The sequence below is a fragment of the Nomascus leucogenys genome, chromosome 2 (assembly GCF_006542625.1).
Source record: "Nomascus leucogenys isolate Asia chromosome 2, Asia_NLE_v1, whole genome shotgun sequence".
NCBI lineage: Eukaryota > Metazoa > Chordata > Mammalia > Primates > Hylobatidae > Nomascus > Nomascus leucogenys.
The window spans coordinates 123,182,585-123,326,763 of record NC_044382.1 but is presented as its reverse complement, the minus strand read 5'-3'; the positions used below and the strand labels follow the sequence as shown (position 1 = coordinate 123,326,763).

At 36.8% G+C, this 144,179-nt stretch overlaps 2 protein-coding genes across 7 annotated transcripts; both read left to right on the top strand.

The window, feature by feature from the left end:
- Positions 1-46,543: 46,543 nt before the first annotated feature.
- CCDC112 (coiled-coil domain containing 112) lies at positions 46,544-73,981 on the top strand. 3 transcript variants are annotated; one of them, XM_030817890.1, is made up of 11 exons: positions 46,544-46,872; positions 56,279-56,400; positions 61,410-61,531; positions 64,127-64,216; positions 65,105-65,180; positions 65,568-65,958; positions 69,575-69,988; positions 71,401-71,496; positions 71,829-71,882; positions 72,203-72,321; positions 73,269-73,979. In XM_030817890.1, the coding sequence occupies exons 1-11, from the start codon at positions 46,756-46,758 to the stop codon at positions 73,309-73,311; spliced, it is 1,644 nt and encodes a 547-aa protein (XP_030673750.1). In that variant the 5' UTR covers positions 46,544-46,755; the 3' UTR covers positions 73,312-73,979. The 3 variants fall into 3 exon arrangements, with proteins under 3 accessions (XP_030673750.1, XP_003259897.2, XP_030673761.1); XM_003259849.4 differs by lacking the exon at positions 71,829-71,882 and having other exon boundaries at positions 73,269-73,981; XM_030817901.1 differs by lacking the exons at positions 71,401-71,496; positions 71,829-71,882.
- A 4,292-nt stretch (positions 73,982-78,273) lies between these two features.
- PGGT1B (protein geranylgeranyltransferase type I subunit beta) lies at positions 78,274-137,646 on the top strand. Of its 4 annotated transcripts, XM_030817857.1 has the most exons (11): positions 78,274-78,443; positions 87,871-87,989; positions 100,076-100,143; positions 103,634-103,785; positions 105,122-105,254; positions 107,686-107,733; positions 110,615-110,660; positions 119,624-119,808; positions 124,652-124,760; positions 129,089-129,252; positions 129,365-137,646. In XM_030817857.1, the coding sequence occupies exons 1-11, from the start codon at positions 78,304-78,306 to the stop codon at positions 129,392-129,394; spliced, it is 1,194 nt and encodes a 397-aa protein (XP_030673717.1). In that variant the 5' UTR covers positions 78,274-78,303; the 3' UTR covers positions 129,395-137,646. The 4 variants fall into 4 exon arrangements, with proteins under 4 accessions (XP_030673717.1, XP_030673733.1, XP_030673723.1 ...); XM_030817873.1 differs by lacking the exon at positions 107,686-107,733; XM_030817863.1 differs by having other exon boundaries at positions 129,089-137,646.
- Positions 137,647-144,179: the final 6,533 nt, after the last annotated feature.

The window sequence follows — 144,179 nt, the reverse complement described above, 5'->3', positions numbered from 1 at the left end:
CGAGGGTATGTATAAATGAATATTATCTCTACTAAGAAATAATAATGTCTTGTGACATCTAAAATATATGAAGGAGGCTGGGCACATGGCTCAGTCATGTAATCCCAGCTCTTTGGGAGGCTGAGGCAGGTGGATCACTTAAGGTTAGGAGTTTGAGACCGGCCTGGTCAACATGGTGAAACCCTGTCTCTACTGAAAGTACAATAAATAAATAAATAAATAAATAAATAAATAAATAAATAAGAAGGAGTAAAAAGATAACAATGATAACACAAAAGTGGGAGAGGATAAATGGACTTAAAGTGTTCTAATAGCTTATCAACATCTGGGAAGTAGTAAAATAATTTCAGTAGTCTCCCCTTAATTCATGTTATTATATGTTTCCTTATTATATGTTCCAAGATCCCCAGGGGATGCCTGAAACCACGAGTAGTACCAAACCCCACTGCCATCATTTGGAATGTCTACCCACAAATTTAATGCTTTTTCCATTTTAACAAGCTGCATATCATGCACTGTGCCTGTAACTTCTGCAGTTTGAAGTACAGGAGCAAAACTAGCACATAATTTCCTTATTTGGCTTGTAAAACTAGCCTGTAAATTTCCTTATTTACAATTTCACAAATAGAAGATTTTGTCTTCACATAGATCTTAGTAACTTCAATGTACTGTTTTTTTTTTTTTCCTATTCAGTTGAGAACTTTCATCTTTTCACTTGAAGGAAGCATTTTCTGGTTTCTCTTTGGCATAGCTGAATTGCCAGCATCACTATTTTTGCATGTTGGGGCCACTATTAAGTAAAATAAGTGTGACTTGGACACAAGCACTGTGATGCTCAACATTGGGTAAGATAACCCAGATGGCTCCTAAGTGACTAATGGGTGGGAGCCTCTATATTGTGAACATGCTGGACAAATAGATGATTCGTGTACTGGGCAGATTAGAGTGAGACAGTGCAAGATTTCATCATGCTGCTCTGGACAGCACACACAGTTTGAAACTTAGGAATTGTTTATTTCTGGAATTTTTCTTTTAATATTTTTGGACCTTGGTTGATTGCAGGTAACTGAAATCACAGAAAGTGAAACCCTGGATGAGGACGGACTACTGTAATTTATATGAGACTGTAGTAAGTCAATGATGCATAGTATAAACACTGGAGTAACCACTAACTGAATAATATTTTTAAAACACACACACACACGCCAGGAAGTAGAAGGGAAAAAATAGAAAAATAAATTTTTACTCTATTCAAAACAAGGCATGAAGGGGGGAGAAAATGAAACACTGAACAAATGAGACAATTACCAAAAAAGAGTAAGTTAGCAGATTTGATGAAAACATGTCAATAATTATTTTAAATTCCTGATCAGTCATATACTACTTATAAGAGACATACCTTAAATATAAAGAACCAGAAAGGTTGGCAGTAAAAGAATGCAAAGGGATTTACCATGTACACACTAACTAAAAGCTAATATAGCTATATTAATATTAAACAAATCAGACATTAAAGAAAGCCAGTTATCAATTTATTACCTCTCAGCTCCAAAGTCACCATTGTTTTGCCACAATGGACAGAATTTCTTTAAGCATCTCTCCTTTTTTTAAAATTTAATTTTATTTTAAGTTCCAGGATACATGTACAGGACATGCAAGTTTGTTACATAGGTAAACGTGTGTCATGGTGGTTTGCTGCACCTATCAAGTCATCACCTAGGCATTAAGACTCACATGCATTAGCTATTTATTGTGAAGGCATCTCTCCTTTTTAAAGAGCATGATGTTAACTAAGCTTTCTCAGTGGACAATCCTAGAGGAACACTGCAGGAGGAAGGGCCTCTCCTGCTGCTTCTGGCTGCTCCACGGCATGTCAGTGGTATTACGGTGAGGATATTTGGTAGAGCTCTGCCCCAGCTATGTGCCCAGAATGCCCAGTCCCCTGGTGACCTTGTAGCCTCAGCTTGGCCTGGGGATAACCTGAGCCACCAGGCAGCTCACCTGTGGCCTGGAAGGTTTCCTTTTTTCTTTTTTATTTCCTTGTAGGAAAACTTTTAATGAACAATTGACCATTATAGATTTTAAGCCTTAATATTTATTTTTTCCTATGTAAAACCAGATAATTAAAACAGCCTATCTTGAGTGTGCTAGAAGACCACAGTATAAAAAAGAATAATAGTCATGTTTGCTCCTACTAGAGGGTTTCTTTCCAGGCCCCACTCCTTCTGCATATCCACACATCCAGTTGCTGATCCCCTGCCCTGCCCTGCATTCCGAAGAGTTGCTCCCTGTTTTATCCAATGAAATCTGGACTCCTTCCAAGTTTGTCCTTTCTTGTATATTCTCTAAGCCCTAGGTTACCTTACAGAGTTTCCACATATTTTATAGTCACTCTTATCAGAGCATAAAAGTCTTTATTAAATCCATTCACTTTATTAAACTTCCACTGCTTAACTCACTGATTGGACTCAGACTAATACAAAGGATTGTGTCAAAGTGATGAAAGATCATTCCACCAGGGAGATAGAACAATCCTAAACTTGTATTCAGGTAATAACATAACTTCAAATTATACCAAGCAAAAATTGCTCTAAAAAAAGAAATTAACTAATCTATAATTATAGTGGGAAATTTAACATACCTCTCAATAATTGAGAGAATGAAGCAGAAAGTAATATCAATAAGGATATAGAACATCTAAACAACATAATTAACATACTTGGTGTAATTGACATACATAAATAGTCCACATAAAGACAACAGAGTGTGCATTCTTTTCAGGGAAACATGGAACATTTATTTAAATTGATAATACATTAGGCCATAAAAGACACTTCAACAAATTTTTAAAATTTTAAAAGATTGAAGTCACTTACAGTATGCTTTCTGACCATAGTAGAAATAAGCTAGAAATCAATCACAAAAAGATAATTAACAAATAAAGATAATGAGAAAATAATATTTCGAAAATCAGAAATGCTCTTCCAAATTCGGGTTAACCTTGTGAGGTTTGGGGCTTATTCTAAATAATGCTGCTTTTGTTTAGTGTAGTTCAAAAACATTTGCATTGAAACTATCTTTGGGTGTATTGGTGGACTCACCCCTGCTAAAAACACAGACTGATTACTCATAACTTGTTACTTTTTTGCAATGTCAAATATTATTCAACTAGATCTGTGCCCCACCCTTGGCCCTTAATCACAATATTTAACACTGAGTGACTTTTGCATATGTCCAAAAATGAAGGACACACTTAAAGTATGACCGTTTGGTAACGTTAAGGATATTTTTTAAATGCTCTGCTTTCTCCATCTGACCCCTCTATACCTCAGTGTTCTCACATACAAAATAAGAGGGTTGGAATTGGAAGTCCTTAAGGGCTTTCTAACCCTTAAGATTGTATGAGTGGATGAACTCTGTGTGCAAATATTCTATTTTAATAAGTACGGTTGACCCCTGAACAATACAAGTTTGAATAGCATGGGAAATACATGCAGATTTGCTATCCCTGAGACAGCAAGACCAACTCTTCCACTTCCTGCTCCTCCTCAGCCTACTCAACATGAAGATGATGAGGATGGAGACCTTTATGATAATTCATTTCTACTTAATGAATAGGAAACATATTTTCTCTTCCTTGTGATTTTCTTAATAATGTTTTCTTTTACTATAGCTTATTTTATTGTAAGAATACAATATACAATACAAATAACTTATAAAATATGTGTTACTAAACTGTTTAGGTTATTGATAAGCCTTCTAGTCCACAGTAGGTTATTAGTAGTTAAGTTTTGGGGAAATCATAAGCTAATATGCAGATTTTTCACTGTGTGGGGTGTTGCCACCCCTAATCCCTGTGTTGTTCAATAGCCAACTCTGTCTGTATTATAATAGGTTACCTGTCAAAACCATCAATTTAACTAGAGGCGAATGTAAAATCTTCGTTTACATTGATCCTTGGTTGAGAAAAAAAATGAAGAGTCCATGTCATTTTTTTCTGAATCAATGACAAATGCTTGAACTTTGAGGTGACTGAGGGATGAAAAAGTAAATTTTCCCTGTACAGGCATCTAGAAGGTACCGTGATCATGTGAAAATGCTGATGACGATGTTCAAAATATTCCTGGGATGAACTCAGAACTGGGTCATGTATGCTCTCAAGATGGTGTATACATGAGAGGCTTTTCCTGGAATAGATTTCTGGTCATCTAATCTGACTTCAGCAGTCACATCTACCACCAGTCATCTCAGTAAATAATTTGAATACCATATATATTCTATTCTATTTTCCTTTCCCTATATTAATATTATTCTTCAGCTAGATGAGTATGTTTTTAGTAGGAGTGGGGAGAACTCTCAATGCATACAATAAAGAAACACCAGTCTCTTTGGATTTTTTCTTGGCATTTTTAGTCTTATTTTTTATTTCTAATAAAAATGACCAAAAATTTAAATGCAGCCTTTTACAGTTTGCAAATAACTCTTCTTATATTTATTTGGTACTTGGGAACTCTATGATGCACCAGAAAAATCGAGATGTTTAAGCCAGGAAGACTTGACTTTCAATTCTACTTGTACTTGCTCTGAGTCCTTGGACTAGTTACTCAATGCTTCAGTGAATGTTTTTGACTGTAAGTAGCTGAAATCCAGTCCCAAACGAGCTTAAATGAAAAGGGAATTTGTTGTCTATTAATTGAAAAAGCCCAGAGAGAGAGGACCGCTGTCTGGTCATCTTAATCTAAAGGCTCTCTCCATGTTTCTGTGACTGCCTTGATTCTGCCCTCCTATGTGTGTAAGCTTCTTCCTATGACTGTGAATGAGATGGATATAGCAGTTTGAGGCATCACAGCTGCACACTGAGTATAACAGTATTAGTTACTAACATATTAAAATACTTTGGTACTAGTTGATAATTACCCATTGCCCTGAACCTGATGAGGGTTCCCAATATCCAGCCACTGTAACGTCCCCCCAGGACTTCCTCACAATCTTGTACATAAAGAGGCAATATATGAAATTCAGGAATTCAGGTAACATATGGAAGCAGGAATTTCAGACCCTGCTTCAGTATTATGTTCAGCACTTATTCTGGTAAGTATGTATCAAATATTATTGCTATCACCCTGCTGACACGTATCAACATTCAGATGGAACAAGACAGCCTATCTTTCCTTATGGCCCTATGAAAGAGTAAGAAAACTTTCCCCAGTGTGTCTAGTACACTGTCTCCCAATTTTCTTTGCCCAAACTAGATAATGTTTCATTTCCTGAACAAGTCCTATGGCAAGAAGAATGTCATTCCCTTAATCTCACCCCTTAATCTAGAGGAGGGGACGACTTTGCTAAGTGAGAGCCTATATTTCTGTATGGCTCTATGAAACAGCAGGAAAACTTTTCCCCAAAGTCCCTAGCACACTGTTTCCCAATTTCCTTTGTCCAAACTGGATAATGTTTCATTTCCTGACCAAGTCCTATGGCCAGAAGAATGTCATTCCCTTAGGCTCACTCTCAAAGCTAAAGGAAGGAACAACGTCTTTGCTAGGTGAGAGTAGATGAGACAGAATACAACTGAACAAAGGGAAATGGATACTAGGAAGGCAACCAACAATGTCCATTTTTTGAATCTCAGTATTATCATCTATAAGATGATCATAATGTATAATTCACAACACTGTTATAAAAATTAAATGAGATAATATAGTACCTTACTTAGAACAGAGTTTGGTTCATTGATTTTATAATAGGTGCTCAATAATTTCTGGTTAACAACAATAAGCACAATAATAATAATAATGCTGTTGTGAAGAACTGTGAAGGAAGTGTCTGAGATTTTATACCTTTCACTATCTTAACAGGTCAGCCTGACATGGCTTAATAGATCCTAGAAAAGACACAACACACCTGGGTTAGAGATAAAGAACTTTATCACTCATACATAGTACTAGCAATAGCCAGAGTATCAGCATCTTTTTCACACCAGTTCCTTGAGCCCCATTTTCCACAGGGTGATTCACAGACTGTCAGGTGACATCTGCATATGCAGTGAGCTGTATTACAGGAGAAGAACCCTGAAATAGACTGAGTTTATGTCCTTTCAAAATTCGTTTGTTGGAATCCTACCCCATAAGGTCATGGCATCAGGAGTTGGAGACTTTGGAGGTGCTTCTTCGGGAGCTGATTAGAATGGAATGAGTACCCTTGTACTTGTAAAAGTGATCGCAGAGAAATCCCTTACCTTTTCTGCCATATGAGGCTATGATGAAAAGACAATGAAGAAGTGAGCCCTCCAAGTGAGCCCTGAGTCTGCTGGTGCCTTGATCTTGGAATTCCCAGCCTCCAGAACTGTGAGAAATAAATTTCTATTGTTTATAAGTCACCCAGTTTATGGCATTTTGTTATAGCAGCAAGAACAGACTAAGATGGAAGGCAAGTTTAAATCTTCTTACTTGTTGCATTTGACTAATTCTCTCTTAATGTAAGATTTACAGTGTGTATGATGTGTTGGTGGGGGACCAAATGTTCCTGGACCCACATCCACATAAGCAATGTCTTAATAGATGATGTGAAACTTATTCTGTATAGTCATTATCCAGGTCCCACTCACAGTTAAGTGTTCACCAATAATTGGCACAGCTCCGTCTGGAATGTCTGAAGAACATTAGTCTGTTGAGGCTGCTGAAGGTTAGCATCGGTTCTATCATATGCATGTAAAACCCAAGACAGCTCTCAACTGGAACAAGATAATGTGTCCTCACCTTAAATTAAATGGACACTTAAGGCTTGAAAGAGTAAGAAGAAGGGAGGATTGGGGATATCCAGGAAGAGAGAAAGAGACTGTACAACAGGTAGGGCCACAGTTACTGAATCCTATTTACTTAATAATAAATGAAGAGATATAAAGTTTTCTGTAAATGTATAACAGGAATGGATCTCTACTCAAGTACCGTGGCATGAGTTGAACTTGGCACCATCAGTTCCTGTATATGGGACTCCAATGAACTTTAGAGCCAAACAGATATTTCAGCCTCTGCTGCTTACAGGCTATGAGTGTAAGCAAGTTTCACAACATTTTTCTTACTTAACTGAGAAAATAGGGATAATAATAGCACCTACTGCATAGGGTCATTATGAAGAGTAAATTCTGAAAAGTGCATACCATGGAGTGTAGTACACATCATCAGTAAATAGTAGCTGATACACTTGTTTAAAAAACTGTATTAATGATTGACTTAATTATATATTGGGGAAAAACTTGCCCTGTCCTCCTATCTATATTTCTTGCCAGACACATGTAGGACAAAGGGTCACTCCATAAACCATCTGTGAGCTTTCAACTGATCATCAGCATAATGAGCCATCCCTGAGACCAAGTGCCACCCCTGAGCCAACTAAGATCTCCCTGGGTAATGCATCAATCCATTTCCCAGACTTTGTACGGCCATAGAGACGGTTCCCAGTTCCAGGAGATAGGTGTAGGGTGTGACAATCAAATTACAGAAAGTTGTATATTCATTCTGGTTCCACCTCTTATGAGGTCGACTTTACATTTCATCAATACTTCAACAAAGAGTTGTTGTAATATTTAAGAAAAGCAGGTCTATAAATTTCCTACTTAGCACAGTTTCTTGCACGTTATACATTTGATAATTATTCCTTACTTTCCATCCCTATTGTATTAAGGTGGAACGGATGTTGTCTCCAAGTTATTATGAAGCTGTCACTTTGGAGGGGCTAGGGAAGAGGAACACCTTCAGCAAACTTTAAACATCTTGAACTTCAGTGGGCATAAGGATCACTCAGGGAGCTTGTTAAAAATGCAAGATTGGCCCCACCCATAAACATTTTGACTAAATAAATCTGGGGTAGTGCCCAGTAATCTGTATTTTTAAGAAGCTCTCTAGGGGAGTCTTCTGATGTAGGTGATGTTGTAATCACAAACTGAGAAATGCTGTCTGTGTCCAGTGCTGTTTTAGGCTCAGCTATCTACCTCATATTACTTATTTCTATTTTCTTTTTACCAAATTACACAATAAAAATTTGCTTTTAAAAATAAGATACAGAAAAATGGCAGAGAGGGTCATGGCCAGGGGAGTGGAGGGCAACTCTTCTCTTTTCACTTCAGAATCCTTACTTAGTTATCAGCTGACATATAAATAAAAGATGATTTTTCCAGTGATTAGGAGACTCTGTCTTGGTTTTAGAGAAGATGAATGGAGGAATTTTCTGACTTTAAGGACACAGAAATACATGAAGAAAAGGCTTGTCAAAGAATAATTAAAAGGATTTTTACTAAATAAAAAGAATATGGTTCATTAATGTGGTCAGTGAGGACTCAAGTAATTATACGAGTAATTTTTATATGTTTTCAGGAATGAAAATTGACTTGAAGCTTCTAATTATGTTAAGCTACAACATCAATATTTCCTGGGTTTGGGAAGAGAAAAATCATGTGCAGATAAAATTAATAATGCCTTACCCTCTTCCATGATGTAATTAATGCACATGGAAGTAGGGGATGACTGTCAGTTCTTTTCTGCAATGTAAGTTTGGGAACAACTTTGGCATTCGTGCAAATGACCAGCTGGCTATTTCTAAGAAATGAAGTATTTGTATGACAGAGACTCTGTGTTCTTAAAGGAAGTTCCCTATTCATTATTCAGATCCATGCACATCCCTGGAACAGGTTCAGCAACAGAAGTTTCCATGCTTTAAGATGGTGAGATATAAATAGTTTTGTAAGGGTGAACACCAAGATCATCTCATAATATTGAGAATGTTGCAATGTAGCTGTGAATCAGGTTTCAAGTTGTTGTACCATTTATCGGAAATAGAGAGTATACTTCTTCAACTAAATCATCCCTCAAAGGTCTAATGAATTTAATTGCTTCTATTTTGAGCCTGGCTTCAAACAGCACACCCATTTAACCTGGCTATATTTAAAGGAGGTGGGGGGATCATTAAATCACTTAAGAAGAAAACATTCAGAAACTCAAAACCGAAAACAATGTTACTCTTTCTGGAGTCATCTTTCAAGAGAAATGACCTGGAGGCCTGACATCTCCAGGCCACCTTACATTCGAAGGTGAACATGAAAACAGTAAAATAGAACGAATGACTTCTGGAACCAGGCGGAGGGAAGCTGATCTGCAGCCCAGAGAGGGAACAAGAGGCTTTCTACTCTGTCTCCAAAATAGACAATATCACACTTCCCATGCCTTCCTCCACAACCTTCCCAAATGCCATCACAGAGGACAGTTTGTACATGATGAAATTCAGAAAGTTTCCTACAATATTTTAAATGAAGAAATCTTTTTGCCAATTGTTTTCAATCTATAAAATAACTGAATTTCCATGCATACCTCTTCTTCTTTGCCTTCACATAGATATGCTGTCCAGCCATCTGTCCATCTTTTGCCTCCCACCCTCAGACTTCTTTGAACAAGAAGAGGTTACACTTTCAACCCTTTCTACTGTGGTCACTTACACGTTTAACTTCCTACTCCCTCTATTCAAAAATTATCTAAGGAGAGTGATGAAACTCAGAAAGCTGCAACACATCTTCAAGATGCACCACAATTACTCTTTGCACTCATGAAAAGCATTGGATTTGAAAAGACTGGAAGAATAAGCAGCTGGTACTTTAGGAGTGCTTATCATATGACTAGCCTTGTTGTAACTTATTTAATCCCCACATCAGACCTATGTTTATTACACTGATTTTACAGAGAAGTAAATCAAGGAGAAAGAAGGATAAGTAACTTTTCCAAGGTCACAATTGCAAGGCTTGCAGCTAGGATTGGAACCCAGAAGTATGGTTATGGAGTGTGTGCTTCTAGCCACTATTTAAACAAGATTAACCAAACAGTTAAGACCTTGAATGGACTATGATGAATAAAAGTGGGGAAGCATAGAGCACTGCTGCTGTTACTCAGGAGACCCAGCTTCACCTCCACCTGAGAACCGTCTGAAGTAGCTGACAAAATGTTAAGTGAGTCTCCTCAGACCTGGGCTCTGGAAAATAGGCCTCATTCGTTCCTGAAACCACGGGGCTCTAAAAGAGCAATTGTCACCACGCTGAGCAGAAATGCCTCTAAGAGGATGCTTCATTACCTTCTTAGGTGTCAAGACCCGCACCATGTATGTCTGGGTGGGGGAGGGGGTCACAATCTTCTGTCTTGGCTCCATGGTCTTGAGCCTTCAGTCCCTAAAGCTGAGGTGCCAAAACTCCACCTCCCCTATCCCTCTGGTTGGGCAGGAGTCTTTCTGAACTTTGAGGACTTGATGCAGATGGAGAGATTTTTCTCCTCTGCGCAAACAGGACCCTCAAGACCCTAGTTGTGGCAACGAAAGGTGCTCACCAGAGAGTAAGAAGACACACTTCTGTTGGGACCTGGTCCAAATGGTTCTTGGGTACTCACCAAGTGACATAATCGTCTTTCCTGCAGTCCATTCTCTGGACACCTCCTGGACCACAGGTTCCCCTTTTTAAATATATCCTAGGATCAGATTCCAAGTGTAGAAAAGTGTGATAGGCTATAAGTTAAACTGTTTTAATAATATATATGATCAAAAGTGTGTATATAGATGTATATATGTGTGTATTTACGTATATATATATACACATGCTCAGAAAAAAAATGTATTGCTGATGCTTTTTTTCTACTTTTCCTTTCCCGTCTCTGTCTTTCTCCCACATAATGAAGACTCAGGGTAGCTTCTGCTATTTGAGATAGCAATTTATTTTGCTTGTCTCTCCTCCAGTGTCTTAATAATAGTTCCTCTGATAATTTTTAAACTTAAGTACAATGCAAATTTTGCTTATGTTGGACAAGCAGAAAATCATTTTTGCAGAAATAAAATCAAACAAAAAGTGCATATTTATATTTAAGTATGTTCATATCAACATGACAAAGAAAGATGGTAAGTATATACCCCAGGCCATGAACATTTGTTATCTCAGAAAGGAGCATGAGAATAGAGGGGGAGCAATGGTAGTACTTTTATTATTTAGGTTTTATTGATGTATCTTTTTATTATTTCACTTGTTAAAGTAACATGCATTGTTTTCTAAATTAAATCAAAATAGAGAACATTTTAAAAGGAAAAGGTAGACTTCCCTTTCCGGGAAGCTGGAGTAGACACATTTTTCTCTGTTCCTCTCATTAAGTATAACTAAAAACTTTGGATATTATGTATAAAAGGATAATAAAAAGACTCTGAAATGTAGAGAAAAGGCAGATCGTCTAGTTACAACAGGAACACAAGAAGAAATTTAGTGCTGAACTCCTTGGGTTTTCCTTTTGTTTCCCAGACTTGGAACTGAAGAAGCCGGCCACCCAGAAAAGTCAATGTATATAGACAAAAAAGGCCCAACAAAAGTCTGTTCTCTCTACCAAAGGGCCAGGAAAAGGACAACATAGCAAGGCAAAAAACTGCTCCCCTGCAGCCTAACTGCACAGAGAAAACTGTGGCTCCCTCACCCATACCAGCAAATATTGAGTGGGGTGCCCAGACTTCCACCTTCCCCAGGCTATAGTGAGGTTGTGTCAAAAAACGCCAAAAAGGAAGCTGAGACTTTCACCCCTGCCAGAATATAACAAGCCTCTCCCACCACGGTGTCAGTTGAGGCCATGGGGGAAGCCTGTAATTCTACACTCAGTAGACGGTAGCAAAACATCCTCCTCCCCGCTGGGCTAGTGTCAGAAGAGATCTAGTGGAGAGTCAGCACTTTCAACACCACCCAGTGGTTTTGAGGCTAACCCTTTAAACCTCCTTAAGTGGCACAGTATCAAGGGAACTTCTACCCCTCGCAGCCACAGAGGCATCAGTAGAGGCCTCATGGGAGTCAGAACTTCCACCCCTATGTAGCAGTAATGAGGAGCACAAATTACAAGGTGTCAACAAAGGCCAAGAGAAGAACCTGAATTACCCCACCCAGCAGTAATAAGGTAGCAACCCCCTTTCACTTTTGGAGCAGTGTCTGGAAATCCAGATAAAACAGAAGGCTTAAATAACATCCAGAGCCTTGTAACAAAATACCTCAAATGTCCAAATGTCAGTTGTGCCAAAAAGAGTTCAAATTCAATGGAAAAAAAGCCAACACAAAGATGACAGAGATGTTATAATTAGCTAATTACATTTTAAAGCAACCACCATACAAAATGTCTCAGCAAGCAATTACAAACATGCTTGAAACAAACAGAAACTTAGAAAGTGAAGCAAAGAAGTCCGGGTGTGGTGGCTCATGCCTATAATCTCAGCACTTTGGGAGGCCGAGGTGGGCGGATCACCTGAGGTCGGGAGTTTGAGAGCAGCCTGACCAACACGGAGAAACCCCGTCTCTACTAAAAATACAAAATTACTTGGGCATGGTGGCAGGCACCTGTAATCCCAGCTACTCGGGAGGCGGAGGCAGGAGAATCGCTTGAACCTGGAGGCAGAGGTTGTGGTGAGCTGAGATCGCGCCATTGCACTCCGGCCTGGGCAACAAGAGCAAAACTCTGTCTAAAGAAAAAAAAAAAAAATAGGAAGTGAAGCAATGAAATAGACAATGTTAAAAAAAATAGAAATTTTAAAACTGAAAAGTACAACAACCTAAGTAAAAAAAAAAAAAAAAAAACAGTGAATCCGCTCCACAGCAGAATAGAGGAAAAAGAAGAAAGAATTGGTCAACTGGAAAATAGAAATTAGCTAATCTGAACAACAGCAGAGAAAATAGACTTTAAAATGATATTTGAGTAGATGAATATCCCAATTATCCTAATTTGATCATTACATATTGTGTAGTTATATCAAAATATCTCATGTATCCCAGAAATCTGTACAATAATTTTATATCAATTTGAAAAAGAAAAAAAATGAGCAGACCCTTCTCCTCTTTAGTTTTCGAAGTTATGTTTGAGGATTGAAGCAAAAATTATAACATTGTCTGGTATGATTCTAAATGTGTAAAAAGGAAATACTTAAAACAATTATAAATGAGGAAGGATAAAGTCATGTAAGGTTTCTACATTTCACTCACTCTAGTAAAATGACCGTACCAATAGACTGTGATAAGTTATATAAGTAATGTTACTACTTACAGCAATGACCAAAAAAGCTATATACAGAGGCTCAGAACACTAAAAAACACTACAAATATCAAAATGGAATTCTAAAAATTTTTCAAGTAATCCATAGGAATATAGGAAAAGGAAAATGGAAACAAACCAAATTAAAAAAAAAAGAGAACAAAGAGGAAATAAAATGTAGAATGGCAGACTTAAGTCTTAAGATATCAATAATTACATTAAATGTAAATAGTCTAAATATGTCATATAAAAGACTGGCAGAATGGATTTAAAAACATGACTCAACTGTATACTGTCGACAAGAAGTTTACTTCAATAACAATATAGCAGATTGAAAGTTAAAAAAATTTATCACCGAGAAAGATACATCATTTGAACATTAGTCAAAAGGAAGCAGAAGTGACTATATTAACATCAGTTAAAGTAGACTTCAGAGCAAAGAACATTATTATCAGAAACAAAGAAGGACATTTAGAGTAATCCACCAAGAAGACATATCAATCCTAAATGTGTATGTACCCAAAAAAAGAGCTGCAATAGAATCTAATCAACATTTATAGAACATGCCAACTAGCAACAAAAAAATGCCCATTCTTTTCATGTGCCAACAGAATGTATACTAAGCTGGAGCACAGTGAACAAGTCCCATCAATATGCTCAGGCCCATCCTGAGTCAAACAACAAACCTCAACATATTTAAAAGGATTGAAATAATACAGTGTGTATTCTCTGTCCACAGTGTTATCAAACTAGTGACCTATACAAGAAGATAAGGGGAAAATCTCTAAACATGTGGAAACTAAGCAACGTATTTCTAGATAATCCATGGGTCAAGGAAGAAGTTTTAATGTTAATTTTAAAATTACAATGACCTGAATGAAAGTGAAAATACAACATATAAAAATTTGTAGGACACAGCTAAAGCAGTGCTGAAAGGGAAATTTGCAGCACCAAATGCCTACCTTAGAAAAGAAGAAAAATCTAAAGAACCTAGAAAAAGGAGAGTAAACAAACCCAAAGCAAGCAGAAGGAAGCAAATAATTAAGCTATACAATGACTAAGCTGGTTAAAAAAAAAAAATTGCTTAGTTTTTGGATAAGGAGAAAAACATTGTTTTTGGAAAATGAAATTAAACTACAACACTGAAATATTGGAATGAACTTAAGCTAAATTCTGAGGATTTGAGCCTGGCTTCTAAATTTGCATATACCTTTGTAATCTGTATAAAAGCTCCGGCATGAAACCATATTGGTCAAGGAAATTAGCAAGTGCCAGGCAAAAAACTAAGAGTTATGCTCATTTTTTTTCACTCTTATTTATTTATTTATTTATTTATTTATCTCAACTTTTATTTTAGATTTAGGGGATACATGTGCAGGTTTTTTACATGGGTTTATTGCATGAGATTTGGGGTATGAATGATCCTGTCACCCAGGTAGTGAGCACAGCACTCGATAGGTAGTCTTTCGACCCCTGTTCCCCTCTTTCCCCACCTTCAGTAGTCCCCAGTGTCCATTATTTCTATCTTTATGTCCATGTGTACCCACCGTTTAGCTCCCACTTGTAAGTGTGAACATGCAATATTGAGTTTTCTGTTCCCGCATTTATTTACTAAAGATAACAGCCTCCAGCTGCATCCATGTTGCTACAAAGAACATGATTTCATTCTTTTTATGGCTGTGTAATATTCCATGTGTATATGTACCACACCTTCCTTCATCTAATCCACATTGATGAGCACCTAGGTTGACTCCATGTCTTTGCTATTGTGCATAGTGCTACAATGAATGTACAGGTGCATGTGTCTTTTTTGTAGAATTATTTATTTTCTTTTGTGTATGTATCCAGTAATGGGATCACTGGCTCAAATGATAGTTCTGTTTTAAGTTCTTTGAGAAATCTCCAAACTGCTTTCCACAATGGCTGAATGAATTTACGTTCCCACCAACAGTGTATAAGTGTTCCCTTTTCTCTGCAGTCTCCCAGCATCTGCTATTTTTCGACTTTTAAATAATAGCCATTCTGACTGATGTTTTTACTCTTGTTCATGAGATTCATCATATAGTTATTTACCTTACTGTGACCTTGCTGAAATGATACCTCCTTAATTCTAGGCCAATGTGTTCTAAATGATACTTAAAGTAACCGCTTTCACACATATTTATGTGTGTGTGTGTGTGTGTGTGTGTGTGTGTGTGTGTGGTTTTAAGGAGCTCAGAGTTTAATAGGCAAGAAAGAAACGGGAAGAAAGAAAGAAGCAGCTCCCTTGTACAGAGGCAGAGCTGGGGGGCTCCAAAGCTGAGAGACAGAACTCCACACTTAGCTAATATCAGCCAGCTATATTCAATGGCTGGAGGAGGCTGTGTCTGATTTGCATAGGGCTCAGGGGATTGGTTTGACTAGGAATGTCATTCACGTAACCGGCAAAAAAACTGGCCCTCCTACCCTAGCCTTTTAATATGCAAATGTAGGTCACCGTGATGTTCCACACACGTGGGGATATGTGGGGGTAGCCATGCTGCCAGACACCTGTGGGGGCAAGGGCAAGAGGACAGCTGTGGGAATCGCCACGTTGAGTGGACCCAGTTTCTTTTCTTTTTTTTTTTTAGAACAGAAAGAAAACTGTTTTATTACACAATTAAACTTGAATGTGACATGCATCATAGTCAATCTGCTTAAGAGACTGCAGAGACAGAAAGATGGTCACCAAAATGAGTCCACAAGTAGAAGAATTTACAGCACCATGTCATACATAGTTCATCCTAAATTCACATGGAGATTGAAGAGGCTATCTGTGTATGCTAATTGTTTATATTCAATGACAAAAAAACTTTTCACATCTTTATAACAGGAGGTAGTTTAGCAGCTCGAAGCCAGGTACTTGCGGAAGGTAGGCTTTCACTCTGCTACAAAAATGGTTGAAAAGCATTCTATCCTTTTGGCTATTTACATTTTAGAGCAGTGGCTCTGTGCTCCATGGCATTGGGCTACAGCACTCCTGCTTGCTTTTTCGTGGTTGCTAGTGTCCTCTCTTGACCTCTATCATCTGCCACTGCGGCACAGCCTTGAGCACAGCTCAGTTTATGTGAACCACACTTCCCACGGCAGCACTCTAGTGTCACATCAGAGAGGAAAGCCTGAGCTGCAGGAGGAGAGCCTGCAGGCCTCTTGGGTAGAATTGCACCTTCACAATAATGGGAATGTGACCAGTGTTTCAGCCCCATTTACCCAGTTTCTAATGATTTGCATTTGCATATCAAAGGTTGCTGGCGGGGGTCTAAGAGCCAGGGCTTTCATGCTAGAGAAGAGCTGTAAAAAAATTTTCCAAGGACCCCTTTTTCCTCTCTACCTGCCTAAAATAATTTCTTAATAATTCCTACCTCATTTCCCCCTGTGGAGATATCACCCTAATGGCTGCTAGGGGGTTCTGGGCGACAACTCTATCTGGGTACTTCCTGCTGAAAAGGGGCATTGAATGGGGAACAGCATCTAAGACTTCTCCTGGGGTTGATCTAAAGGTCCTCAGAAGAACAGCGTGTCCATGTGTGGTTCAGTTTGCGGCACCATTTGGAGTTTGATTGATTCTAGGTGAGAAGAAACAATTCGAGTTACAGTATTGAGTATACAGGGTCCAAATATTAATACAAGATATACAAGCAAGAGAGGGATTAATAAAGGGGTCAACCAATTCCATAAAGAAGACTGGAATTCATTAAATAAGGATTATAGCCACCCGGAGCTGAAGCCGGCATTTTCCCTGAGCCTGTCAAAAATTTTGATTTGATCTTTTAAGTACCTGTAGATTTTCCTCTTCTTTACTAGAGGTGTTAATCTAGAAGCAACATGTTTCATTTGAAAGTGCACAGGTACCTCCTACTTCAGCCATAAGGACATTGAGGGTCTGTCTAGTTTGTGTTACTCCTGAGACTAAAGAGACTATAGATTGCTGTCGTGCCTCTATGGCCCCTAGAGTTTCCTTGCATCCTCGTTGCATCATAACAGAGATATTAACTATTGGTCTTTCAAGGAGAGGTATGTCTGCAGACCAGAATAGACCTCTGGCTATAGAATTTCCCATCCATGGATTTTTTTAAGAAGGGATTGTCATGTGCATGCCCTCCCCAGTCTGCCCTTTCAGTTAAATCTCCATATGAGGGCATAGAAATGAGAGATCTTTTCGTCTGGTGTATTCGAGATAGTGCAGTTTCTAGAAAACAGCCTAAATTAGGGATGTCCCCAGATGATGCTGCCATCTCAGTAGAACTTAAAAATAATAAGTCAGGAGCTGCAACGGTAGTACAAATTCCCTTCCACTTTCTTGGGAGGATTAAGTGTATCCAGGAACCACACAGAAAATATAGCCCTGTTCCTTGAAGAGATGGTTTTAAGTTGTGGCTTGTGAAAGACACTGGCAGATTTTTCTCATATCTCAGAAGTTTTCCTTCTTTACATATAATAAGGGCATCTTGGGAAAAGGATAACCATATTTAGGATAGTCACTTACAGTGCCATTTGGAATTTGACATGCCAAATGAAAAGGGTCCACCTGACAAATGGAGTTTCAAAAAATTAGAGACATAATATGCCCCTGGCCAATATCTCAGATGATCCTTGTGGCAAGGGCTTTCGGTCCAGATGTCTCCAGTTCACCCACAGATTTGTAAGCCACTACTGTTAGCAAACATCATACAAGGGTTTGGAGTTCCATGAGGGGGCATGTTTGGAAAGGCCCATGTGTTATTCTTTACATTACAGTCAAGGTGGTTATTTGGAGCATGCCATTCCCATTGAGACTTCCAACCAACGGGAGCAGCTAGATTCTGAAAGCCCCCTACTAGGGCTTCCGATAGTTGTAGATTATGCTTGTTGCATTCTCTTCCCCAAATCTTTGAATTTCAGCAATTACAAGTGTGATGTTACAATACTTGAGATCTCCCAAGTATGGTCCTTCCCTGTTACTTCTAAAGCAGAGAGAGGCATTTGCTATTACTTGGTCCACTTTTCCCAGCCTGAGGGTATCAGACATATTTTTTAAACTATGATACATAATGAGACTAGGAATAAGCACAGTAAGGAATAATGTATTTACCTGAAATCTATTAATTAGAACTTTTTTAAGTCTAGCACTTTGGTTGTTTGCAATAGTTGGTTTCCTCCATGTTCTCAAAACTTTAATTTTTAAAAAAAATCACACAATACATAAGTATATTCTATTTCTTCAATTCAATTTACATAGAAGCATGTTAAAAAAGAATGTAATCATGGCTAACAGTTTGATATATATATATATCCTTCCAGACAATTTTATATATATTTACACAAATACATAATATATTTATAGATTTACATATAGAAAATTAACCACTGGAATTTAAGATAAGCAGAATTAGGCTTTTAGGGTTAATTCTACTACTTTTTAAAAGTTTTTTTAAAGCTTAGCACAATATCATAGACATCTGTACATGCTAGTACAGGATTTTAAATGCCAGTAGTTTTTTATTTCCCACTGTTGTAAACATATCACGATTGTATCGTAATTCAGTCAATCCCATAATGAATAACTTACTCGTACTCTTTGTGCGTGTATACAGATATTTTTCTAGGGAAAATATACAGAAATTGAATTTTTCGTATATTGTCTCCAGTAATTCACAAACTCCCCATAGTGTGTGAGTGTCATTTCTTCACATCGGGAGTCCAGCGTCTCTGTGCTTGGACGTACCAGAACAGCTCCCACCTCTGCAGCAGTCCTCCCCAGCAGTGGTCTGGGCTGCTATGATTTCCTTTATCAACCCAATCGTAAATTCTTTCTGTTTTTCGGGTAACTTTCAAAATTCCTAGTACATTAATGGCAGTCGTTCTTGTTTTCTGGCATTATATGCATTTATTTATTTATAAAATATGTATTCTGTTAATTGAAAGGATTTGGAGAGGTAGGCATATGTGTTCGGTCTATCTTGTTCTAATCTCTTTTCACTCTACAAAAAGGAAAGACGAGTGGATCAGAATAGTCAAAAGAGAGAGACTTGGTAAGAATCTTTACATAGAAACTCTCTATGAAATTTTCCTCTTTTTAAAACCTCTGACCCTGAAAGCTACCACTGGGCTCTGTGAAACATCATCTGTAATGTTAGTTTTTCTGTTGAATGCCTCCAGCTGTGGGTCATGGGGCAGAGGACATAGATTTTTATATCATCCCAATGGATTAATGGCTCAAAATCAAATCCTGACAGAGTATCAAAGACTCACATCAGAAACGCAAGGGTGAAAGTTCTCTCTCTTGAACATGCATAAATTTGGGTTTGTTTTTTAAATGTTGAATATATTTATTATATTCTTTTAATCTAGGAAGCCAAAAGAAAACCACATGGTATAAAAGAAAGCAAGCCTCCAAAGAATACCAAATTATTTTGGAAGCAATAAAATCTACTTTAAAAGATTTGCCTGTTTTAAAAAGCGGCTGGATGACCTCATGTTCCATATGAAATTCTCAAATCTGGACATGGCCATTGTGTTTTCTATTTAAAGCCCAGTACAAAAGCCAAGCAAGTGCTTTGTGCAGCTTGTTTGTGCCTTGAACTGCCTTTGCTCTGATATGGTTTCACCTACTTGAATCAGGCAGGAAGGTTTCTGGACACAATATCACATTGAAGCCTGGATCTCAAAAATGTTGTGAAGCTGAGGGATTTTTTTTAGCCTCGTTTCCCAGTTTGGGCAATCTTTTGCTTCTTTCTCCCAGCTGTTAACAACTTTCACAATTTTAATTAAGATTTAGGTGCAAATGAGAGATTGACTATAGCTGAAACTTTTACTCCTTTAAAAACACCTGCATTTTAACATTAATGCTCTAATTGTGGAATCCTGGTGTTAGCAAGCAGATGAGGAGCAGATGAGGTGGGACCGTTTGGGCACCTGGGCCTTCCAAGTGCTCAAGTAAGTGAGGTGTAACCTCCTTCACCCTGCTCACCTGGGTACCACTTCCATTTTCTCAACAGGACTCTCATTCCATTGCAGCCAAAAGGATAACGGTTTTGTGCCTCCTAGGTTCAGAGAAAAACAAGAGTCAACAGGGCTTGGTGCAGGAGCTTTTTAAATATGAACCCTTCAGGGGCCTCCATGGGAAGGAAGTGGTGAGAACAAGTGGGACTGACTCCTTCCCTACTTTATTTATCAAAGAAATTCCTTGCTTTTCCTTTTTTTCAGTGTAAAGTGTTTGACAAGGGGTCTTGGCCAAAAGAAAGGTGGAAAACAATGATGGAGGAGTGGAAAGGATCTGGGTTGTAATCCCTGCTTCCTGGAGCTCAGATAAATATGCAGTGGCTAGAGTAAGCCTCGGTGCTACATTTGGCCAGAGAAGATTGTATCCTATAGTTGCCTCCCAGCTCAGCCTACACATTTGTAAGAGAGAGAATGTGTCCATTCCATCTTCAAGACAGGAAAGATAATATAGATGAGAAAGACTCTTTCGGTGAACATGGAAAATGACTGTTGTCAATAACATGTTATATTTTAACTCCTCAGTCCTCAGTTTCCTCATCTGTAAAATGGTAATGCTGAGGGTGACCTCACAGAGTTGTTGTGAGGATTGAGTAACATCTGCAAAACTCTCTGCCCAGTGTTGGGCCCACAATCAAGTGCGTGTCAGCCATTGTCATTAAGTATCTGCCTTTCTGTATCACTCTCCAGTCTCTTCATGCATGATCCACTGCCTCCCAGCTAGACAGGAAGAGTTTGGGTGGCATTATATTACTTATCCTAAATCTTTAAACTCCCATCTCCCCACAGCCCCCATTACAGTGTCTGGTATCTAGTGGGTTCTCAAAAAATATTTGTCAGTTGAGTCATGGATATTGCAGTTGATCATGGACTCTTTTCTTCTGCAGTCCATGAAATTGTGTCACCCGTTGTCCTAGTTTCTGTTTGCTCCTTATATATAGAATCCTACCTTTATTTCTAAGCACTTTCTGACTTTTTTAAAGTTCCTGAAATTTGATCTTTTGATCTACCTACATACAATATAAAGGAAGAGAAGAGACAAAAATCAAGTTCTTCTGTGGTTTTTAAATTTCCCTTTGAGCCAACCCCATAAGAGCTTCCCCTCTTAAACTGTATGATATTGGAAGAATCTTTTGGATTCACTTTATTTATGTTCTCTATTTATTAAAAGAGGAAAAAAACACTTTCTGTATACCCTTGGAGTGCTACAGCTTTTTAATAAGATTAAAGAGGTAAACATCAATAAAGATCAACTACATATTCAATAGCAGAAGAACACTAAAAGGATTACATTCTCTTCCTCTGTTAGGTTAATTTTACATTAAAAATAAATCTCTAAGATGAATTTTGTAATTTACCAGGTGGTAAAATAAACAACTTGATTAAATTTTAAAATACACATAATAAATATTGCAGTTAATATTAAATAACAAAAGTGTTTTATTATTTAACATATACCTTAGAAAATAAATAGAAATAAAATGGTACAGTCACTCTGGAATACAATCTGGCAGTTTCTTTTAAAATAAACATGCACATACCATATGCTGTGGTTTGAATGTATCCACCAAATTCCATGTATTGGAAATTTAATCTCCAAGTTTATTTGATGATTAGAAGTGGGGCTTGGGGAGGTGATTAGGATTAGATAAGCTCATCAGGATGGAGCTCTCATGATGGGACTGGTGGCTCTATAAGAACAGGATGAGAAACCTGGGCTACGATACACACATGCTCTTGCCCTCTTGCTATGTGATGCTTTCCGTCATGTTGTGACACAGCAAGCAGGCCCTCACCAGATGCCAGTGATATGATCTTGGACTTCTCAACCTCCAGAACTGGAGGAAACAAATTTCTTTTCTTTTTAAATTACCCAGTCTTAGGTATTCTGTTATAGCAACAGAAAACAAACTAACACACCATACAGCTCAGCAATTGCACTTTTGGACATTTATCTCAGAGAAATGAAAACTCATGTTCACACAAGAACCTGTACATTAATATTCATAGCAGCTTTACTCATAACATCAAAAACCTGTAAACAACCCAAACATCCTTCAGTGGATGAATGGTTAAACAAACTGTGGTACATCCATACCATGGAATACTACTCAGCAATACAAAGGACAAACTATTGATACATGCAACAAGATAGATACATGCAACAAGATAGATACATGCATTGATCTAACAGGAATTATGCTGAGTGAAAAATGCCAATATCGAAAGGCTACATAAAGTGTGACACCATTTATTGTAACATTCTTAAAATAACAAAATTATAGAAACGGAGAACAGATTAACAGTTGCCAGATTAGTGTTTAGGGAGGGGGGACTTAACTATTACAGGATAGCGTGAGGGAGCCTTGTGTGGATGAAACAGTTTTGTATCTTGATTATGGTCATGGTTATACTAATCTACACATGTGGTAAAATTGCATAGGACTATGTACACACACACACACACACATGCACAATTAAGGACATATAAAACTGGTAAAATCTGAATAAGCTCTGTGTGTTTTACCATTGTCCCTTTCTTGGTTTTGATGTTGAGCTACAGTTATGTAAGGTAATACAAATGGAGGAAGCTGGATGAAGGGTTCTCTGGACATCCCTGTCTACACATTTTTTGTAACTTCTCATGAATCTATAATTATTCACAATAGTTATCATAATTATAATTATTTCAAAGCAAAAACAAAAAATAATAAACAGAAGTTCTGCACAAAATATATTTCCATTGCACACAATAGTGTTTTTTCAAGAGACATATATAAAAAGGGAGCCCTATGGAAGTACAAATGATGTATAGAGAGTGAGCACTGAGGGACCTTTAGATTGAAAAGCGTAATCCAAAGGACTTCCTCTTTGACTTAGCTTCTTAACACAGATGAAGTGGATTTTATCATAAAAAGTATGCTCTCTAAAATAATGTTAAACTTTAACTCCAAATGTTGTTATTAATCTTTTAAAAATCAAAGAGTTCCTGTCATGGCTGTTAAATAACACATACTTATCCATATTTTTAGAGAAAGAAAGTGAAGCATAAATGTTCTCACTATATGCATACAACATGCTTCAGAATTTCTGTTGTCACAGAAATTCTTAATTCTCCACAATTATCTGTATTTCTTTCCCTTTTATTTGGTCCTCAAAATAATCGCATGAAGTATATAGAGGAAAAAACATAAGCAGAAAAACCACAGGCTGATAACACTACCATTCTTCTAGGAACTGCCAAGGCCAACACACATACACTACCCAGTCACAGGTATTCAGTTTAGCCCAGAGACTTCAGGTATTTCCTCAAATATTAGACCAAAAGGACACACAAATGCGGAGTGACTTGACAACTCCTCCAAAGCACGGTGATGATACGAGAATTGTGCTGTCAGTTCATTTCATTCCCCAACATTTTATTCTCTAACAAATCCTATGAGGTAGGCATCTTACAGATAAAGAGATCAGATAACATAAATGTGTCAATTAAGTCTATGGGTGACTAAGCATGGGCTAGCCCTGGCCCAGCCACATTCAGTGAGTCAGTGCTTGGCTTCTGGAGCCACACTGTGTGAGTGTGAACCTCAGCTCTACAATGTCTGAGCTACACTGTCTGGGGCCAGTTACATGACCTCTCTCAACCACAAGTTCCTCACCTGTAAATTAAAAATAGTAATAACAGTCAGGGTATTTTGAGGATCAAATAATTTCATATATGTCAGTCATGTAGATCAGAGGTCATCAAACTATGTCCTGTGGGCCAAATTTGTGGCCAAATCCCACATATCCCACCATCTGTTTTGGGAAATAAAGTTTTATTGGAGCACAGGCACATTCATCCCTTACATAATATCTGTGGCTGCTTTCTCATTACAACAGAGTTGAGTACTTGTGACAGAGATCATATGGCCCACAACACTGAAAATATTTACTATCTGGTCCTTAACAGAAGTTTGCTGACACCTGATTTAAATGATGGTTTCGCAAAACCTAAATGCTCAGTAAGTGTTTACTATTGTTCTCACTATTATTATAAAAGCTCACCCTGATGTCTTGGAGAACAAATCTGTCCCATACATTAAGAGCCTGATACAGTCATATTCCAAATAGTTTATCCTTCCATCATAATTCTGAAGCCTCTCTCTTAGAAAATCCATACATGTTTTAGGCCCGTATCATGAGGGCAGTAGCTTGGTAAAATAAGGCTTCTACTTTCCAGGAAAACTACAGAGTCACTTTAATTAATCATGTGTAGCGGACCTATCAAAAGATCTTGGTTTTTGGCACAGTTGTAGCATGGCCTTTCCAGGTCAGACAAACAAATATGTTTGCTAGGAATGCACGAAGCAATGGGCTGATTTTTCCCCTATTCTAGGTCATTCTGGGCATGTTCTCTGAGGATAGGAAAGGTTATTATGTAAAAAAGCCCTGCTATTTCTGGAAGTCAAGTGTAAAGATAAAAAAGAATAATGGGAGAGATCATAAACTAATCTGGATTCATAATAAAATAAAAATAATAATTATTTTACTGACCCAGGTAGAACTACTGGTTTAATTGGTGTCAGTGCAAAGAACAAGGCTAAAATGGATCTATTCTCCAAATAGTATGCAGAGTAATCTTTGAAAACACAAATGAGATTGAAAACACAAATCAGATTAGGTACCTCCCTTGACTAAAATCTTCCAGCAGCTTCTTATTTTAGCATAAAGTCCAAATTCCATGATCCTGCTCTATTTCCTTCTCTGACCTTAATCTGCCACTCTTCTCCCCTCACTCCCTTGAGCCAAGCTCATAAGCCTTCTTTCATTCCTACCACATGGCAAGCATGCTCTGCCTTCAGATGTTTGCACCTGCTTTCGTCTCTTCTCTCTGCCTGGAAGAGTGTGTCCCTACATCTTCACGGGGCTGACTCCTGCTCACATGCTGGTCTTGGCTCAAATGGCACTTCCCCAACCAACCTTCTGTCAAGACCACCCACTCACATTCTCCATCACATCTTCCCATTTTATCTCACTCATAGCCCTCATTACTAACTGACATTATCTTGTTTCTTCATTTGCCTCCTTAATCGTTGTCCATCTCCCTCCATTAGTACATAAGCTCTATGAGAACCTGGAATATCTTCTTTTATATAATAGGTAGTTAATAAATCATCATTCAATGAATGAATGAATGAACCAGCAGAATTTTTCCCCTACAACTATAAAACATGTCTGAAGTAGAAAATAAGAAATTTTTAGGGAAAATTAATTTAGATCAAAGGGCAATATGCAGTCAGAATGCAAAAAATAAGTGTCAAGTAGTAGAACTATTCAGAATGTGCTTTGAAATGCATTCTCCTACATGGGTCCTATCTCCTGCCATTTAGGCAACATACTTGGAAAGTCTATGGGAGGTATATTTTAACTAGTAATTACATTCTTTCTCGTCAATTTTCATCTACCTGCCGTTAAGGCCAACAAAAAAAAAAAAAATGAAATTCCTAAGTGCTGAGCTCCCTTAAATACCTGGGGGTAATTTTTCCCTTCAATGTCTCTGGGATCATGGTTAAAAAGTCAAGTCCCTCTTTCAGAAGAGAACAAAAATCACTTATAAACACTCTTTGAACATTTTGTTTATAGTTCCCTTTGTAGTTTTTAAAAAGCACATGAGAAGCTATTAACATACAAAGCCTAGTAGGGAAAACAGCCTTGTACCTTAAACCAGTTCTCCAATATTTTCACAAAAAATAAAAATAGACTAGTCACATGGAAGAAATGATGTCATTTATCCTTGGAAAGACCTCTAACAGACATTCATCTGTACTGTTACTAAACTGAGACAAACACTCTACAACAGAATGACAGACCTAAACAGCCCCTTAAGTTACCTACACACAGATGAACTAAGGCTGCTGTTCAGCAGACATCATATTCTTCATGATCCGCTCCTAGGACAAAACATCTCATGCATTAGGCAGTAGCACATGGATATTATCATTAAAAATGGACTTGTGTACATACAACGTAAATGTACGCAGTTCATACATGCAAAAGTTTCTAGATTTAACTTTAGAGATGAAAAAGGGGGAAGTTAAAATAATTTATTGAATTTAGAGAAAAACTCTTATTACGTTTAAATGAAAGACAGCCTGAATGCCAACCTTATTTTCTAGCTCAGACATTATTTTTATAGTTGAGTAGTGAAAATCTTTTAATTCATTTATTCAACATTGTCTTACTAAGTACCTATTATGTACTAAGTGAAATTCCAAGTTTGCACAGAGCTTATGTACTAGTGGAGGCAAACAGACAAGTATAAAGTAAACGAATAAATTTAATCCAGATTTAAATCTGGTGGTTCTAAATGTCAAGCAAGATCTCTGAAATAATAGTCCTGACCAGTCTTTAATATTATTCATGTAGATTATTTTATACCTATCTGGACAGATCTAGGAAACATGAACTCTAGCAAGAATTCAGAATTTCATTAAGATACAGATTCCAGTGAGGTATGTGGGGCAGATGAGAAGTATGTCTTCCAGTAGGATTATATTTTTATTGAATTGAAAGAGGATTGTACCCAGATTTTACTGAAACAAATTATTAAATATTGGACGTTTGTTCTAATCATGTAACAAAATGCATTTTCTAAATGGAGTTTATAAAATAGCTTTTACCTATTTGATGGATAAGAAAGATTAGTGTTCACAGAGTAACACGTTTTGTTGTTTGCATGGAGAGCATGCCCTGAGACCATCTCTGAAGAACACACACATACATAGGAAGACTCTGGGCTCCACCTGTCAACTGCACAGTCTCTGCCCAGTGCCAGGAATCATTATTTCATTTAAACCTTGCGAACAACCTGACCAGGCAGGTAAGAAAACAGACAGAAACTCAGAGAGTTAAGTGATGTGTGAAGATTCACATAGCTAGTAGGTCAGTGGGAGAGCCTAGATTTTAATTTAGGTCTGACTTTAGAGTCTATAAACATTCAACCGCTTCACTGGGGTCTCCCAGTTGAGAAATGTCATTTAAATATAAATCTGAATCTAGACAGTATTATGGTCCACTTGGCTATTTTCCTAAAGTGAAGTGCCTAGATCCACTGGACAAACTCCAGAGCATTTGAAGAACTCATTTTGACAATGCCCAGCAAAGATATTTGGTCTTAGTGCTTTTGTTTTTCACTGTGAGCCTTAATGCAAAAGAAGTATTGACATTGATGCATGATTTCTGTATCACAGGAGGGCTCCTGGATACTTAGGAGGCATTTACACTAAAGAGGCTTCTAATTTAAATTTTTAACTAGGAAATGTTTCAAACAAACAAAAAAGAAAGAAAAATAAGGTAACAGATGCCTATGTAACCACCTCCAAGATTAAGGAGATACTAACTGTTGGGGTGGGGATGGGGTGCGTTTTAATGCACTCTAAGGTTTGGGAGCAGGAACTACTCATATCTCTTGCTGTTTTCTTCCTTTTGAGAGCATGCTTGCCCACAGGGTACATATGTTCTTAATTGCTTTCTGCCATGTGACAAGCTACATTTCAAAGGCCCCTCTGTGGGAGGGCTAGCCCTGTTGGTGACTGGATGAGCACTCCTGTGTATTTCTATGGGTCCAATATTTTGAATTCCAGATCTGAGCCAAATTTGCATCATCTATTTAGCTAGTAATAAATGTGGCATTTTGTTGTCCACCTGTCTGACTTTGACTGCCTTCTATTTGGTCCAGAACTTAGGTGAGAAGAAGGGTGCTATTTTGAGGGACTCCTCAAATTCCAACGTTAAAATTTGGCCATACTCAGAACTCTCCTTTTAAAAATGAATACAAGTTAACACTATAGCTAAAGCTTTCTTCCATCCCACACCTCATTTTCTTCTTCTTCTTCCCCTAGGGCTACCCACTAACCTGAATGTATCCTTCCTATACATGTTTTGGTAATTTTACTATATAGTTATACGTCTGTAAACAATCTTATATTGTTTTATGTGTTTTACAATTTTGTAAAATGGCATCATCCTGCACACATCCTTCTGAAACCCACCTTTTTCGCTCCATGTTATTGTTCAGATTTTTCCATGTTGGTACATACAAAGATCTAGTCACTTTAACTACTGTATAGTATTTCATCATATGAATAACCCACAGTTTTATTTTATTTATTTAGTTAGTTAGTTAGTTATTTTGAGATGGAGTCTTGCTCTGTTGCCCAGGCTGGAGTGCAGTGGTGCAATCTTGGCTCACTGCAAGCTCCGCCATTCTCCTGCCTCAGCCTCCCCAGCAGCTGGGACCACAGGCGCCTGCCACCAAACCCGGCTAATTTTTTGTATTTTTTTTTTTTTTTAGTACAGACAGGGTTTCACCATCTTAGTCAGGATGGTCTCAATCTCCTGACTTCATGATCCACCCGCCTCGGCCTCCCAAAGTGCTGGGACTACAGGCGTGAGCCACCACGCCCGGCTGGATAGATTTTTTTTTAGCCACTGCCACAACATGGCACAGGGACCCTGACTGATGTAATTCAGTTATTCCATAAACATTATTTATTCATTCAAACAACTTTTAATTAGACGATCATTATGTGCCAGTTACAGTGCTTGCTACTGCCATCTTGCCACCTAATGCATTTTGCATTAAAATGCTTCTGATCAGCCTCAGCTAAACCCAATACAGGATCCTGTTTCTTTCCCATCCTAATCTAAAGGGTAGCATATGAAAACCTTGGGAGAGGGGCAAAACTATCCTTTGGTGATTCTGATACCAAGTCCAAATTAATATCTATGCTAGCTCATTCAGGCAGCCATTCTTGGTGAATAAATTGTTCAGAATCAAATATCAAACTGGTGGCCCGTTCGGTCATTATATAGCCTTCTACTTGAGGGGGAAATTAAACTGAATCAAAGGAGAGTTTCACCAGATTCTTCTCAATGTGCTGAAAGGAACAAAAACTGCCATAACAATTCCAAGAATTTGTGTTCCTAGTATAATACAGCCATGACTTACTGGGACATAAGTGAACACTTTATAGAGTGACACTTTCCAAAGATTCTTGTGAGCTTTTACTTAAATTTTTTTTCCTATAAATTTACTAATCACCCTTATCAAAAGAAATTCATGACATAGCTCGATGCTAAGAGTCCAGGGAACAAAGTAAGGGCTGGAAATAGTGACCTGGTTTCACTAGAAATTGCAGGAAAGTACTGGTTTATAGGTCACTGGTTTTTTTGTGCCAGAAATGTCTGACTAAATTAGGTTACATCCTGCAGGCCCTTCACCTGTCTCTCATGTAAATAACATTACCCAAGGGTGTCCTCTCAGCCCTACTCATGGCTGGCACAAAGACATTTCAGCCCACGTAAATTACCTTTTTTCTGGTTTTGTGAGAAACTTGGTTCCCTCAAATGGTTGTCATATGAAAATTCGCTCAAAGCCAAAGGTGAATGATAAAATAAAATGGGCTCTGAAAGGATACTTCTACATCTGAAATTCAAGAATTCTATGATTCTACGGTATAGTATAAAAATTAATGGAATCTGTTTCACATAAACAGATTTAGGGTTAGAAGCACGTTATAACTTGAAGGCAACCTAAAATTTATTTTTAGGCTACATGAATCTTTCAGAGTTCTTGATTTCAGACAATGAAACTCCCTCTAGCTAGTTTAGGAAGAAAAAAGATTGTATTAAAGATTTTAAGCAGTTCTTGGAATCTCAGTGAGGGCTACAGAATAAACCATGGCTGCTCTGAGGCTGGGAGCCATATGAAAGTTACACAGCAGGATGGTTCCAGGGGGCACTCTATTGCTGCTGTGCCTGGGCACAGACAACCCAGCTTTTGCCCCAAGTGGTGGACACTGGAAACTCTGGCCAGAACCTCTGGCAACATCTCTTGAAGGTGGAGCCTCTCCCTCTATCTGCCATGATGGATTCTGTGAGGTGCCTCACTCACTTCAGCATGGAGGTCTCAATCAGATGGGTCTAATTGGCAGAACCTGGACCGTAGATCCTCAAATTGAAGATGTCAAGAGAGTTTCTGACTTCATCTTTGAAGAACAAACTCTCAGAAATCAGGAAACTCTCCAACTATAAAATGGGCTCAAAGGTAATGGGTGGCAATGCCCACTTCAAGTAGTATAACCTCAGCTTCCCCTGGGTACCTGGAAAGCCTGGGTCACATCTTCCCGGGGAGTTAATGCCCATGGGCAGACTCTTGACCAAGGGCATATGTAGAATGAAATGGACTGGCAGATAAATTGTTTTCCCTTCCTCTCCCCTGAGGGGCTGCCTTGAGATGTAGAGTTCCTTTGGCCTTACTGAGCACACTGCATGTGATGGAACATGAACTATACCTGCTGCCAACAAGAAACTGACTCAAACTTCCCTCATGTTTGCCCCTTTTCCCTCACTTCTGTTTCCCTGGGAATGTAACTCCCAAAAAAAGACAGCAGCACATAAGCCTTTCCTTTAGGCTCTGGTTTCTAGGGGTGCAAAAGCATCTCATTGCAGATGCAAAGTATTCTTATTAGAGCCTTTGCCTGGTCTCTGTGACAAGCTTCAATTATTTTTCCTAGAAAACTAGTAACAGAAGCTCATGCCAATTTGTAAGCTGCATTTGCCATAACTGTTATTCATACTAAAAACTTCTTTTCTACTATCTCTAGTTTTGTCTTACGTGCAAAGAAAGAATTATTCATTGAGGGTTCAGGTTGTGAGAGTGAGGGGTAGATGAATGAACTGGACAGCTCTCTCAAATTCAATGAGAGTCTCCTTGCTGCTACATCAAATGGCATCATGCTTTGTTATAGCCATGTTAAATTTCTTCTAGTTCCCTAAACAAACTATTGTGTATCATTTCTCCGTGCTCTCTATCTCAGGTTTTCTCTCCTAAGAAGCTGTCTTCCTTTCCACTATTACTACAGCTAACTGCGTCTGGTCCTTGAAAACTAAGCCTGGGTGTCACTTCTGTAAGATAGCCCTGCTGAAGACCCCCTCCCACAACTCTAATTTGTACCAAACTGCATATTCCTATAATACCCTGTGCATTGTATTTATTTGGGCCAAACTGGACTTCAGCTATTGGTCTATTGACCTGTCTTCCCTAACAAGATAGCTGCTTGAGAGGAAGGATCATGCCTCATTTGGCTTTGTAGCCCTAGCAGCAAGCACTGTAACTGGCACATAATGATCGTCTAATTAAAAGCTGTTTGAATGAATAAATAATGTTTATGGAATAACTGAATTACATCAGTCAGGGTCCCTGTGCCATGTTGTGGCAGTGGCTAAAAAAAAATCTATCCAGCCGGGCACAGTGGCTCACGCCTGTAATCCCAGCACTTTGGGAGGCTGAGGCGGGTGGATCATGAAGTCAGGAGATTGAGACCATCCTGACTAAGATGGTGAAACCCCGTCCGTACTAAAAAAAAATACAAAAAATTAGCCGGGTTTGGTGGCAGGCGCCTGTGGTCCCAGCTGCTGCGGAGGCTGAGGCAGGAGAATGGCGGAGCTTGCAGTGAGCCAAGATTGCACCACTGCACTCCAGCCTGGGCAACAGAGCAAGACTCCATCTCAAAATAAATAAATAAATAAATAAATAAATAAATAAAATAAAAAATCTATCCAACCCCTTCCCTGGATTGAAGAGTGCTTCATCCTTCCACCCACCTGTGAGATAAAGCCAATAACTACATTGAGCCATCCCAATTGAAAAATCCTGTAATTTCCCTAGGAAAGAAGGCTCAATGTCATGCTCTTGATTGATTCCTAAGTGAGGATAATAAAAAAAAATTACTATTGAAAAAAAAATAAGTGAAATGTATATAGCACTTGCCTTAGATGACCAGTGTTTTTGTCATCTCCATCTCACTTCACCAATGGAACAAAAACAGTTATTAAGAAATGACATTTAACTGTTCCCATATTTAGAAGTTCTCTGTCCCATATATCTGAAGCTGACCCTCATTCCAAATACTTGTCCAAATATGTCCTAATTTTTAGTTTAGAAAATATATACTCATTTATTTTTTCATGCAGCCATCTAACAAATTCAAATTGATGCCTAAGATGGGCTGTCTCAGGCATAGATATGCAATAGTAAATGGAACAAACATCATCTCTTGTGGAGTTTGCATTTGAATGGGGGAGGAGTATAAACATTATAATCTGTATTCAGCAAGTCTTTCCTTCAACAAATATTTATTAAGTGCTCCTGTGGACTCCGTGCTGAATAGCAGAGACACAGGGGTGCCCCATGGAGGTTGTTCTCTAGAAGGGAAAGAATATTAATCAAATCATCACACAAATAGATAATTAATTATGATAACTGTTATAAAGGGAAAAAATAAGATTAGGTGGGATCCAAATCTAGATGTGGGTGGAGGTGGCCAAAAAAGGCTTCCCTAGGAACTGACATTCGAATTGTCAGGAAGGGAGGGTTAGAGGCTCCCTCCAGACATAACCACTAATACAGGTTAAGGGATGCTGGCATGTTATGAGAGCTAAAAAAGCCCAGGGTAGCTAGAGAACCAGGAAAGATGGAGAGAGAAGCAGGAAAAGTGGTCAGGGACCATATCATGCAGGGTTTTACAGGTCATTTAAGAAGTCTGTTCAAACACATTAGGGAATAACTAATGGAGGCTGAATGAGATTGCAGGTAAAAATTAGTTCACAAACTTCAAAGTTGCTAGTATCTATGGTTTTGATTTATATTCTGGTATTGAGGTGTTTTTTTAAAAAACTGTATCACGTAGAAATTGGTAGCATTAAAAACTATTCTAACCATTTTTGCTAAAAATAATTATTAGATTTAGTATAAAATTTTGGGAACAATCCATTTAAGAAACTAAATGTCAGTTGACTATATTTGTGCGTCTTAATATGAAAGTAAATGTTTTTATTTATCTGCCAGGATTTCAACTGGTTTGCTCTTACTTCTATTACTGATACATTATAACAAGAACGTTCTAATTTTCATGCCTAAAAGATGAAAATATTTTTTTCTTTTGGAAAGAATCAAATGTGAACTGTATGTTTTCTACTGTTGCTCAGGTGACATCTGGTGGATAAAAACTGAAATGCAATTTTATATAGTTTAAGAAAGGTGAGGTTCTCAAATTCCATTGGTAGGAAGTCATTAAAGAAGTTGAGCCTTACTGATTGATGATTAATTTTGCTTATATTTTTGGCATCCTGTTATTCTCAGTAAGTAGAAATTGTAATATGAGATTTTATGGGAAGAACACTTCAGTGCTCTAGTAGATTTGGTAGGCTTTGGGTCCTGCTCAAACCTCTGGCAATGAGTAGATAATGGCCTGATTTAATTTTGTTATTTTAGGAGTTTTCAAAGTGAGTAAACAGATTAGCTACAGATGGGACAAGAATCAGATAAATATCTGACTTCTCAGTGACAACAGTAAATAGAAAAAACAAGAGAACAATATCTTAAATATTCTGAAGAGAATTTTTACTCTGTCTAGAGTTCTCTGCTGAGCCAAACTCTCCAACAGATGTAAAAATAAAGGCATTTTCAGACATGCATGGGTATGAAAGTTAACCTTGCACACGTTCTCTTTGAAAGAATTACTATTTAAAATGGTATTTTTGTCATTTACTCAATTGTCAAATGTTTCTACTTGGGGAAAGTGAGTGTATTCCATTAAGTATTTATTAGAGCATGTCCCTCACTGTTACTGGTTTATTTTTCCTGAAAATTTCTGGATTTTTTCTTTACTTTTTATTATAAGATCAGCTTGTCTACTTAAAATATTTATGTTTTTGTTGTATTCTTTCACATATTCAAAAGCCATAAGAGTGAGCAGGCAGGCAAAGTCCTTTCCAGAATGGAGCTTACATTCAGTTTTTTTTTTTTTTCACTATGTCAAATTGGGTCTTTGTTTTTATTATGTTTTCTAACTGCTTGTTGTTTGTATAGATGCAGATGATTCATTTTTGCACACTAATTTTGTACCCATCCATTCCACAAATTCTCATATTGTTCACAACAGATGTATAATTGAGTTTCTTGGGATTTCCAGGTATACAATGATCTGTAAATAGTGATATTGTACCGCTCTTTCAGTGTTTATAACTCTTATGTCTTTGTCTTGTCTAATTGCATTGGTTAAACCTCCATAACTAACCAAATAACAGTGATGACTGTAGATACAATTGTCTTGCTGTTCATTTTAATGGCAATGCTTTTAGTGTTTCCTCATTGAGCAGACTGCTGGCTTTTGGGAAATATCCATCTTTCCTCTTTTATTGTGATTTTTTAAAAAATCAAGTATGGGTGTTGAGATCTATTGAATGCCTTTTCAGCACATTTGGAGAAAATCATGCTTTTTTTTTCTTTTTTAATCACTTTTATCAGACAAATTTCAGTTGCAGAAAACAGAAAAGGGTTTAATACAGGGAATTGGCTGTGTATAAATCAGTAGAAAGCTGGAGAAGCAGGCTGTCTAGTAGTAGCTCCCGGAACCATACTGCAAAACTGGCCCACCCAGGGATCTGCCCCCTCTGTCACAGTCAGGAAGTCATGCTCCCATCCCACAGCTCGTGAGCATGTCATCTTAAGGTGATCTGGGAATGAGAGTCTGCCACCACAATTCTTAGCTCCAGAAACACAGCTTCTTATCTTTCACCTCTGGATCAGAAAACCGATAAAAGGACTACCAGCTCCAGAGTCTCACTGTGTCTGCTACAAGCTACCCCAGCAAAATGGCTGCCTCAGGTGCCACCAATTGTATTCTGAAAACAAGTTTCACACAAATGCATCTGCCTGATTGTCAAACTTAATTCATATTGAAGATCCTTGCTGCAATGGAGCCTAGGAAATGAAGATTCTGAACTTTCCAGCCTTTATGGTATAGGATGGCATACAAAAGAGAGATTGGGGTAGATACTGAATGAACCATGTTGCTATACCCAACCACTTATTAAAATAGTGAATAATGTTAAATCATTCTTGAGACCATAGGGAAAAAATTCCTTTTCCCTTAATTATTTTAAGGTGCTGCTGGATTCTGTTTGCTAAAACTTTGGTGAACATTTTAAAATCAGTATTCATAAGTGATTTTTGTGCTGTCAGTTTCTGGTAACAAGCATATGCTGCTTTCATTAATAGAATTTGGAAGGTTTCCTCTTTTGCCTCTGCTCTGGAACAATTTAAAAAGCATTAGATGCCAGTCATGGTGGCCCACGCCTGTGATCCCAGCACTTTAGGAGGCTGAAGCAGGTGGATTGCTTGAGGCCAGGAGTTTGAGCCCAGCCTGGACAACATAAGGAGACCCTATCTTTACAAAAAAAATAAATAAATAAGAGATAGCTGGACATGGTGGTGCAGTGTCTGTAATCCTAGCTACCTGAGGTGGGAGGATCACTTGAGCCTAAGAGTTCAAGGCTGCCGTAAGTTGTGATCAAGCCATTGCACTTTAGCCTGGGTGACAGAGCAAGACCCTGTCTCAAAAACAGACAAAAAATAGCATTAGAGCCTATTTATTTCTTCCATAAAGGTTTTGTAAGATTAGCCTGTGAAGCCCTGTAAGCCTAATGCTCTTTGGGAGCCTACCTCCTTGACAACTGTTTTCTTTTTATTTTTCTTGGACATTTAATATTTAATGTTTATATTTTTAATTCACCAATTTCAGTAAATTGTGTTTTCTTAGAAAAAAGATTAATTTCACCTAAATATTCAAATTTAATTGCAGGCAGTTGAGGGAAATAGGCTCCTATGATTATTTTATTTTCCTTTGTATCTTTTTATTATGTATTTTTGTGCTTTCTTAATTTTATTCTTGAGCAAGTTAGCTAGTAGTTTATCCGTCTTGTTAAATCTATTCATTGGGATTCTCATTTTTCTCAGTTTGATTTTATTATTTTCTTTTATAATTCATTTTTCCTTGTCTCCTTTTTGGTAGCTGTTTTTTTCCTCTATATTTTTTAGCTGGGTAGTTAATTCATTTACTCTTTTTCTTTTGTATTTATTAATACAATTATTGAAAGCCACTGTTTCTTCTGAGGGTTGCTTTAATTGTATTCTATGGATATTAGTATGTAGTGTTATCAATATTTTCTAATTAAGCTGCAATTTTAGTTTTGATATCATCTTTGACTCTAGAGTTTTAAGAGAGTTTTAAAATTCCAGATAATAGGGTCTTTTTGTCTTCTCAGTTGATTTGCTTTGTGATCAATGAAATATATTCACATTATTTCTGCTTTTTGGCATTTACTGAAGATTTGGGGCCTAAATTTTTGTGAAACTGTTAGAAAAAAAGGTATAATCCTTGTTTTCAGTGCATAGAGTCAATATGTGTCAATTAGACCTACCATATAAAACATATCATTTAGTCTACTCTATATTGAAACCCCACTCTTTATACCCTTCTTCAGGTAGTCTCCCCACAGCAGCCTTAAAGAAGATCAGCAATTCTGTGACAGGTGTCTAACAGCTATAGCTCCAACCTCTGCCAAGGGAGTGAATACACCTGCCTCCAATATTAACAACCAAACCTTGCAGAAATATTGATAGGAAGAGAAAAAAAAATCAACAAGTCATTACCTCTCATTCATTTACACTGACCGGCAGCCAGGTCAAGCACATGCTTGCGTATTTATATGCATATTTGCATATTTATACAAAAACAAACCTCCCCAACTACACGCACTTTTTTGCTTTCTCTTTTGATTCCACCAAGGTTTCCGCTAGGCACTTTCCTCAGACTGACCTGTAATACCCTAAGCAGTCTCTCACCATGGCCTACTTCCATGCCCAAATCAGGGTGGGACATCCACTTCCTTGTATTTCTCTGCAGTAGGCAAACTGGTTCGGTATCTGCAGTTTTAATGCTTAGTAACAGCCTATGTTAGTTGATTTTTCCTTCCAACATGAACAAGCTATAAAATGTTTCTGGCCGGGCGCGGTGGCTCACGCTTGTAATAACAGCACTTTGGGAGGCCGAGGCGGGCGGATCACGAGGTAAGGAGATCGAGACCACGATGAAACCCCGTCTCTACTAAAAATACAAAAAATTAGCCGGGCGTGGTGGCGGGCGCCTGTAGTCCCAGCTACTCAGAGAGGCTGAGGCAGGAGAATGGCGTGAACCCGGGAGGCGGAGCTTGCAGTGAGCCGAGATCGCGCCACCGCACTCCAGCCCAGGCGACAGAGACTCCGTCCCAAAAAAAAAAAAAAAAAAAAGTTTCTCTGCTCCAGATTACACCCATCACTAGACGTTTCCTTTTTGTTAGATCCCAGTTAATGTTAAACTAACAGTATCAGTTGGGATTATTATATCTCAGACTATGTATAACAAAAATCCAAAAGCAGTGGTTGAAAAAATAATTACTTTTCTCACATAAAAAGCGATTAGAGGTAGTCAGTACAGCTGTTAAAATTAGTGCATGATAATTGTGAAAAATTCCCAACATTACCTAAGTCCCACCCATCCACTGATGTTTTATCATTTCTTGAAGTACATTTCTTATCTTCTATATTCTTGAAGTACATTTCTTACCTTCTATATTTATATATAGGGACCTGGTTTTTATTTAAAATTCTCAAGCAAGAGTAAATAATTTAAAACTTATTTTGTACCTATGAGCTAGAAGTTTCTGAGAATTTTTCTGTAATCCAAGGAAATATGTAGAAAGATGATCTACTGTATGCATTTGATTTTCTAACTGTAAAATAAATGACTCTATAATATAATAACTGGAATAATTTTTAAATGGTAGGTTTCTGGTCAATCATATAGGTTTGAATTCTCAAAGAAAAATACTCTATTGGGACTAAGTGGTGTAGTCATAAAGCTATCATCCACATTGAAGTTTTTTTATTTCTCTGAAGATGGTCTGAGGGGCATAAACTGGATACTATCAGCAACAGAATAATCAACATCCATTCAAACACAATTGATGGTTTTGTTTTCTACTGGCCTCCAAGAAATAATTATTTTTCAAAAGAAGAAAAATAGACTTTGAGGGTTTGGTGGTTTAGGAAAATAAGCATTAATCATAAAGGCAGGTTCATGGTTGATGATTGGTTCTGCTATATTTTAGCTATATTGTTTTAAAAAAATGTATTTACTAGGCTCTCAAAGTTAATTTATTTACACCAAAAGGAGATTATCCGTGTTAATAAGAATGTTTGACACATAACAGGCAATCAAAAGTAGGAATTATTATTTTTTAAATAAATAAACTTTTTCCTTTTATTATACCTGCCCTCAAACTATCTTAACAGCTACACTTGAAGATTCATGGTTGTTGCTGCAGCTGTTACAGTTGTTAAAGAATCCATCTTTTAGGCCCATCCTTGGGGAACTATAGTCTGTTAGAGAGTGTCTGGTTAGGGAATTCTAACATTACCAAGGAATTGTAAAACAGAAGCTAAATGACTGGGAATTATTTAAATAACTTTCTCTTTTTCATATCCAGAAATATAGTTTAAACAATAGAATATTTTATATGGAAATAGTGAAAAGTTGATAGAAGACATTCAATTGTTTTTACCTGAGAGAGAGAATTGTGGAGGGAGCTATCACCTGATACGTAATATTGCTTAGCTTGCATTGTGATTTCAATAGTCAGTGAAAAAAAATTTATTCCTGCCTTGTCCATTTATACTGGTGAATCCCAGAGGGCACTGTAAAATCATCCATTTGTTGGTGTATTTCAAAGATTAATACAAATATTTTGTTATAATTAAGCCTTATTTAAAAATCCAGTCCCCAGGCATACAAAGACATTTGATTTTGTGTAACTCTCTGGAACAATTCCACCCATTTTCAGCATATTTTCAGCATATTTGCAATGGTGATCCTTACGTAAAACATTTGAAAATCACTAGTTGCAACACTGGGCAACAAGTTCATTAATTGGGTTGAACTTGTTTGGTTATAACTGGAAAATAGCCTATTTTTTCCTCTTACTGATTGCTTTTTAAACTTAATCTGATAGATATCTCTTCCCTCTCTCAGATAATATCTTAGGTGGAGCCCATATATTTTCTGATCGCCTTGAGTACTACTCATTTTCAAGTATTGAAATGCCAGCATTGCCTAAATCACAACCATCATATCATGTCCCACATAAAGCTTTTCCTTTTTCCTGACCCAGAATCAGTAACCAGCAGTGGAGAAGAGAGGTAGAGGCTCTTCTTTCACTCTCCTTGACATACCCCCTTTCTGCATTCAACACCTTGCTACTGAATACTTCAGGATCAAGGAAGGTTTGAGAAGCTACTGAAAAGTCAGGAATTGGTGACAGTAAATGTAAAGTATTTTTTTTTCCAAAAAACTGACAATGAAGTGGAATAGAAAAAATAGAAGGCTGTGACTTGACTCACATATTGGTCATGAAACAACACTGAGTTATATGGTGCAGATGACAGCCAGGTCTAAACAAAGTGATTCTTAAATGTTGAAACTACAAGGCTGGGCAAAGGCGTACCAGAACAAATGTGAACAAAATGGAATCACCAGACAGTGATTTTAAATATAAGATTGAATTCAGGGCAAAAATAATTAAACAGGAAGTATACTTTACAATATCAACAGGTGTAATCCACAATGAAAATCTAAGTTATATATTCTATGCCCTAAATAATGCAGCATCAACATTCATTAGAAGGACTACAGGAGATGCAAGAAGAAAAAAATAGAAACATAAGTATCAGAAGACTAAGACAGATTAAGAATTCAAAAAATTAAGTGAAGATTGGGAGGGAATACAATGTGTTCAGTAAAACTGACTATAAAATATTTTCAAATAGTATTTTAATAATAAGTAGAATTGGCTTGCACGCAAGCCTATTTTTATGAACCTTATGAATCAAGAAACAAGAACAATTAAAAAGACAGGTTGGTATGGCAGGCAATGCTAGCAACTAACCCACTCATCCTCATAATAACCCCAATAAAGTATATTTTCAGGATGCTTCGTAGCTAGGGGTGGCTGTGTGATTCAGTTATAGTCAATGATACCTAAGTGGAGGGCATTGGGTAGGAAGGACTCATAGCAAAGCTTTTTTAAATATGGCAGTTCTGCTGTCATCCTCCTTTTGCTCTTTGCCTTTGTAGCAACACGTTGTAGATGTCCTGCCTCTGAGTTCACCCATCCACACTGACAGCCTCCACCTGTGTTCATGCTGTTCCACTTCTTGACCTAACAGCTTTCTCTAGAAGCTTGTTTAGCCATTGTATGGGCAGCCTCTAAAAGCTGGTGTTTAATGTCCCCACAGCAACTCTCAACCAGTGAGGTTTGGGATTTGGTAGATAGATAACTCAGCTTTCCCACCCCTTAGTAGGGAAACTCTGAGGACAGTCCTATAAGATTCCTCAGAGGTCCCCAGCTGGAGTGAGGCCCAGTTGCCCACAGCACTAACCACTAAAACACTCTCTGTCGGCTTTTCTCCCTTTCCTATTTCACTTTCTCGACACTGTCACTTGGCTTCTTGAGATCAGCTCCCAAACAACCTACCTCCTGTACCCAAGTCCTTGTCTCGTGATCTAATTTCACGGGAACCCAAACTATGACAGCCCTTTTCCTTCTTCCTGTCTAGAATGTGTCTGAGAATTGGATAGAAAGAGATAGCATGATATCTATTTTCAGAGAGTATGTACTATAAATGGAAACCCTAAGATAATAATTCTAAAAATATATCAAAATTAAGAAAAATGATCCAAGTAGCAATAAAGAAAAGCAATTGTCTTTATATATTCAAAGAAAAATAAGCTAGAAGATATAAAGGAAGAGGAAATCCAGCCTACAGTTGCAGTAAATATTGTTAAACTCAAGAATAAACTTAAAATCTTTAATTTTCAAAGAGGCAAAAGTGGACTAGAACAAATGTAAACATATGTAAATATGTTTTGTTCGTGGATAGGACAATGGCACCTCACACACCGCCTATATTCTTTCGTGGATAGGACAATGGCACCTCATACACAGCCATAATTCTTTCCAAGTTAATAAATTTAATGTGATTCCAATGAAAATGCCAAGCTTTCTTCCCCAAAGTAGACTATTGATTCAAAGTTTCTATGGAAAATGAGCAAGCAGGGAAAGCTAAGAAAACTCTGGAAAAGAAGAATGAGAGAAACTAGTCCAATAAGCTATTAAAACATTTCACAAAGTCCTTATAATTTAAAAAGTATCTATTCATTAATACATAAGTAGACAGATACAATGATAGAAAAGAATAGAAAAATTCAGGAGAAATAGGACAATTATATATGAAAAGTTAAGTGACACCAAAAATTATCACTAAACATATACTTTTAAAGAATAATGTTGAAATAACTGGATAGTCATTTGGGTAAAAGTAAAAATTGGGTCCATATTTCACAGTGAATATCAGAATGAAATCCAAATAATCCAGATATCTAAATGTGAAAGGTGAAACCACAGAAGAAAACAGGAATTCACTTCATTATAAACTTGGAGTGAGAAACGCCTTTCTAGAGATGATTACAAATCCAAAAGCATTGAACAAAATAATAAAAGACTGACAAATTTGACTACATAAAAATAAAAAGAACTTGCTCAAAGCAAAAAAAGGAAATGTCATAAAACAAATTTAAAACCTGAAAGAAATATTTGCAATTTATACTACAAAATATATCATAATCTCCTAATTAATAAACAGCTCTTAAAAACTGGGAAGAAAGGCACCAAATACCAGTTGGGAAAAGATGTAAAGAGACAGTTAAAAAAAAAAAAAGCAAGCAATTGTCCTTAAACTTATGAAAAAGTCCTCATAATAACATAAAGGCATACAGACATCCCTCAGAAATATTGCAGGAAATATTACACACAAATTTAAGGTTTCCCAGTGCATATAAAAGTTATGTTTACACTGTACTGCAGTCTATTAAGTGTGTAATAACATTACATCTAAAAAAGCAACGTACATACCTTAATTTTTAAATACTTTATTGCTAAAAATGCTAACAATCATCTGAGCCTTCAGTGAATTATAATATTTTTTGCTGATGGTCTTGCCTCTATGTTGATGGTGGCTGCTGAAGACTTGGGAGGCTGTGGCAATTTCGTAAAATAAGACAACGGAAGTTTGCCACCTCAAATTGATTCTTCCTTTCACAAAAATTTCTCTGTAGCATTCTATGCTTTTTGATGGCATTTTACTGGTAGTAAAACTTCTTTCAAAATTAAAGATGGAAGAATGGTCAATTGGTGGAGTAGTCAGAATACACACAACATTTATTAAGTTTGGCATGCCTCATGGTGTCCCAAAACAATTAAAATAGTAACATCAAACATCACTGGTCACAGATCACCATAATAGGAAACAAGTTTGAAATATTGTGAGCATATTTTGAGAAATACCATCACATTACCAAAATGTGACACAAAGATGTAGTGAGCAAATGCTGTTGGAAAAATGGCGCCAATAGATTTGCTTGACACAGGATTATCACAAACCTTCAATCTGTAAAAAATGCAGTGCCTGCAAAGCACAATAAAGTGGAGCACAATAAAAACAGGTATGCCCATATTAAAATTACTGAGAGATACCGTTTTTCATCTCTTTAGATTTTCAAAAATCCAACAACTTAAATACTAAGATCTCAAGTAACAAAGAAGGAAGCACTCTCACACATTGTTAGTGGCAGTGCAATATGGTACAACTCCTATGGAGAGGAATTTAGCAATATCTAACTAGGTTGCATTTGCATGTAACCTTTGACCTAGCTATTCTACTGAAGATAATCACTTTCCCAAATATGAAATACTTATGAATCATTACTTGCAACAACAAAAGTTTAGAAATCACCTAAATGTCTATTAGCAGATGACTGGCTGAATAAAATAATGGAGGATTATGCATTTAATTTTTAAAATTTGGGAAAATTTCTGTGAACTGACACGAAGCAAGTTCCAGTATATATTGTTAAGCAAAAATTTCAAGGTGCAGTATATATTGTTAAGCAAAAATTTCAGGAGTATAATACATGTGTTATCAGTTGAATTGTGTCCTCGAAAGAGATGTGCTGAAGTCCTAATCCCCAGTACCTATGAATGTGACCTGATTTGGAAATGGGGTCTTCCCAAATGTAATCAAGTTAAAATGGGGTCATACTGCATTAGAATGGGCCCTAAACCAGTGACTGGTATTCTTATAAGAGGAAAGTTTGGACACAGAGACACAGATATGTGTTGTGCAATGATGGAGGTAGAAATTGGAGTAATGCTTCTACAAGCCAAGGAGTCTCAAGATTGCTGGCAATCATCAGAAGCTAGGAGAGGGGCATGGAACAGATTTTCCCATTAAGCCCCCATGAAGAAACCAGACCTGCCAACACCTTGATTTTGAACTTCTGGCCTCCTACACTATGAGAGAATAAATTTCTGTTTTTATAAACTACCCAGTTTATGGCACTTTGTTATGCAGCCCCAGAACACTAATATAATATGCTAGATGTTTTTGTAAGAAAAAGAAAAATGAAAATTTGTCTATTTACCTTTTTTTCTTTTGCAAATGAAACATAAAAGAACCAGAAATTAACACAATTATTTACCATAGAGGATTAGTTGAAAGGCCATGGAGAGGATATGTTGGGGAGTAAGACTTCTTTAAACATACTTTTCATAGTTTTGACTTTATATATGTTATACATAACTTATGTATTTTTTTAAAAAAGTAAATTGAAATAAAACAAAACAAAAAAGGAAACACTGAAATTCAACACAAACGTAATCAAAAGAACTGAAATAGATATCAAATTGATTCCATAGCACATAGAGAAAAGGGTGATTTCAGAAAACTTCTGAACACAGTACTCTAGATATCCAATGCAGGATATACTCTAAAAACAATACGAAGCGCAAAATGATCTTAGGCTTCACTTTATTTTTAGTGGCAGTATTAAAATTGTAAAAGACCACTCAACTCAAAGCGTTGGTTGACTTGTTTTTTTCCGAGGCTGCAAAATAATTCTGGACTAATAATTATAGGAATTCAGACAGTGCTATAGTAACAGGGCTCATTTGGACAAAAGGTAATATAAAAATTAAAGAAGTTTTACCTTCTCAATACACCCAAGCGACTTACTTCCTCCTACTTCACACAGAGGTGGGGAGGTGGGGCCAACCATCTCCTCCCTCCAAATCTCCCAACTACCTTGTGCTGCAACCCGTGTATGCAGGACTCTCTGGCCTCCCCATAGTCCCCACCCACTACCTCCCTGTGTCAGAAGAGTCTGTGCTTCTATCAAAGACCAAACCTCCCACTTATGCTCTGGACTCCATCAGCCTTACTTTCAAGAAGGTCTGACTGCCTTTGTCCTGCAGCATCAAACTTCTGTCTCCACTAGATAATTCCCAGCAGCATGAAAAACTCCTTCTACTAGTCCCTACCTTGAAACACAACACAACAACAAAGACCCTCTTTGATCACACATCTTCCCCCAGCTACCACTTCACTTCTCTGATCACCTGCACCACTAAATCCATCAAAATCATAGCGAAAAACACTGTTTCTACCTTGTCACCTCCATTATCTCCTCAATGCAGTCAGCCAGGCTTTGGTCTCTCCACCCCATAAGCCCATGGCCTCCCTGTTGCCAAATGCAACCATCATTTCTTTGTTACCCCTTCACTCAGCCTCTAGGCAGGGAACCACACAGCTGACTATTTTCTGCTCCTCCTCCTCCTTCTTCTTTCTTCTTCTTCTTATTTCTTCTCCTTCTTCTTCTCTTCCTCCTCCTCCTTCTTCTCCTCCTCCTCCTTCTCCTCCTCCTCCTTCTCCTCCTCCTCCTCCTCTTCCTCCTCCTTCTCCTCCTCCTCCTTCTCCTCCTCCTCCTTCTCCTCCTCCTCCTTCTCCTCCTCCTCCTTCTCCTCCTTCTCCCTTCTCCCCCTTCTCCCTTCTCCCTTCTTCTTTTCCCTTCTCCTTCTTCTCTCTTCTCCTTCTCCTTCTTCTTCTCCCTTCTTCTTCCCTTCTTCCTTCTTCTTCTTCTCCCTTCTTCTTCTGTTTTTTTTTTTTCTTTTTTTTTTTTTTGAGATGAAGTCTCACTCTGTCACCAGGCTGGAGTGCAGTGACACGATCTTGGCTCACTGCAACCTCCGACTCCCTGGTTCAAGCAATTCTCCTGCCTCAGCCTCCCGAGTAGCTGGGACTACAGGCACGCGCCACCACGCCCAGCTAATTTTTGTATTTTTAGTAGAGACGGGGTTTCACCATGTTGGCCAGGATGGTCTTGATCTCCTGACCTCGTGATCCACTCACCTTGGCCTCCCAGAGTGCTGGGATTACAGGCGTAAGCCACCGCGTCCGGCCTCTTCTGCAAAAACTTCCCTCCGCACACTTCTGGTTTTCCTCCCTTCTCACAGATCTCTCCATATCGGTCCCCTTCTCCTCTTGTCCGTGGTCATCTTCTTGGAGTGGCCTAGGCTTAGTTCTCAGACTTCAATTTATACTCACCCTGGGTGAGCTCATTCAGTCTTATTTCAAATATTTTCTATGGGAAGGTCAAATTCATATCTTTAGCTCTCTTTCTCCTGGGCTCCAGAGGCGTTTATCCCGCTGCCTGTTTAATATCTCTACCAGGATGGTCTCTGGAGTCAGGCTGTCTAGATAGGTATCCTACCCTCTACCTGTCCACACAGGTAACTTTATCACTGAAATGGAGATGATAATAGTACCTACTTCATGAAGTTATTTGTGAGCATTAAATGCAAAAGTGCATATAAAGCACTTATAGCAGCGCTGGCACAAAGGAATTGCTCAATAAATACCTATTTGTTTACTTGTTAAAGGTGAAGGAATCTTACCTATGTGTTTAATTCAACAATGAATTCCCAAGGCCTAGAACAGTGCCTGATATATGCTAGGAGCTCCATAGACTGACTGAATGAATCGATTTCTATAAAGGGGGAAAAGGTAGTACCTACAGAAATCAGCTCAGTTGCCACAGGTTGTCTTGACTAGAAGCGTCATCTGTGGCTTTTTTCCAACTTCCTAGCAATGTATTTTTGGAATCTGTCTTCTCATTGACCAAGTCCTAGGAATGCAACTGTCGCATTCCTGCCTCTGATATCTGGTTCTGTGGAGCAAGCTGGGTTTTTTCTTTAAAAATCTAAAATATGATTTATTGTTAGAACCCATTGATAATGTTTTTTCATTTAGACTCAGTCTCAGCAGCTAAGTAGAAACCTAGAAAGTGGATGTATATTAGGTAAAAATATGTATATATTGACTAACACGAGTAACATTTAAGGACAATGTAAGACAATGAATTTTCTTGACAGGTATGGGACTGGGCTGGCAGAGTCGGTTAAGTGCCCAAAGGGTATATAAACCCGCGACAGGGCAGAGCGCAGCCCCGCCCCGCCCCGCCCCGCCCCCACACCCGCCCGCCCCAGAACCCGAGACCCTCCCCTCCCCTGCTTCCCGGCTCCGCCCGGCACCTTGCCCCTCCCTTGCCCCGCCCCTCCCCGCCTGAATCCCGGCCCCCGCCTCGCATTTCGGCCCCGCCCTGCACCCCGGTCCCGCCCTTCCCGCACCCCCACACCCCTGCACCCCCACATCTCAGCCCCGCCCTGCATCCCGACCCCGCCCTACATCTCGGCCCCGCCCTGCATCCCGGCCAAGCCCGCAGCGCAGGGAGCTGTCTGCAGAGGCCAGGGTGCGCCGGCCACGAATCCCCAGGCACCGGTGGCCGCCGCGGCCCGAGCAGCCCGGCGGGTAAACATGGCCGCACTGACGACGGTTGTGGTAGCGGCTGCGGCCACCGCGGTAGCCGGGGCTGTGGCAGGGGCGGGCGCGGCCCCCGGGACCGGCGTGGGAGCGACGCCAGCGCCTCAACAGGTAAATCCGGGAGAACCGAGAGCTGCTCTGGCGGGAGGCGTGGGGCCGAGGGGCTGCAGGCCCTGGCTGAACAGGTGCCCTCTGCAGCGCCAACGGGAGGCGGGAGGCGCGGCGTTCGCCTCCCCTGCTTGGGGCCTGGCACGCGCCGGGCGTTGCTCTTTGTTGGCTTGTGCGTTTAACAGCTTTTGCAGAGCCGCCTCCATGTGGTTTTGGAGTCGAGGAAGACCTGGGTGGGAACCCGGCTCTGCCGCTTCCTAGCCGCGTGATAAGAACATATGCTGTCGGCGACTCACCTTCTTCTCTAAAAATTGGGAATAGTAACATGCATCTCCCGAGCTTTGGACTAACGTTATGTCTGGGGAGCCCCTGGCACAGTGCTTGGTTGGAGGGGGACTCTGTGCTCAGTAATTGGTGGCAGCTCTGTTACTGTACCGGCGCTGGGAACACAAGGAGAAAGACAATATGGGATCGTCGGAGGCAGAGGTGTTTCCAGTGATCGGCTTAGGACCCCTTTCCAGGTGATGAGGACCAGGTATCTTTGTTCAGATGTTATCAGCTCAGCGAGACTTTCCATGATCTTTCTAAACTGAATCCGCTTACGCGGCACACCCAGTCCCTGTTTCTGGTTTTATTTTTCCCCTAGCACTTAGTACCATATATTATATTACATATTTTATTTGTTTTGTTTATGTTTCTCCTCACACCCCTCACCCTCCCTCGCACCTCCATGAGAATGTAAGCTCCATGAGGGCAGAAAGTATTGGAAATTTTATTCTTTGTTGTATTCCCAGCACCAAGAACTATGCCTGTTGTGTAGTGCCTGGAACGTAGTATGCACTTAATAAATAATTTGTGGATCCATATAAACCTGAAGGAAGGCTGTCATGAGCTGAGGACAGGTTCCATCTTTTTCCTCCTTTAAGGAAATACAGTGTCTTTACTCGCAGACCTTCAGGAAATTCCACCTACGGCAGATTTTCTCACACATCCTCTATAATTCTCTTTGTTATTCTAACTCTGGCCCAAGTGTCTCAGAAAAAAATATAAAATATATAAAAATACATAATACATAAAGTATTTTTAAGTACTATGCTTAAAAAAATGTGTGACCCCATGTTGCTGGCTTTCTCCATCATTTGTTCTCTAAATTCTTGTAGCAATGTTTTATCTTCTGAGCTGCATTTCTTGCGAGTTGCCTAATGTTGTTATTGATGCACACTTTTGTGGTGTTTGCCTTCTCAGGGGTTGGATCAGATCACCTGTGGAGCTCTTTCAGATATTTTATCAATCCCCTAGAGGATATCTAGCAATGTTTGGAGACATTTTTGGCTGTCAGAGTGGGGAGCAGGGCGGTGTTGAGGGGCTGCTAGCATCTAATGGATAGAGGCCAGAGAACAGCCACCCATAACAAAAATCATCTGGTCCAAAAGTCAGTAGTGCTGAGATTGAGAACCATGGTGTATACTTTCTTACCACTTTAGTAGGGAAAGCAGAGCCTTATTGTTGAGAATCTTCCTCAGCGTAGTTAGGTAGAATTCTTCACGTGTGTTTGGGCTAAAAAACAAACAAACAAACAAAAAAACAGAATTACTGCATGCTATATTGTGATAATGCTTAGGAGTTTACATGTTATCCATTTTTGTACTTCCCCCAGCATACCACATGCACCTACCTATATACGCAAATTCTACAGCCTAACACTGAACTTGAGTATTTGTCATATGATTAAATGTACGAATATTCCTACTGACTTTAACACTGAAACCAACTAGTATTTTCTTGAGAAGAGATAATTTTCCTGATGGCAGTCTCATGATACTAGAGATGTCTACCAAAATATCTAAAGTTCCTGTCAGCTAGGGCTTCTATAACAAAATACTACAGACTTGGTGGCTAAAACAACAACAGTTTATTTTCTCACAGTTCTAGAAGCTGGAAGTTCAAGATCAAGTTGCCTTTAGGGTTGGTTTCTGGTGAGGCCTCTCTTCCTGGCTTGTAGGCAGCCACCTTCTCTCACTGTGTCCTCACATAGTCTTTTCTCTGTTGCAAGAGGAGAAAAAGAGATCTCTGGCATCTCTTCTTATAGGAACACCAGTTCTATCAAATTAGGTCTCCACCTTAATGACCTCATTTAACCTAAAGGCCCCATCTCCAGATAGAGTTATTTGGGGATCAGGCCTTCTACATAGGAATTTTGAGGGAACACAATTCCGTCCATCACAGTTTCTTTAAATTACTTTGGAGTAATTATCTCTGAAGTTTTAAAACTATTTTATATTGTATTTTATTTTACAATATCCTCAGGGCGTGGAATCTCATAAATTCCTCACTCATTATGAAAAGTAACTGTGTTACTTTTCCATGCTTTTTAATATTTGTATATTATTTGTTCATAACCCCTCTTAGCTATTGCCTTTCAAAACTGAAGACCGCAAATCTCTATCCTGCACTCCAATGTCATTTCCCTCTTGTTCCCAGCTGTTCTCTTGATCATTGTAGTTATTGAATTATGACTTTTTTGAAGTATTTCTAACAGCATCACATTAGTGTGATGCTGGTTTTATACCAGCATAAGGCTCTGTCTTCTGTTTTGTTTCTGAGGATCTTCCCTCTGATGACCTGAATTTTATGTTCCTTGGCTGCCTGAAATAACCCTTCAATAATAACTATTTTCACCTGTGACTGTGTAATCTTACATAGTAAAAGGGATTTTGCAGATGTCATTAAGATAAATTAAATACCTTAATTATCTGAGTGGACCTGGTGTAATCACAAAGGTCCTTGTAAGAGAGATGCAGGAAGATCAGAGTCAGAAGTAGGAGATGTGATGATGGAAGGAAGAGGATGGAGTGATGTGAGGAAGGGGCCATTAGCCAAGGCATTAAGGTGGCTCTAGATGCTTGAAAAAAAGTTAAGGGGGTGGATTCTTCCCTGAAGCTTCCAGAATGAATGTAGCCCTACTAACACCTTTGTTTTAATTAACATTATTTTTAATTGACAAATCATAATTATATACATTTATGGGGTGCAATGTGATGTTTTGATATATGTATACAATGTGGAATGATTAAACCAGGCTAATAATTAACATATCTATCACCTCACTTATTTTTTTCTGGTGAAACATTTGAAATTTACTCTGTTATTTTGAGATACACAATACATTATTACTGAGTATGGTTAACCTACTGTGCAGTATATCTCAAAACATTCCTCCTGTCTATCTGAAACTTTGCACCGTTTGACAAACAACTCCCTATTTCCTTCCTTGCCCTCCCCACCAGCCTCTGGCAACTATTGTTCTACTCTGTATTAGATTCCACGTGCAGTCTAAGTGAGATTATACAGGATTTGCATCTCTGTTTCACTTCGCGTAATGTCCTCCAGGTTCACACGCTGATTTTAGACTAGACCTCCAGAGCTATAAGGCAATAAATTTGTGTTGTTTAAGCCACTGCACTTATGGTGAGTTTGTTACAGCAGCAATAGGAGACACCAGGAAAGACCTAAGAAGCTCTCAGTCCTCATCCTTGTTTGTCTTTGAAACACTGTGCTGGCAGAAAGTGAAGACTAAGGTAGGGTTGTAAACTGCCTGCCTGCATGTAGGAGGTAGGTTTCAGCATGCATACAGACCCCCTTTCCCAAAGGTAGCAAAGGCTAGGACACATAGTGGTTCAGTGCATCTAAGGAAATCTCTGACCAATTATTGGCTGACAACTGAGCTAACCAACCAGAGATTTCACTGCCACACCTGACCAAGGCTACAGACTTTACAGAATTAAAGTAACCAAACAAACAGCAACAAAACAAACCCTGCTAAGGGGAGAGAATCTCATTTTTAGAGTTGTCCATTATATTATTTTATATTTCCAGTCTTTAACAAAATTATGAGACATGGGAAGAAAGTATGGTTCACACATGGGGAAAACAGTAAAAAGGAACTGTCTCTGAGGAATCCTGGCTATTGGACATACTAGGCAAAGACTTCAAAACAGTTATTTAAATATGTTCAAAGAACTAAAGGAAACCATATCTAAAGAACTGAGAGAAAGTGTGGGAATGAGATCTCATCAAATAGAAATGTTTAAAGAAATTAAACATCCAAAAAGGAATCAAGTAGAAATTCTGGAGTTAAAAAATGCAAGAACTCAAATGAAAATGTCACTAGAGAGACTCAACACCAGATCTGAGCTGGCAGAAGAAAGTATCAACAAACTTGAAGATAGGTCAGTTCACATTATCCAGACTGAAGAACAGAGGGAAGAAAAGAATGAAGAAAAATGAACAGAGTCTGAGATCTGTGAGATACCGTTAAGCATACTACCATGTGCATAATGAGAGTCCCAGAAAGAAAGGAAAGGAGAAAAAAGGAGGAAAATAGATATTTGAAGAAATAATAGAAGATTCCCAAATTTGATGAAAAACATTAACCTACATATGGATGGAGCTCAATGAACTCTAAGTAGAATAAACTCATAGAAATTCATATCTAGACACATCATAATAAACCTGCCAATAAATATGGACAAAAAGTCTTGAAAGCACCAAGAAAGAAACAGTTCATTACATATAAGGAGTTCCTCAATAAGATTAACAGCTGATTTCACATCAGAAACCATGGACACCAAAAGGCAGAGGATGACATAAAATAGAAAAAGACTGCCAGCCAATTGTTCTTTGTACAGCAAAATTATTCTGTAAGATTGAAGAAGAATTTAAGACATACTGAGGCAAACAAAAGCCAAAATAATTTATCATTAGCATAATTGCCCTACATTAAAAGGAGTCCTTCAAGCTAAAATAAAAGGACACTAGACAGTAACTTGAATCCACATGAAGAATAATGTGAATAGAGTACTGCAAATATATAGGTAAATATGAAAGTCAGCATAAATGTATTTTTGTTTGTAACACATGTTTTTCAGAAAATAGAGGAGGAAGGAACATTTTTGATGAACATTTCTCATTCTGTAAGGCCATTATTATCCTGATACCAAAATCAAACAAAAACATCACAAGAAAGAAAAATACAGAATAGTATCTGTTATAAATACAGATGTAAAAATACTCAACAAAATACTAGCAAGCATATCTAAAAACATGAAAAGGATTATACACTATGATCAATTGCAATTTATTCCAGACATGCAATGTTGGTTTAATATATGAAAATCAATTAATATAATACTACATATTAATAGAATAAAGGGCAAAACTGCATAATCATCCCAGTAGAAGCAGAAAAGCAATTGACAAAATCCAACACCCTTTCATGAAGATAGGTCAATTCAGATTATCAAGTCAACAAACTGTCAGTAGAAGAGAACTTTCTCAACCTGAGAGAGGCATCATTAAGTAACAGATTACTTAATGATGAAATATGGAAAGCTGTCTCCATATGATCAGGAACAAGGCAAAATTGTCCACTCTTACACTTTACTCACTGAAAGTTCTAACTAGGGCAATTAGGCAAGAAGAGCAAATAAAAAGCATTCATATTGGAAAGGAAGAAGTAACATGATACTTATTCACAGATGACCTAATATGTATTAAAAATTCTAAGGAATACACACACACACACACACACACACACACACACACAAAAAAAAAAAACTTACTAGAAAACTAATAAACAAGTACAGCAAGGTTGCAGAATACAAGATCAATATACAAAAGTCAGTTGTATTTCTATACACCAGCAATGGAAAATTCAAAAATGAAATTAAGAAAAAATACCATTTATAATAGTATCACAAAGATTAAAATACATAGGGATGAATTTAACAAAAGCAGCAGAAAACTTATGCTCTAAAACCTATAAAAAGTATTCAAAAAAATTAAAGGAGACATATAAATGAATACTTAATGTTTGTGATTTTGAAGACTTCATTTTGTTAAGATAGCAATAATCCCCAAATTGATTTACAGATTCAGTGCAATCTCTATAAAGCTCTTAGCTGCCTTTAAAAAATTATTTTGCAGAAATGTACAAGCTGATCTTAATATGGAAAATGCAAGGCAACCAAAATGGCCAAAACAGTCTTGAAAAAGAAGAACAAAGTTGAAGGACTTACACTTGTTAAGTTCAGAATTTAACTTCAAAGCCACAGTAATCAAACTGTGGTACTGGCATAGGGATAGACAATAGTGAGAGTCAAGACATAAACCTACAGATTTATGGGCAGATGATTTTCAAAAGGGTGCCAAAACAATTCAATAAGAAAAGAATAGTCTTTTCAACAAATGTTTGGACAGTTGAATAACCACCTACAGAAGCTGAACTACCTCACACCATATTTGAAAAATATCTAATCTGATCAAAGATCTAAATGTAGGTCTAAAAAACTTAGAATAAAACACAGGCATGAGTCTTCATGACCTTTGGTCAGTCAATAGTTTCCCCTGTATGACACCTAAAGCCCAAGCAGCCAAAGACCAAATAGATACGTTGGATTCCATGAAAATTAAAAAACTTTTCTGCTTCAGGCCAGGTGCAGTGGCTCATGCCTGTAATCCCAGCACTTTGGGAGGCCCAGGCAGGAAGATCACTTGAGGCTAGGAGTTTGAGACCAGCCGGCCAACATCGCGAAACCCCATCCCTACTAAAAATACCAAAATTAGCCATGCGTGATGGTGTGTTGGCCCAGCTACTCAGGAGGCTGAAGCAGGAGGATCACTTGAACCGGGGAGGTGGAGGTAGAGGTTGCAGTGAGCTGGGATTAAGCCACTGCAAAAGAACATTATTAAGAAAGTTAAGATATAAGTCAGAGTATGTGAGAAAATACTTGCAAATTATATGTTGATAAGAGTCTTACATCTAAAATATATGTTGAGCAAAGTTACAACAATTTAGTTCAATTTAGATCGAATTGGCTTTTATTTGCGATTCATGAATTGGGGCAGCATCCCATTCTATAAAATAGAGTAAGAATTTCCACAGGGCATGACAGAACAGTGGGTTCTGTAAAGTAGGAACAAAAAACCCAGAAACAATAGAAAAAAGTGGGGATCTCAGCCGCTGGGGTGGCAGGAGGAGCGGCAACAGCCAGGTAGCCCAGCTCCACAGGGGCTGACACACCAGGGCTTGCAAGCACTGAGCACCAGGCAGGTGCCTTTCCTGCTGCCAAGAAGCCCAAGTGGAAGGTCAGCTGAGCAGAAGGGGAAGTGAAGGAAGAGCCCAAGAGGAGATTCGTGCAATTGTCATCTAAACCTGCTCCTACAGAAGCAGAAATGAAGCCAAAAAAGTCAGTCATGAAAGGATATATCTTCAGACACAAAGTGCAAACCGAAGGGAAAAGGGGAACAAAAGGAAAACTGGCCAAAGTGGCTAACCAAGAAACTAAAAAAGACTTACCTGCAGAAAACGAAGAAACTAAAACCAAAGAGAGTCCTGCCTTTGATGAAGGCTGTCCCCCAAGGCTGGAGTGCAGTTGTGTGGTTATGGCTTACTGCAGCCTTAATCTCCTGGACTCAAGTGATCCTCCCACCTCAGCCTCCTGAGGTGGCCTCCTGGTAGCCTCACACCACCATGCCTGGCTAATTTTTTTTTTTTAATTTTTATACAGACAGGATCTTACTATGTTGCCCAGGCTGGTCTCAAACTCCTGAGCTCAAGCTGTTCTCCCACCTTGGCCTCCGAAAGTGCTAGAATTAGAGTCATGAGTCACCAGGCCCCGCTATGCCACTCAGTTTTTCGAAATGGGGAAGTAAAAAAAAATAGTTACTTTATGATCCAGAAATTCTGCTGCTAGGTATATAATGAAGAGAATTGAAAACATATATTCACATTAAAACATGTACACAAATGTTCAGATTAATTTGGCCAAATAATGGAAACACCCCAATTGTCCATCAGCTAATGACTGATGAGTAGATAAAGAAAATGTGGTAGACCCATATAATGGAGTATTGTTCAGCCGTAAGAAGGAATAGAATATTGATTCATGGTACAACACGGATGAATCTTGAAAACATCATGTGAAGTGAAAGAAGTCAGACAAGGCTATACATTGTATGAGCCCATTTATATAAATTCTCCAGAATATGCAAATCCATAGAGTCAGAAAGTAGATTTATGGTTGCCAGGAGCTGGGAGGAAGGGGAATGAGGAGTGACCTCTAATAGGTATGAGGTTTCTTTTTGGTATGATGAAAATATTCTGAAACTGGATAGTCATGATGGTTGCACAACTTTGTGAATACACTAAAAACCACTGAATTGTACACTTCAAACAGACATATTTTATGGTATGTGAATTACATTTTGACTTAAAATATATTTCCTAGATTTAGATTTACTGCTTTATTCTTTTTTGCTCCTGGAAATTTAAAGCCTTGTTTCCTTTTCCCCTCATCCCCCACAACCCATTTTTGTTGCTCAGCAATCCCTTTCGGTGATACCTGCAAAGTACATTGAGTCTTCTTTTATTTTCTATCAGCCCAGTAGTCCTGGACACTGTCATTCCTTGTCTCTGTAGCTGTACTAGGTACCTCATTCATCTCCTGCTTCCAGTCTTGCCTCACTCCACCCCCACACCTCCTATCAATTTATTCTCCAAAAAAATAGCCAGAAAATTGTTCTTAAAGAATTAAATGTATCATGGCATTTCCCTGCTCAAAACTCTTCAATAAAATCCAGACCCCCTAAGTGACCTGAAATATCTGTATGATCTGGCACATACCTGCCTCTCTACTTTCATCTTCTACCAAGATCTGCACTGTTACTAATCTCATGACACAATTGGCCTTTCTCTGCTTGAACTCAGCAAAGTCTTTCATGCTCTAGGGCTTTTGCACATGTGGATCCCTTTGCTTAGAACACACTTTCCTACTGCTCCTGTCATGGCTGGCTTCAATCTTCCTTAAAGTCATCCCCTCAAATAGACCTTCTGTGACCATTGTAACTGAAAAAAGCAAACCCTTGCTCTGCTTTCTGCATCTGAGCCTTAGTATTTATTTTCTTAATAGCATTTATTGCAGCTGGTGGAGTTTTCATTTTATTGCTTGTTTACTCTTATCTCTTTAAATCTGTTTTTCCTCACTAGACCTTCAGACAGGGGCCGTATTATTATAGATCATCATTGTTTCCCTAGTGTCTAATGTAGCCCGTGTCACTTCATAGTGTTCAATACATATTTGTTAAATGACCGACTAAATGAATTAGATTATTTTGCAAATAATCCCTGCATATTTAACATTTCTTACTCAATTTAGCATTTTAAGATAGATATTCCTTCATTTGATAGATACTTCTTCTTCCACAAATGTACTTTTAAGAGTTAAGTGAGATTGGCCCCAAAATTATCCTTCAAGAAACTCAACTATTGACATTTTATCTCTCTGAAAAAATTTCACATTTATGTCTTACTATTTTCATTACTATTAAGTTTTTCTTGTTCTCAATGCAGAGTGATGGCTGTTTTAGTACTTCAGGTGGAATTCGTCCTTTTCATCTTCAAAACTGGAAGCAGAAAGTTAATCAGACTAAGAAAGCAGAATTCGTACGCACAGCAGAAAAATTTAAAAATCAGTAAGTATAAGAGTATTATCTTCAAATAACATTACTAGCCATTTTATAATGGACAATAAAAAATTAATTCTACTCTACCCTACCTAGGCTCACATTAAGTTATAAAATTGTAATCACTAGCCTGTCAAATATAACAAGAGAATGATGGGAGTTATGAAATAATAGGCTGTTTAATATAAAATTAATTGTAAGTAGAGTTACTTCAATTTTCTTTATTTTTACAATTTTGAATCTGTGTATTTCAAGGGAAACAAAATAGCTGTTTGTTTAGATTTTATATAACATATAACAGACTTAATCTATTTTCACTTTATAACTAAACACCTGGTAAATGCTTTTGAGGAAGTGAATAGTTTATGTGTTTTTTTATTGTGTATGTATGAAAGTGTTTTATAAATGACGGACATCATATATTTAAATTGCTCTTCTTCCTGTTTTACAAATGAGGATGTTGAGGATCATAGAGGATAAACATCTTTCCATAGGTTACATGGTTAATAAATGGTGTTTGAGGGACTCTTAGGCTGGCTCCAGCCACTCTGAAAGCCGTTATTCTTCTTACTAACAAGTGCTGTTCACCAGCAAGCCTGTTTGAATATGTGGGTGTGATCTCACTAAGGAACACAGTGAATCATTTTAATGAAAAGTCTGTGCTCTTACATTTTATTTTTTGAGTGGCTTTTTAATTGATCTCACTTCCTTGGTTTCTGCCCCTTTCAGATCCATTCTGCCCATTATGACCAAGCTATTTGAGAAGCTTCCATTTATTTTAAATTTTCAATATATATGAACTTTTTCTTTAAACAACCATTGATATTTATCAAATGTTCAGTGTTGTCAGCAGTACCAGCATATAAATATGAGGAATGTTAAAAAGAATTAGAACTCAAGGCACCCCACTCTGCCCTACAGTTGAGAGCTTTATCAAAACATTGCTTTGAACCTACATAGTATCAATTTGCCAAAGGACATGAGAAAAGGAGCCTATTATAAGGAATGGTCTCTGGATCAGAATTGGTGGCAGTTCTCTATTTAGAAATTCTACCAATGAAAAAGTGTACTGTTAGAATTTTGAAAAGCTATACCATATTGTAGCTTTTGGAGACTAAATTCTCTTTGCATTTATATAATACTTTTGTCTTTTCCCCCAACTTTATTGAGGTATAACTGACAAATAAAAATTATATATATTTAATGTCTACAGTGTGATGTCTGGATGTACACATACATTGCAGAATGATTACCACAATCAAGCTAATTAACATATCCATCACTTCACATAGTTACTTTGTGTGTGCGTGAAGGGTTGAGAATATTTAAGATCAACTTTCTTAGAAAAGTGAGCTGAGATTTTCATTATGTTAAGTGAAATAAGCCATACACAGAAAGACAGAGAATGCATGATCTCATTTATATATGGAATCTTAAAAAAGTCAAACTCAGAAACAGAGAATAGAATGGTGATTACCAGGAGTCTGGGGATGATGAGGTGGGAGTGGGGATAATGGAGAGATGTTGGCCAAAGGGTACAAGTTATAAAATAGAAAAGATCTGGAGACCTAATGTACAGGATGTTGACTATAGTTAATAATAATGTATTGTATGCTTGAAGTTGCTAATACCTATATCTGTAGTATTCAGAATTTGAAAAAATACAATTCTTTAAAATTTCCAAAATGCATTACTCTAGATAGAATTAGATTCTAGGTTAGAGGTTCTGTTTTATGTTTCTTTCTAGATAGGGTAATGTCCACCAAATGATTAATATCCATAGATGCAGCAACCAGTGTGTTTTACAGTTCTGAGTAGGCTTCTTCATCTGTTTTAGGGCACTGGAAAAACTCACTGAAAGAATATTTGAAAAACTCATTGTAAGAGTGTTTCTATCTAACAATTCACATAAACACAAACGAAAAACCACAATCTATAATATCATTTTGTTGTATTTTTAAAATAGGTAATATATTTACATGGTTCAAGAATCAAAGGGTACCCAGTGGAAAGTCTCAGTTTTACTCTTGATCCAAGCCACCCAGTTCCTTTCCACTGAGATAACCCACTAGTTTTGGTTTCTTATGTATCCTTCCCCAGATATTTTATGTGTTTATAAAGAAATAGAAATATATATTCAGATTTTTCCTTTTTTGTGTAAATGGTAGCATACTGTCCACATTGCTCTGCATTTTTTAAGTGTATATCTTAGATAACAAGGAATCGTGGATTTTGCTAGGCACAATAATGGCATTATAGTTAGGTAAGTCAAATATCTGTACTCTCTAGAGCCACACACAAAAGTTTGTTGGGGTGAAATTGCATAATGTGATGGATTTACTTGAAAATACTTAAGCTAAGCTAAGCAAAGCAAAGGTAGATGTAATGGATTTACTTGAAAATACTTAAACTGAGCAAAGCAAAGATAGATGGATAGATGAAACGAGAGGTAAAACTGCTGAATCAGGGTGAGATAAAATTCATATCATATGATGGGCATCAATTTACCATTCTGTACTTTTGAATATGTCTAACATTTTCCTACAAAAACTTTGTTATAAAAAGAGGTTATCTTGGAGATCTTTTCCTGTCAGTACGTAGAACAGAGTACCACTGTATCATATTCCAGTGTATGAATGTAATATGGTTTATTTAACCTGCCCATATTTATGGACATTTAGGTTATATTCAATCTTTTTTTAATAACAAACAGTGCTGCAATTAATTACCATACCCACATAGGTCAACATTATTTGTTTGTAAGTATATCTTCAGGATAAATTCCTGAAAGGAAATACTGGGTCAGAGATAAATGAATTTGCAAATGTGATAAATATTGCTAAATTGCCCTCCATAGACAACAGTTCCACCAACAATGTATGAGAAGACATGTTTTTCTCACAGTTTTGTCAACAAAATATATTAAGTTTGTGATTTTTTTGCCAATATGATAGGTGTGCAGTGTTACTGTGATATAGTTTTAATTTGCATTTCTTCTATTGAGGAGGTTGTTTTCATTTTTGTCAACTTGTCTCCATTAATTAGCATATTTTGAATATCCTTAAAGGTTAATATTTCTAATCCAGGAAAAACAGAAAGTAAGTTGAGTTTGTGATGAACTAAAAACTGTTAAGTGATAAAAAGTTGTAGCATACATATCCCGTGTCCATGGCAGACGTTTCTTTTTATCATAGTAATTTTCCCCATCTGCAACCAGAGCCTAGATGAACTTCCCAGTCCTCAACACAGGACACAGTCCATTAGAGTTGTCAGGTGGGACTGAAATCTATTTGATATCTTTATCTACCCATTATTTCTTCTCACAAACGATAGAAGCTATCTAAACACACAGGCTAAGACATGATCCCCTCAGCCTTTGGTGCAGTGCAGTGGGCTCTGGGGCAGTCTCATCTGCCTACCCCCATGTGTCTTATGAATATTAGATTTTTCTCTATGGGCGGTCAGACGCGGTGGCTCATGCCTGTAATCCTAGCACTTTGGGACGCCAAGGCGGGAAGATTACTTGAGGTCAGGAGTTTGAGACTAGCCTGGCCAACGTGGCGAAATTCTCTCTACGAAAAATACAAAAATTAGCCAGGCATGGTGGCGGGTGCCTGTAGTCCCAGCTACTCGGGAGACTGAGGCAGGGGAATTGCTTGAACCAGGGAGGCGGAGGTTACAGTGAGCTGAAATTGCACCACTGCATTCCAGCCTGGGTGACAGAGCAAGACTCCGTCTCAAAAAAAAAAAAATTCTCTATATGTGGCAAAGTGGAAAAGATTGGGAAACTCTATGGTATAGATAGTTGCCTCTCAGGTTGTGTGAGTTAGGTAAATGGCCAGAGATGCTCCACCACTTATTAAATCCAAGATTAGTGGAGAAATACTCATATTAATTTCCACCTTCTGGGAGAAAGAAACACATTAAGAAAATTAATTTTGGCTGGGCATGATGGCTCACGCACTTTGGGAGGCCGAGGTGGGCAGATCACTTGAGCTTAGGAGTTCAAGCCCAGCCTGGGCAACATGGCAAAACCCTATATCTATCAAAAAAAAAAAATTAGCTGGGCATGGTGGTGCGCCCCTGTAATCCCAGCTACTCAGGAGACTGAGGTTGGAGGACTGCTTGAGCCAGGGAGGTCAAGGCTGCAGTGAGCTGAGATGGCACCATGGCACTCCAGCCTGGGTGACAGAGCCAGACCCTGTCTCAAAAAAAAAAAAAAAAAGGTAATTTGAAAATTAATTTCTTTGCCCAATCAAAAAAGTTTCTCAGTAGTGTTTTATTTTGTTTTTGTTTTCTCTTCGGGTGCAAACTAACAATGAGAACTCCTTACTGGTAGATAGACTAAATTAAAGGGGCAAAGATGTGCTGAAAGGACCCCTGAAGTAAAGGTAGACAATAGTCATTAAATACCCGAAATTTCCTGTCTTTGTAGATGGTTAGTCTCTTGAAGTTTTAGTTTTATTAATAATATTAATAACTTGCATTTCCATAGTATACTTGTACTGTACAGAGATCTCCCACATATATTATCTCATTTGATGTGAATAATAGCCCTATTAAGTGGAGAGCTGTTATTATTCACATTTTAGTGATGAGGAGGTTCATACCTGGAGAGGTTAACCATCTTGGCTAAGGTTACAAAATTAATAGTATCTACTATTGAAAGCAGTCATCAGCAGTGATGGCCATTTTCAGGCTCCAGTGAGATTGAGTTGGAATCAACAGTCAAAAGCTTATGCATTTTCAAAGCAAATGTATATCCACATTTTCTTAAATTATCATTTTATGATTTAAATAGCAGTTCAAATTATAGTTGTTTTTGATTGAAATTAACTCTTCTAGCTATTATTTTAACTAATGTTTTGATTCCTTAGCCTTATTAACCAAAGTCATTATTTTTATTCCATAGATGAATTAATCCAAATATAAAATACTGATTATTGAGTGTCTTCATATTTTAAACTATTAAAAATATATTTAAATCATATTTATACTATTTGTTTCTTTTCTTAAAGAGTAATTAACATGGAAAAAGATAAACACAGTCATTTCTACAACCAAAAAAGTGACTTCAGAATTGAGCATAGTATGCTAGAAGAATTGGAAAATAAATTGATTCACAGCAGGAAAACAGAAAGTAAGTTGAGTTTGTGATGAACTAAAGACTGTTGAGTGATATAAAGTTGTAGTTTAACCCTGTGCTTTGTCTTTGTGCATTGACTGTGTTGTGTTCTCTATCAATAGAGTCAGTTCTCTATTGACTGTGTTATATTCTCTGTATTTTAGCTGGTAAAATTTGTCTTTTAGGGACATGTGTTTATTCTTTCGGGTCACTATTTAGTCATACCAACTGGATTGTTTTCTGTTGTATGTTTCTTCCAATTTAACAAGAAAGAGAGGATTTGGGGGATTTTGTTTTGGTTGACAAACCAGCAAATGCTATTAAAATTTTTTAAAAGCAGAGTGATTTCTGGGCTGTCTGATGTTAGGTCATTACCCTGGCATTGTTGACTGAGCCCTGGACTCAGTAAGCATCAACAGATTCAAAACTGTAATCAGTAGTTGTTTGAAGTGATCAAGTCATATAATTGCATAAACCTGAGTTTTCTTGTCTACATTCTAAAACTTGTCCTTTCTACCTCAGGAGAGCCGTACCGTGCATCTGATGAGATAATACCTAAAAATGTACCTTATAGATAGATTGTACATGACTATGTTCTTCTGTTTGTTATGAATATTAATCATTGTCAATAGTGTACTGTGAATGTTACCTTTAAAGAATTTGAGAATATTTGTTTCATTGTAGCGTTAGATTCTGTATGTTGTAAAATCTTTATAATAAAAAAGCTGCTTAGCATTTCTTGAAAGATGATGGTTATCAAATGACTAAGCTTTATAAAATATTAAGACTTACTATGTAGAGATGAGACTGCTCATGATACTCCCTATAATCAATTAAAATAAATTCCTAGTGATTTTTTTCTTTCAAAATATAAGGTTGTACTATTTTTTAAAAGAAAAGATTACACTACTTTAAAAAGTTATGCTTTGTCAAGCAGTGGCAGGAATCATTTTCCTTCTTTGATACCTTGAAAAACCTAGACACCCCTGATTCAATATTTCTTTATTTCCCTCAGTTCTTTTGTAGACAACTTGGAGGCTGATTTTTCTATGTCTCAGTAGTGCCAATAAGTAAAATTTTGTGCAAATTTTAGGTCACTTGATTTTCCCTTTATTATGGCAACTTTATTTGTACCAATCTATTTCCTTTTGTTCTATAGTTTTGCTCCTATTTTTTAAGTTATTTTTATAAGTTTTGCTCTTATAAAGTGTAGTGTTACTACACTTTATGTTTTTCCTGTCTAGGAGAGTAAAGAATGCTTGTCTTAGTACAAAGATAGAGAAGTTTTCCCTTCATATGTTACAGCTAAGCAGTAGAAATACCTATTCCTTACCTCAAATATCATACCTCAATTTTAGCCTGCATTTATGTCGTATTGTACTTAAATGATTTGTCTATATATCCAAATGAATAAATAAAATAAAAAGATTATCATCCCTGTAGTGATATTTTGGTAGCTGATCAAACTAAGGCTAAAATGAAACAACAAAAAACACTTTCCTAATTACTAGAGAGGTTTCTTGACCTAAAGTTCAACAGTAAGACCCTACAAAGTAAATTACAAAAAGTTTCTGCCTTTATGGAATTCTTGAATTTTAATGAAAAACACAGAGCAAGCCAAAGTTGTCAGGTATGTATTAAGACGTTTATTTTGGATATTCACACTGACCGCAAACCTATAGGTAAACTTTTTCTTAAAAGATAATTACTTTTAAGGACTTTTGTACAGAGCCTTTGGTGCTTCATGCTCATTTGTGGAAAAGTTGCAAAAACAAAAAAGAGGAGGGTGCATAAAGTACCCCAAGATGATAAAATGATAGTATTACTATTATAAGAATGCAAATATTTTGACATTAGCCTAGTAATTTAAGTAAATATTAAAGTAAGACTATTCCTTCAGAAAAAAATATGAAGGAAGAATCCTTTATGCTGATAAAGACGATTTCAAAACATCGTTGAGACTCTCATTTACTTTTCAGGCTTTATTGTGGGCCTAATATTTTACTCCAGGCTGGTCCTTTGATTGATCTTAGCAACCTGTGGCATAGTATACCACTGAATGATACCCGAGGCACCTCCTCAGGGCCCTGCCAGTGATATCAATGAGTATCACCTGCCCCTTTCTTAGAGGATTTGGTTGGATGAAATTAATTCTCAATGAGAAGTTTCTCAGTATTCACAGAATTAACTGAATAGTTTTAATATTCCCACAATAGAGTTAAGACCAAATTCTATTTCCATAAATTATAACAAATTAAAAAGAAATGAAACACTATTAAAGAACAAAACAAACTATGCTGAAACTGCTAATATTTACATCTAAAACAATGTCCAATAACTCAGTCTACACAGAGGGGGAATAAAAGATATTTCCTTAGCACGGGTTATAGTAAGACTTAACCCATTATGCTTTTAAATATTGGAAGAGATCGAAAATGCTCTATTTAGAGCAAAGGTACTGAAAGTATTAATGTTTTGACATAAATAACTATCTTTTGTTCTTTAATTGCTCTTGCTTTTACTAACAGTGATCAGTCTTACATGTAGAATCCTGAATTGTAACCACATTTGTCACAGAATTATTTTAAAGTGCATACTTCTTCCTTACAGGAGCAAAAATCCAGCAACAATTGGCCAAAATACATAATAATGTAAAGAAACTTCAGCATCAATTAAAAGATGTGAAGCCTACACCTGATTGTAAGTAAATTTAAATATTATAATCTTTCTTATGTGTTAGTATTTTCTATTTGGCATTAATGGAGCTAAACTCTACTTTATTGGTTAGGACTTAAGTTTATTAATGGAGCTAAACTCTACTTTATTGGTTAGGACTTAATAAGTTTATTAATAGAGTTAAACTCTCTGGGTTAGGATTTAGTAAGTTTACACTGGAAAACTATAATCAGGCATTTCTGTGTATATCTGTTAAAGTATTATCAAGTCCTTAGAAATTATAAGGTAGGCAGAACACATACTAGTGTCATTTACAGGATTGGGAATCTATGTTATAGAAAGGTTTAAAAACAGCTAATTAAGGGGAAAAAAGATTGATTTCCTTAATCCTGTCCCAGCATTTTCCCTTCATTTGCTTTTTGAAATAATTATCTTTGAGAGGCATTTCTAATACATAAGGAAAGGTTAAACTGATTTAGGACAAATGCTAGTTTTTGGAAAAAAATCCCACAAATTATATCCCTACTTCCTTGCTTACCATAATATTCATTCCTGAGAATCAAAGCAACAAATTAAAGGGCTCAGGGTGTATGGACATAGGAATCAGACAGGTGTTGGGTCAAACCTTTGATCTTTCACTTGTTAGCCATGTAATTTTAGGCAAGTTACTTGATATCTCTGAGCTTGCATTTCCTCAGCTCGAAAATGGAGATAATTATGAGTATATAGGGAAAATGTCTGTAATCAGAAAAAATAGCAATCATAAAAATTCACTTCTGAGCACAACTTTCTTATGCCTTAGGCTAAGAAATATTTTAAAATTAGGGGAACATTCCACTTTTTCCTCCTAATATTTAACTTTTAGCCATATGGGAAAATGGCATAAAATAATTTTCCATGTTTCTTTTACAGTTGTTGAGAAGCTCAGAGAAATGATGGAAGAAATTGAAAATGCAATTAACACTTTTAAAGAAGAGCAGAGGTTGATGTATGTTTTAAACTCATTTTAATATAAAATTATTGACCTTTATTTTTTAATAAGTGGCTCCAGTAGGTTTTTGTATATAATGCATTCTGTTATTATGTATTTGAGTCTTATACAAAAGCAATATAATATCTTTCTTGTTTTCAGTTTTAGGTGGCTTTTCATATTTAAAGTGAAATTTTATTCATATTTAGTTACTATAAAATCCCAAATAAGAATTTGAAAGATTGTTTTTATCTCTGAGGAGACTCTTTTAAGGCTTAAATTTATAAATGTTAATAATGTTAAGTGGAGAAGATGATATAAAGAGTCAGGTATCTTAAATTTGATGGAAAATGAAGGGTTAATATGGATTGTCTTCTTATTCAAACTTTATTTTTAAAATTTTAGATATGAAGAGCTAATTAAAGAAGAGAAGACAACTAATAATGAGTTGAGTGCCATATCAAGAAAAATTGACACATGGGCTTTGGGTAATTCAGAAACAGAGAAAGCTTTCAGAGCAATCTCAAGCAAAGTTCCTGTAGACAAAGTAACACCAAGTACTCTTCCAGAAGAGGTACTAGATTTTGAAAAATTCCTTCAGCAAACAGGAGGGCGACAAGGTGGCTGGGATGATTATGATCACCAGAACTTTGTAAAGGTGAGAAACAAACATAAAGGGAAGCCAACATTTATGGAAGAAGTTCTAGAACACCTTCCTGGAAAAACACAAGATGAAGTTCAACAGCATGAAAAATGGTATCAAAAGTTTCTGGCTCTAGAAGAAAGAAAAAAAGAGGTAATAATTATAATAGCTATTATTCATTCTGTGTTTCTATGTTCTAGGCACTTTACTAAACACTTAACGTGTCTCATTAACTTTACAGCTCCCATGAAGTGTGTTTATAGTTCCCCTCCTCCGACAATCTAGTAGAAAATGAAACTGAGGCATTGAAAGTTAAGTAATTTTGGCCAGGCACAGTGGCTTACACCTGTAATCCCAGCACTTTGGGAGGTTAAGGCGGATGGATCGCTTGAGCTCAGGAGTTCGAGCCTGGGCAACATGGCAAAACCCTGTCTGTACAAAAAATACAGAAAAATTAGCCAGGCATGGTGCCACGCACCTGTGGTCCCAGCTACTTGGGAAGCTGAGGTGGGAGGATTGCTTGAGCCTAGGAGGTTGAGGCTACAGTGATCTGTGATTGCACCACTGCCCTCTAGCCTGAGCGAGACCTAGTCTCAAGAAAAAATAAAAATAAAAAAAGAAAGTTAAGTAATTTTTCCCAATTAATAGAACAACATTTGGACTTCCTCATAGCCAAACATGTCTCCCTCACAAATAACATAATGGGACAAAAAGCCTCTGATTATGGGTCCAGTCTTGTATATCCACTTCTCAGAAATGTGAGCAATCCAGATCCACTGAGACTTTTGAAAAAAGTCATCTTACCAGCAAAGGCCACATTGTTTTGAATAGAAAAATCGAGAGGCAGTAGAAAAAATGTTTTGACTAGTAAACATTTCTTTGAGATTTTTAAACTTCAACCATATTGCTTATTTTAAAGACTCAAAATGTTAGCTACCCCAGAAAAAAAAATAATGCCTTATTGTGGCAGATACCTAAAAAGTTCCATTTTTACAAAAATATTACTCTGGCTTTGCGTTAGATCAGGATTTCTTAACCTTGATACTATTGACATTTGGAGCTAGATAATTCTTTGTTGTGGGGGCCTGTTCTGTGCATTATAGGACGGCATCCCTGGTTTCCAGGGAGTAGATGCTTATAATATCTCCTTAATTGTGATTATCAAAAATGTCTCTATTTTTCCCCTCCAGATGTCCATTGGAGGGGAAAAATAGCCCCTAGTTGAGAACCACAGTAAGTCAGAGTCATTTTTTTTTTTTTTTTTTTTTTGTAGAGTTCAGCAATGACGAAGTTTGACTTACCTGGTTTAACAAAAAGGTTGTGTTTATTCCATAGGTGGTATACCTAAGGAGTATTAAAGAAATAATTGAGTCCATGTTTAGTCTAAAGTTTTAGAGGGAATAGCTGCATTTTTGTTGTTCTTGTCATTCCCCTCCCTCCCCCCAGCAATAAATTGAATGTAGGGAAATTGACTTCTCAGGTTTTAAGAAAAATGTTTGAAACATAAGTCATTTGGGCTTTTTTCCCCAGGATACTGAAAACGTGGGATTCTCAAAGTGGTCCCTAGACCAGCAAAATCAGCATCACCTGGGACCTTATTAGAACTTAGCAGGCTCCAACTCCAGACCTAATTAGAACTGTGAGGGTAGGGCCCAACAATCTGTGCTTTACCAAGTCCTCTAGTTTATTCTGCTAATGAAAACCACCTTTAGGAAAAAGAAACAGACATGCTGCTTCTTGTGATAAAAGTAAACCATTCAGATTCTAGCTTATTTTCCTTGTTCCCATCTGCTCTATTTCCTGATATTTGATGACTGATATATCATCAGTTTGATAGGATATAAGCAGGATGTAGGGGTGAGAAGGAAGGGTTTGTGAAAGTGGAGGTGTCATTTACTGAAGTAGGGCATGTTGGAGGAGGAAAGGGAAGTTTGGAGGAAAATATCAGGAGTTCAGTTTTAAATCTACGGAGTTTTAAGATGTTGAGTAGGAAATTTACCATTTTTATCTCCCACTTCCTTTAATATATGCTGTGTTTTTAATAAGTGAAGATATTATACTGACATTTTCAGACATGCTCTGAACTTTCTGGCCTGAATGCCTTTGCTTATCTTGTTCTCACTTTCTGGAACCTCCATTCTTTCTTTCCCCCTCCAATCCCAGCTTATCAAAATTGGCCCAGATCACATGTTGCCTCCTCCTTGCCCACCCAAACATAAGTAGCTTCCCTCAGGATTTCATAAACACTTACACCTTTTATATGATGTGTTGTGGTATGCCCATGTTGAATTTCACCTAGAACAGTGCTGCTCAGACTTGGTCCATGGACTAAATATGGGTTTGCAAACTGTTACTGGTTTACAGTGGGATAAAATAGTTGCACCAGAATTAACTATGCAGTGAGCACTGTTTAGTTCAATTGACTTTTTTTTTTTCCATAGAAAATTTTCACATTGAAAGAAGCAGTGTATTGATTTGCCTTTTGACACAAATTACCGATATTTTTGCAGACTGATAAATTTTGAGTAGCATTGTACTAGATGGCATTTGGTTTAGTTTTAATATTGTTTCATTGTTCCTATCACATTGCCTTCTGTATAGTATATATACATACCATAAAGATTTATTGAGTGGAATGAATGATACACCATAAAGAAAGATGAGGAAATAGTTTCTTGACTTGGAGGGAAGGTAATTCAGTGAATATGCCCTAAATGGCATGGAGAAACCTGCTAGAATTTGAAATAACTTTTACGTACCCATATGTAAAGACAGCTCTGTAGCTATTGAGCTGTTTTATTTATTTATTTATACATACTTCGGAAGCACTGTGTGCTAGACGCTAACTCAATCTTCATAACAACACTGTGCAAGAAATACTACCTACCACTTTATAGATGAACAAAATGAGGACAGAGAAGTTTAGTGGCTCATCCAACGCCCCACCTAGTAAATGGCAAAGCCAGGATTTAGTCCCAAATAGTCTGGCTTCAGTGCTCATGTTCTTAACCACCCTACTCTTAATTCTTTTTCTGATATTTGGCCAGATAAAGATGACTCAGAAAGTATTCTAAGCCTAGAAAGAGAATTTGGAAGCAGAAATGAGATGATTAGAGGAAAGGGCATGTTGCCCGTGAAAATAAAAGAAGCAGGTAGGCCTGGCACAGTGACTTACACCTGTAATCCCAGCACTTTGGGAGGCCAAGGTGAGTGGATCACCTGAGGTCAGGAGTTCAAGACCACCCTGGCCAACATGATGAAACCCCATCTATACTAAAAATACAAAAAAATTAGCCGGACGTGGTGGCTGGCACCTATAATCCCAGCTTCTTGGGAGGCTGAGGCGGGACAATCACTTGAACCTGGGAGGCAGGGGTTGCAGTGAGCTGAGATCGCGCCACTGCACTCTAGCCTGGGCAACAAAAGCGAAACTCTGTCTCAAAAAAAAAAAAAAAAAAAAAAAAGCAGGTAAAGAGGAGAAGGATCATTCATGAGCCGTAGTCCTTGTGAACTTGGTGATTAAGAGAGAAAGAGGAAGGCCAAAAGGATAACCCATTATTCAGAGTTTTAAGAGACAGCAATTTTTAAAAAAAACAGAAGTAGAAAAAAATTGCCTTGGTTAAAAATAAAACAAAGCTGAAAAACCTAAGCATCCAGCATCCTGCAATCAACAGTCTTTCTAGAAAGATGGAATTAATGTATTTTAAAATACTTTTGGCTATTAAAAAACTTTTTTCTCTTGCTTTCTTTTTTTAAAAAAATTATTTAGTCAATTCAGAGTTGGAAAACTAAAAAGCAGCAAAAAAAGGAGGAAATTTTCAAGCTAAAGGAAAAGGCAGACAACACACCTATGCTTTTTCATAATAAACAAGAGGATAATCAAAAGCAAAAAGAGGAACAAAGAAAGAAACAGAAATTGGCAGTTGAAGCTTGGAAGAAACAGAAAAGCATAGAAATGTCAATGAAATGTGCTTCCCAGTTAAAAGAAGAAGAAGAGAAAGAGAAAAAACATCAGAAAGAACGCCAGCGCCAGTTTAAGTTAAAATTACTACTAGAAAGTTATACCCAGCAGAAGAAAGAACAGGAAGAACTTTTGAGGCTTGAAAAGGAGATAAGGGAAAAGGCAGAAAAGGCAGAAAAAAGGAAAAATGCTGCTGATGAAATTTCCAGATTTCAAGAAAGAGTGAGTAAATCTATTTCCTAAATAATTTTTAAACACTACACATGGAGGTATTACTTCCAAATTCCGTTCAGCAAAAATTGAGTAGTTGTATATTGGACCTGTATATAGCATTAGTATACCAAAATGAGTAAGCCGTGCTCCCTGACTTCTAGTAGGTTATAGTCTAGTGGGAAAGATATGTGGAAGTAGGAGATTCCAGTATAATGTGTTAAAGAGTGTGGTGATTGAGGTATGGACAGAGTACTTAGGAGGGAGTACAGGGAGGGACACTACCACAGCTATGAGTGGCAGAGAGAAGGTAATACTTAGGTTGAGTCTTGAAGAAGGGAAGAAAAGATGAGGTCCTTCCTAGCAGAGGAAACAGCAAGAAAAGCAGCTTGAAAGAGTGTAACAGTATGGTTTGTGATGGAAACTATTAACACTTCAATATTCTTAGGGCATTCAGCAGGAAAGGGGAACCAACAGATGATGAGACTAGAAAGGTAGCCATAGGCAAGATTGAATGATTTGTCTTCTCTGCCAAACTGGCTGGCTTCACCATATTGATGACTTGCTTATTTGTTCATTTCCCCACCCTAATGTAGGCTCCATGAGGGTATTAGTGGTGTGTTTGCATTAGTGGTGTGTTTTTTTGAGCATCCCTGTACCCTAGAGTTAAGTGCATTATAGATACTTGTCTTCTTAAAGGAATCGAGATTATTGCTGGGTGGTCAAATTAAAGGTGATTTTAAACAAACATATACAAGAAAAATGCTAATAAAGACATACTGGCAGAATTCATTCCAAAAAGTACTAAGACAAGGAAGGGGACTTTAAAATGAAAAAGGGTGCAAATGAGATATAATTTATGAATTGTTATGTGCATCAAAATATATAGCAGCAATGTTTGTAAAGCAAAAACTAAGGGAGGTACAAAGAAAAATAACAGACAAAAACACAGACAAAGCACATTAATACTGAAAATTTTAGTTCATTTCTTGTAGTTCATATATAAAAATCTTCCTAAGTAACAAAAGTTTCCATTCCTCCTCATACACCCCAAAAATAAGCAGGACACATAATAAAAGAAAAAAAATCCCACAAAACAGAAAATGCAAAATAATAAGAGAGATCTGAAATCAGACATACCTGCATTGATGAATGAAAATGGGCTTAACTCACCTATTAAAAGAGTTTTAGGTTGAACCTTAAAGTAAAACAAGAGATGCCTAAAATAAAATAATACAGAAAGGATGTGTATGTGTTAACATTTATATTCAGAGAAAATAAAGCTCTTAGGCTTTGTTGGAAAGAATTAATATTGAAGGAATATTGATAGGTAAGGTAATTTAATTTTACTTGTGAACAACTAAATTTTGAACAAATTCTAGTTCAAATGCTTTCTTAATGCTATGGGTTTTTTTTTTTTTAAGGATTTACATAAACTTGAATTGAAAATTCTAGATAGACAGGCAAAGGAAGATGAAAAGGCACAAAAACAAAGAAGACTGGCAAAATTAAAAGAAAAGGTACTCTGCACCGAGATTATTTTCATTGTTATTATCCTAATTCCTTGATTTGTAAGGATACTGACATCAAATCTATTTCCTTTATATCTCACCTTATTTCTATAACATGTACTTTAAATTTCATACTTATTTACATATTAGCAATCATCACTTGGTACAATTTAAGCAACCATTATTTGAATTCTGTCATTTTACCTTATGTCATTTTACCTTACCGTTTTCTTTCACTCTGAATTATTGTTCCCCCTACTTGTCATTTAAAAATTTGTTTCTATATGAACCTCTATTTTAGATCAATGGCAGCTATGAGCATTGCTTAATCTCTCTTGCAGTACTCAGAGCTAAAGATGTTGGTGACCCTCATGGATAAAACAGAAGACTTATTGGTAGTTACTTATCCTAAATTTTTTGTCTGGCTTTATCATTAGCATACTTAGCTGCATTACATTTCTCTCATAATAGAAATAGAAAAATAGGAACAGAATAAAATAATAGAACTAAAAAAAATTAACAGTTTATGAATAGATTGATGTAGTCTAAATTTTCTTTTAGCTATATGAGCCCAATGAGAAGTTTACTGAGGTTATTAATGGTTTTATTAACCAATATCAACTATGTCTTTTAAAACTGCACTAAGGCTTTTACTTATTTACTAGACAAACTGAGTTTGTATAATTAACTGGTACTATTTTACTTCTGATTACAGGTTGAAAACAATGTTAGTAGAGATCCCTCTAGGCTTTACAAACCCACCAAAGGTTGGGAAGAACGAACCAAAAAGATAGGACCAACAGGCTCTGGGCCACTTCTACATATCCCACATAGGTAAGCAAGAGTTAGAATTGGTGTTCATTTTGCAATTTAATTGCTGCGTGTTTATATTTTATGCACTTACTATATGTAAATTATATTTTTCATATATATATGAAAATATATGTGTATATAATATGTTTTTTACCTAAATCTTTTTTATATAAATATATAACATTTATATAATATATAAGAATATATAATATATATGTAAATATACATATTTTTTCATATATATGAAAAATATATATATATATTTGCCTTTCAGGTCACTGTGATTTAAAAATAAACAGTAGATAAAAGTAAAAGTAGGTCAGGTTCAGTGGCTTACGCCTGTAATCCCAGCCCTTTGGGAGGCCGAGGAGGGCGGATCACGATGTCAGGAGTTTAAGACCAACCTGGCCAACATAGTGAAACCCCATCTCTACTAAAAATACAAAAAAAATTAGCCAGGCATGGTGGTGTGCACCTGTAGTCCCAGCTACTCGGGAGGCTGAGGCAGGAGAATCAGTTGAACTTGGGAGGCAGAGGTTATGTTGAGCCGAGATCACGCCACCTGGGTAACAGTGAGACTCCGTCTCAAAAAAATAAATAAATCAATAAAGTAAAAGTAGTACCTGATGCCCTATTAGATATTACATTCATGTTAGTAGATGCCATTTTCTGCCTTTTTCACATTAATATTTATTTTTATAAGGAGAGTAGTATTGAAAAAGAATGAATGAAAGATTGATAGATTAATCAGTAGATTAACTGATTGGTTTGTCTGTCAATCAGTTTGAGAGCTAGAGCCCGAAATAAAACCTTAATGACGGTTGCAAACCTACGTGCCCATATGAACCAGCCAAACAACATGCAGCGTAGGTTATATATATATTTTAAACTTAGCATTTAATCAGGTAGGGTTTTTTTCTTTTTAATTTCCTATATATTTACAATTGCTTTTCTCTTTTTCTCCTTAGGGCTATTCCAACCTGGAGACAAGGAATACAGAGAAGAGTATGAGATAATGAAATTGATAAGAATGTTAACATACTAAGTTATACCAGGGAGAGAGTGACTAACCATGTTCTTTAAATATCAGTAGCTTAGTCAGATTGATTATTGTGCTATATTGTGAATTGAGAGGTATTAAGTTTCATGAGGCTTTGTCATTAGTATTCCTGCTTCTACCAAGAAGGTATTTAATATATGTGTTGGCCTGTTATTGATGTAAAAGTTATTTAAATAAGTTAATGTTAGAAACATTATTCAATTTAAATACTGAAAATATTTCCAAGAGATTTTGTTTTTGTCATAGCATAGCAAAATAAATTGGAACAATCATACAATGACATTTTTTAAACCAAAATTTTGTAACTTTTATAACTTGGAGTTAAGTTAGCTTGAGTAACAAAAAGGTAAAGTGGTTTTTGTTTAGAGTTATGAAATGTTAGTACTTTTTCTATGTTTAACAAATTGGCAGTTTGTCAGTTATGACATTTTTGTGTAATATTTTGTATTTGTTTGAAGCATGCTTTGTTTTATATAGAGAATATTTATTTTAAAAATATGTCTCTCATATACCCTATTAATTGTATTATTGATATAATCATTTTGGTTTCCTTCAATTCCAAATTTTCCTTCAGCCTTTCTGGATTTCACAGATTTATAAAATATTTGTGTCTTTCACATCTTCCTGGCTAATGCAGTTTTCTTTTCTGCTTCTGTTTGCCTCAAAATAGGAAAATTCTTTGTTCTGAAACATCATCTGAAATAAGCCAGCTTTAGAATACTGTGATTTCTCTTGATGGCATTTAAAATGTTTTAGGTGGGGCATGGTGGCTCATGCTTGTAATCCCAGCACTTTCAGAGGTCAAGGTAGGAGAATTGAGGCCTGGAGTTTGACACTAGCCTGGGCAACACAGGGAGACCCTGTCTCTACAAAGAAAAAAAAAATTTAATTAACTGGGTATGGTGGCACACACCTGTAGTCCCAGCTACTTGGGAGGATAAGGTGGAAGGATCACTTGAACCCAGGAGTTCCAGGTTGCAGTGAGCTACGATGGCACCACTGCACTCCGGCCTGGGTGAGAGAGAGAGACCCTGTCTCTAAAATGAATGAATGAAGGAATGAATGAATAAGATCTTTTAAAGCTGTTAGATTAACATATTTGGTCAAAAGAGTTAGTTCTTAAATTTCTAAACTTTTATACATGAAAACACAATGTAATCGAATACAGTTCAACTTTTCCTATTATAAAATATTCCTTTCTAACTTTAATTTGTTCTCATAGGAAAGATACTATATATATAAAAACAGAGGAAATTTATTTCTCATAAATCTTTTTTATCTTAGATAATCTTTATCTTTCATTGTTTATCTTTATCTTTATCTTTGATTGTTAATGTGATGCATTTAGGTTAAATGACTCAGAAATGTACTATGACTAGCGGTCAAAATCTTTTCTTATTTTACAGTTAATATTCAAAGTAGATGGCTTCCGAATTTTAGAAACTGAATTCTGATTTGTACAGTTATTGGTGCAGAATGAGAAAATTGACATAAAAGATCCTTAAACAGGAGTGCTGGTTTTGTTACTTGTTTTCCAAAACTTTTTTGTAATGATTTGAAGTAGTTCAGAGATAAAATATAGAGGCTGGGTGCAGTGGCTCAGGCTTGTAATCCCAGCACTTTGGGAGGCCAAGGTGGGCGTATCGTTTGAGGTCAGGAATTCAAGACCAGCCTGGCCAACATGGTAAAACCCCATCTCTACTAAAAATACAAAAATTAGCCTGGTGTGGTAGTTCACGCCTGTACTCCCAGCTACTTGGGAGGCTGAGGCAGGAGAATCGCTTGAACCTGGGAGGCGGAGGTTGCAGTGAGCTGAGATTGTGCCACTGTACTCCAGCCTCGGCAACAGAGTGAGACTCCATCTCAAAAAATAAATACATAAATAAAACATAGAGCAAGATGAGGAAATTAAAAGCAGAACTGAGAAGCTACAAGATACAGAAAATGTTTCTTACATATTGCTTTTTTACATGTTGGTTTTTGTTGCACTGAAATGCAGCTTTCAAATTCCTGTATCTAAGGTAAGCATTCTGGATGATGTGATTCTTACGGCTTTGTTTTTTGATTTTTTTTTTTTTTAAATAAAAGTATGGAAGTTCCTCTGAAGAAATCAGTTTTTCTAGCTGAATCTGAAATAAATGGTGAATGTATTATATAGATCCTTTATATAAAAGATGTAAGATAAACACAAATATCTTCAGTTACAGAGTTCATAGAAGTTACAGGTTCATAAACAAGATGTCAAATAAATATTTCTTATACTGGTTTAAAAAGTACATTAGCTTTTTCTCTGAGAAAACACCAAATCGCAGATGATGCCGGTGCAGCGGGGGGCCTGGGAGGCCTGGAGGCCTCGGGGGCCCTGGGATGGGGAACTCGGGTCGCGGCCATGGATGGGGCCGGGGCCAGCCGCAGAGCTCGCGGAGGCAAGACCGAGGACAAGGAGAGATGCTTGTCACCAAGCTGGGCCGCCTGGTCAAGGACATGAAGATTAAGTCCCTGGAGGAGATCTATCTCTTCTCCCTGCCCATCAAGGAGTCTGTGATCATTGACTTTTTCCTGGGGCCTCTCTCGAGGAGGTTTTGAAGACATGCCAGTGCAGAAGCAGACCTGCACCGACCAGCACACCAGGTTCAAGGCGTTTGTTGCCATCGGGGACAATGGCCACACTGATCTGGGTGTTAAGTGCTCCAAGGAGGTGGCCACTGCCATCTGCGGGGCCATCATCCTGGCCAAGCTCTCTGTTTGCCCATGCGCAGAGGCTACTGGGGGAACAAGATCGGCAAGCCCCACACCATCCCTTGCAAGGTGACAGGCTGCCACGGCTCTGTGCTGCCGCGGGTCATCCCTGCGCCCAGGAGCACTGGCATCATCTTGGCCCCCATGGCCAAGTAGCTGCTGCTGATGACTGGTATCAATGACTGCTACATCTCAGCCGGGGGCTGCACTGCCAACCTGGGCAACTTCGTCATGGTCATTTTTGATGCCATCTCTAAGGCCTACAGCAGGCTGACCCCTGACCTCTGGAAGGAGACTGTATTCACCGAGTCTCCCTATTAGGAATTCACTGACCACCTCCTCAAGACCCACACCAGAGTCTCCGTGCAGAGGACCCAGGCTCCAGCGGTAGCTACAACATAGGGTTGTACAAGAAAAATAAAGCGAAGTAAGCCTGGAAACAAAAAAAGTACATTAATAAGAAATATAGAAAAAACACTAAAGAAGAAATGTTATAAAGTACCCATAATTCCAGGGTAACTTTTTCAAAAAACATACCTACATATTTTTAAATTGTTACAGTCATATAGTACACATTAATTACTGTGCTATAATTGCATTACACGTATTTTCGTACATTTCTGCATAATTCAAACATCATGTAATGGCTAAATAATATTCAATTATATAGATGTTCTATCATTCCCATTCTGTTATGCATACGCCAAAAATCTCGTGTGGATAAAATCACTCATGGAAAGCCTTTTACCGACCTAGGAGGTATTCTATGTTATCTCTCAGTGAGTCCCACATCGCAAATTTTTCCTCTAGATTTGGATCAGATTGCTAGTCCTTGAGCTGAGAATCAGATGAAATATTTGGCTTCCCTAAGTTAATGGCCATGTTTATTAGAATTAATTTTCTGAGAACGTAGAGAGTGTCCATAGCTGATTCCAGTAAGTTAAACATGTATAAGACTCCACTTTAAAAATCTTCAGGCATTTGGGGGTATGTGTGCTAAGTGAGAGATCTTAATTGTAATAACAGTGGAAACTCCAGACTGGGCACACCTGAAGGGCAAGGATGTGAGCTCTGTATTTGTAGGGAAGTAGCGAGGACAGCCTAGAATCTGTCTCTGGCTGTTTGCTAATGCAGTATTTTGTAAAGACATGCAGGAATACCTGTGAATAAGTAGTTAATAGTACCAAAAATTATTCAGAGCACTTTGGATTGTTGAATAAGTGTAAGATTACCCCAGCCCATAGAGTATAAGAATTACATTTTCTAAGAAAGCTAACAAAGTCATACCCGAAATTTTATTAGCTAAGTTGATTACAGGGAACCTAGTTTAGTTATATTATTGGGTGGATCCCCCCACCCGCTACTCAGGAATGCCTCATGAACGTTTAAAGGGCATAGTATAAAGGCTAAAACAACTTAAATCCCTATTTTTGGAAAAAAGAACTAGAAGCATGTTTAAATTTTTTAGAATGCAGGTAATTGGAGAAGATGTTGAGCTTATTTTGCTGTTGCAGATTGATGCACCATTGATTCTTGATAACACGTCGACTCAAGGAAAGTAAAATCTGTAAGATTTGTAAAAGAATGACGCAGGCAGTCATATACAGGTATGAATATGCATGTTGTATATGGTTTGGGGGCATTATACACAGATTTTTAAGTGATTCCTGGTATCCAGAAAGGATTAAGATTAGGAAAGTCTCTGAACTTTTGTAGTGTCAATAAACATTTATCTCCACTGGTTTGTTTTTCTTTTTGTTTCCCTAACCGTTCAGCTTAAAACTGGCCCTTCAAAAATGAATCTGTTAGCAAGTTTATACTGATCCATCCCCGTTTTCAGATATACCATCCTCGGGTTCTACAGAGCCAGAATTGTCTCAAAGCGAACTTGATGCTTTTGACCTTGCGCTTCCCAAGATAAAAATTCTGACGGAGGGATTTGTGGACTGGATTTTCACAAGGCCTGCGAGGTATTTACAAGCCTCGAGGGCTTTGAGTAGAAAAGGTAGGGTCATGCGCTAGCTAGGGAGATATCGGAGAGAGGAAGTGCTGTACAGGACCCAGATGATAGCGGTTTCTAATACCGGATTAGTCTGCGGGGGGCGCAGGTTCCCCCACCCGGCACCTCTTGGTCAGCCCAGGAGGGTTCTTTCTCTCCGCGGGCACTGATTCCGGGTCGCGGCGGACGTCGCTTCCGGAGCAGCATGGCGGCCACTGAGGACGAGAGGCTAGCAGGGAGCGGTGAGGGAGAGCGGCTGGATTTCTTGCGGGATCGGCACGTGCGATTTTTCCAGCGCTGCCTCCAGGTTTTGCCAGAGCGCTATTCTTCACTCGAGACAAGCAGGTAACTCGTGGCACAGTCAGCCAGGCTGGCACAAGGCCCGGGCCCCAGCGGAAAGGCGCGGCGGAGTCGGACCGCAAACTGGGCGCCGGAAGGGGGCTGAGCGGCCGCCCACTTGGCACTGACTGGTTTCAAGCGGGCTTGAGGTTACCCCCACTCCCCCGCCGTACGGTGGGAAGGTCTGGAAGGCTGTACGTCGAGGGCTGTAGAATCTCCAGTTTCCGCCTTTTTCACTTCCCTTTTTTTCTGGCAACTCTGAGCTGCTTTTTTACCCCCTCCCATAGCCTATCACTTTGCCTCGTTACTTCCGAGTGTAAAAGGAAAAGGACAAATTTTGTCGTCGTACTTTTAGATGAATACTTCTGTGCATCCTTGTCCTCTGTAAAGTCATTAACTCTTAATAGAGTGTCTGTATGGTGTTTTATGTGTAGGAGCGGCAGAGAACCTCTAAGGTCTTAGAAACTTTATGGGAGCTATAAATCTAATGGTAGGCGAAAGAGGTGCGGTGTTGCGTGAAGCAGCCTGTTAAAAGTATTGCAATAGCTGAAGAGTGTGATGCGGCAGAGACTAAGCGACTTCGTTTACAGTAACAGTTGGGGATGAGAAGAAAGGAGAAGGCGATCTTTGCTTCGCATTGCTGTGTTTTGAAGTGAGGCTCAAAAGCTGCTTGAGACTGGATGGGAGGAAAGAGCAGCTTGTTTTTGCTGTATTCTCTCCCCACATTTTCTAAATTCTGAGTTGCTGGTGTATTTTGAACACTGCATGACCGGATCAGTTTGGGAAGCTTTGCAGATTACTTCTGCACACTTGGTCAAGAACTACATTATGGTAGGTGCCAAAGTACAGCTGAACAAGACAAGCATTTGTATAGAGTTCTGTGCTATATGTTAGTGTAGTGTTCATAGGAGTATATAGACAGGCATGTACATAATCCAGATTTCTTCAGAGAGGCCTTCCTTAAACACGCTTCCTAAAGGGACCACTCCCAATGACCACCTTACATTACGTATTTATTGGTTTATTTGTTTAATATCTTTCTATTACACTGGATTATAAACTTCACAAAGGTAACATTTTTTGTCTATTTTGTTTACCTCTATACTTGGGACTGGGCTGCCCTGTCCAATCTGGTAGCCACTAGCCACATTTGGCTATTTCGATTTGAATTAATTAAATCAAATTAAAAATTAAGTTATTCTTTTGGTAGTAGCTACCATTTTTGAAGTGCTCAGTTGCCATATTGGCCAGTGGCAATTGTTTCTATTTCAACATTTGCAACAGCTTAGTCCTTTTGGTCAGCATTGCGCTAGGACCTTAAATAGTATCTGGTAACTGAGAAGCACTGAGAAATATTTGTTGAATAATGTGAGCTGAGCCCTGAAGGATGAACAGATTCTTACAAAAGAAAGAGTGAAACGTTTATATTCCTTCCTCCTCTCATAGGTGTTGATCGATTAGCAGAGCCTATACCTTCACTGAAAGATTCAGATTTCCAAACCGAAAGGTTATGATTGTAGTGATATGAGATGTTTTAAAATGTTGATAAATCATTTATATCTTAATAGGGGTTCATTTTATGTGAATTTAAAGCGTTTGGATAAAAAGTCTTCCATCCTGTTTTTGTTATTGATACATAATGTGCATATTTATCGTATGCGTACACTGTTTAGATACATGCAGTGTATAAGTCCTGTGAGCTGATTAAATTGTGATTGTTAAACAGTTGAACTTTGCCTGCAGCTATCACTATAAGTTTGTGATTGCATTTTCAAGATGCCAATGTGTTTGGCCTGTTCTATAAAATTCCAGCTTGGACAAATCCATGTAGAATAATGCACATTGGCATTAAACTGTGTAATTCTATTCACAGCATAAGTAAAACAGCACACATTTTCTGACTTATTTAACTTCAGTATGAGCATAGGATCAACACCAGGTGTTATATAACACCTTGGTGCATTGGTTAAGCAATATTGTATCCTTTTTTGTCTAATGTTTGTCACATGAATAGAATTTTTACATCATTTTGGTTTTCTTTTAGCCCACTTAACCGCATTTAAGGTAACTACATATGTCAGTTTCTGTAGTGATTTTAAGTTTTTCTCTTTCCTAACTCACAGACTTTATTTTCTTTAGCACTAAGTTCTTTTGTGCTGCGTGTGATTCATAACTGACTTTAAAATGCTTGTGAAGAAACTCCAACCTTTTCAGCAAAGGTGACTAGTCACAAAGTTTCTGCTGATATTTAAGACAAAACAGTACATTGGGCAAGCCACAAGTCTTACCTGGTATTGCAGTTAAATTCCACAGTCATTCATAGAGTGCCTCCCCATGTGTCTAGTTACAGAGATATGGTGTTAAACTAATGATTCAGGTGTTCCTCTGTTCATTTCTTTTTACCAGTAGGTATGAAAAAGCTTTGAGAAGGCTAATATTAGACTGGATATTTAGAGAGTTATTTTCTGATTCACTATTTTGGCAAAATTACTCTTATTTTCCTGTTTCTTTTAGCCTGACCAATAGGAATAATTTTTATTTTTCTAGTGACAATGATTTTATGAAAATAAAAACTGTATTGTCTGCTGTCTCATCAGAGATTTTTCTTTTATATTGACTTCTTAAAATGATAGTTACTAGTTTATAATCCAAGTGAATATTAAATCTTGGGTTGGGAGCTTTATCTATTACCAGGTTTCTTTTATAAGTAGTTTAGGGAGTTTAGTGTGGTTATGAGTTATTGTTGCCATTTGTATTTGGGTAATAGGAATTAGAGTAGTCCTTTTTATTAAGGAACAAAGTAGTGACAATTTTCTGTTATTTTTATAGTCCATTGTTCTAGAAGAAGGGTTTAGGCAGTTAGCTTTTATTTCACAAAGCATTTACAATCTAGCTAGTCTTTGTATTCTCATGTCCCTCTGTTTTCCCCTGTGTATCCTGTGTTGTAACCTCTCTGCTGCCTCCCGTTCTGCAACTACCTTGTTCTTTCATTTCCTCCCTTATCTTTTTTTTTTTTTTTTTTTTTTGAGACAGAGTCTCACTCTGTCACCAGGCTGGAGTGTGGTGGCGCCATCTCTCCTCACTGCAGCCTCCGCCTCCTGGGTTCAAGCAATTCTCCTGCCTCAGCCTCCCAAGTAGCTGGGACTACAGGTGTGTGCCACCACGCTCAGCTAATTTTTTGTATTTTTAGTAGAGATGGGGTTTCACCATGTTGGCCAGGATGGTCTCGATCTCTTGACCTTGTGATCCCCCTGCCTTGGCCTCCCAAAGTGCTGGGATTACAGGCGTGAGCCACCGTGCCCGGCCCCCTTATCTTAAATATATCACAGTCTAGCAGTACATCTTTCAAAGTGTAGTGGTGGGAGGCTCTAAGTAATGACTTGTATGTGCTTATAAAAATGCACATACATGGGCCCCTTCCCAGACCTTCATTGGATTCTGTGTGGGCCTTGGGAGTCTGCATTATAACAAGCATCTCAGGTGGTTCTAAAGCAGGCTAAAGTTAGAGACTGTTTGCCTTATAGGAGAAACAAATACGCAGTTATTACAGCAGTGATTCCCAGCTCTAATGTGCATGTGATTCACTTGGGGATCTTGTTAAAATATAGATTCTGATTGCATAAGCCTGGGTCATTGTATTTTTAGATGAATACTCCTGTGCATCCCTGTCCTCTGTAAAGTTATTAAGTCTTAATAGAGTGTCTATATGGTGTTTTATGTGTAGGAGCAGCAGAGAACCTCTAAGGTCTTAGAAATTTACTTTATGGGAACTGTAAATCTAATGGTAGGCGAAAGAGGTGCGGTGTTGCATGAAGCAGCCTGTTAAAGTATATTGCAATAGCTGAGGAGTGTGATGCTGAGTGTGAGCCGGAGATGCTGCATTTCTGACAAGTGCCCAGATGATTCTGATATGGCTAATCCCCTGACTAGACAAAATGATTGTGATATTCTGAGGGCATTCTGGAAGTACCTAAGTAGCTCAACCTGAAGAGAGACAGGGACTAGAGAAGGCTTCTTGGAAGAAGTAACCCCAAAGCTAAATCTTAAAGAATGTGTTCCAGTGTTTTGTTGTTGTTGTTGCAAATGTACAATAAGAAGAATAAAGCTGGAGAAGTGAGTGTTGAGGAGAAAACTTCAATTAGTTCTCTGGTACTGGTTCAAAATGTAAAGGGATATGGTAGGAATGTAATCTGAAGAGGTAGGCATGCATCAGATCATGGAAAGCTTTGTATGCTTGTCTAGAAACATGAGTTGGATATCATGTAAGTGACAGTAATAGTCATTTATATAGCCATATGTCACATGGTACAGGTCCAGAACCAGGGAGACCAATGAGGACACTGATGTGGTAGTCCAGGAGAGAGATGCTGAGGCAGTGGAAGTAGGGCTAGAAAAGAGAGGGTGAAGAAAAAGGAGGAGTCCCAGGATTCTTGAATTGGAACTACCATCTGGTCTGGAGAATAAAAGGCAAAAGGAGCCAGTTGAGAAAGGAAGAAGATGATTTATCTAATAGCACTTAACATGTAACCTCCTTAAGGTTAGGAAGCTTTATTCATTTTTGTCGTGACATCTAGTCTGTAGTAGGTGTTCAGTAGATGTTTCTTATTGGAAAAGTATGATAGTACAAAAGCTATTTTACAAGTTAAATAATTCCACAGATATGTGACTGTACTTAAAAGTATTTGCCAGATGAATCAGCCATTGAAAAATAATTATAAGTGAAGAATAATGCTTAAAATTCCAGAATTCGTGCAGTCTTTCAGTCATTTGTTTCGAAGTATTATGGCAGCATCTATGTGCTAGTATTTTAACTTCATGATTAAGTCTAATGTATCCTCTAAGGCTCTCTCCTCACTGACATGGTTATCAATTTTATTTGTGTTCTTATTTCTTAATGTAGATGCTTATTTATAATTTCAGATGCAATATGATGTAGTCATAGGCCCATCTGGTATCTAGGCAGGAATGTAGTCCATTGTTTTAAGACACTTGGTGAAGGATGGGGTTGCACCAGAAAGGGTGAGGACAAGGGATCCAAAGTTTGGGAATCTAGTCAACTCTCATAAATTAGTGTTTTCAATATATTTCTTATATCAGTATGACTAAGTTCTTTTTTCCACTGTCCAGACTATAGACTGTTTTTCATTCTTTTTTTGAGATGGAGTTTTGCTATTGTTGCCCAGGCTGGAGTGCAATGGCACGATCTCGGCTCACTGCAACCTCAGCTCACTGTAACCTCCAACCTCCACCTGCTGGGTTCAAGTGAGTCTCCTGCCTCAGCCTCCCTAGTAGCTGGGATTACAGGCGCCCACCACCACGCCTAGCTGATTTTTGTATTTTTAGTAGAGACGGAGTTTCACCATGTTGGCCAGGCTGGTCTCGAGTTCCTGACCTCAGTTGATCCACCCGCCTTGACCTCCCAAAGTGCTGGGATTGCAGGAGTGAGCCACCGCGCCCAGCCTTGTTGTTGTTCTTATTTAATCTTTGGGGTATGTGTGTTAAGCCTGGAATATTTGACATCTTTTGGAGACACTTAGGTTAACCCTCTTGTCTGTGAATTGATTCTTTGGTAAAAAGACTTGATTGGGGGTTGGGGGATGTTACTTTTTCATCCTTGTAAGATAAACTTCTTATACATATTGTTCAGAGTGGGAGAAGAGGGGTGAACAGAAAGATATTGTTTGCTTATTTACACTTCTCAGGCTGCAGATTCAGATTGAGTTCTAGGGAAAAGAAGAAAGAGAATAAACAGATATTCTCTGAAGTAAAAAAGTAAAAATAACTTCTTTGGCTTGATTTTAGCTGCATGTGTTCGCACAATTACCCCTCTATACACCTGTGCTGAGTCAGGTTGCTCAGCAGTTTATTCCCAAGTAGAAGTCATCTAGGAACCATAAAACCCTGCATTATACTATTTCTCTCTGAGGCCCACAGCCTAGAATTCCTTTGTGTTTTTGGTGGCTTGTTTTAATTCTCTCTCTTTCAGTATTAGGACTACTTGAGAATTCTGATGTGATCGAAAGAGGAATGGTTTCCCAGACTATTTTAAAGGGGGCCAGATATTTGCCCCAAAGTGACTTATTGGTTCTGTCTGCCAAGCATTTCTGATGGGACCTCTTTTTATAAACATAAGCCATTCACCATAACTCTGTTAATCTCATAAACCTTATAGTCTCAACCTAAGTCTTCACCTATGAGTTGAAAATGCTGGACTTTCAGGAGCCCTTAATAATTAAGTATGCAAGATTTTAAAATACCATCACATGGCTGATTTCTTGTGTTTGGTACTTACATATAAAGTGCATTCATATCCAGGAGCAAGTAACATGACAAACAGATCATTCAGATAACATATACAGATAAGAGTATGACCTTAAAGCAGGTTTTCTCAACCTCAGCACTATTGACATTTTAGGCCAGAAAATTCTTGGTTGTATGGACCTGTCCTGTGCATTGTAGACATTTAGCAGCAGCCGTAGCTTTTACCCACTTGATGCCAGTAACTCCCTCCTCCACTGTGACAACCAAGAATGTTTGATTATGATATATTATGTTAGGGGCAGTGTTCCCAGTAGAGAACCACTGTTGTCGAACAGTGCTTCTGAAACCTGCCTGCACATTAAAATTACCTGGGAAGTTAAATACAAAAACAAACCCAAAGGGCCCAGACCCCACCTTACACCCATAGATTTGATTGTGAAGTAGGACCTTGATCTCTATGTTATGTTGGTCGTGTTTTGGTTGTTTGTTTTTAAGCAGATTCTGATGAGCAGCCAGGTTTGAGAAGCACCCCTGTGGAGAATACCACTTTGGGACTTAGACTTCTTGAGTAATTTTGATTGTCTAGTGTTGAAATTTCAAGTAAATTACTTGAATTTTTTGGGCTTTATATTCTTCATTTAGAAAATCGAAGAGATGGACTAGATCATTTCTGAATTTCTTAATTTTGAAAAAAATGCCAACTTGTTTTTATAGCCTTTTGCATAAATTCTCTTACTACATAGCTTTTACTGACAGGAAGATCTTTGTTTTATCCATTATCTGACCTCAAGTCCTTCATGTTTTCCTCCACTTTTGTCTCTGTCTTCTTTTTGCCCTTTTCCTTAATAATGCTTTAATAAACTATATTAGTAGATGCTTAATTGTACCTGACTATAAATATAATCATTTATGTATTACATCAAAACCAAAAACCCTGTTAGAGCTCTCCAGGAGGGTTAGATGTGGTATCGCTGGTCCTGTATTAGTTCAGTAAATATTTGAGTGCATACAAACAAAGTGGACCTTATCTCATGAGACATAATTACCACCAAGGGCAGTGATTTTCACACTTTGTTGCTATTATCTAGAGGTTTTTTTCCCAGGTCTAAAGGTTCATTGTGTTTGGAGAAGCACATTCCTCTGGGGAAAATGGTTACAACCAAGAGTCTATAGAAAAGGCCTTTAGTGTTATAGACTGTGATTAGATCCTAAAGTCGTTGTTACTCTTGTCCCTCCAAATCATGGCAAAGACCAATGATAATGGCTTCCATTTATTGAGTGCTTATTGTGAGTAGGTAAGCACAATAACTGTATAAGGTATAGTAATGATTAAAATAATTATTGGAAGCTGATTAGAAAAGTTTAGGTATCCTGCCCAGAGTCATGTGGTCATTCTAGTGAAATTGGCCAACTTGGAATTTGACTGCAGAGTCTGAGCTTTGAACTACTGTGCAACACTGCTTCCCACATAAAGGAGTTCCATTGCCCTTAATATAATCCTGATCTTACCTAGATAAATTACCTCTCTAATTCAAATAGATCTCAGTGTGTTATTTGGATTAAATTGAGATAATATATGAGAAATGTCCCAGCTCAGTGTCTAATACATGGTAATAGTCTCTCAATAAGATGTTTCCCAAATATTTATTGTTCTTAAGTACACCCAGATCTCTGTAGTTTTAGTTTTTGCCCTTAAGCTTTGGTTGGAATTAAATTACTTTCTGATATCTGCTCCTGTTGTGTAATGGATGCTGCTAGTCTTTTTCCACCAGGGATCAGAAAGATAATTTGCCCTAAAAAAAATAAAAAAAGAAATCACTATTTTCTCATCTCTCCTAAAGTTGGTGCAGATTGAGCATCCCTAATCCAAAAATCTGAGAGACTCCAAAATCAGAAACGTTTTGAGCACTGACATGATGCCACAAGTGAAAAATTCCACGCATAAGTACTTAACACTAACTTTGTTTCATGCACAAAATTGTTAAACTATTGTATAAAATAAGCTTTGTGTGTAATATGTATATGAAATTTAAATGAATTTCATATTTAGACTTGGGTCCTGTCCCAGTGGGGTATCATCTCATTATGTATATGCACATATTCTAAAATCAAAAAAAAATCTGAAATCTGAAGCATTTCAGATAAGGGATACTCAACCTGTAGTACTATTCTAGATAATACTATTCTAGATGCACAGGAGAGAAGTACATTTATTACATACAGTGGATACCTCAGGGCATTAAGGCTTAATTCTTTCTTAGAGTCTTCGTTGAAAAGGTTACAGAATACATCAGGTAGCTCTGCTGTAAAATTTTAGATCAGATAATTTGAAGTGTTAATTTATTACTGTTAGTCATATGAATTGTTAGATTACAGAAATGATGTAACAGTACTCAATCAAGCTATACTGGAGACTGCTTCTCAACATGAAAGGAATTATATATAACAAATTCTTTGTGTTCAAAGCAGTCAGTAAGATACTGATTTTTATATGAAAGCACAGGTTTAGATTTCTGATTTATAGTGTGCAGTGTTAGAGGGGGAAGGTTTTGCTCTATAGTTTTTCATTCTGCCAAAGAACGCTCCTCTCTGGGAAAACAGAGTGTAAGTACATTTGTATTTTTTTAAATGTTTCGTATTTCTCAAAGCTTATTATAAATCTTTTCCCAAGAAGTCATGTTATTTGTTAATACCTTTGAATTAAGATATTATTCTCATATTCCTCCAGAATTAAATACAAGCTATAAGTATAATTGATCCTGACAAATTAGTGAAAATTGACATTTTCATATATTTCTAAGTCCTGTACTATTTGTACTGATTAGTTGTAGAGAATCCTTTTTTATATCTACTTTAGCCTTCAGTTTGGTGATATTCTGGCTTCAGTGGGTCTTGTTTGTGTCAATGGGGTAGGATTGGTTTCTTAACCCCCAAATGTCCCCTTTTGAAAAATTGAAACAAAAGTCTTGACTGATAGTATTAAGTTACAAGAATATGTATATATATATATATATATATATATATATATATATATATATTTTGCTTTTGCAAGGTGGAAGTATTGTTTAAATTATCGGAAAATTAGAATGATTTTATTATTTTCTAGACCAGGAAGACTTCAGACTTAAGTGGTATGATAGTTAAGATGGAATTTTACATTTTTTTCTTTTAGGTTGACAATTGCATTTTTTGCACTCTCTGGGCTGGATATGTTGGATTCCTTAGATGTGGTGAACAAAGATGATATAATAGAGTGGATTTACTCCCTGCAGGTCCTTCCCACAGAAGACAGTGAGTGAGTTTTTAGCATTTTATTTTTAGTGTGACTAGTTGTACCTGACATAACATGCGTTGGACTAGAAAATCTTAGTACTTACTTGTATAGTGTTAACATATTTTATTTATCTGTGATTTCCTTGTAATGCAGCATTGCCATTCTGTTGAAATACAATACTTAACAAATCTGATCATAATTTCTTAAGAAAACAATTTAATCTGGAATTTAATAGAGATTCACAATTGTAGCACAATACTATGTTGTATATTTCCACTTTGATGACTGCTTGTTGATTATTTATAGTCAGTATTTATGTATGATTAGTTCTGTAGCATTAACTCTGATTTTCATTCCCAAGAATTCTTGTCTTTTCAGTGAAAAACTCTTTGCCATCAAAAAGTTTTCTTTCAGTTTCCTGGTTATTTTCCCTCCAGTGTTTCATTAGCATTTTTAATGGTTTCTTAAAGCTCTTATGTATGCTTCAGTCATTTTTACACTTCTGAACACTTAAAAACTTTTGATTAATTAAATGAATTCTCAGAGTTCATAAATTACATAATCAACTGCAAATATACCAGTTTTTATAAACTGTTATTCACTCTATTAAGTATAAAATGTCTAAGATAGATATAACTTATACGTGTTATAAATTCTAACCTTAAAAACACCAAACAAATAAACTCCTAGAAAATCATGCTTGTTTTTTTTTTTGTTTTTTTTTTTTTTAGTGGTCACCACTTAGCCGTCTTTAAAGAGTCACCATTTTGTGATTCATTGGTTGGAGTAATCATATGTAAATCTCATTCAGTGAACTTTGGAGAAATAATAAGCTAAAACTTTACTTGGAAAGAAAGATTTTCTCTGTTTGACAGATGATCTTGAACATAGTTTGTGGCTATTTTATTCTTGAATTTCATAGTGTTTGTTTTTATGTAACTTTTTAAATCTGCGCCTATTTACAAAGTCTTTATTAAAAAATGATTAAGCATTTTGAACTAGGTCTATCAGAATTAAATATATAAATATCTAATCACTTTTTTACCGGCCCCAGTGAAAGCATGTATAAGAGTTTGGTCAATAGTTACAGATCTAGCATGTTGATGAGTAGGATTTATTGAATTTCTGCTAAGAGTACTACTCTTCTAAACCTGTAGAGAAGGGCTGTGATAAGTTGCAAGTTATGGTCCTCATTTTCCAGGAGCATGTGGCTGAGGCCACATCTTAGTCCTAGTCACTTGCAAAATACATGTCATTTGTTGTTTTCTCTTTTTGCCAGGATGTTTTTTAATAGTTTAAGTGAAAGTCTGGGATTTTTTAAACAGTTGATTATTAGACTGAGGTATAAGGTAGAATTATTATAGATGGTGCTTGGTATTTTTTTTTAATTATAAGTACATGCCCGATTTTTAAAGAAATGTATCTTACATGATACAGATAGGAAATCATATACGCACTGTGGCACATAGGAAAGCTATTCCCTAAGTTCTTGCCGAAATATATTTTTATATTATTTTTTAATTAAAAATTTACTGAAACTCATACCCCTGAAATAAAATAGCTATTGACTTTATAGAAAAGGATGGACCATAACATTTAATGAGAGAACTCAAGCTGTAGGTTATAGTTTCCAGACCGTTGGTCACTTACTCACCATGCTTCTTACTTTCTGTCTTTTCTTCTATTTCCCCCTACTTTTAAGGATTATTTAGTGGCTCTGTGATTGAGCAATTTTTTGGTCTGTTCTTTAATAAGTGTTTACTTCCCCCTACCATTTTATTAGTGAAATGAGTTTTTTATAACGCTATTTTATCTATGTTGTTTTAAAAAGCTACATACTTCTTCTCATTATTTAATCTTGTGTTGTAAGAGATTTGCTCTTATCTGGAGTTTCACATTATCCATAATAATTTTATTTGTTACATAATTAACGGAATGGCTAAAAATGAAAAAGATGGAAAATAACAAGTGTTCACAAAAATGTAGCAAACTGGAACTCTCATTCACTGCTAAAGGAGTTTTACAGCTGCTTTGGAAAACTATTTGGTTATATTTTCTAAAGCTGAACATATGTATGTTCTGTGACCCAACAGTTCTAGTGTATACTCGGCAGAAATTAAAACATGTTCCCCAAAAGATATGTTCTAGCATGTTTATAACAGTATTTTTTATAAGAGCCTAGAAGTATTAATTATACAGACTACCCATCTTCAGTATAATGGATAAAGGATATATTAGCATATTCACACCATGGAAAATGATACAGTAATGGGAATGAACAGTCCACAACTACGTTCAGTTATTTGAATGAGTGTCACAAGCATGTTTTTGAGAGAAAGAAGTACATTGTATATCGTTCCATTTTTACAAAATACAAAAATAGGTCAAACCAGTCTGGGCATTTGGGGAGTACTAGAAGGAAGTGGGAGAGGCTTCCGGAGTGCTAGTCACGTACTTTTTCTTGAGCTGAATGCTGGTTATACAGGTGAGTTTATTTTGCAAAAGTTCATAGAGCTTTTTAATTATTATAGGAGTACTTTTCTTATGTTTATTACACTTCAGGGAAAGTTTAAACATTTTTTTGGAGTTAAGAGTTGCAGCTCACCACTCCTTTTGAGAACCATCAGAATTCTCTTTCCCATTAAACTGTTAACTCCATGGACTTCACTGGTTTGAAACCTACTGCCAATTTTTTTCTTCAGTCATTGCTGCTTAAGTTACTTAAAATATTTTTGCCTCCACCTGAATTGCAAACTTCTGGAAGGGAGACTAGTGAATGTGTCTTCTATTTCTTTTCTCTCTCAGTGCTTATTGTGTATCAGTAGTTGTTAGACTGTTAAATCACCTGCCCCTTCTCCAACTTTTTTCTCTTCCTCTTTTATATATTTTCACATTTAGCCTAGGACCTTGTCTGGCTCTTCAAATATTTTCTAATTCATAAAGCATTTGTAAACTGATAGAATATGCTTTCTGCAACTCATAGGTCTGTATTTGTCCTACTTCGAGATACCACACAAAATCTAGGGTATTATAACATCTAAAAATGTTAAACAAAACCTGGGGATTATAAAGCAAAAATTTGATAGATTTGACTAAATAAATATTTAAATACTTTATGTAGTAAAAGATAAGTGACGAATTTGCAGAAAATTATGGCTTGTATAATATTAACATCGACTATAAAGAATCGTTAAAGATTCAGAAGAAGAAGATACATTGTCCTTTAGAAAATGACAAAATTTATTAAGTAGTTAACAAAAGAAGTACAGATAGTCAATCAATACATAAAAAGATGATTAACCTTACTAGAAATCAGGGAAATTCAATCAAAACAATGTTACAAGATAAATGTTCATCAAAAGTGAAAGTTACGTAAACTATGGCCCAGTAAAGAATATTACGCAATAAATAAGGTAGATCTCTGTGTATATACTGACATGAAACTGTCTATCATATATATTAGATATGAGTTTTAAATTTCTTTTCAAAGAATCAATATGTCAGTATGTTCAATTTTTTGCCTTCTACTTTTAAACTTAACTTCCTCGTGATGCAACCTTTTTCGATCACCTGCCCCACCCCGACTCATTCCAATTACCTGCTCCACCCTGACTCATTCTGATTATCTGCTCCACCCTGACTCATTCTGATCTACCCTGACTCCCACCAGAACACTCACCTTGTTTCTCTCTTTAAATTAGCCAGTCGGAATTAGTTTAGGCTGTTTGGTCTAACCCTAGCCAATAGGGGAATGACACAGCAGCAGTGGCCACCTGCATCAGGGATGAGAACCCCTTCCCCTCCCTTGTCCAAGTGTGAGCTCACCATTGCTCCATCTGTAAGGGCACACCCTCCTATAGAAGTAAATCGCCTTGCTGAGAAGAAAAAAGAAAATTTTATATTTGAGTGCTATTTCTTTTGTGGCACCAAAACTTATAATATATATGATTAAATGATAAATTTAAAACATATACAGAGGTGCTTTAACAATCTATTTATATAAATGTACAGGAAAAACTCAGAAAGGATACACAGAAAATCTTCGTGGAGGGGGAAGTAGATGGGAACAGAGGTGGGGGATGGCAAGATAAGATACTTTACTGTTTTTCTATGTATCTGAATTGTTTGAATGTTTACCGTAAGTAAATATGTTTCTGTATTTAAAGTTTTAAACTAGAAAAATACTTAGCTTAACCTCTCTTCAAAACATACAAAAATAAAAACTAAAAGTTCATAGTTATACATAAATATTGATATTTTTGCTAATGGAAGAAATAATGCAATACATTATTTACTATTTTATAATTTTCAAAGCACTGCCAAATACATAATCAGATAGATTTATTCTTCACCTAATTGGCCTGTCCCAAGAAGAGGAAACTGAGAGGCAAAGTGATTCAGAGACCTGTCTGAAACCTCATACAGATGATAAGAGATAGAATCGGATTGACATCTGGCACTTCTTTTTTTTTTTGAGACAGAGTCTCACTCTGTCGCCCAGGCTGGAGTGCAGTGGCGCAATCTCGGCTCACTGCAAGCTCCGCCTCCCGGGTTCACGCCATTCTCCTGCCTCAGCCTCTCCGAGTAGCTGGGACTACAGGCGCTCGCCACCACGCCCTGCTAATTTTTTTGTATTTTTAGTAGAGACAGGGTTTCACCATGGTCTCAATCTCCTGACCTCGTGATCCGCCCGCCTCAGCCTCCCAAAGTGCTGGGATTACAAGCATTAGCCACCGCGCCCGGCCGACATCTGGCACTTCTGACTCCAAGTTTTAATGTTGTTTTACTGTTTAAGTATATGGGTCCCTAGTGGAGACAATCATGTTTGGCATATAAGGACATTGTGAATATTTAATTAAAATTAACCCTGGCCTCCGCTTAACTCTAGGATTATAAAGACCCTAGTGGTTTCCTAGTAATAAATGTATGGTGAGACCACTGGGGGATCGGGTCGTTCTCATTCACTTCAGGAGGGAAGTATTCGGGAAACACAAGGGGTCAGGTTGGGAATTGTGTGCCCTTCTTTGAGGGCACAACCAGAGAATTTTAGACTTAGAACAGAGTGAGGACTATTAGAGTCCATCATTTTACGAATGAGGACATTAAGGTTGAAAGAGATTAATAATTTGTCCGCAATAATACAGCTAGTTAATGCTAGAGACAAGATTAGATGCAGTTTTCTAGTCCTTTGGATATTTTACTTATATGTGCTGATTCAGTGCATTAGGTGCTCTGTTTACCATGCATGTTTTTCTGTGAGGTACAGATTTTTCTCATGGGAACTCGGAGCCCGTCTTATAGCTTTAAAGGAAAATCTAGTATCTGTTCCTTAATAGATCCCATAAAGTGTTAGGATTAAGTGTTTGGAAACATAGATAAGAAGGTTTAATATTAAAGGGTAAAATGTTTAATGCTTTCATTTTTTTAGTGGATTCTTCAGATTGCTCACTTTTTAAAAAAATAACATGGGGGAAGTAAGTATGGTTTCATGTGGCTAAGTCAAGCATGTTGCATATTTTAAAAATTGTAAGTCATCTGTTTTGGAAATATTATAGATCAAGACATTTTGGCAAAAATAGTTTTGCAACGTTCATTTATATATCCAGCTTTCCCAGGTCAGATGTCTGCTAGACCATTCCACAGACCCTTTCACAGTTCAGCTGCAATTCTGAATTCTCAATTTGCTATCTTGTTGAGGGAAATACTATTAAGTCTCTAATCTCTGTGAAAGAATATCTCCTGTCTGCCTTTTCTTTAATTGGTGTAGGTCCAATTCTAAAACAAATCTGTGAAATGTGGAAAATAGGTATATTTAAAAATTTTTTTTAGCTATTGAATGTTTCATTTACCTTGTCTGGTACTTTCTTGACATCCTTAAGGAGTTGTGTAAGGCATGTCTTCTTACTAGGAAATTGTGTTTCTTGAGATTTATGCGGAATTACTTGTCTATCCATAAAATATAAATATTCATTTTAAAATCAGAAAGTAGCCACATTCCTCACTTGCATTCTGTTTGCTTAGGGCAAAAACTTTTAAAACGAGGATTAGAAAGTTAAGAACATGAGCAAATCAGTTTTGAAATATATTTAAGAAGCATAATCATCATTAATAGTATGGTGATATTTTGGCCCAAGAGCTGTCCTTTATTATACCTACATATAATTTTGAATGTAATTTTATATTTCACAATACAGTTTATTGCTTTTTATGAAAAGCAACTCCCCTGATTAAAAAAACCTCTTTAAACTCTCAAACTTTTATATTCCATAAGTTTATAACCGTTTTTTAAAGAATATCTAAATGTACAATCTTTCAATGCTCGACATATAGTTGGTTTTATGAGCTTAATAGTAAAACACTAAGTTTTAAAGTGACATATGACTCAGTCATCAGGCAAGAGTCAGCTTAATAAATTTCTTTCATGTGCAAACGTGCAAATAAATGAATTATTCTTCCTTATAGTTGATAGCTATAAATACATTATATTATCTAATAACATACCTCCTGCATACTGACACATAAACACACACACACATTACATCCATGTACATACTCCCATTTTTGCTACCTCTCTCATCTACCCAGCTTTCATTTTTAAGTAACCTCAATTTTTATGATGTAGTGCTATCTAAAGTACTTCTATTTAACAGCATAAACAAGTTTGACTCTATAGTTCTACAAAAGTATATTTACCAAGTCAGTAGTTCTTGATTCTGACTATGTGTCAAACCGGGATTGTTTTTCTTTTTAAATACAATTTTCCAGGCCCTATGCTCATGCTTTTTAGCAGTCATGGGAGGGGAGATGCAAGAGGCATCTCTGTTTTTTCAAAATAGGCAATTGATTCTGATGGGCAGCCAGACCACACGAAGAATTTTCAGTTTGTTTTGCAACTGTTAAATAGGAACACTAGATGGTGTTGTTTGATAACCTGGAAAGAAATTTATACTGTACCCAGAGTATGCATTCGGTGATAAATTTACAATGAATTGTGTGTGTATACTTTCTTAATTATCATGAAAATGTATGCTTACTAGAATTCCAAAGGAAAGCACAGAAGAGCAGACAAATATTGACAGAAACCACAAAAGAGTACTTAATAAATTTTTTTAAGTGGTGAATTTTTTTTTTTTTTTTTTTTTTTTTTTCTGAAATGGACTATCATTCTGTCACCCAGGCTGGAGTGCAGTGGCGCAATTTTGGCTCACTGCAACCTCCACCTCCCGGGTTCAAGCAATTCTTCTGCCTCAGCCTCCCAAGTAGCTGGGACTACAGGCGCATTCCACCACACCTAGCTAATTTTAGTACTTTTAGTAGAGATGAGGTTTCTCCATGTTGGTCAGGCTGGTCTCGAACTCCTGACCTCAGGTGATCCACTCACCTTGGCCTCCCAAAGTGCTAGGATGACAGGCGTGAACCACCGCACCCGGCCTAAGTGGTGAAAAATTTTAAGTGGTGAAAATGTTACCTCCTAATGAGCATCATTTTTTAAAACATTAGGATTTAAGTGTTTGATTGATAACTCAATTTAGTGAATGAGTAATTTTCTTGATTTGTTAGTTACTTCATCTTAGCTTTCCATAAGCAACAGCAGAATTCTCTTACTGTAGAATAAAGTATAAAGTTTAAAATAAAGAATAAGCTTCTTTATCCAGTTTCATAGTCCATAGGTGATTAAGAAGAGGGTAAAAAATATTACATTGTCTTTTCCCTATACTGTGACTGTGGTGCTTAAGATCCAAACACTTTTTCATGACAGTATATAGTCTTTCTGGGAAAAAAAAAAAAAAAAAAAAATTTTACTTTAAAAAAGCTTTCCTTGATAAATTGTAACAAAAGCTATTAATTTCTTCCTGTTTCACTTTTGATAAAATATAATTAACTGATTTTGAATGGTTACTGTTTATTAAGCCTTGTTTCACTTTGCTAAGTACAATCTAAACATGTCCTTTAACCTTTACAAGAAGCCTGAAATATATTACTTGCAATATGTTATTGTTACTAGTTCATAAATGGAAGACACTGGCTCAGAGAGGTTGTTACTTGCCTATAGAACTCATTGATAGGAAGAATAGATCCTGAGTTTGATTCCAAGTGTCCATACCATAATCTCCTAAACTTATATGGTACTTTTAAGTATCGATATTTCTGCTGCTTTTCAGAAAAGTTATTTATTTAATCAGGCTAAAAACAGAAGTGAGCAAACAGAAATGTCATTTATTGATTTACCTCTAAGAAAATGAATAAATTCATTTATTTCACTCAGAAGCAGATATTTTATTGAACCACTACTATATGTCTGCCTCTATGTAAAACACCTGACAGAGTTGTTTAAGTTGGTGGGGGACTCAAGAAAGGTGTCCAGTTGCAAGTATAAATTCAGAACTGACAGATGGTATCAGAGCTGTCTTCCATCAAAAGTAGAAATGGGATCACATTTTTATGGAGGACTGTTAGCAGATTAGTAACTTGAAAGGATACCCTTTAAAAAAGACAATCCCAAGAACAAAAAGAGAAAAAAAAAAGATTTAAAAATTTTTTAGACCGGGCACAGTGGCTCACACCTATAATCCCAGCACTTTGGGAGGCCGAGGTGGGTGGATCATGAGGTCAGGAGATGGAGACCATCCTGGCTAACACGGTGAAACCCCGTCTCTACTACAAATACAAAAAATTAGCGGGGCTTGGTGGCGGACGCCTGTAGTCCCAGCTACTCAGGAGGCTGAGGCAGGAGGATGGCGTGAATCCAGGAGGCGGAGCTTGCAGTGAGCCGAGATTGCGCCACTGCACTCCAACCTGGGTGACAGAGCAAGAAAAAAAATAAAAAATAAAAAAAAATTAATCATATAGGAAAATATGCCTTTTGATACTGCCCCTCATCCAACTAGAGAAGGATTAAAAGAAGTGATGATGAAAGGATAGGCTGGGTGCGGTGGGCTCCTGCCTGTAATCCCAGCACTTGGAAGGCCAAGACAGGCAGATCACTTGAGTTCAGGAGTTCGAGACTACCCTGGCCAACACAATGAAACCCCGTCTCTACTAAAAATACAAAAATTAGCCGGGCGTGGTAGCGCATGCCTGTAGTCCTAGCTATTCCGGAGGCTGAGGCAGGAGAATTGCTTGTGCCCGGGAGGCAAGGTTGCAGTGAGCCGAGATCATGCACCTGCGCTCCAGCCTGGGCAACAGAGCAAGACTCTGTCTCAAAAATAAAAAGGATAAATGAATTCATAACTTGGTAAGAGAAAGATAACTTTTTATTTTTTTTAAGTATAGCATTTATGTACAATTTGGAATATGGGGGGTGTGTTAGGTAGAATTCTTTTTTTTTTTTTTTTTTTTTTTTTTTTTTGTGAGACGAAGTCTCGCTCTGTCGTCCAGGCTGGAGTGCAGTGGCGCAATCTCGGCTCACTGCAAGCTCCGCCTCCTGGGTTCGTGCCATTCTCCTGCCTCAGCCTCCCGAGTAGCTGGGACTACAGGCGCCCGCCACCGCGCCCGGCTAATTTTTTGTATTTTTAGTAGAGACGGGGTTTCACCGTGTTAGCCAGGATGGTCTCGATCTCCTGACCTCGTGATCCGCCCGCCTCAGCCTCCCAAAGTGCTGGGATTACAGGCATGAGCCACCGCGCCCGGCCTCTGTTAGGTAGAATTCTAATGATGTTGCCCCAGGATTTCTGTTCCCTGGTAATTCAGTCAAATACTAATCCGGGTACTGCTGTGAAGGGACTTTGTAGATGGGAGTTAAAGTTATACTAATCAACTGACCTTAAAATACGGAGATTATCCATAGGTGATACGTGTGCAGGTGTGCTCAGTATAATCACATGAGCAGCAGAAGAACACAGAAACATTCGTCATGGAATTGCAGAGAAAGGGAGCAGAAGAGAGAAGAGAAAGTCAGAGAGGGTCTAATGGAAAGGATTTGAGTGCCATTGCTACTCTGAGATATGGGGCCCATATATGAGAAATGGCAAGAGAGGATCTAGGAGCAAAAAGGGATACCTACCAGCAAAGAAATGGAGAACTCGGTCACACAACTGCAAGGAAGTTGATTCTGCCAGCCTCCTGAATGAGCTTGGAGGCAGATTGTTCCCCCAAAGCCTCCAAGTAAGGAAGGTAGCCCTGCCTACACCTTAACATTAGCCTGATGATGCCTGTGTTAGACTTCTGACCTTACAGAACAGTAAGGCAGTATGTGTTTTAAGTTGCCAAGTTTGTGGTAATATGTTATGGCAACAGTGACTAATACAGAGAACAAATTTCAGCCTTATTCATATCATTTCACACCATTAATATTATTTTGTTTATTCCCTTCCAGTCTTTGTTGATATGTGCCATTTGCTTAATTATAAACATAATAATGCACGTTTGTTTTTGAATCCTTCTTTTTTGCTTACCTTGATCAAATACATTTCTCTGTGTTGCTACATAGTTCTACTGATTATTACTGTTAATAGGAATATAGTGTTTCTTTCAGTACATGAGGCACAATATGCTTAACCTGCTGGACTTTTATGGTGCTTCTAGATTTTCACTATTATTAAACTGCAGTGTGCATTTCTTCTCATACTTGAAATTATTGGAATAGATTCTCAGATATATCATGACTGGGTCAACAAGATATGAGTGTTTTTATAACTTCTGTTATATATTGGCAAGTTTTAAGTAGCTTACCAATTTAAAAGTGCTTAGGATAAGAGAACCATAATCACTGAAATCATAATCACCATTAGTATCTTTTTTTTTTTTCGAGACACAGTTTCACTCTGTCGCCCAGGCTGGAGTGCAGTGGCACGATTTTGGCTCACTGCAACCTCCACCTCCCGGGTTCAAGCAATTCTCTTGCCTCAGCTTCCCCAGTAGCTGGAGTTATAGGCAGGTGCCACCACACCCAGCTAAGTTTTGTATTATTAGTATGGATGTGGTTTTACCATGTTGACGCGACTGGTCTGGAGCTCCTCACCTCAGGTGATCCGCCCTCCTCAGCCTCCCAAAGTGCTGGGATTATAGGCGTGAGCTACCACACCTGGCTGCTAGTATCTTTTTAAAATACATTTTTTGCCAGTAGGGAGATGATAATTGGTGGAGCGTTTAAATTTCCTGGTTCCTAATTTGTTCAAAGAATTAATGTATAAGCTATTATTTTAAGTATTTTGGGGGGATGAGAGGCTGAAAAAGTATAGTACCTAATGAAGAAGTAGGAGAGTGAAAACAGTTATAATGAAGTTAGTCATACACAAGTCATAATCTCTTATGAAGGTAGTTCTACAGATCAGAGACTATTTTTAGACCAACTTGATTTTTTTTTATCAGCAGTGCATTTACAGTCTGCTGATACTGCATTGTTATTTTCTGCATCTATCATACTGATTTTCTAATAGCTATTAAAACCATAATTGTTGTATAGTTGATTGTTCCTTCAAGTTCCCAACTTATATTCCATTGATATCTTGAGAAATGAAAATTTTTAGATAGAAAAAAGTTTGGATAAACATATTTTGATTGAGTAGAGAGAGACTAAGTGCTAACTTACAGTGTTCTACATACTTCAAAGCCAAGTGGATTACTGGACTCAGAACGAAGTTCTAGCTAATATGGAAATACAAAGTACATATTTTCTCTGCAGCTTTAAACCTTTAGCTTGCTCCCATGTAAAGAAGCAAAGCATTAAAGTAAAAAGACACTAAATGAGTCAAAGTAAAAAGACACTAGACCCTATTGTGTTATTAACTGTTACCTTGAACATTCACTTAACCTCTGGGCTTCTGTTTTCTGTTCTATAGAAAGGCGGATGGAATATGTTGATCACATAAAAATTGATCTGACAGGAGAAGTATGAAAGGACTTTATAGGCAGTGAGGTGGGCTGTTAAAAAAAAGGTACATGATAGAAATCATTATGTTGTCTGTGACTCATATGGAAATTAAATGAGGAAATTCCCATAAGCATCTAGAATGGACGTGGCACATGGTAAGCATTCAGCATTAGCCAGTATGAAAATGGAGACTAAAATAGTCGGTTTCTGAAAGATTGTGTAATTAAACTGCTTTAGAAATTGTGCAAAAATAGAGCGTACTTTAAATAAGCACATGCTTTTATTTTCTAGGATCAAATCTAAATCGCTGTGGTTTCCGAGGCTCTTCATACCTGGGTATTCCGTTCAATCCATCAAAGGTTGGTTCTGTTTGGTTCAGAAGGAAGCAGAAGGGATGTAGGGATATTTTAATAAAAGAGAAAACTAAGAAATTACACAGAAAAAAACAGGCTTCCAGGTTTCAATGTGGCTAAATGTTGTCTAATAATATATATATTATAAACTGAAATCCTTTAAAGGAAACCTATACCTACTTTACTTCCTCAAAGAAGTGCACTTTCTTCCAGGAAGAATACATGCAGTACATAAACACACAGAAATTTCTATTAATTGTTACAAAAAATTGTCTCAGTATCATACGTCTGTATGTAAAAGTTATTGGTAATTTCCTGAGTAAAGGAAAATAGAGCACTGAAGTGTTTTGGTACTTGCTGTCTAAGAAGCCAGTGAACTTCATTGTGTTATAGAAAGACTCTACATTTAGCTCACATTTCTTAGGAATGAAAGAAAAAGCCCTTCTAAAAGCAGTGATTGAAGACCTAGGTAGTGATTATTTTAATGACTTTTATGAGAATATGCAGAACTTCTTCATGGTTGTATCCATGATACTAGCACATGCCAATATAAAAACAGTGAGTCCTAACAGAGGGAGGAGCTTTATTTCTTTTCTCAAAGGAGGAAACCCAGAAGAAACTTTGTAGATGTTCCTTATGTACACAAAATACCAGTATTTTTCTACAGTAGAAAGTGGAGAAAAGCATCATTTTGTCTAAAGTGGCCTCACAACATAGAAACTTTTTCCCTGATGGGGCCAGCCTGCTTATGTAATGGTTATAAGCCAGTGTCTTGTTGGGCTGAGTATCCACTTGCAAGGTAAATGGAGAGCTACCAGTTTTTCCATAATCAGCTTCAAATTTTTGGAATAAATAGCAGTAATGTTGGAGAAGATGACATACTTTGATAGAGGTACTACTTCAGCTTTCTTCCTCTGCCTTAAGCTGTTAACCAGCTTGCCTGTGTCAAGGTCATGAATTTACCAGCAGGACTCCAATTATGGGTGCCCACTGCATTTAGCAGGGAATGAGAAAACAAAGGATTCAGGAAATTTGTCCCTTTTCATGCCTACCATATTTTCCAACTTAAGCTAATCCTGAATACAGGTAATGTCTTCATTTAGTTGTAATGAACAGAATATCGTGCCACTAGTTATGATCACCGTTATATAGTGCTATACTATATATAGATGTCTACCTATATTTGTTGCAGTGCTTTAATAACATTGCTTTTAAAATATCCTTCCCCCAACCGACGCCTGCACCAAAACATTTTCAAAATAACAGGAGTAAAATTGAGGAAAAAATCATTATTGCCCTTGGTTCACAGAGTCTCCTGAAACTCCTTTTTGGACCTTCATTCACCTGGACCCTGATATCTTCTGGGCAAGCTAGGTCTCACTTCATGCTGTATTACCTTCATCTGAATTCTGAGTGGTAAAAGGAACTAGATATTCCAAGTGGTATCTCATAGAGCCGTCACTGAGAGTGTTGGCTGAGCATCTAGGAGACAGATTAGGCCAAGAGAATGTGCGGAGGCACATTGGATTGTCCAGTACAGTATATGAATAAAATATTGTTACTGAGTTTTCTTCTGAAACCACCAAACTACCTATGGACCATTCATTGACTTACCTGATAAATGCTTGGGAACTTCAGTGGCTGTAGAGCACTTTTTGAGAAACATTGATGGATCCTCCCACTATTCTCACAATTTCCTTTCACAAATCCCATGCTTTCTAGCAAATTTTGTGTTGTCCTTAATGTGCACCCCAGAATTTTCCTTCTCTAATTTGCTTTTACTTTTTCTTCTACCTGTAATACCTCCTCTTCATCTACACCTGCCCAAGCTCCTCTTCTGCAGAAAAGAATTCCTATTTAAACCCATGTTATCATTATCCCTCCCTTATGACTGCTCATTACATTCTATTGTAATTATTTGAGTAGATTTATCTTCTGCTCTTAAGGTTAAGGTCCACATTTAATTTATGTTTGGCTTCCCTGCAGTTCTTTTAACATAGCAGGTGTTTACTTTAAGTATCAATATGCAATAGGAATTCTAAGAAGTCAGTTGTAAATGTGGAATAGGATAGCCAGGAGAACTAGAGCTTGAGTTCTAAGGAGGAACTTAGAACAAAAGATGTAAAGATGGAAATTTGCTTGGTACATTTGTGAGACCATATAAAGAACCGTGTATCTGGCCAGGCACAGTGGCTCACACCTGCAATCCCAGCACTTTGGGAGGCTGAGGAGGATGGATCACTTGATCTCAGGAGTTTGAGACCAGCCTGGGCAACATGGCAAAAACCTGGTCTGTACATAAAATACAAAAATTAGCTGGACGTGGTGGCACGTGCCTGTAGTCTTGGCTACTTGGGAGGCTGAGGCAGGGCAGGAGGATTGCTTGAGCCTTGGGGCCGGAGGTTGCAGTGAGCGAGATTGTGCCACTGCACTCCAGCGTGGGTGACGGAGCAAACCCTATCTCAGAAAAAAAAATGTGTATCTGAAGGTGGGTAGTTGGGGTGGGTTCAGATTATTATAAAAAGGGTAGTGAACACCATTCAAACTCATTCTGTGAGGAACCATAGAAGGTAAGTATGCAAGAAAATCTTACAGTTCATGGGTGATTTCAAGACCCTTGAATCTTGACTCCAAAGAACTAGTGGTCCCTCTGATATTTGCCTTGCACTTAATCATCATTAAGATAAGTAACAGCTTTTTAGACAGTAACTTACTTAATCATCACAATAACCTTGTGAGGTACTAATATCTTCATTTTCTAGAATCAGGAACATTAAGCAAGCCAGTGAGAAATAGAACCAGGATTTTATGCCTTTCAATGATTGTAAAAGTTTACATTTATTATAGAAGGCAGAGTTTATTTTAATTGCATCGTTTTTTTAGTTTCTTATATGGTGATCACTACTGTGGTATTTAATTTAGATTTGTGCTATATAAAGTAAGTTTTGTTTTAGAAATCTTTTTTTCTGGAAGGCTGTATGCTTTTCTGACTTTATAAGACTTAAATTATAAGTGATAGCGTTGATTAAGTATGAGGTTTAAATAATTTAGCCAGGCATGGTGGTTTGTGCCTGTTGTAGTCCCAGCTACTCCGGAGGCTGAGGCAGGAGAGAATCACTTGAGCCCAGGAGTTGGAGACTGCAGTGAGCTGTGATTGCACCACTGCACTCCAGCCTGGGTGACAGGTAAGAACCTGTTACTAAAAAAAAAAAAAAATTCCAAAAAAAAAGTAATAAATAATTTGGTTTACCTGAATGTCATAGCTACTTCCATAATGCCTGAGGTATCAAATAATTTAAAAATTAAGTAGCCTGTGCAATCCTATTCATATTGACATACATAAAATGGAGATTTGTTTTTCTCAATAAGATGTCTATACAAATCAGTATAAGCCACGTTTAATTTTACTATTTACTAAAACCTTATGTCAGATTTCTTAATGAAATTAGTTTTCATTTCACTTCATTAATTAGTACTATATTAATTTTCTATTTAGGCTCCTGGAACAGCTCATCCTTATGATAGTGGCCACATTGCAATGACCTACACTGGCCTCTCATGCTTAGTTATTCTTGGAGACGACTTAAGCCGAGTAAATAAAGAAGCTTGCTTAGCAGGCTTGAGAGCCCTTCAGCTGGAAGATGGGAGGTATGAGTGATTCTTTGTTACTTTTTTGTAATAAACAAAAGTATTTTGGAACTAAAAAATGGATACAATGCTATACTAAATCTTTAGAGGATCATACTCCATTAGAACCTCCCGTAGAGCTTACGAGGTACATAATTAAGTGCATAATCAAAAAAGTGACCCCAAGACCTCCTCTGTGAGTGAAAATAATAGTAATTACAATAGCCAAACAGCTTTCTCTTCCTTCTTAACAACAATGGGTACGTAAATAAATGTTTGAATAATTACAGGATTGGAATCTAATTTACGTTCTACATGAAAAATTGATATTTTGAAGTACGTATATATTTAGTCTGAACCTCAGTTCTTGCTTTATGCTGATTAGAGAAGAAAGGGGTATATTATATTCCAGAGTAGGTAGTTTCCATGACATTTTTAAAGGATAGAAAAAGGAGTTCGTATGTTCATTAATATTTGGTGATTCTAAAGATGAATTCATGTGGTGTGTCTAAAGATGAATCTTCCTGGAGCTTTAAGGTAGAAAAAAATTTTTAAGTCTGAGAAGGGATAAAGCGGTAGTGAAAAGGTTAAGGAAAAGACAGCAAACAAATCCTGCTGTGCTGTTAACTGTTTGTGCTCCATCTACTACTAGCTCTGTTTTCCTGTCAGTGTTTTCAAAACACTGCTCTTGATGAGGGAAAATAAATGTAGACAGGTAGAATAAATTGACATTAATTGGAAATGCTATGAAACTAAATGTTTACTTCAACCAGTACATATATGACTTATGTCTCAATATTTGAGTGTAGTCTTTGATTATTGCTTCCTTATTCTTGTTTATAAATACATACAGAACATAGATTGCTGCCTTTCTACAACTAATATGTAAAATTAAAATACAATATGACCAATCGATTAAATGGTTATCTATGTATACATTTAGAAGAAATTTCACATAGAAAAACTTGGACTTGGAAATTTCTTACTACCCAGTAGGTCTCAGGTTTTACCTTTTACTTTTTCTGCCATTCTCAAGCCAGTGTGCAGCTGTCCCTGGCTAGGATCAAATAAGCTTATGCTGAGTAAGCATCTGGGAGGGAGTAACAGGGGAGTGTGTAAAACTACCAAGAAGTCAAAAGTTTGTAGTAGAATGAAGATTTAGAGAAAGTTTTATATTACTCAAGTTAGTAGTCTTATTCTTTATTGAATAATAAAAGTAGAATATTGAATAATAAAAGTAGAATAATCAACAGATTTTTCTGTGAGTAAAGACACACAGGAGGTGTTTCTAACCCCCATGCAAAAACATCAAGAGTCCAGTATTAATAGAAAATCATATTGTTGTTGTTATTTTCAGTTTTTGTGCAGTACCTGAAGGCAGTGAAAATGACATGCGATTTGTGTACTGTGCTTCCTGTATTTGCTATATGCTCAACAACTGGTCAGGCATGGATATGAAAAAAGCTATCACCTATATTAGAAGAAGTATGGTGAGTTCTGTTGATAAAGTTGACTGTTTAGGTTGTTTTTGCTGGTACATGAAGGTTGTATTATAGTGTATGTCTCATCTCTTCTGCCAACAATTTGTAAATAAGAGCATTAAGATTGCTTTTTAGGTAAATTGTGTATCAGAACACAATAAGGAAATAATCTTAAAGTGCAGATTGACTCCTTGACCATTAAAATTTAATATGATTTTATTTAAAGAAGCAGTATCTTTATAAGAAAGGGATTGGTCGACTTAAAAGAAAAAGAAGTAAAATCTGAAAGTCAAATATTGACAGCCTATTCTAGCAGGAGTTAGTAGAGAGTCCTGACAAGCAAACTGGAAGATTATGTTATCTTTGGTGAGACTATTTCTCTAATCTTTTTATTGGCATTAGTAAGGAAAGCTTAGTCTTAGCCAGAACTATCCTTTGCTCTACTGTGTCATCTCTGTATAAAAGGAGAAATAAAACTACTGCTTCCCAGGTTTATTATTTCCCAAATATGAAGTTTTTCATTTTATAGATTATTTTGAGGCTGTTAGAATATTTTAGGCTGTTAATTCAACTTTTCATAGGCAATATTTCAAAATGAAAATATCTGTGAGTTCCTAAGAAGAATGGAGTTGCGTTTTAGTGAGTGTGTAACTGTGGGTTAGATTTTTGTAGAATCTACAACAGCACAAATTTTAAAAAGCCTCTGGATACAGAAAGAAGAGACCATTAAAGGAGTTTTAAGAGGAAAAGAGATTTATGTTTGATAGGAGGGTGGGTGATAAGAATTTTTGGTATGAATAGTACTGAAGTAATATTGTCTTCTTAGTGCACTGTATTTGGAGGTAGAGCAAGTTGATTTGCCCTATGTCTGCTCACTTGGTTAAGATGGCATATGCCAGAGTTTTCTCTGTAAAGTTAGTGCTTTTCCCTTTGTAATTACTGAATATCTTGTGGTGAGATACCTGGAGACTGTAAATATTCAGTGAGTCCCTAATCAAATTTTTATCCAATAGTGTTGTTAGTATGCATTGATGATTTTCCAGCTCTAGCATCCTTCCTATAAATATCAGTTAAAATTCTACTGTTTGAAAAGAACTTTCTCTCTGCATTTATTTATTTGCTTATACTTACTTATTTATATCTCTATGGACTTCAGTTTCTTAATTTTATTCAATGGGTTGTAATCTGTTACTGTCATTATTTTGATGCTCAGATTGTCCCAGATTAGGCCTGTGGAACCCCTTTTAGTAGGCTCTATGCCCTTTTGACCTGTTACCCTCATTCTGTGAAGACCTCCTTGCTTTCTGGCACAAGATATTCCAGGTTTATCTTCTACTTTTCCATCCTCAGCTCTGGAATCAGTCATTTCTTTTAGGAGCCTTGGTTATTCTTGTTGGAGGATAGGGTTTAGAAACTAGAATCTGGGTACTAATTATGCTCATTGGTATTGCGATGTCATTACTTCTAGGCCTTTTCTCAGGCAGAGATAGGAAATGTATGTGTACATAGGCATCCCCTTATAGACACACAGAATCTGTATTTCTGTATCTATTTATATATCTATATATTAACATCATGAATCTATTGTGATGCCTCAAATTTCAGTCTTAACATCACAGGGCTCATTTTAACTTTCGTCCTTTCATTTGTGACTCCATTTCTGATAGTGACAAGCAATCCTGGCTCCTATTACCCAGAATACATTGGTTCTTTTTGTTTTGAGTCTGAGGGCATATAGTCAGAATACTATATTTAAGAAGTACTCCAGTTACTTATTTTATTTCCCCCCTTTAATATGGTTATGTTATCTGTTTGAAGTACAGTTATGTTATTTGTTTCTCTTTGAATTCCTTTTTAGACTTTTCCTTCACTTAGCTCTCTCCTGCCCACAACTTTGTTGACTTTATTTATTTACTTAATATGTGAAAAACTAGTTTGGTTCTTAAGGTCAGAACTATACAAAAAGATATATACAGAGAAGTGTGACTCCTTGCCCCTCACCCTCCCTGTCTTCCACCCTCTTCTTAACTCCCATACTTAACATCTTGTTCCCTGTCACCCTGTAGGTAACTATTCTCATTAGTTTTCAGTTATCTTTCTTACATTTCTTATTGATGAGAAGATATGGATATTTTTAATGCTTTTCCCTTCTTCATAAGGTGGCATACCATACTCTTTTTTTTGCTGTTTGCTTTTTTCACTTAACAATATAGCTTGGGAGAAAAAAAAAAACACCAATACAATGTGAAAATTATTCCTAATCAGTTCAGAGAGATTTTTCTCTTTTTCTTATAGTTTCCTATTATATTACTCCACTGTGTGGATATGTGGATATACCATGGTTTTTTTCAGCTATTCTACATTTAGAGCATATATTTTGCAATTACAAATAATGCTGTAATTAATAACTTTCTGCATATATATTTATATGTTGTTATAGATACATCTTCAGGGTAAATTTCTGGTAGTGGAATTGCTTGATCAAAAGGTAAGTGCCTATGTAATTTTATTAGAGATTGCCCATTTTCTCTCCAAAAAAGGATAGACCAGTTTGTTTTCCTACCAATATAGGAGAGTGCCTGTTTTCACATAGCCTCACGAATAAAAAGTGTTATACTTTTTTTGTTTTTACCTTTTTTTCTGGTAGTCGAAAAGTGATATTTCAGTATATTTTTTATTTAGCTCCCCTCCTTTCATGATTTTTCATTTTATTATTTCTTTTATTATGAGTGTAATTGACCATTTTCTTAACTCGAGGGCCGTACAGATCCAGACTGCAGGCCAGAGTTAGCCTTTGGGCCGTTGCTGACCCCTAGTTCTAGTCCATTATTTTGCATTTGCTTTTTTTTTTTTTTTCCTTCTTTTTTTTCTTTTTAGGAATTCCATTTTAGTGTCTGTTCTTTTTTTTTGCCTGTCCTTCTTTTCAGCCACTTTCTCTTTGTCCTTTTTGACTTATTTATCTCATTTTCATTCTCTTGGATGTTTTCTCCTTTTTTCAGTGTCCCTTGTTGTATTATCATTTGAGATTTTCTTCCTTAGTCATCCTGTAATTTAAAATTTATTTCTTATTTTGTCTTTTTCTTCTATTTGTTTTCTAACAATATTTCTCTTTTTATTTCTATTGTTCATCTGTTTTTAACTTTTTATTTCCTTTTTTATTTCCTAATGCTTGTTTGAGAATATGCATTTGAGTGTGGAGTGCTACATTGCAGTTTTCTTCTGATTCATGCCTATTTCTTGGGAGTAGAGGCAGATTTTCATATACTTAGGTGTTTGCGTTTCATTTGCTGTATTTTCATCTCAGAGTTACTTTGTATGTTAGTAATTTTTTTTTTCTGATAAGAATTCCTAGTTTAAGATTGTTCTCTTCATTATAACGAAGTATGCTTTCTTTAATGGTGGCTTTTTTTTGTAGCTGGGGTTGTTGTATGATTTTTCTGGTAGGATAAAGGTTCTCTTTTGTTTCTCAGGTATCTAAATTTTGCTTTTTTGAGCTTTCCTTTATCACCTGATTTTCAAAGGGCTTCTCCCTCATTTTTTAACTTTCTTCACCAAAATTTATACTCTTTGAGCCCTGCCACCTCGGCTTGCACATTCTTTTAAGTGCCTTCCATATAGCCAGTGCTGTGTTTACCTCTTTCTGAACAGGCTATCCTCATTTTGCATGGTAGTGCCATGCTATAATGATAACCACACAAGCTGAAATGATACAAGGTGATTTTAATCATCAATGGGCAAAATTATGATTGTTTTGTGACCTTTAAAATTTTTGCCAAAACATTGAAAACTCTTCCTGCCAGATATAATTGTATGATGTTTTAAATAGTAAAATCAGTATATAGTATACTATAATGTTTTAAATAGTAAAACCAGTGTATGGTATACTATAATTTAAAACATTAGAAATATTGAGAATATTGCCTTCTTCTCATTATATAAGTTGTAACATGGAGTATTTTTTCTGTGTCTTGGCAAATGACCACAATCTAAGTTTCTGTCAGCTTCCAACGTTGTGTGTTTTGTGTTTTCAGTGTTGTGAAATCTTTGAGAATTCCTTTTATGTGAAGTTTTTTTGCCCATAGCAGTTCCGTAGAACATCTTCATCTTTTTTTATCACGAGCTCTTCCGTTGCTTATAGATGTTTCACCTTCACTTAGTCCTTCTGACGGTATATCTAGAGTCTCAAACAGCAATATTATCAACATTCCCGTAATAGCTTTTTCTTCTATGACTCTAATTTTAAGTTAATACCCAGTGTTAATGCTTTTTATTTCTTTACTGCACTTTATCTTTGTTGGCCAAGCCCCTCTTTCTGTTATGTCTTTTAATAAAACATCATGTGGGTTTATCACTGAGAGACAAAGAGCACAACCACAGTCTGCTATCTGTGTGTGAACTGAATAACATGAGCAATGACCAATTCCTAACAGACTTTGAAAAAGGTATGATTGATCACTGATCGTGATGCACATCTGTTATTTATGTAGTGATTTGCAGAGTGAAGAGCCAGCAACGGAATTTTGTACTTTTTGCAATTATGGTTAATATGCTGCTGTGGTTACTGAAGTTTGTTGTGTTATTTAGCTAAAGCATGGCAACTGGAATGTGTGCATAAGAGAAATGTGCAAAGTGAGAACTGCCTGTATTTCTCATATTTAGGGTGGATTTTCTCTTTTAGGCAATGATTTTAGATCAATCTCAGAACTACTGTTAGCTCCCCTCCTCTCATGATTTTTCATAAATCACCCTTGCTCTCTGCAAAGGTGTGTAGAGTTGCAATAGATGGCTTGCTGGGATTTGATGTTTCTTTTTCTGTAGACAGGTAATCTGAAGCTTGAGTGGGTTGTCTTCTTGGTTTGATAAGGTTTGAGATTTCAAAGTTTTATTGTTCTTCTGTTTTGATTTTGGAGTGTATGTGGGGAGATTCAAATAATGGTACCCAATAATGGCTACCATTATTCTCAATGACCCCAGACTGCCTCAGAATAGACTTGTTTCATGTTTATAATGTTCCGTCAGTATGAAATCCTTACATTTTCTCCAACTCATGTATACTTGCAATGGGAAAGGAGTAAGGTTTGGAGCTTTTATTGAGTAGAGATTGAATATGTAGATAACTTTGAGCAATGTATTCTCAGAATGTGCCTAGTGTGTGCATTTAGTGATTTGGCTTGGTGAATAAGAAGAGAAAATCAGGTATTTGAAAATGCCTAATTCTACTTCTCCATGGGAAAAAATGCATATTTTGGAAGATAGAAAGGAGAAATAAAATTAGAAGAGACCAAAAAAACTTAGTGCAATGGCAACTTATTTTCATTTATTATTATTATTATTTCCCTATTAAACTGAACAATGTTTTTCTTTTTCAGTCCTATGACAATGGACTGGCACAGGGAGCTGGACTTGAATCTCATGGTAAGACATCTTAAATAAGTGAACATGTAGTTTCTTTTGTTCCCTTAGACAACATCTTGGTGTCTTCAGTATGGAAAACCTCAGAAGTTTTTCTCAACCCTTGGTGCAGCATAATTTTCTTCTTTGTCACTTTCCTGATTCTCTTTTGTCACCATTTTGTCTATTTGAAGCCTCTTTGGTCAGTAATCATTCAGGTATTATTCAGGCTGGGATGTTCATATGATGTTTTCTAGTAATCTATTCATGTTTTATCTGCATGAAAATATCTTGGGATTGTTTCTTACGCTATTGTTAGAAAACAACAGGTTTTCTTTGGCATAACTCTAAAAGGCTAGACCAAATATAGAATATTAAATATGAATGAACAAGTTCATGAAGAAATGAACATTTTTATTTACCTTCCTTAATAAAATTATTATTAGTCATAGTTGTAAAACATTTTGCTTCTTAGCTTATATTCAGTGCAAACATTAATACAGTCTTTTCTTTCATGTTTTTTTCCACTTTTGGCAGAACTAGAATAATGATGTGATAGTCACTAAGTTTGTCAGCACATCAATAGCCTGAATTCTCTCAAGTTGAAATTTCCATTTGGAAATAAATAAGCTTCCATTCTTCTTTTCTAAAAAGAAAGAGGCCAGGTCATGGAGCCTCTCTAAGTGAATTTCAGTTTCTTCCTCATCACGGGAGTTTTCCATATAATTATTTGTTACCTCCATCCCTTTGCTAGCATAATGTAGCAGAAAGAACAGATCAGTGTCCTCGTCTCAGCCTTGACACCAACTGAGTGACCTTGGCTCGTCACTTAATTTCTCGGAGGGTTTCCTCATCAACAGAGTAGAAAGAATTGCATCTTTCTTTAGGATTGTTGTTAGTATTATAAGAGATATGGGGGAAAGTGGTTTGTAAATCATAAGCCTGTATAAAAAGGTATTTCTAACAAATATTCCTTAACCCCAGAGCCTTGTATATACTCTGCGATTTTGTCCTATCAAGTATTTCCTCCTCTTCTCACCTCTTCACTCCCTCCTTCAATTTAGGTAGTTGTAGAGTATGTGTCTCTAAGGGGTATATAGAACACTGTCCTGGAGTTTCCTCTGAAGCCATACTATAATTATGACACTGTAGTTTTTGTGTATGCTTGAGTCTCTATGAGATGGAGGGTGGGAGGAGCTGGCAATAACAATTATGTTACTAGTCATCGCCACATGATCAAGAGGGATATAGTTATAGTTGTACAAAGAGGAAATCTGGCGGCTCTAAGAATTTCTGAGAAGACAGGATCTGGTGTTTACTGTTGTAGGTGGTATTAATATACACTCTGGCTAAGGAGTCACCTCACCTGTGAGACAGCTGATATTATTTCCAAGACATTGGGATTATATTCTCTGGAATATGAAACAGAGGGGCTGCCGAAACATGACACTGTTTAATGGGTCCTGTCAGGAAAAAAATCTTCCTGAGTTATGCAAGTCATGATTTTGAATTGGTATGACTTGAGTAGGCTCTACCCATTAGGATCATCAGTGATGGGCTATATAGTTCATGCCCAAAGCGTATGTATGTCTTCTTTCTATCTGTAAGTTTGGCTTGGCAGGTTTGAGGCCTAAAGCCCTAGAGGAAGGCCTTTTAATCATAGTGTCACAGTGTATTTGTATATCTTAAATAGGTTATTATACCAGTGTATAGCCCCTTCAGCCTTTGGAACAACCAAGCAGGACCTGGGTATCTGGAGTCTCTGGTTAAGGTTGTCTCTGACCAGGAGCATCTTCCTCAGTATTACAGTATGGCCTACAAATACCAAATATTATAATTTTCTTTGTGTGCTATGAAGTTAGATAGTCTGGGAAGTACTACCCTAAAGGATTTTGGTTTAGTTTTCTTTCCCCTTCTCATCACTACCTATACTAGCAAGTGAAACCTCTTTCTAAAAAGTGGTCCTACAATTTGGCAACCCATGAAGTCATTGTGTTCTCTCTTTTTCTTTTTTATTGTTACTGTCTTTGGAAAAGTCGTCCAAATGTACTATTCACCTTTCTTCACAAATGACTTGTTCTGTAATTCTCTGTGTAAGCCTTCAGCAACTTAGGAAGTTTGTCTTTGAAAGTCATGAGTGATCTGTATTTCAAATCCAGTATCTTTTTCTCATTCCTTATCTTATATTTATTGAAGCATTTGAGCTATTAACCTCCCCACTTCTTTCTTAAAACATCACATTCCACTTGTCCTACTTCCTCATGAATTACTTCTGGTTCCTTCACCGTCTTTGTTTCTTCCTGTCACTTCCTTACCTCAGTTCAGCTTTCTTTTCTTTGAATAGTTCTTCCTAAATCTCAAGGCTTTTGTACATGCTGTTCGTTGTACATAGAATCTTCCTCCATCATCCTCCACCCCCAGCATACACCTGGTTTTCTTTCACATCCTTCAGATCTTGGTTCAAGCTCCTGATTTAAAATTGCAAACCACCCAGATACACATGCAGTATTTATAATAGAATTGCAAACCAACTACACGTACACATCCCATTCGCTAACCCCCTTTCTAGATTTATTTTTCTCCATATCACTTACTATTTTATAAATGACCTATGTTTTATCTATTTGTTTATTGTCTGCTTCTTCTCACTTAAACCTCATGAGAACAGAGATTTTTGCCTATGTTACACACTGATGTATCCTCTACACCTGTAACATGCTTGGCAGATAGTTGAACAAACTAACAGATGGTTCTTTATTAATTATCTCTGTGTTGATGGCACCCAAAACTGTGTTTCCCAATCTGTATTGTTACTTCTGTGCTGCATAGCCCCCTTTCCATTTGCTTGCGAGGCATCTTTCTCGATATGACTTCAGTATCTCAAACTGTATATTTTTAAAACCATCATTCTCCTCTTCAGCCCGTTGTTGCTATTCAGAAATAATGTAGATTTATTGATTTTTTTTTTTAAATTTTTTTGGCCTGGGGGAAGCCAGCAATCTGGAATTTTGAGTTTAATTTTAATCTCCTTTTCTGTTTTTGTTTTTAATTTGCCAGTTACACCAGTTGTCCTCCATAAATTAGCAACTTATAATCCCTGATCTATAGACTAAGAGGAAAATAATGTATTTATTAACCAGCTGCTGTGTGCCCACTACCATCTGATACTTTACATACAGTCTCATTGAATGCCCATATCAACCCTGTGAGAATAGACATTTTTGTTTTAGTCAGAACTCAGAGAGGTAAAACCATTATGAGTATTAAAGAATAAAGGCTGAAATACGATTTTATACACAATTGTGGAAGAAGATGGAGAAGAACCTAAAAGGGGTAGTTGGAGGGTCAGGGAAAATCACTGACAAAGCCCCCTGAAGCAGTGGCACAGGTGGACAAGTCAGGCCATACAGGGAAATCTAGAAAGCCAGACACAGTCACCTGCCAGATTGTGACTGTGGTGGATAAGTCTGTGAAGGGCTGGTGCTCCTGCATCTGTATGTAGTCCTGACGTAACCAGGGCAAGAGTAAGAAGAATTTGGATGCCAAGTATATGGGAGAATGAGGGCAAGCTGGACTGTACCAGCACTACTGCCTTTGTTGCTTACCTCCTCTAACCGTAACCAGGGTAATGAGTGCTACTTGACTTCCACCTTACAAGTCTCACACAGATTTCTTTAACTTTTGACCATACAGTGAAGTGGATCCTGGGGAACAGAATTCTAGCTTAGCCAAGTTGACACAGTACAAAACCACAATAATTATTGTTATTTCACTCAGAGAAGTCACTTGCTTAGTAGGGTTACATATCAGGTAGGTGTTATAACCCACTTTAAAACCCTGTGCTTACTCAGTAATCTCATCCTGCCTACATTTAAGTCCCTTAGTTTATTCCTCTGTAATCTGATTCCAGTCTAGCTTTGTAGACCCACATCTGAGTGACCCCTTCCATGCACTCTAGGTTGTAAGAAAACATACCTTCCAAACATTTGTACATGGCTTTTCACCTCTGGACATTGCTAGTATTCCTTTTCCTTTGCTTGAAATGCTTCCTTTCCACCTGCTTCTGCTTGTTTCTCTTTTCATAACCGTCAGAGTTTAATCTATCTTACTATACCTGTTTCCAGGGGTTCAAGTGTCACCTTCTCTATAAAACATTTCTTCATCTTTTGTCCCCCTTAGTTCTGAGCAATATTTTCCTTTTCTGTATTCCCATAATACATCATTCATGCCATTTTTATGATGCTTACCTCTGTTTATCTTTGCTGGATTGTAAGCTGGTCATATATGTCTTATTCCATATGCCCTTGTACAATGTACTATTTGATGAATTAGTTATCCTGTATTCCACTTTGCATCTCTTGCTTGGAAAGTTGAATTTGGAATGTGTACTTCTGTTAGTTTGTTATTAATTTAGTTTCTTCCTGTGCGCTTCTCATTCCCCAATTTAAATATTATTTAATATATATATATTTTAATTCAACTACTCTTCTCCAACTGTTGCTTAGCTTGGACCCCATTTTTCATGAAAATTAAACAGACATATTTTATCCTTTTAGGCTGTGATCATCAAATGTAGTGATTCTCTTTATCCCCATGATTCCCTTGAGATAGTACATGTTTAGTATCCCTTATCCAAAATACTTGGGTCCAGAAGTGTTTTGGATTATGGAATATTTGCATTATACTTACCAATTAAGCTTCCCTAATCTAGAAATCAGAAATTTGAAATGTTCCAATGGACATTTCCTTTGAGTATCATGCAGGCGCTCAAAAAGTTTCGGATTTGGGAGCATTTCAGATTTCAGAATTTTGGATTAGGGATACTCATCTTGTACAGTTTTAGGGTAAAATGTTCCTTTTGTTTTGGAAGAATTGAATTTTCCTGCTTTGTTAGAGATAAAACTATTCTCACTGCCCCCACCCCCACCCCCGCCAACTCAGGATTCATAATGCAGAAGTTCAGATAAATTAATTTGGTTCCATGATTCTTTTAAAATATCTCTACTTCTTAATTATAAAGATAAATGTTAAATGTAAATATTCAACTCACTTGAATTTACTTCACTTGGCCGGGCATGGTGGGTCTGCCTGTAATCTCAGCACTTTGGGAGGCCGATGTGGGTGAATCACTTGAGGTCAGGAGTTCAGGACCAGCCTGGCCAGCATGATGAAACCCCATCTCTGCTAAAAATACAAAAAAAAATTAGCCAAACGTGGTGGCACACACCTGTAATCCTAGCTACTCGGGAGGCAAGGCACAAGAATTGTTTGAACCCAGGAGGCGGAGGTTGCAGTGAGCCGAGATCACACCACTGCACTCCAGCCTGGGTGACAGAGCAAGACTGTCTCCAAAAAAAAAAAGAAAAAGAAAAAAAAATTTACTTCACGTTTTTAATATGGTGTTTAATTGTAAAATGATGTACTTATTTATGTGCCTATTTAGTTTTCTACTTTAGCTATACGATTGTTGACTACCATAAATTTCAGAGGACATGGGTTCCTTCTGATAACTTATTATATGCAAGTACTAAGAGAATCTCTAAAACTGAGCTGGAAAACCTGTGGGAGCAAAATAAGTTATAACTGTTATACTGTTAAAATTTAAGTAGATCATAACATAACAGAGCTGAAGCCAGGAACACCTCCTTTACCCTGCACTTGGAAGAATTGGGGTAGGTTAAGAGAGAGTCTCTATGGTCCCTTTCATCTGTGATGTTTTATGACTGAGGTATTCTGCATATGCTAATTCTCCATATAACTGAAGCACATCACGTAGGTGGCAAACTTCTAACCATTTCAGATGAAAATCTTTCTTGTTCTTTTATTTGTATTTGCCTTAATATTCTTACTATTATCTTTAAAGTTTTGTTCATACTGTGTCTTCAACTAAGGCATAATGAGCACAGTTTCCCCTTTTCTTGATGAATTCAAATCATTATAATTAAGAACAATTCTAGTATTGTACTTTTAATATAATGATATAGTATTCTTGAAGTATTTTGAAGTGTGTACAGATCATTGATCTAACCCCATTTAGCCCCAAAAAGATATTCCATTTTAGTTCTTGTGCCTGTTTTTAAATAGAATTTTGTAATCTACTTATTATCAAGATGTCACTTTTCTTTTCTTCCTGTTTTTATGTCTGCCTTTAACACTCTTCTAACATACTACTGCTTTTTTTTTCTTTTTTGAGACATAGTCTCACTCTGTCGCCCAGGCTGGGGTGCAGTCAAGCGATCCTCCTACTTCCACCTTCCGAGTTGCTAGGACCACAGGTGCACACCACCACGCCTGGCCAATTTTTAAAATTTTTTTTGTAGAGACAGGGTCTCCTTATGTTGCCCAGGCTGGTTTCGAACTCCTGAGCTCAAGCAGTTCTCTCACTTTGGCCTCCCAAAGTGGTGGGATTACAGGCATGAGCCACCATGCCTAGCCTAACATACTAGTTTTTATACAGGGTTTTGTAACTAGTTTTTTAGAGATTTGTGTAAAACAAGAGACTTTAGGAGCAACAGGCTTACCTGTTGGTAAATGAATGTTAAAGCATAGACTTTGTAAATGTTTCTGGCAACCCAGAGTCCACACTTACTTCTAGAGTTACTATTTTCAAAATCCAGTAGTTTGGACAAAATAAAGAGTGTTTTTTCTTTGAGTTGTGCCAGTTTGCATTAAGTAATCCTAATAAGTAGTTTGAAGAGTAATCCTTAATTGCCTCTTTTTACTTTTCAGGAGTTTGAAAGGTTACTTACTGTCTATTAGAGACTTTATATTTAATGATGTAATAAAACTTGAAGTCATGGCTTGGTTATCATGAAAGAAAAATTGAAACTAGTGAGTCATTTGAAAAGGAAATAAGATTACTAGTTGCTTAATAGAAATTATTTTAAAAGGTTGTAATAATTTTTTTTAGCTTTTCTTTTGATTCACTCAAGACTAACAAAGATATCCCAACTAATTCTGAAGATTAAATAGTTCTTAACTGACAGTAACACTTCTAATATGATAGCTACCTTGAGTTTTCTAGAGGGAATGCTCACCTTTCCTTTGCCAGAGAATACATTCAAGATTTGTAACAACAAAAGGAAAGTTAAGGCAAGAGATATATTAGGAACAAGACATTTAAATTGCTGAAATTAATAAAAATCACTATGTGAAGTCATAATAAATTGCAAGTGTAAGTATTTTCAAATTGTTTGGAGTTGACAACAAATAGTGCCAGTAAAAAGTGTTGTTTCTTTTCTTATATGGAAAAATACTGACTTTTCATTTCCTGAGGAAAGTACCTTTGTGAGTGTATTAATTTTCTATCGCTGCCATAACATTTTAGCACAAATTTAGGGGTGTAAAGCAACACAAATTTATTCTCTCCATTTCCGGCCAGAGCTGTACATCTGTGACTAAGTCTGAACCGAGACTTACAGGGCTAAAATCAAGATGTCAACAGCTCCTTTCGCCAACAGTGTCTCCAGAGGAGAATCTGTCCCTTGACTGCTGGCATTCCTTGCCTTTGGCTACAACACTGAAATCTCTGGCACTATAGTTGCATTGCCACCTCCTCTCTGTTAGTCTAATCTCCTTCTCTCCTCTTACAGTGGCACTTGTGAGTACAATTAAGGCCCACCCAGATAATACCGAATAATCTCCCCCATTTCAAGATCATTTAACTTAATCACATTTGCAAAGCCTCTTTCTCCATATAAAGTAACATTCACAGGTTCCAGGAATTAGGACTTAAATATCGGGGAGGCATTATTCAGCCTACGCAGTGGGTGTGGATATGTTTTGAAGTAATGCTGTGCATCAGCTTTCATATTTCGTTTCCCTCTTTCCTACCACCCCCATCCCCCACCATTCTTTTCTTCCTTAAAATTCTTTTTTTTTTTTATACTTTAAGTTCTAGGGTACATGTGCACAACGTGCAGGTTTGTTACATATGTATGCATGTGCCATGTTGGTGTGCTGCATCCATTAACTCGTCATTTACATTAGGTATTTCTCCTAATTCTATCCCTCCCCACTCCCCCCACCCCACACCAGGCCCTAGTGTGTGATGTTCCCCACCCTGTGTCCAGGTGTTCTGATTGTTCAATTCCCACCTATGAGTGAGAACATGGGGTGTTTGGTTTTCTGTCCTTGCGATAGTTTGCTCAGAACGGTGGTTTCCAGCTTCATCCATGTCCCTACAAAGGCCATGAACTCATCCGTTTTTATGGCTGCATAGTATTCCATGGTGTGTGCATTTTCTTAATCCAGTCTATCATTGTTGGATGTTTGGGTTGGTTCCAAGTCTTTGCTATTGTGAATAGTGCCACAATAAACATATGTGTGCATGTGTCTTTATAGCAGCATGTTTTATAATGCTTTGGGTATATACCCAGTAATGGGATTGCTAGGTCAAATGGTATTTCTAGTTCTAGATCCTTGAAAAATTGCCACACTGTCTTCCACAATGGTTGAACTAGTAAATAACACTTTTATACTGTTGGTGGGACTGTAAACTACTTCCTTAAAATTCTTAAGCTGACTAGTTGTAATATCTGTATATCAGCTTCTAACTTGTCTATGTTATTTGTGAAAACTTGTTTGTAGCTTAGGGTTGATGGAACCTCAATTCATAAGCAATATACTGTCTTTAAGGGACTTAAAAATCAGTCTCAGGTGATTGGGTCCTGGACAGGGAGTTAGTAGTCCCAGACTTTAGTTCCAAATCTGCCGTTAACCATGTAATTTTAAACAGGTTCCTTAATCTTGTTCCAAGTCTTACTTTTTTTCATAAGTAAAATGTTTCTTATAGCTTTATATTCTCTGTTTTATCACATATTGAAGACTTGTGTTTAGTGGTTATTTTAAAATCTCATCTTTTAAATTTAAATTTTATTTCACTATTTTCTAGAATTATATAACCACTTTTTCCCCTCAAACATTTTGTACTACTTTCATAAGCATCTAATTGGAAGTTTAAAACATTGTGTGGTTTCAATTAACAGGAGGATCTACTTTTTGTGGCATTGCCTCACTATGTCTGATGGGTAAACTAGAAGAAGTTTTTTCAGAAAAAGAATTGAACAGGATAAAGAGGTGGTGTATAATGAGGCAACAAAATGGTTATCATGGAAGACCTAATAAGCCTGTAGACACCTGTTATTCTTTTTGGGTGGGAGCAACTCTAAAGGTAAGAGAAATAATAAAAAATGAGAAACTTATATTCTGTGTTCATATAAATTGTGCTAAAAAGGTTTGATCTTTGTAATGTGTATTAAATATTGTTAGGTTTAGGCTACTGGATTTTCTCTTTTGCTCTGCCAAAGCTAGTCTCTGTATGGTTTTTCCATAGAATTCAATGATCTCTTGTGCTGCTTGAAAATTTTCATTCTTAGAAAACTCAAGTAACCCAGAACTTGAGTTTTATGCCTACTTAAACCTTACATAGAACATATTAAATACTTACTTTCTTGTGGGTATAAGGTAATAAAAAACTTGGAACTGACTAGTTCATATAAATAAGGGATCTGTCTGAAAATGATACCAGTAAAGGTTTTATGGGAGGGTATTAATCTTAAAAGGCAAACCGTGGGTCATTTCTTCAAAAACCATGTAAGGACTTTTTTATTATTTATTTGTTTAAACCTTCTGAAACTCATCAATTGATATGCCAGCACATTTTTTCCCATCTCTACTACCTTTTAATATACCTAATTCCATAAGGTTATTTAGTCACTAAATACACACAAGTTTTCTCTGTCTTAAAGTTGCCTTTTCGTCTTTAAGAAGTGTTACTTTGTTCTGATATTCTGCTGTCTAACAGGAGTCTGTTAGAGGAGTCCATGTTTATCTTCTCCATAATATTCTAATTTTTTCTCTTAAAATTTATGTATAAGGTTGAAAAAAATTTGGAAAAGGATGATTTAAAATGATGACAGTAGGCTCCCTGTCTCTCCTCACTTGTAGTACCATTTCTCAGGTGCATTTCAATTTTTTTTGACTGTGGGAAATTTCAAGCATATTCAAAAGTAGAGAGAAAGGTGTAATAACACCCATGTGTCCATCAACCAGTCTCAACAATTATCAACCCAAAGCTACCCTTTTTTCATCCATACTCTAATTCCCTTCAATTCACTGAATTATTTTAAAGCAGATCCCATATATCATTTTTTATATTCTCTGGAAATTTTTTAATATAATCTCTAAATGAAAATAACTTTTTAAAAAAAACAGAACCTTAGTGTCATTATCACATCTAAACAATTAGCCATAATTGCTTATTATCATTAAATATCCAGTGATTTCCTGTTGTATCACGTATATTTCCTATTGTATCACATCAAGAGGCATGTAATATCCAATTATCTCTCCTTTTAATCAAAGAGCTCCGGAGTTGAAAATATACGTAGCACATTATACTTACCAGTTTAAACATTTGTAAGTATACAGTTCACTAGCATTAATCCCGTTTACAATGTTGTGTAATCGTCACTACCATGCAAAACTTTTTCATTATACCCAACATAAATCCTGTATGCATTAAACAATAATTCCCTATTCTTCTTTCCCCTCAGCCTGGTAACCTCTCCTCTACTCTCTGTCATTGTGAATTTGTCTATTCTAGGTACCTCATATAGGTGAAATCATACAATATTTGTCCTTCTGTTTCTGGCTTATTTCACTTAGCATAATGGTTTCAGGGTTTATTTATGACATGGCATATATCAAAATTTCATTTTTTAATGCCTGAATAATAATATTCCATTGTATATAAATACCACATTTTCCTTCTTCATTTATCTGTTGATGGTCTCTTGCGTTGTTTTCACCTTTTGGCTCTTGCAAATAATACTGCTAAAAACATGGGTGTATAAATATATGTTCAAGTCCCTGCCTTCATTTTTGAGGGGTACTGTATGTATATAGGAGTGGAATTCCTGGGTCATGTGGTAGTTCTTCATTTAACTTTTTGAGGAAATGCCAAACTTTTCCACAGCAGCTACAACATTTTATATTCCCTCTAGCAATGTATGAGAGTTCCATTTTCTCTGCATCCTCACCAACATTTGTTTTTTCTGTTTGTTTTTATGTATGTATATTAATATAATAGCCATCCTAATGGATCTGAAGTGTCATTTCATTGTGGTTTTGATTTGTTTTTTTCTAATGATATTGAGTGTCTTTTTGTGTACTTAGTGGTCATTTGTATATCTTCTTGGGAGAAATATCTATTCAAGCCCTTTGCCTATTTTTAAATCTGGTTTCTTTTGTTGTTATAAAGTTGTGGGAGTTCTTCATATATTCTGCATATGAATCCCTTCTCAGATATAAGATTTGCAAATATTTTCTCATTCCTTGAGTTGCCTTTTTACTCTGTTGATGGTGTCATTTAATGCGCAAAAGTTTTTTGATGCAGTCCAATTTTATCTAAATTTTTTTTTATTGCTTGTGTTACTGGTGTCATATCCATAAAATTATTGCTGAATCCACTGTCATAAAGATTTTCCCCAGTGTTTTCTTCTAATAATTTTATGGCTTTAGGCCTTAATGTTGGGCCTTTCATCAATTTTGAGTTAATTATTGTATGTGATGTAAGGTAAGATCCAACCTCATTCTTTAACATGTGGATATCTAATTTTCCTAGCACCATTTGTTGAAAAGACTGTCCTTTTCCATTAAATGGTTTTGGCACCCTTGTCAAAAGTCAGTTGACTATATATATGTGAGGTTTGTTTCTGGACTTTGTATTTTATTCCATTGTTTTATTTGGCTGCCCTTGTGCCAGTACTATACTGTTTTAATTACTGTAGCTTTGTAGTAAGTTTCAAAGTCAAGAAGTTTGAGACTTCCAACTTTTCTTTTTCAAGATTGTTTTGGCTATTTGGAGCCCCTTGCAATTTGATATGAATCTGGTAATTGACTTCCCATTTCTGCAAAAAAGTCTTTTGAAATTTTGATGGGAATTGTATTGAATCTGTAGATCACTTTGGGTAGTAGTGATATCTTGACACTGTTGAGTGTTCCTATCCATGAGCACAGGATGCTTTTCCATTTATATAGGTGGTCTTCAATTTCTTTCAGCAGTGTTTTGTAGTTTTCAACATACAAATCTTTCACCTTTTTGTTAAGATTAAATTCTCAGTGTTTAATCATTTTAGATTCTCTTGTAAATGAAATTGCTTTCTTAATTTCCTTTTGGATTGTTCATTGCTAGTCTATAGAAACTATCAACTTTTTATGGAATAGTTTTAACAGACATAAAGGATCATTGCTTAAATCAATTATGGCATTAAGAGGTTACAAAACAGTGGTATTCTTTCATTCCTTCTCAATTTATTAACTAGCATTGTTTTTTAAAGAAGAATTTTACCTTACCCTGAGATATACTTTGTGCAGAGAAGGACACATAAATACCAAATTCTTTCCCTTAATAGTATTCAACAAAATGAGTTGGTTCCCTACCAGCCTCTCAGCCTTTCCAATAAAATATTAGATTTTAGAGTTTGGGTTTTTTTGTTTTTTGTTTTTTGGTTTTTTTTGAGAATCTTTGTGAACACATAGATTTTAACATTTTTTAGTCATATATATAATATATATTAGTTATATATGACTAAAATATATATATATATTATGCTTAAATTGTCCCATCTTTAGTCTATAGGAACCCTTTCAAGTTGACCCAAGTCTTTTTTATTTGACGTCCGTAGTCTTTGACAGCTTTCTGAAAGTAACCACTTTTAAACTCTTTAAAAATGTTTTAATTCTTGTGGACATTACCATAACTTTAAATCACAGACTGACTTCTTATCACCTTTAGACATTATTGATGATTACCAACTATGAGAAATTAAGATTTAGCCTCTCACTTTTCCAACAGATTGTTACCCGTTATATTTAATTCTGAATCTTTTCCTCATCTTCTACCTTCCGATGCTATATAACGTTACCTTTATTTTTATAATGTCAAGTTAGGAAACATTCGTATTTTTGTTCAGTATTAATAATCACATCTTTCAGCCTTTGCCTATAGGTTGATTCTAAAATTTGAAAACCAGTAATCAACACTTATTATGGGATAGTGAAAATATTGTTTATTGCTAAGCCAAGTGCAGTGTTACTGTTATAGTTTTTTCATTTTTATGTAATGACCAATGTGCCACTGATGGAAAATATTCCTAACATCAAGATTCAATAAAGTTTTTTTCTTATATTTTATTAATTAAATCAATGTAAATGAATAAATTTGTTTCTTGTTTGTAGCATAACTGTCTTATGAGTTTAGCTTTTCTTTTTGAGAAATAATGCTTCTTCATCAGTCACTAAAAGCTGTGGCTCTCTCTGGTTCATTAACATGTATTAAATTGCTTTGTATCGTCAGAAATGTCTTGAACCCTCTTACCTACTGCGCACCTGATCTTGAACTTCACAGTATTATTTATTTATTTGTATTTTACTTTTATGGGATCTTGAGAGAAAAGCCAAGTACATGTCCTAAATCATTAAAAACTATATAGTTTTTTATGTTGCAATCATTTTTGTCTTACCTTTTTCTTTCCTAATTAAAGAGCTATACTTTTTTACTATTTTCAAAACTGTCTGTAGCATCTGGTTAGTAATTTTTGTTTGCTCTTTTTTAAAAAAATATTTTTAGTTCCAATTATTACTAGTTTATAACTAATAGCTCAAGAGCTTATCATGAGTTAAAATATGGGTAGATAAAATTGTACTTTTTAAAATGACTGATTATGTTGAGTGGATTCGAGTTGTCTTTTGAATTTAGCTTAATGTGTTTCAAAGGGTTCAGTTGGCCTGGTTCAGAAGAAGGAAATAGAGGGTCGAGAAAAGGAGAGTAGATTTGAAAAGAAAATTAAAGTTAATGTGATTTACTCATTTCAAGTGCTCAAGGTCCCAGAGACTTGGTCTGAGCACTTTAGCTAAAGAAAAGCATATCTAAATGACACATATCTGAAATTTGAGCCAAAGGTTGATATGAGTTTTATGTCAGTAAATTTTTATTTGTCATGTCATTTCAGCTTCTAAAAATCTTCCAATACACTAACTTTGAGAAAAATAGAAATTACATCTTATCAACTCAAGATCGCCTTGTAGGGGGATTTGCCAAGTGGCCAGACAGTCATCCAGGTAATTATTTTCTTTGTGAATCCAGAACAACCTTTATTTCCTGAATAGATCTTCAAGCATCTTTATCAGAAAAGGCATATGATAGAAAATATATCCACAGTTGCAGAGTTACATTAAATAATATTTTTTAAAAGGTATATTGTGTAAGCTTAGGATAAATTTAGGGTATTGGGGAGTATAAAGGAAATAGTTTATTATCAAGATGCATGGGAATAATGTGCATTTTTTCACAAATATTTTACTTAGTAATGTTTTATTTCATTTGCAGCAATAATGTAGATGGTCTGAATGGGTCCTTTCCAAAGAAGAGAATTATTTAGCCCATCCAAAGCCATTAGGATTATTAGTCATGACTTGAGCTAAGTATAATAAATTACTCCCAATCCTGAAGGGAATCAGTTCTTACTCTTTTCAGAAGTCATTAAATAGGCCGGGTGCAGTGGCTCATGCCTGTAACCCCAACACTTTGGGAGGTTAAGGCAGGTGGATCACTTGAAGTCAGGAGTTCAAGACCAGCCTGGCCAACGTGTTGAAACCCCGACTCTACTAAAAATACAAAAATTAGCCAGGTGTGTTGATGCGTGCCTGTAGTCCCAGCTGTGCGGGAGTCTGAGGCAGGAGAGTCACTTAAACCCAGGAAGCAGAGGTTCCAGTGAGCCGAGATTGCACCACTGCCCTCCAGCCTGTGTGACAGAGCGAGACTCTTTGTCTCAAAAAAAAAAAAAAAAGTCATTAAATAAAATATTTCAAATCCTGAATATATGGGTTTCTCACTTCCCATACTCTTGTTCTCCAAATTTCAACAGATTCAGACAATATAAATGGCATGGCACTCAAGGCCCTCCCAAAATTTGGTTCCACTCCCACCTCTAGCATCATTCTGTAGCCTACACCTCACCCGACTTATGTTTTCACCTCCAGCAAAATGAGTCTATATACAGCTTCCCTGTAAAAATCCATTTAAGTGTGTGTTAAAATAATTTCAAACACCGACACTTTTGATAAGCAAGTAGTTAAAGATTTAGTTACAAATATGAAACTAGACACAAGGAATGATTTTTTTTGCCAGTATTGCAATAGAGTGGTGGTTTTTATTATCAGCCTGGAAAGTGCCTCATCAACTCATCTTCCATCACAGAACTGCTATGGTTGGAATGTGTACTTGAATCAGAATATAAATAAGGAGCTCATGAAATCATATTTTTGTATTTGAAATGAGCAGGAATACTTCCTTGCACCCCTACTTGCCTATATTTTCATATAAAACATGCTTCCTAGGCATGGTGCGTTGGCTGACGCCTGTAATCCCAACAGTTTGGGAGGCTGAGGTGGGCGGATCACTTGAGGTCAGGAGTTTGAGACTAGCCTGGCCACATGGTGAAACATTGCGTCTACTGAAAATACAGTAATTAGCCAGGCCTGGTGGTGGGTGCCTATAATCCCAGCTACTCGGGAGGCTGGGGCAGAAGAATTGCCTGAACCTGGGAGGCAGAGGTTGCAGTGAGCCAGGATCACACCACTGCACTCCAGCCTGGGCAACAGAGCAAGAGTACGTCTCAAAAAATAAAATAAAATAAATGGCCAGGTGCAGTGGCTCACGCCTATAATCCCAGCTTTGAGAGGCTGATGCTGGTGAATCACTTGAAGTCAGGAGTTCAAGACCAGCCTAGCCAACATGGTGAGACCCCGTCTCTACCAAAAATACAAAACTAGCCAGGCATGGTGATGCACACCTGTAGTCCCAGCTACTCAGGAGGCTGAGGCAGGAGAATTGCTTGAACCTGGGAGGTGGAGGTTGCAGTGAGCCAAGATCTCGCCATTGCACTCCAGCCTGGGCGACAGAGCGAGACTCTGTCTCAATCAATCAATCAATAGTAAAACATGTCTTCTTAGAGAAAGTGTACATTGCTTTCAAAGTCGTAAGCCAAAGTATGTTTTCAGAAGTTAATTTCTCAAGCAAAATTACAAAATAATATTTTGAAATGAGCAGGAATACTTATATTTTGACATTTTTGATATCTCTAGTGCCTCAAAACTGAGAATTATTTTGGTCTTCATTCCGTTTTTTCAATCAGTGCAGGGTACTGTTTTAACAAATAATGGGAATAGGGAAATGACAGTCTCTTAGAAAACATTTCTTCTGTAAACATACTTGAAATACATTCAGTGTTTCCATAGCTTTTTCAAAAGAAAGTTCTTGAGGCTTTTTCTGGAGAGATCAGTTGCTAACTTTAACATTTGTGTAAATATTTGGATGTACTACTTACTTTTTATAGATACATTACAATGTTTTCAGAGTATGCAATAGAAAGCATGGAAAGGCTTTGCTAAATTGAATTTATGTGTAAAGATCTGATCCCAGAACCTTTATAATCATTTTAACAAGATTCTTTAAAATTAAGCTTATTCTTCATTCTAGTGAATTTAGTGGCAAATTTGACACAAAGGGATTTTATATACATTTATGAAAGAAACTTCAAAAGAATGACCTTTTATTATGGAGTAAATATATATTTCAACATCTAAAGTGCTTTATTATGGAGTAAACATATATTTCCACATCTAAAGTGCTTGTAAGTTGCCACTTACAGATAAGGAGTTTTTTAAAAAAAACAATATGAGTCTTGAAACAATTGAGTTCTGATCTCATTGGCTGTTACAAAAATCTTTTTGAGAAAAAAATAAGTTTTATTTGTTACTTTATCCAGAGAGATTTTAGTTTTACACAGTTCTATTTTATGTTATTATGGATGTATATTTTCTGTTGTACTTTTTCCTAGAAAAGTTTCCTAGTTTCTAGAAAACAAAGCTTAATGTTGCTTTGTACCCTTTGTAGTTTTAGAATAGCTGTATGGAATGATGTAATATTACAGGTGAAATCAAATTTATTTTTTATAGTCTGAAAGTCAAAGGAAAGTGAGCCAGAAGAAACCTAAGTATTTTCTGAAAAGGCCTAAAAGGTGATCAACATGGGCCTCCATTAGTTAAATAGCATTTTCACAATGACATTGAGTAAGCACAGCTATTTGTCATTTCTGTTTTGAAAAATAAGTGATACTCTTGTAAGTAAAGCTTTTTCTGTAACTCTTTTGACAAAGTTTGACATGTTAAGATGTTTTGAACTTTTTGTTGTTGTTTTGAGACAGGGTCTCATTATTTTGCCCAGGCTAGAGTGCAGTGATATAATCATGCCTCACTGCAGCCTCGACCTCCCTAGGCTCAGGGGAGCGTCCCACCTCAGCCACCTGAGTAGCTGGAACTACAGGCGCACACCACCATAGCTGGTAATTTTTGTATTTTTTGTAGAGATGGAGCTTCACCGTATTGCCCAGGCTGGGTATCGAACTCCTGTGGCTCAAGCAATATGCCCTTCTCGGCCTCCCAAAGTGCTGGGATTACAGGTGTGAGCCACCACACCCAGCCTGTTTTGAACTTTTAATAGCTCTTAAGGCCATAAATGTTGGCCAATTCAAAAATAGAAAAAAATTTTGGCTGGTACAAAACTGTCTTTTTAATGTTCCTATAACTGCAAAGCTCTGAGCTCTTCAGAAGTCCACATAAGACTCCTAGGCAGGAATGGCCATGTGATTTCACTGGCCTCTGTAATAGAAGAGGATCGCTGCCCCCTGAAAGATGGGAAACTAGTGAGCCAGTGCAGAATTGTCATGGTGTGAGCACTCATATTATTTCAGCCAAATAGAATGTGAGTTTTTTTTTATCATCAGATCAGATATTTTTACAATGACTGACATTACCCTAAATAGGAGGATTAAATATGGCACAGCATTCCAGAATGGATTATTTTTGTGTAAGCTCCTTTTATTTAACACAGTGTTAGGATAGTACTGCATATGGTTTAGGAACTTTCAGAGGTAAAACATGGAGTGAGGGGTATTGCAACTTAGATTCAGAGTTTTGTTTTTGTTTTAAAGAAAAAAAATTTAATGATATAGCATTGAAGCTACTCGTTTCCATGTTCTCTAGTAAGCAAAAAGGGAAACTCCCCGAAGTGAGAAGTCTTACATATAACTGCTGCTCTTCCTGTCTTTTAATCACAGAGGTTATGGACAATATCAGCTTTTCAGCTGGAAACTGTTTTCCTTTATTAATGATATTTTCATGAATAAAATATTTTATTTTGATCATCTGGGTTTTTTTTTAAATTGGTGTTTGAGACTTTGAGAAAGCAAGTATTTTTAAAACTATATTAGCATTTCTCTAAACTTACTTTTAATGGAGTGATGGGCTGGTAAATATGTGGCTAAAATATTCTGTAGAATGTACAACTAAGAATGCCTATTACGATGTTTTAAATGCCTTATTTTCAGATGCTTTGCATGCATACTTTGGGATCTGTGGCCTGTCACTAATGGAGGAAAGTGGAATTTGTAAAGTTCATCCTGCTCTGAATGTAAGCACACGGACTTCTGAACGCCTTCTAGATCTCCATCAAAGCTGGAAAACCAAGGACTCTAAACAATGCTCAGAGAATGTACATATCTCCACATGACTGATTTTAGATTGGGAGGGTGGGGGGATTTGTAGCATAACTGTAGCTCAAGTTTAAAAGCCATGTATAACCAAGTGTGCTCTTTTTTTAAAAGGTAGAGTCTTACAATCAAATCTCCTGCTGATGTCACTTTGGGATATGGTCTTGAGCCAGTAATCTTTATACTGGGTTTCAAGAAAATCTTTGTTGAAGTTTGAACCACAACTTTGTCGTGGTTCTTAAATGTTTATACCGTATTTCTAAGAAGTTGTTCGAGGCAAATTAACTGTATGTGTGTAGGTTATCTTTTTAAAAACTCTTCAGTGCAAATTGTATCTTATTATAAAATGGACACAAATTTTCAAGTTTCCACTTCATATAGCATTGATAATCTTCAGGTGAACACTTAGTGATCATTTAAAAAGCTCACTGCTGGTGGTAGAAAATTTGCTTTAATGAATTAAGTATCTGAGAGTATTCTTTGAAAACAGATGACCATAATTTTTTTTAAAGAAGAGTGAATTATTCTGTCTTATTCTTAAGTAAAGTGTGCCAATTAAACCTGTGTGGCCTATATAAATGAAATTAATAACTTCATAGTAAGAATAAATAGGTTTAACTAATGTGATAGTTTTCTAAAAGGAGATTGTTTGAAGACAACTATTATGTAACTGAGGGAAAAGCAACTTAACTGTATGTGATTGTGAATGAGAAAGTTTTGTGCTATGTGGGTCATTTATTTAGACGTTGCTGTGGTGAATGCCAGTTATGTTTGATTTTATTCTCAAATCATTAGTTGCCTTTTTTTTTTTTTTTTTTTTGCTTTCTAGGAAGAAAACAATCTTTTTTATCTAGAAGGAAAGATACTTTGTGTTTTCATTTTTAGCCATTTGAATTTTTTAATTTGTTGCCCCAGTGTGTTAGCTGCTCTAATTTCAAAATAATACTTTTCTAATTTTTTTCAAATTAAATAAGTAAAAAAATACAAAAACAGAACCATTCAAACAGATTCAGTGGTGTAACTCTATACATGGTCATTTTTATACTCATATTTTCAGGTAGGTGAAAGGGAAATGCGACCATTTAGAGGGTAAGAAATACGGTTTTGTTTTTGTTCATTGTTTTGTTTTAAGTCTATGAACTAGCTAATTATAAAGGAGGTAGTATAAAAACTCTTCCTTAGTAATTAATTTATCAATAACTCATATCCATTACTTGCTCAGTGACATTCAGAACTATGAGTCTAGTACTGAAATGGGAAAATAAATCTCTTCACTAAAGGAGTTGGCTTTAAGTTAGTCTTGGTGATAATAAATGTTGAAATACAAGTATCAGTATAAAAACTGGATTACTGGTATCACTGTTTAGGCATTGTAATATTTTAAGTGTTATCTTTTTTTCTAAATCAGAGGAAAAAAATGTTGTGAAATAACAGTCCTTCCCAAGGGAAACACTATGTACTTGGAGAAATGATTCATTTACTATTGGCATGCTTAGTTTTAAACCTGAGTTTGCCAACTGTATGTTTTTTAATTAGAAATAAAATAAATCTTCTGTTGGTGGGGGAAAAAGTAAGCTTAATAACAGATGTTATCCTTCTATGGGTTATTCCAGTTGCTACTATTTAAATCCTGGCAGATTAAGACATCTGTATCTCAAACTAAATCATCTCTTAGACACTGGAAGTTGAAGTAGCATATATATAATGGTTTTAGGACTACATAAAAAGCCCAAATTGTTTTTTCTATATCACCAAGAAAGATTAGAAGGCAATAAAGGTAGTAACAGTGACTATATTCATAAATGTAAGTTAGAGAAAAATTCCAATCTAAAAGTATTTCATAAGGCTAAATATTTTCTAACTCCTTATAATTTAATATCATAAGATTATAAATTTTAGTATGCTTCTAATTGATATACTTGTGGGAGACTTTCTTGTGAAACTTTATGGACTAATAAATATTCACATTCCACAGCAACTGAATTGACCAGAAAATAGCAGGCCAGTGTGAACTGTGGAGAAACTATTTCTAACTTTTCTAAATAGTTATTTACAAGAAAAGTATTTATCGATTAAATAAATTATAAGCAATATTTCACATATACACTTTATTCCTTAGCAGGAGTGATATAATGAGGGAAAATATGAAGTCTGAAATCTCAAAAAGCTCTATTTCCTACTCTATACTTGTCTCCTTCCCGCCCCCTAATTTTGTGGTATTTTTTTTTTAGAAGGTAGGAGGTGGAGCTTTATTTTGAGCATCTGCATACAGATGAGATTAATCAGATCATATGGCATAATTTAACCTGTTTATCATTTCAGTGTTTTTAGAGTTGATCTATAATATATATGTGTTATTAGATCTTTAAATAGTTATTTATATTTAATCTAAATTCATATAGAAATCTTGCTGACAGTGGTATATAATTTGAAAACTGTTGGACCTGATCATTTTTGAGAGACAGTTACTGAGGAGGTGCTCTGGAATCGGATGACCTGGGTTTAAATCCCAGATTTGCCAGTTCAGCAGCATGATCTTGGACCCTAATTCTGCCATGGATAAAATAAGGAAAATAGGTAAAACCTAACACACAGAGTTTAGGATTAAATGAGATAATACAGATAAAGCACTTAGGATAGTACCTGGAATACAGCAAATTTCAAATTATAGGTTCTTTATAATGACCATAAAATTATTTTTGTAATTAAAACCTCTCTTCTACAACAGAAAGAGGTCTTAACAGTTTAACCTCAGGGAAAATGATGACAACAGTGTTGTTTTCTAATCTCCCCATAAGAATACAGAGCAACTAGGATAGCCACAGACACTATTACAATGCTAGATGACAAGGTATCTCTATGAACTTCAAAATACAACTAAGTGAGGACAAACCACTGAACCACATAGTTTCAGTATCTGTGGGAGGAAGTAGAAGGAAGGCAGCTGGTTTCTGACAGCTTTGCAAATTGGAGAACTACAACACTGCCCACAGTCTCACTACAAAGTGCAGTGGGCCAATCTAAGAACAGACACTGAAACTGGGAAGTGACTACAGAATCCCATTTGCAGATGAATGTTAAAGCAATATGATAAGGTCTGCTGATTGCATTAGAGCAGTCTGGGTTTTACACTGTGTACCTCTTGAAGCTTATGAGACAAAGCCCAGCACTGAGGACAAACTTCTAGAATTAGAATCCAAATGGGCAGGATGGGTAAAATAGGACAAAAGAAAGAAGATCTAGATAAGTATTGGGAAGAAAGGCCAAGATACAGAGACATTATATATATATATGTATTTTCTTATATATATATTCTTTTAAATCACTGTGAAAATGGGAGCTCTAAGGCTGTGAAGTCATCCTAGAGCCACTCCTCCCTCCTAAAAGTACAGAAAAACTTGTTTCAGTTAAGGGAAAAAAAGAGTAACTGAGCCAGGATTACAGTCCAACTCCAGTCAAAGTTAGTATAAGAAATAAGAGAATAAATAGATCAACATCCTCACAGACAATGAAAGCACACCGGAAGGACATGACCACAAGATAGATAAAAACCTAATATTTGCCAAAAAATAAAATGCAAATATGACAGGAAATTTATAGCAATTAGTACAATTATCAGTAAAAGTAGGAAAAGGTGAAAATTAACCAAGTACCAAACACTTCGAGTAAAAAGCAAAATAAAGCAGAAGGAAGGAATTAATAAAAGCAAAAAATAATTACTAGTAGAAAACCAAAACAATAGAGGCAATAATAAATCCAAGTTGGTGATGGGTAGTGCGGGGAGTTGAGTGAGATAAACTACCAGCTAACCTACTTAAGAAAAAAAGGAGGAAGCACAAATACAAAAATTTAAATGACAAGGGGGAAATAGTAAAACAGGAAATTTGTTTAAATTGACTATTTTGAGCAATTTTACACAATAAATTCAAAAACTATTTTGAGAAAAATGCAAATTGCCAAAATTTACTCTAGGTAGATAAAGTCACAACAAACCAATTACCATAGAAGAAACAAATAGTTAAAAGTACCCCTTACCAAAAGAAGCACCAAGCCCAGATTGTTTCAAGGGGATTTCTACCAAACCTTTTAAGATTGAATAATCCCGTTCTTGCTTAAACAATTCCAGAGACTAGGAAGAGAATCTTGAACCTCAAAGTGCCAAAAAAAAAAAAGAAAAAAGAAAGAAAAACTGCTAAATTCATTGTATAAAGTGAATGTAATAGCATTGATTCAAAAACCTGACAAAGATTGTACCAAAAAGAAAATTATAGAGCAATCTCATGAATATTAATAAAAAGATTTAATAACATTAGCAAACAATCCAACAGCACTTTCAAAAGGTAATCATGACTAAGTTGGGTTTATTGTAAGAATGCAAGAGTAATTCAATACTAGATAATCTGTTAATATTCATATTAAGAGTTAAAAAATATCTTCGTCTTTGCAGAAAAGACATGATAGAATTGAGCACTCACTTGTGTTAAATATACCAAGTAGAAATTGATGAATAATCCATTAACATTGTACCTCTACCTAAAAGCCAGCATCTTAAATTTCAAAGCAAAAGAGACTTTCCAGCTGAAGTCAGGAACAAGACATGCCCACTAACTCCTCTGCTAAACAATGTGTTGAGAGTTATAGCCAATAAAGTTAGACAGAATAAAGACGTGAATTGGAAAGGAAGAGGTAAAACTATTTGCAGATATGAATATGTATCTAGAAAGCCCAAAGGAACTTGTTGAAAAACTAAACAATAAAAGAACTTAGTAAAGTAGCTATTAAATACAATTTACATACAAATATCAGTAGGCTTCACCAGACACAAGTGCATACTTTGATTCCATTTCGGTGAAGTTCAAAACAGACAGCATTTATGTATGGTGTCAGAAATCAGCACCCCCTTTCAGTCACTACCTCTCTTCCCAAAGGTAAGCACTATCAAAATCACCATCAATTAGTTTTGTCTGTTTTTGAATTTTGTATGAGTGGAACCATATAGTATACATTATTTTTCAACTGGCTTTAACTCAGTAGGACTGAAAGAGGGTACAAAGGAGACTTCTGTGGTGCTGGTAATGTTCTGTTTCATGATCTAGGTGCTGGTTACGTAGGTGCATTCACCTTATGAATATTTATCAAGCTCTATATGATTTGTGCACTTTATGTATAATTATAGCTCAATAAAAATGTTTACTGAAAAGAGTAACAAGACTATATATATACATGTATATGCAAACCTAAACTAGTTAGAAGATACTTGAAGAGAAGACCACCTTTGTGATAGCGAAAGTAAAAAGAAAGCTTAATGTGTAAATTTAAGATACATCTAAAATCTGTATGAGGAAAACTAAAAAAAACTCTTGAGAGACAAAAATTTAGATTCCACCAAATGAAAAGATACATGATATTCTTAGATAGAAAGACAACATCAAAACATGTCTTTCCCCACTTAGGTTCATTTATAAATTCAATGCCATTCCAATAAAAATTGTATTGTCATTTGAGAGAACATACTAGAATAACCATGGAAACTGAAAAGAATTAGAGGGGACCAGCCATATCTGACACTAAAAGATACTCTAAATCCTCCATGGCAGAAGCTATCAGAATTTTTTTAATGTGCATACTTTTTGGCCCAGATACTCTGTATCTATAGATTTAGCATAAAGAAACATGCAAATAGGCAATGATACATTTTCAAGGATCTCACAGCCACATTTTTGTAATTGTGAAAAATAAGACACTGATTATGATACGTTTATGTAACTCAATACTATGCAACTGTTAAAGTATGGATATTGGAAGGCATTCGTAATGTTGAATAAATGAAAAGTTTTGTATTGGTGCATAAATAGGAAGTCCAATGGAACAGAACAGGAATTCCAGAAATAGACTCAGTGGCATTTAGAATACAGTAAAGGCAGCATCTCAAGTTAGTGAGAAAATGAACTTTTAAGTAAGTGCTATTGAGATTACTGGTGCTTAATTATTCAGATATTTACATTTTTAAAAAATATATAGCTTATTTCACTTTGAACCTTTTATTTTTAAAATGGACATTTAGTTTTATAATTTAAAGAAAAAGTGATAGTTCTCTCCCCATCCCAGCCTATACTATACCCACAGCCTATACTTCCTGGAGGTAAACACCACTGTTGCATACATCTTTCAGACCTTTAATCTCTGTATATAGAGAGAAAAAAATAGAGAATATTCTTTAAATATCTGTACTTTTAAGTATTACTCATCCCAATACAATATATACTTATATAAATAGATACACGTATATATACTATACATAAAGATCTGAGGTACTAAATATTCCGTGGTATTTTTTTCATTCAACAATATATTATGAATGCCTTTCAATAGCCATACTTTAATAGTTGTGTAGTGTCACATTGCATAAATGTATTAGGTCAGTGTAAAAGTAATTGCACTTTTTACCATTTTAATGGCAAATGAGACACTGATTATATTTAATCAGTGCCTTATTTTTCACAACTACAAAAATATTGCCATGAGATCCTTGAAAATGTATAATTGCCCATTTGCATGTTTCTTTAAATTTATAGATAAGGAATTACTGGGGCAAAAAGTGTGCACAATTTAAATTTGATGTTTTTGTTTTTGCCAAACTGCTTTTTAAGAAGTTGTACTAATGCACACTTTTATCTTGACACTAAGATTTTAAATATGATCAGAAAATGGGTTTCTGATAGTAAAACTGTCTACTTGTAATAATTGTGGTATTAGAGAAGAATTTTGTGGCTTCGTTCCTCAAACTCATTTACAAATTATAAATCTGAGTTCCAAATATGAATTAACTCACGCAAGATCTTTAACAATTAGTAGCAGTACTGTAACTAGAGTGCATGTTTTCTGTCTCCAGAAATAACATTCTTTTTATGCCACATTTTTTTAAGTGAGGTGATCATTCTCCACCCTCTTCTTTCCATGTTTTTCCATGTTTGTTCTAACTTTTCATTTAATATCTTGAGGCTCTAACTAAATTAAGGGTGGCCCTTAAAAGTGTATGTGGGATTCCCTGAACCAACTGGTAATGCACTACTAGCATATAAGGTGTCCTCATTAAAGCAGTTGGTGATTGGTACCTGGGACCTCACTCATGTATGTTTGCATCTACTTGTGAGTCAAAAAGTTTTCTTAAAGTATGGGTGGGATCATGAAAGACATATAATTCACTGGAGAAATTGTGAAAAAGTAAAAGATCATGAATTTAGGCTCGAAGCCAATTTCCCTCTCATTTAATCCTACATGAGCAAGTCAAGGAGTTTGGTAGAGCTTTATGAAATCTCTAAAGATGGAAGGAAAACAATCACTAAAATCGATTTGATAAAGTGCAACTAAGTAGTATGCTAGCCTGTTAATGGATTTTCATCTTGTCATTTAAGTTTCAGCAATTGAGTACCACACTAGAACACCCACAAATGAGATTCTGTTACAGAGTATCTTTTTTCTGCTACAGAACATACTGTAGACAATTATTCAGTGGTTAGCATGTAGAAATAATCAGAAGATGCTTTTCACTTTTATGACTTGATGCATTTTAATATTTATCATATTAAGAGAAACTTAGGTTACTTACAACTCATAAACGTTGCTATGAACATCATTCATTTATTCACTTATTTATTTTTATGGTGTTCCTAGAAAGAAATTCCTGGACTAAAGGATTTATGCTTTAAAAATATTGGTAGTTACTGCCAAGAATTGCCGTCCAGAAACAGTGTAGCCATTCATAAACTCAACAAGAAGGTATGAGAGTGCCTGTTTCCTCATATCCTTTGTGACACTGGATTTTATCAAGCTTAAAGTTTTTTCATTCTAGGTGGGTGAAAATGGTATTCCGTTTTTGATAATGTGTGGAAATCAAGTTCTAATAATTTGGGGGGAGGTTAATTCTTTATATGTGCTGTGTGAATTAATGCCAACTGTATGCCTGTGAGAGTGAAATCAGAATAATGTCTCTCCACTAAAGCAGGACTTAGACCACTAGTTTTCCAAATGTGGTCTACAGATGGAAACATCAGCATCACCTGGTACTCGTTAGAAAGTGCAGATTCTCTGGCAGTACCTTAGACCCCTGAATTAGAAACTTTGGGGATAGGGTTAGACATTGGTGTTTTAAACAAGCCCTCCAAGTGGTTTCAATGCACACTCAAAGTTGAGAACCAATCACTGATAGAGAAAAAGCAGCTTGGGTAGAAACAGTTGATTATTTGCAAATTATTTTAAAAAGAAAGGATTCTTAACAGTAAGCTCTGTATAATTCAACAATGTGATCTTTACTCCTACCCCCAAAAAACTAATATGGTTTTAGTGTGTGGTAGCAGGATCGAAAACATAATAAATACTCAGATATGCAAAGAAAATATAACATTTGTTTTCTCAAATGGATTTCATTTTTCATTTACCCATATCTTTGGCTATTAAGGGATGGGGGGAGGCTAAGGAAAAGGGCCATTTGAATGTGTTAGCTAACAATCTCAGTCTCTTCCGATTTCAACAGTGTCTTTTTTTCCTGCTCCTTGCTGTCTGGGTATATATGAGTCTTTTTGGGGCATGGGAGGGTCTCTGTTGCACACTGCTGCTCTGGTCTGGTCCCTGGACTGGTGCCTACTGAGGTGTCTGCTGCTAGTGTGGCCTTTTGAGGTGGGTTACTATTTACCTCTGATTTCAATTCTATGGCCTCTTCACTCCAGTCCCAGGCCTCTTTCTATTCAACGGATCTTAGTGACTCCATCTCGGTATCCTCTGCTCTCCCCCACTTCCCCTCCCCATGCGCATTTACTATCTGGCAAATGCAGAAACTCTTAGATCTTGTTTATACTCGAACACTGTCTCCTCTTCCTATTGCTACCTCCCTTCCCACTTTAATGCTACCTGGACAACCTGGATATATAAGCCAAAAGTCTGATTCTTTTAGGACCGCACACAGCCTTTTCTAGGCTATGCCTGGAGAAGCAGGTCACAAGGCCACCCCACATTACCACGTCTAAATTCTAATTTTTAAGTTACAAATAAAACTAGCAAATTCTTATGTTCTTTATTTTTAGGTTGGCAAATATATCTTCATAATGACAATTGAAAAAATAGCAAATCATATCAAATAACTGGGAATAGCACAAATTCAAAATTAACTGCGTTTTCCACTCTAGGCCATGATTTGGCAGTGGCTGCTGCTGGGCTGGAGCAGAGTAGACAAAGGGAAGAGATTTCTCCCTGGCTTGTTGACTTGCCAGCCCTGGCTCCCTACAGTCACTGGGCATATCCACAAGATAAACATGCTTTCTCTTATAGAGGGAGCAGTGGTGTGATCCCTTCTCTCCTGCTTAGTTTTCTCTGCCCACCTGCACCCTCTCCATCTGAGCACAGGCTCTTTATACTCCACCCAGCCCGAGTCAGGCAATCTTCACTCACAATATGTGCCCAGCCTCCAGCCCCCACAAACATCACCCTTTCAGGTGCTTTAAAGGAACCGGAAGTTAGAAGGCCAGGTTCCCATTTAGAAATATTGGCCTTATAAAGTTCCCCGCCCACTGCTGGCTCTTGTACTCCCATCCCAGAACCCCTTCCATGCTTTGAGAGCTCCCTTACATTGGTGAAGGAATCCTAACCCCTTTGAGCTCCATATTACCTCCAGCTCCCCCAAACTGCTCCTTCATCATACCTTGGGCCTAGGGGTCCACATACTTTGGCAGCCTAATCAAAAATGACCCAGGGAGGAAGCCCATGCAGGTTCTGTAAGTGGACTGAGATAGGGAATTCCAGGATCTCTGGTACGTGGGGCAGAGTCTAGAAAGGGGTCCCACTGATTCCTTACCTTATGGAGAGAAGCACCAGAACGGCATCCTCAAGTGCAGGAGACCCTCTTGCCCAGATCTAAGGGTAGCACTGGCAGGCCACCAGCCTCTATGTTCTTCGTTTCCTTCATGCCTGTCTAGACCTTGTTACTCCCACACGTATCCTCTCCTCTTCCAATCGTTCATCCTTCCCACACTTTCCAGGGGTGGGAGTAGGAGGATTTCCGCTCTTCCTTTTTCTCCATTTCCTGAGTTCTCTCTACTACTGTTTTTCATTTTAGTTGGAGTTTAAGAAACTTAAAAAATCCTTTCTCAAGTGACAAAGTCTGACTATGATTCTTGTTTTGCTGCAAACACAGAAGCTGCATATTTCTTCACTTTATCCTTGCTGTAATATTCTAAACCTCTCAAGGTAAATGAATGCCTCTGATGGAATGGGAAATGCAGAGGTAAAATGCACATTCGAATTTTTCAAATTTAGTATCCCTGCCAAATTAATAGAAGTAGGGTAGCTAAAATGAAGAGGGTTATGATACCCACTGTCCTCTGTACTGTCCGGGTACCACAGTAGGTTCAAGGTGCCACACATTAAAAAGGTCAGAGAAGATCAGGCTTTCCAGGAAGGCAAGGAGAAATGGGCCATATTTTTCACATTCAAATATATAAAGGCCTGTTCTCTGCAAGAAGGTTTACATTCAGTGGCAACTTTAGAATTCCTGTTTGGGAGGGGCTTAGGGGCGGCCATCAGTAAGAAAGTGACGCTTAGAGGGCTTGCCATGAAGGTGATTTGCATATAATTGTACTTCTTATTTATTGTGTATTTGAGATGGCTTTTGAGAGAGCAGGTGAGGATTACAGGTTAATCTTAATTATACATCCTTCCATGGCCACACTTTGGCTTCATCAGTAACTGGACTTCTCAAAACGTTTAGCATGCAAAACTAATAGTATTTGTTGAATAAAGGAATTAATAAATGAACTCATATGTAAGAACTATAAAGAACTTTGCAACATTAGAGCTTCATGAGGCCGGAATGGGTAGCCACAGCAAGTTCCCCATTGCTACTGCTGCTGCTGGAGAAGGTGAGGCTCATTCTGGAAATCAGGAAAAGAGCACGAAGACTGCAGGCTTGACTCACTTTCAGACAGCATTTGGTTTTGGCAGGGCAATGTTACACACACACACACACACACACACACACACACTATACAGCATCAACTCATTTCTCTAAAAAAAAAATTATATTGCTCGTTTTAAAGAAACTGCATCTGCAGAGAAAACAAATCATCCCAATGATAAGGGAAAGTTTCCTTTTTCAAAAGGTCTCAGTTCATAAATGGAGAAGCAATAATGGGGTTAGAAAATAACTATCTCGCAAATGCTAATAGATTTTTAGGCTACAACAATCAATGTATACTGAAACCATCAGGAGAAAGGTTGTTGGAGAACTTAAAATTGGAAGGCTCAAGCTGCCACCACCTGAATCCACTGATCAATCCTGCCATCTCTTAAAAGTGACTCAAGACATTGCCTGCCTCCTGCTATAATGCAATGTGAGGTACACAGGTCATCTATAAAATATCCTTATCAAAAAAGTTAAGACTGAATCTAGTCAGTCTGATAGATCTAACATCTAGATCAGGGATGTCCAATCTTTGGCTTGCCAGGGCCTCATTGGAAGAACTGTCTTGGACCACACATAGAATATACTGATACTAATGATAGCTGATGACCTAGAAAAAAAAACCCAGTGTTTTAAGAAAGTTTATGAATTTGTGTTGAGCCACATTCAAAGCCATCCTGGGCTGCATGCAGCTCGCAGGCTGTGGGTTTGACAAGTTTGGTCTAGATTTAGTAAGTGAAATGGGATCAAGTAAAATGACACCATGAGGAAGCAATCAGGCATATCCTAAAGGCAGACCTGCTAAAGACAATTCTGGTTTCTTCAATGACTTAATCACAAAGAAATGGAGGGGAGTAAGGTAGACTGTTCTAAAAATGTAAGAGACACAGCAATCAAATACAACATGTTGACTTTGTTTGGGTCCTAATTTGAACCAACTTTTGAAACACTTTTGAGATAATTAAGAAAATGTAAATATGACCTAGCTATTAGGTATTAAAGAATTGTTTTTAATTGTTAGCTGTTATAGTCATTTCTATTATATAAGAAAATTTTCTCATATTTTTAGAAACATTCAGAATTTGGACTGGCATGATGTCATAGCTTTACTTCAAAGACTGTAGTGGAACTTCTACTTCCAACCAAGATGAAGTGGCAGGACTGGATTTTCCTCCCTTGTAAAAAAAAACAAAAAAGTTAAAACCTGGATTAAATACATAAACCAGTGGTTATCAAGATATTGAATATAAGGAAATGGAAAGTGATCCCTGAGAGACAGAGAAAAAATGAGGTAAGCCCTATTATTGCCCTCTCTTACTGCCTAGAGATTTTCTAGGCCATAATACAAGGCTAAGAACCCCAGAGGGAGAACGTGACACTAAGGGTTCTGGGAATCCAAAGTGGCTAGCGTTCACAAGGCAAAGTGTCAGGAGAAAGCTGCACAGAGAGCATATATGGATATCTGCAAGGCATCCTTTTTGAGAATTCAGTGTGTGGGGGAAGACTACCCAAGACCAGAGAGAAAAGGAACATTACCTACAGCTTACCCAGGTCCAGAAATAGTTTCTGTTCCAACCAGACTGGAAAACTTCCAAACTCAGAGAATTGAGTAGAACACTCCAAATGATCTTGACTCAGTGGTGGTAATAATTAGCTATTGACTAAATGCTACTCTAGTTCCACCCAATAAACCTCAAAAATAAGCCACCAAACACCCAAGCTGTTTTCAAGCAATTTAACTGCATCCCAGAACGAAGCTCAAGAATAGCTGTAGGAATACAGAAATATCCAGTATTCAACAAGGTAAAACAGTTTCTGGCATTCAGTCAAAAATTATCAGACATACAAAGTAGAAAAATATGACCCCAAATGAGGAGGGAAATCAATCAATAGAAACTGACCCAGAAATGACACAGATGTTAGTACTAGAAGACAAGGACATAAACGTAGTCATTTTTCTATATTCCATATGTTTTAAAAGCTGGAAGAAAGATTGAACGTGTTAAGTGGAAACATGGAAAATATGAAAAAGACCCAAATCAGTCTTCTAGATGTGAAAACTATTGTGTCTGAGATTTTTAAAATACACTGATGGTATTTTCAGGATATTAGATATTGCAGAAGAAAGGGTTAGAGGAACTAAAGGCATAACAATAGAAACTATGTAAAATGAAATGGAGAGAAAAAATATTTTTTAAAAAGTGAAAACATCAGTGAGCTACAGAACAACTTCAAGCAGCCTAGTGTACATGTAATTGGAGTTTCAAAAGAATATTCGAAATGGCTAAAATATTCCCAAATTTTATTAAAAAGTATAACTCCACAGATCCAAGAATCCTACAGACTCCAAGCACAAGAAACAAATTGCACAAATCCAGTAATAAAGAGAAAATTTTAAAAACAGCCAGAGGAAAAATACCTTATGTATAGAACAAAGTATGACAGATTTCTCATCAGAAACAATGCAAGTAAGAAAACAGTGGTAGAGTATCTTTAAAGTACTAAAATAAACTGTTAGCTGAGAGTTCTATACCCAGTGAAGATGTCTTTTTAAATGACTACAGAATGAGAGAGAAGAAAAAAGAGATTGATGTAACAAGTATGGCAAAATATTGTTAATAGTTCCATCTGTGATCTGCATGAATGGGCAACCATTATACTATTGTTTCTGTTTGAAAACTCTGATAACTGCAAGGTTTTGAAAATGTTAATTTGATTGTATTAGAATCCAGGCTCTCATCAGTCTCAGTTTTACCACTTTCTTGGGTTTTACGCAGGGCTGCTTCTCACACTTCTAAGTGGCTGGCCACTGAAGGCATGTAAGTTTATGTAACAGCTAAAATTTTGAACTGATTATTTCTGAACATCTATCTGCATAATGAAAGGTTAGTTTCATTAGAATCACCTAGGAAATTTATAAAACATACAGATTCCAAGGCCTCACCTCTGAAGCTTTTTATTCAGAAGGCTATGGTGGAGATAGATATTTTTTTTTTAAGTTCTACAGGTAATAGTGGTAAGAAGCCAAGTTTAGGAATCACTATATTAAAGAATTCATAAAGCCCTTTCTAGCATGGAGAGTCCATGATCTTAAGGTGACTTCAGGCTGGTAATTATTGTACTATGTGTATTATGCATCTTAAATAGTGGTTTGAAGCAGTGTCTTTAGGACGCAGTTAAGTTTCTGTCAAAAGTATTCTTTTCCTAGGAGGTTCATCAGTAATAGGAAGCCTGAAGATTAAAAAAAAAAAAAAAAAAGTAAAGACCAGCAGCTCTTGACTGTCTACTTCAGGCCTAGCTAACTAGACTACTATGTTCAATACTGGAGAAGGAAGATGTTTTTATTGAAAACAATTATGAAGTGGGGTTGGTTCAATGTTAGTTATATTGAAAACACTGATTGATTGATTGATTGAGACAGGGTCTTGCTCTGTTGCCCAGGCTGGAGTGCAGTGGTGCAATCTCATCTCACTTCAACTTTGACCTCAGGGTCAAGCAATCTTCTCACCTCAGCTTCTTGAGCTGGGACCACAGGCACATGCCACAACACTGACTAATTTTTTGTATTTTTTGTAGAGACAGGGTTTTGCCATGTTGCCCAGGCTGGTCTCAAACTCCTGGGCTCAAGCGATTCACCCGCCTCATCTTCCCAAAATGCTTGGATTACAGGCATGAGCTACCATGACCAGCCAAACGTTTATATTTATCTCTACCTTCCTTATAGATGAAACCTTAAAAAGTAATTTCTAAATGGGAGGATTATAGTATATAAGTAGAAAAATGAGTTTCAGGAAGCACTGCTTTTAAGTCTTTTCAAACAACTGTGGATGTGAGGTACCATTGAATTCATCCTGCTCTTTGTTGCCTGTATACCTTTGTGTTTTTTGTTATTTGTTTTTGCTTTTTAAACTGTATTTTTGTTTTATAGGTCCTGTGTGACTATGCTTTAAAGAGGTTCTGTTTTGATGTGTTCGCAGG

What these genes read in the sequence shown, in the direction of transcription:
- CCDC112 (XM_030817890.1), top strand. Translation starts at nt 46,756, where the DNA reads ATGGCCGCACTGACGACGGTTGTGGTAGCGGCTGCGGCCACCGCGGTA. An exon ending in TCACAGCAGGAAAACAGAAA is followed by an intron (nt 61,532 to 64,126) that starts GTAAGTTGAGTT and finishes TCTTCCTTACAG; the next exon opens with GAGCAAAAATCCAGCAACAA. An exon ending in TAGAAGAAAGAAAAAAAGAG is followed by an intron (nt 65,959 to 69,574) that starts GTAATAATTATA and finishes AAAATTATTTAG; the next exon opens with TCAATTCAGAGTTGGAAAAC.
- PGGT1B (XM_030817857.1), top strand. Translation starts at nt 78,304, where the DNA reads ATGGCGGCCACTGAGGACGAGAGGCTAGCAGGGAGCGGTGAGGGAGAG. An exon ending in TCTTCACTCGAGACAAGCAG is followed by an intron (nt 78,444 to 87,870) that starts GTAACTCGTGGC and finishes TTTTTCTTTTAG; the next exon opens with GTTGACAATTGCATTTTTTG. An exon ending in TTCCGTTCAATCCATCAAAG is followed by an intron (nt 100,144 to 103,633) that starts GTTGGTTCTGTT and finishes TTTTCTATTTAG; the next exon opens with GCTCCTGGAACAGCTCATCC.